At 42.6% G+C, this 144,179-nt stretch overlaps 1 protein-coding gene and 1 long non-coding RNA gene across 9 annotated transcripts; one reads left to right on the top strand and one right to left on the bottom strand.

Moving 5' to 3' along the window:
* Positions 1–49,338: 49,338 nt before the first annotated feature.
* Positions 49,339–123,312, bottom strand: ST6GAL2 (ST6 beta-galactoside alpha-2,6-sialyltransferase 2). 7 transcript variants are annotated; one of them, XM_058534348.1, is made up of 7 exons: positions 123,142–123,312; positions 94,515–94,575; positions 83,077–84,078; positions 75,073–75,170; positions 73,287–73,388; positions 68,276–68,450; positions 49,339–54,212 (listed from the first exon to the last, which is right to left on the bottom strand). In XM_058534348.1, the coding sequence occupies exons 3-7, from the start codon at positions 84,020–84,022 to the stop codon at positions 53,941–53,943; spliced, it is 1,593 nt and encodes a 530-aa protein (XP_058390331.1). In that variant the 5' UTR covers positions 84,023–84,078; positions 94,515–94,575; positions 123,142–123,312; the 3' UTR covers positions 49,339–53,940. The 7 variants fall into 7 exon arrangements, with proteins under 7 accessions (XP_058390331.1, XP_058390332.1, XP_058390330.1 ...); XM_058534349.1 differs by lacking the exon at positions 123,142–123,312 and adding an exon at positions 122,880–122,941; XM_058534347.1 differs by lacking the exon at positions 123,142–123,312 and adding an exon at positions 122,218–122,669.
* LOC131399829 (uncharacterized) lies at positions 123,071–132,615 on the top strand. 2 transcript variants are annotated; one of them, XR_009217243.1, is made up of 4 exons: positions 123,071–123,271; positions 125,630–125,746; positions 126,628–127,852; positions 129,648–132,615. It is a non-coding gene; the product is annotated as an uncharacterized LOC131399829 (long non-coding RNA). The 2 variants fall into 2 exon arrangements; XR_009217244.1 differs by having other exon boundaries at positions 123,071–123,833.
* The last annotated feature ends 11,564 nt before the right edge of the window (positions 132,616–144,179 follow it).

The raw sequence follows: 144,179 nt of genomic DNA, 5'->3' as shown, positions 1-144,179 counted from the left end.
TCCTGGCTTTTGCCTCCCACCCTCTGGCATACCTGTGTTTTCCTAGGTCATTTAGAGTGTCTGCTCTTCCTATTTGGCATGTCCCGAGCATGATCTCATTACTGTCACAGGTTCAAGGGCTTCTAAGTTCCCTCCCTATTCAATGGGTCCAGGAGCCAATGTGGGAATCTTTCTAGGTGCTGAGGATGACTATTCCAAGTACACACATTCTCCCGAGGAAGTAGGAGAACAATCATTGGAGGGATAGTGGCTCCCCTTTTAACAACTGTGAAGGGAAGTGAGGTCTACGCTCCATTTTTTCATAATCTCCATAATGCTCTCACTCAGACCAATGGATGACAGTGATGTTTTAGGTCCCCAGGAATTTTTTTCACAACTTTATTGAGACATATTTTATACATCATATAATTCATCCATTTCAAGTTCAATGATTTTTAGGAAAATTTACCAAGTTGTGCAGCCATCACCATAAATCAGTTTTAGAACATTTTCATCACTCCAATAAAGCCTCTCTTGCTCACGGATAAGAGAGATCTTACCAGAGTGATGAAAATATCATTAAATAGACATTGAAAAAAAATTTAAAATAATTGCAGTATATTCCATCTTTTTGATGAATGATCATAATTTATTTAACCATGATTAACATTTAGATTGTTAACATTTTGTGATAATATACATAGTAATATCATAAATATCACAGTTTGTAAATATATGTGTACATTTCTTAATATACACGTAGGATAAATTTCTAAAAGTGTAATTAGTGGAGATTAATTTTTTAAGCAAGGAACATTTAGAAATTACAAAGCTATAGAAGTCTGAACAAAGAATAAACCTAGTGAAAGGGACTTTTCTAACTCTGCAGTTGGCAAAAATGTCAGGAGAACAATTACTTTTGGTGACAGCTGACACCTACTGTGATACAGAAAGTGCAGCCTTGTCCCCACAGGCCCTAATGTGCACTCCAGGCAGTTCTGGGGGCTTCCGTCTGTGCCGGTACCTTTGCTGCCAGGAAATCAACTCCTTGGAAACTGCCTGTTAAAATTTAAAACCTGATTATTCCTAAAATGTTGAAGCAAAAAGCCACGTGAAAGATCTAAGGTCTGGGCCAGAATGGGCAGCTGTGATTTCTCTCTTTTCCTCACTTTTGTGTGTCTGGTATTCTATTTTTAGAAGACAAGGCCGTAGGGACTCGAACCATAGCTGCTTTGGGAGCAAGCTGGACACACTGGGCCGACGGAAGCCCTCTAACATGTAGGTGCGAGTCCACCACCTGTCAGAGCCCTTACAATAATAAAGCTGAGAAAACACACGTCAGCTTCCCACTGCGGGTCAAGGAAACACCAGGCCTGGAAGTCAGACCCTGCAGTTCTCAAGTTGCTCCCTAACTACTAATTTATCCTCTTCACTTTACAACATTTTTCTACCACCACACCCAAGTGGATAGCTTTGATAAATCTTCAAGTTAAAAGAACCAAACTCATAGCAAAAAAATGTAAAATGACATTTATTATTTCAATAGATACCTTTCATATGCTTTGCTGTTTCCCAGTAAATACTGAACAAGACTATAAATGGCTTTGTATTCATGGCAATAAATTGGTGGATTTGAATGATTATATCCAGTTTTCACTGTTTGGGTACAAGTGCCTTGGTTTACTTTCTCATATAAGAGGGAGAAGAACAATCTTTGCTTTCCTAGTCTTCTGAAGGAGGCACAGGGGTTCTCTGCTGTGATCCCAGTCAGGCTACTTCCGAGGGTCTGGGAATCCAGCCCCAGTACCACCCCCGGCATCACCACGCTAGGAAAGCTGACCCCCTCAGCTCCACTGAGGCTCTGGGCCTAGGGCTCCTTTGACCTCCTACTGCTTGTTAATAGGATCAACACAAATAAGCAAAGAGCAAAGCTAGAATGAACCCTGTGATATCAGGAGGCATCAGCCTGACTCATGTAGTTCTTAATAAATATACTGAGAGATCCAATAATAATACACTAATTTACTTTAAATTATTACTTTATTTGGAATTATTATTAAAAATAAATGTGTGTATACATGGATTAGTATACATACATAGATTTCCTAGCTCTGACTGCTGACAGGGCCTAAAAGCAGTGACATCCCAGTAGCAACAAATGCACCTAATGCCCAGATCTTGGTTTCTAAATACCATTCTCTAGTAAAATAAACCAGGGTTCCTTGGAGACGTGGTTGAAGCTAAGGCCAGGACAGGGACCACGCAAGACGAGCCTGGAGCATCTTGTGGTGCCAGAAAGTAAGGAAATTCTAAAAAGAAAGAAAGATGGGAGTGTGCCAAAAGGACATAAGAGCCAACCCAAAAGAGCTCCTAGGGAACAAAACTGGAACAATTTGAGCAAAAAAATAAAAAATATTATTGGAGTATCATCCTATGAGTAAAATAAATATCTGTGAATCCATATTACATAAATTACTGAATAAATAAACAAATAGAGAAGAGATAATTATTCATTACAGAAGAATTCCAATTAACACATGTAGCAGCAATGAGGGAAATAGAAAATTACCATTAGAACCCTGTGGTGTTAATTGTTGTAGGTAAGAACCACTGATGGTGGCAAAACTAGTGGTCAAAAAGTTAAAGAGAAATAGATATTTGCATGGCCTCAAAGTATCTTCCCCAAATATTTATTACTTACAAAGCAAAAAATATCTCATTCAGAATATATTAACCATTAAAGAAGAACCTTGTCTGTTAAGCATGTTGTAACTATTAATATTATAGAATAAATATTAGCAAATGTGATATAATTTTGATTTTCTTAACGTCGCATGACTTTGTTTCTGAAGCCTTAATACCTGAACTCAAGGCAGGTATTATGAAAGTACAAAATCTTAAATCTGTGTAGATCTAATAAAACATTTTCTAGGCCACTAGTTACAAAGGCTCTGATATACTTACTGGTGTCTTGATTTGAGTATTTTCAGGTAATTCTCTAGTCTCCTACTAATAAGTGGAGGCTGGCCAATAAGTCCTGGTTAGTTCCTTGCTCCCAGCCCTTGGCTCCTTCTCCTCCCAATCCTGTTGAACCCCCTGGATCTTCTGGAGAAGTCATCACACACGAACTCCTGTCTGCTGTTTCTCCAAGCTGCGAGGGGTGGGGGTGCCGGAAGTAGGCTCACAGCTGTGGGGCAGTGCACGGGCAGGTCTTAAAAAGGTTTTAACTAGTTAGGATTCTTATGGTTACAAAATCCTAGATCAGTTTACAAGGAGGACCGGATAAGAGAAGAGCAAGAGGGATAGCAGAGCATCCGGACCACATGGACCTGGGGACTCAAATGCCATTGCAAATTCCTTGTCTCTGCTTTTCTCTATTTTATTGTACAGGTTGGCCACCGAGTCTAGAAACATGGACTCATGCGTATTTATGTAATATGTATACTTTTATGATATGTATTTATTATTAATACATAATAAATGATTTATTGATATTACCATGTGCAACAAAATAATGGCATCTATGTTTCTAGACTTTATGGCCACCCTATACATGCAGATTGGGTAAATATGACTTACCTGGGTCATTCATATGGTAGAGGCAGTGGGTGAGTTAAGAGGGGATAGAGAAATAATCTAATAGTTGCCAATTTTGAGTATTACAGACCAGGCACTCCAGTTAGACTGACTCCTTTCTCAGGGCCGGTTCCATAATTCCTAGGGAAAAGTGCTGATTGGCCAGCTCGGCTCAGATGTTCACTGCTGCCTGGACTGGTCAACTGAGGCCAAGAGGCCACTGCAGCTCCTGCAACTGTCCCTTGTGTAGGGTGGAGAGCAGGTTTGACAATCTAATAGCTGTCCACTATAGCCTGAGTAACGACCGTCTCTCATATGGGCCCAAATGTGGGGCAGGCACTGTTCTTTTCACAGATGACGTCATTCAGAGCCAGGATTATGACCCCAAGCAGTCTGGTGGCAGTTTGCACTCTCAACCGCTAACTATATCACTCATCAGTTAAACAACTGGTTTTTCTGTTTCTGATTGTAATGTTATAGATGTTTATTGTGGAGAAATAGGAAAATACAGAAAACACTAAGAATAAAATAAATCATCCTAATGTCACCATGCTCAGATTAATACTATTAACATACTGGTGTGTTTCCTCATAGTATTTTCTATTTGTGTGTGTTTTCCCATTCAACTTCATATTATTTATTCACCTTGCCTCTTGGTTTTGTTTGTTTGTTTGTTTAGATTTGTATTATGATCACTTCCCCATGTCATTAGATAATCTTTGGAAATCTAATTTTCGAAATCCTACTGTCTAGTGTTTGATTTTACAGGGTTACACTTATTTATTATTGAGTAGTTATTTTGTTTCCTACATTTTTCTATAAATGATTTCACCATAAATATGTTTGTATAAATATTTGCATATGTCTCCAAATATTTCATAAATTTATTTATATTTATTTATTTTTTTTGTGAGGAAGATCAGCCCTGAGCTAACATCTGTGCTAATCCTCCTCTTTTTGCTGAGGAAGACCGGCTCTGAGCTAACATCTATTGCCAATCCTCCTCCTTTTTGTTTTTCCCCAAAGCCCCAGTAGATAGTTGTACGCATAAATTTATTTTTAAGTAAATAAATTTGTCATTAATTTCTGTGAAATTTTTAATTTTATGAAATTTATTTCATGGATTTCTGTGTCAAAGGAAGGTCTGAGATTTTAAAGGACTTGAAAATTGGTTGCCCAATTGCTTTCCTGAAAATTTATTAATTTATGCTCACATTACATAGATAGTTTGAGAGGGAAACCCTCTGACTTGTGGGAAATCAAACTATAAACAGATCAGAGGAGAGATGTTCAGTCTCAGAAGACTTTGACTCAGAGAAAGATAAGCTTTTAGAAGTATGATCTGAGAATATGTGTATGCCTTAACACTTTATATGAAAGACAGCTGATTGGATGAAGAACAGAAAAGATAGAATCAGTTAATATCTCTGTGAGGGTAAAAAGTAGATCAGCTGAAGTAGATACCCTCAGGAAGAATATATTTGGGTAACAGAGAAGATATTTAGACTTAGAAGATGGAACATTTCGAGAAGATGGAAAAGATGAAAAGTTTATATTACACACACACACGCACACCCTAAAACCAAGCAACCAAACAAATACTGCAGTGATCATTTTTAAGAAAACAAAAGAGGGGCCAGCCCAGTGGCACAAGCGTTTAAGTGCGCGCACTCCGCTGTGGCAGCCCGGGGTTCGCCAGTCCGGATCTCGGGTGCGCACCAACGCACTGCTTGGCAAGCCATGCTGTGGCGGCGTCCCATATAAAGTGGAGGAAGATGGGCAGAGATGGTAGCCCAGGGCCAGTCTCCCTCAGCAAAAAAAAAAACAAGGAGGATTGACATATGTTAGCTCAGGGCTGGTCTTCCTCACCAAAAAAGAAAAAAAAAGAGAAAGCAAAAAAAGTAGTGCCCAGTGGCACTACTATGAAAAATGGGACACATGTGGTAAGGAATATGCTTTTCTTAGATGACAGGAGAAGAAAAGGATCAGCTAACTGCAAGAGGACAGAACAAATTTGGAAAGGGAGACCTAGAGAGAGCAAATTGGGTCTAAAACAAGGAGGCAAAGGTGAGGCTGAGCCCCTAAATAAGTGCAGGGCAGCTCCCTCTCCTGCCGGAGTGGACAGTATTCTCAGGAGAGGGTGTAGGAGCAAAGATACAGAGAAGGTTGTTAGAAGCAGAAGCAAAGCACGGGGAGGATGTCAGCGCATGGAACTGAGAGGTTTTCAGTGAAGTATAGGCAGAAAAATTCAGGGAGAAAGAACATTAAAAAAAGGCAATGAGACAGAAGAATCCCCTGACTTTAACGTATGTTCTCTGATCCGTTCCAATAATGTGTGAGAGAATTTTCAGTGTCATTGTAGAGAAGGAGAACTGATTCAAGTCCCTTTACCCATTTTGACAACTCTTCATTATTCGGGCTAATGGAGAAGATCACATGTGCGGATATTGAATCGGGAACCTCAAACACTTGAACATAACACCTGTATGGGGTGAGGGTCAGGGGAGTCCAGCTGGGTGTGTAGAATAAGGGATGTAAAGGCCCTAGGGGTGGCCTCGGTGGCCACCAAAGATCCCAGTGGAGGCCAGATGCAGGAAGCACAAACGCCTTCAAGGGTGAAGGGCCTGCGAGCAGCACGAGTGGCTGCTGGAGGTCCCTTGGCAATAGCCGGGGCACAGGTTAGGCTTCCATCTGCAGCCACCGCCCATGGCTGGTGATGAAGGCATTATAGGACAGACACAAATGCAGGTTTTTAAGGTAAAATAAACATGACCACATGATTGTAAAATAGAACTGATTACGGACTAAGATTTCGAGAAAATCAAGTAATGAGAAGAACCTAAGATAACAGGAAAAAACTGAGGACAAATGAATTTTTTTCCCCGTGTTTGTTATTGAAAAAAGTGAGTATAAAAGAATTGACCCTCATGGAAAGGAAAATGGTAATTAAATTGGTATCATGGAGATAAGATCTGTCCTGATATTATATTTAATATAATTCAAAGCCCACTTCTATTAATTGAGCTAAAAATATAGTCCCCACCAAAAAAAGGACAGATGAGACAAAGAATGGGAAACTTTTTGAATGGCTCAAAACATTTTAAAATTGGAAATAAAATGTCCATTTATTTTGAAATGATTCCATTCTCATTATCTGTGCAAAGTATGTATATTCTCTGTTGGAAATAAAAATCATATTCTTGAAGTTGTCTCTACCTTTATTGGTGAAATTCAAAAGAGTTTAAGTTTCCTCAAAAGTGGTATTTTTACTAAATCCTTAGTGTCAAAATGGCATGTATATCTTTTAGCTGAACCGAGGAAAGAAGTAAGTGCTGAACTTAATACTCACTGCTAACTGATGAGAAAAAAAGGTGGAGGACTGATATTTCAATTGAAGAAAATGAAAACTCATTCTAAATTAAATTCTAAAAGGCAATAGCTTTGGCATCAGGAAGGTCAGACCCAAGCTCAGTGTCCTGGTGGCATAAAATCTCAATGTAGGTCAGGAGAAGAGAGATTTCATTTGTGAAGAATTCTGAGCTCTTGCTTCTTGGGAGTAAAATCTTAGAATGTGAGAAAACACCCCTCTACACTGGGAAAACCAGTGGTGTAAACGAGAGTTAGCAACTTTCCAACTCAATTCCAAACTGAGCTCTTTGTTGGGTCGGAAGTGAAGCATGTTGATGTCCATTCTCCTCTTACAGCATCTTTGCCAAGGACTAGGACACTTTGGTGGATTTGGTGTGTGACGTAATCCTGTATATAATCCACGTGCCCTTTCCCTCTTGTTTATGCGTGAAGTTGAGCTGGTGGTAGTTACAGAGGTAGAGAGCGTGGTAGGCTGTGTGTGAGTGAGCGGTGGGGAGAGAGGCAGATGCATATGTGTACATGCATACATAATTATTAAATAACGGGCAAGGACCGGGGGTGGACAAATGGTCACCTCATTGGCAGGTTCTTCTAGAAAAGTCCAAGAATTTATCATATTGCCTCCTGTAATGAGCGATCTTCGATGTAATTCCTGACTTCCATCTAACTTACAAATAGGAAAAACAAAAATATTGCAGTTGCCACATCATCTCTCTGCACAAAGGAAGTTTGCCAGTAAACCGGTCATAACTTGTTTAATCATGGAATCCCTTCTTTGACCTCAGGGGATTTATGAATTTTCTATGGTTACTACTCCTACAGTTCATTTTCTGGGTCCCACTCCCAACCAAGATGGCACATGCGAGAAGAGTAGGCTCTGGGATCAAAGAAATGCAGAGTCACTCAGGCTTGCCGCTGGTCCGCCACACAAACTTGTGTAAGTTATTTAATGGCTCTGAGCTTGCTTCCTTCTCTCTGGAAACTGAGGAGATACCAGCTGACCCTCGGCATTGACGGGAGAATCAAACGAGCACATGGCAGATAATAAGGAACCAAGAAGGGCAGCTTCCCTGTCTAAGCAAAGGCTAGCATCACAGGTCTCTTACGCTAAGATTCCTGTAGTGCTGTGGAGGTGCCCACAGTCTTGGGCAAAGGATTGAAACTTGAAACGATTTCTTCAATCCATCCTAGCCTTCGGTACTTCGCTTTTTAAAACTCTTTTTTGCCACCTCCTGTCAACATTCCCTGCCCAGTTTTTTAAAAAAGTCTGAAGGCCATAGCAGTATATGTAACTACCTATGAGATAGCTTGACCTGAAGTCCCACAGGAATTTAAATCAATTTTTTCATAACTGAGCTCCAAACCTGAACACCAGCCTGTGTATTTCATTATTATTATTACATTTTAAGTTTATTGCAAACTAGTGAAATTTTCTCAGCAACTGGTTCTGGTCTCACACCTTCCCCCAGCCTCACTCTGCTCTCCTGTTCGTTCTGGTTTTCATTTTATGAAAACATCCTGCACCTTTCTTAGAAAATCTTTTTCTTAACATAATATTAACACAATGAATTGAACATCTCTCACTTGCTCTCAAAGTCACGTTCCTTGAAAAGGCCTTCCTGTCTAAAAGGCCCCTTCGTTACGCGAGTTCCCGCTTTTCTTCCACGGAGTTGAAGTCCTCGATGAGCAGTAACACTGGGATCCCTCAGAGCAGGGCAAAGGAATTGTGGTAATCCGCCGTGTAGTTTTTCAAGCCAATTTCCTGAAAATCAAGCGTTTCCTTGTTTTCACGTGCAATTAATATCAATGTTAAAGTTCACAGACTGGTATTTAAAACATTTCTCATTCTCTGAGCAATTCACAGTTTCAAGAGTGTTCATCAGCTTGGAGGTTGAGAGGCTGAAGCCCCCGGTGTCCTCTGAGTGCCCCAGTGGGTCCTGAAATCACAAAACGGTGAAGCTGCGTCACGCTGACCACACCACAGAAATCTTGGAGGGAAACCTTCTCAAACGTCAGCAGCAGAACTTATGTGCGCCGCTCGTTCTATATCCAAGGGCCTGGGTCAGAAGTCTGACCGTGAAGAACTGTAAAACACTGTGGCCACCACCGTGAGCTCTGCCTTGACTTAACCTGCTGAACACAACTGTGAATGCATGAGACACGGCAGCTTTAACCCCGTTAACTCCACGGTGGAAAAAGACCACATCAGATAAATTCGCAACGGAATAGACACACATCAACTTTGATTTTAAAATTAAAAATTGCTACTTTATTTTGCTTGGCTACTGCCAAAATTGAAGAATTCTGTGGCTTCATCAGGTCATAGATAGCTTTTCTCTCGAGAAAGCCAGAAAATTCTCTCCTCCACTGCCTAGAAGAACTTTAATAACCAAGAACTGGCATAAAATCTGCCTTTACGGATTTTTAATCTGGTACAGACTGACAGACAAATAAGCCCTGACAGACAACAGATCCCCTTTGTTCATCAATAATCCTCAGTCCAGGTGTAAAACAATGTGAAACATGCCCACTGTGGTGCAGCTCCCTTCACTGTGTTTGGTTCATTTGCCTCATGGTTCTTTAAGTATACTGATCTGCACATCAATTTGGAAATAGGGTGAGACATTCTTGATTTTGGAGTTTAAAGTCAAGAACACTAAATACTTAAATTTTCTCAGTTTATTCCCTCATATCAAAGGAATGTATAATTCAGTTTTTTTTCCTTCCTATGTAGAGCTCACCTAGGGTGGTAAGAGCTAACCCTGAATGCTTTCCAGGCACCAGTACGTACCATTCCAGCTGTTCTGCATCTGTTTACGCTTTTACTCTCAACAACTCTATGAGTTAGGTACACAGAAATATAAAAGGAATTGAGCACCTTAAAAACACATCCCTTGGAAACCAGCTCATACAGGAAAATTGTCAGGAACAATTGTGTACGTACCTTGCACTTATACCACCTTCCCACCCAGCTTTGAGACAATGAGAAACCAAACTGCAGCTGCTGTTTTCACCGTGAACCATGATGTGCCGCAAAAGGCCGCGGGGAGTCAGAGCCGAGCGTCTCAAACTCGAGCATCCACCCAACTCACCCAGCGACGGTGTTGAAATGCAGATAGTGATTCCGCGGGTCTGAGGCGGGGCCTGAGAATTTGCTGGCAAAGCTGGTGCTGTTCCTCCCGCACACGTTGAACAGCAGGGAACCCGACAACAGGCCTGATGGGAGCCCCGTGACGGCACGGGGCGTCTCCTGAGCATTTGCAAGATGACAGGCCTGACTGACTAACCTCGAGGATGGGCCAGGGCAGCACCAGGGAGAGGCAAGACAGGCTCCAGGATGCAAAACTGAAGGAGGCCCTCGCTCCCGGGGTCAACCTCCATGTGCACCGTGCCTAGAGTGAGCACCTCCTCAACTCTGTCCTGGTCACCTTGTTCTTCTCCCGCCAGTCCCTGCTCTGACATGCTTGTCAAATCAGCCTCACCCAAAGGAGAGCTCTTACCTGTACCCAGCTTTACTGGTAAGTCCTGGGCTACAGACAATCCAGAGTCTCAGATGAAGCAGGAGGGAAGTCTGGAGACCTGCCTAGCTCCCCAGGGCTTTCTTCCCGTGGCAGACCCGCCCTCTCTGGCTCAGAATAATAGATGGCTCCAGTGAAGTTCTGCGGGGATCCACCCAGCAGGGAAGGTTTAAGATGCTCAAATGTCCCCATATTATACCCCAGAGAGTTGTACAGCTTAGGTGACATTCTCTCCAGCTTCATAGAGTCTGAGTTTATTTACTAAAAGTTATTCGTTAGGCAGGACATCCTGCTAATGGCCTTCAGTAAATACAGTTTCTTCCTTCTGGCAGACATCATTAGTCTTTTCACTCATTTGTTCAGTTGACAAGAAGCTTAGACCAGGGGCGCCCCCCGGTAATGTGAGTGAATGGATCCCAGGCCAGCAGCTTCAACTCTTTCCTCCCGCCTAGTTGCTGAGGAAAAATTTTTGAAAATGTTCAATTATTTTTGACTCACTCTTTAATATTATTATCTGCAATTTACAGAAAGTTTGCATAACTTACACAATTTGTATAAGTGGAGAAGCCAGGATTTGTTCTAAGCAGTTCAACTCCAGAACTTGTGTTTTTAACCACACGACAGATTCCTTCCCAGTCAGCGCTGATTACAGATCCCTCCTCCCTGCCCTTGCCTCTCTGGGCCCAGGAGGCTGGCCTGTATGGATGGCATCAGTGGGTTTCTTTGCCCTCAACCTCCCGTTGACTTGGGCCTATGGGGACCAGCAGTAGGAGATGGGAGGGGAGAAGAACAAGACTGTTTCCTCCCTCGGGGGTCCCCTCTGGCTGGACTGTGCCCCTGGACCAGGTCACAACTCTCCAGTGGCCCCCTCTATTAGCTACCCTCTCTGGGTTCCAGTAGTTCCTCCTTCTCTGCTCCTTCGGTCCCAGAGGTGCCCCCAGTGCTGTGCTGTCCCTGTGATCCTCAATACCACACCCACATCTCTACAGATAATTATTTTATCAAACTTCCTCAAGGACACAATGTGAGTGTGACATCCATTTTCTGCTGGAACCTGTGGACCCCAAGTGCTTGTTCATGTGTGTTTTCAATGAACTTCATCCAAAACAAGTCAAATGGCTGAGAGTGCCACTAAGGGAATGCCACTCTGTTTCAAAGTCCTCTACGTGGCATGCTAAACTTCCACGTTTAAAAGTTCTCCCCTACTTTTTTTTTAAAGATCATTCATGCCCTATGTAACACATGGACCTCATTGCCTGGCATGTCATAGACAGTGACATTTGGGACATTCCTTCCTCTCAGCTCTCCTGAGACATAAATTAAACTGTCATTTTCAATTAACAGAGAATCCAGCTACAGCAGGAAGATCGACTTTCTCAAGGTCATTACAAATTGATGACCAGGGCAACAGTCAAGCTCTGACTACCCGCATTTCCTATCAATTTTTTTGACTTCAGCAGAAACCATGTAGTGTATCCATTTTCTGACTGGTATGATTAGTCTATGGGATGAGTTATACGGAAAAGGAAAATAATAACTACAATTCGAATTCCATCACTCTTTATTGAGGAATTGAAAACAGGTCGAAGGAGACCTAACTCTGAGCTTATTGTATATGCAAACGTTGTTGAAAATCTGTGGTAACGCCGAGCAGCCTGCTGAGACATTGTAGGCAGCTCCTCCTCTCTCCTCTGCCCCAGCTCCTCTATTCCCACCATGGTTTTAAAATTTCCATAGTCCTGAAATGGCAGCATGGGATGCTGCAATGTACCAATTCATATGTGCCAAATTTACTACTTGTAAATTGCTCTGGATACTAAGAAGATCCTAACCTGTGTCTGCTTGATTTTGCTAAAAGCTGTTTATCTTTACTCCTTGGGATTGCTTCGGGTTTTTTTCTGTTTTTTCAGAGGTGACATAGGGTAGAAGTCCCACCCTACTCTGCTGGTTAAGAGGTCATGCTCTCCCCCAGCCCCTAAATGCCTGGTGGGCGCTGCAGGTGAACTGCCATCACTTCTCTGCGTGCTCCTCCTCGGTCTTCCATCTGCAGCATTCTCCCTCCTGGACTGCTGTCACATGTTGCTGGAGAGTGAGCTGAGTCTTACTGGGGAATTTTCACTGTAGATTAAGCCACAGTCGTCTCAGACTATGATGGCAATTGGTATCATCTGTGTCTACCATCCAGTGGTATTAAGACACTTAACCGAAGGTTATGAGATTTTCAGCAGCCATTGTAAATAAAATTCAAAGTGCTGCAGCCCATCTTCCCATCTCTGCCCATGCAGGCTGGGAGGAGGGAGAAGGACGGACAGGCAGTGTGCAAATCTATGAAGCTCTTAAACTTCTCTTGGTTTAGGGATTGTAGTCTCCTCCTTGGCCAAACTGCCCAGAAGAGATATAAACACGAAATATATTTGCCTGATTTAAAATTTTTAAGCATTTTAGTATGAAATTTAAATATACAGCAAGGTTGGAGGAATTTTATAGTGAACATCCGTGTTATGGACTGAATGTGTCCCCATACATTCATATGTTGCAGTCCTAACCACCCAGTACTGCAGAATGCGCTGTCTTTGGAGACAGTGTCTTTAAAGAGGTAATTAAGGGGCCGGCCCGGTGGCGCTAGCGATTAGGTGTCCGCGCTCCGCTGCGGTGGCCCGGGGTTCGCTGGTCCGGATCCCAGGCACGCACTGACGCACTGCTTGTCAGGCCATGCTGTGGCGATGTCCCATATAAAGTGAAGGAAGACAGGCACAGATGTTACCCCAGGGCCAGCCTTCCTCAGCAAAAAGAGGAGGATTGGCAGATGTTAGCTCAGGACTGATCTTCGTCACAAAAAAAAAAAAAAAGAGGTAATTAAGGTAAAATGAGGTCATTAGGGTGGGCCCTAACCCGATCTGACTGGTGTCCTTGTAAGAAGAGGAGGTCTGGACGCAGGCAGGTACAGGGGGAAGACAAGATGGCCACCTATGAGCTGAGGGGAGAGGCCTGGAACAGATCCTTCCCTCCCGGCCCTCAGGAGGAACCAATCCTGCAGACACCTTGATCCTGGACTTTTAGCCTCGGGAACTGTGAGAACTGTCTGTTCTTGAAGCCCCCTAATCTGCGGTACTTGGTTATGGCAGCCCTAAGAAATTAACACGAGCCACATACCCACCACTCGGATTCTACCATTAACACGCTACTATTCGTGCTTTGTTATGCACCGTCTCGTCTATTCATTCCTCTGTCCTCATCATTCCAGCCTGAGTTAAATTTTCTCTCTCATTCCTTTATAGTCTCATGGCCCAATAAGATACAGGAAAAAGTAATTGTGCCGACTTGGGAAGTAATCAGCCCTTGGATAACTGAGGTGTCTACGTTAGCATGATCAAAAGTATAAATTGGCTTTTATAATTGTATTCATGAAAAATATAACACTTCATGTGTATTTGGCTTCTTGGGTATAAAACAATTCCTGTAGAAATAGCGGTACATTCAGGTACTGATAGCTTCTGTTTGAACCCCGGGCTCACGTGGTTTTCCTTGGGGGGAAGAAGCACAGGAGCCTCGATGGGCATGAAAGTGGCTGTGGAGGGGGTGGGGAGAGGGGTGGGCAGACGAGATGCTTCCACAGCAGGTGCGGAGTGGCACGTCGTCACCCCGAGCCTGGGGCAGAGCTGTGCTGCTTGCGGGGGCGAGGGACTGACTCTCTCCTCACAGGGAGGACGGGAGCTCCCAGGCCTTCATGGGGGACGTTGAAAATGTCCCCTTGCCTATGGATAGCGCAGTCTTGCAACAAAACCCCAGAGACACGTTAGCTAGAAAGGAACCCTGACCCGAGACTCAGCTCTGGTCACAGTCTCTGTCCTAAGGGTTTCAGGCTAAGCTTCTGATCATCAAAATTATTCAGGGTAGAGCCTCAGACAGGACTTCAGACGAAGTGGTAATATTGTGCTGGGTTACCGACAAATTCTTCCCAAACATGGGTTGAGGAGCTGACGTCTGGAGCTGCACTCAGGATGACCAGGTCAGTCTTAGAGTCCCCTCTGGGTCAGAACAGGATTTTTTTTTTTTTTGTGAGGAAGATCAGCCGTGAGCTAACATCCACGCCAATCCTCCTCTTTTTGCTGAGGAAGACCCTGTGCTAACATCTATTGCCAGTCCTCCTCCTTTTTTTTCCCCTTTTCCCCCCAAAGCCCCAGTAGATAGTTGTATGTCATCGTTGCACATCCTTCTAGTTGCTGTATGTGGGACGCTGCCTCAGCATGGCGGAACAAGTGGTGTGTAGGTGCGCGCCCGGGATCTGAACCAGGGCCGCCAGTAGTGGAGCGCACTCACTAACCGCTAAGCCACCGGGCCGGCCCCAGAACAGGATCTTTCTTAAACTGCTGAACTGAACTGCTGGCAACAGGCCCCGTGCTCCTCCAGGAAAGATACCAGAAGGAGGGATTCCTTTCATTTTGGTCTTTCGAAAGACTCAGTTTGACAGCCTTGCGATCATTTTTCTTAATCAATCTGCACTTGACGTTTACTATGTGCTCCGTATTGATAGCGACGATAATCACGCCTTTCTGCGGCATGGGTAATTGAGTGCCTGAGGAAGGAATAGTTCATATATGAATAAAGACAATTACATTTTTTTCTTCTTGGATATAGAAGGTGGATCTAAATTATAATGATATTCTTCACTGATCGCTCCTTAAAGATCCCTGTGGTACCTGCATTCCTATCACCTATGTTGACCCTCCCACACCCTTCCAGTGTCACCCTACTTTTAATGTGACCTGACTTCTTGGTTGCAAGCTCTCCTAGGACAGATGGAGTCTGGTACTTACTACCTGTTCCTACCTGCCCACCCAATGCCTCTCCCCTTGCTCTGCTCATGAGAGGTACTTGATAAACATGCTTTGAATGAAGAGTTGAATGGGAGCATTTCTATTTCCCTTTTGTGGGAACCACTACTTGATGCTTCCTTTATCTCCTGACAGCCCACCTTTCAGAAGGTATGGGCTCTGGGATCTGGGAGGAGCCGGACACAGAGTCCTCCTGGGCCCCCGCAAGGCCGCCAGGCAGGTGGCTGCAGAAAGGGATGCTGCCCTCCGTGATCCAGTGCCTTGGCTCTCACCTCTCTTCATCTCCCCCACTCTGCCGTTTAAATTCTCTCGATCCTTCAACGCTCCAGAGTCACCTCTAAAGGCCTCCCTGAATATCCAAAGCACGGCGGTCCACGGTGGGAAAGGAAAACCAGCTAGTTTCTGATAATATACATAACAAATATAATATAAATATATATCTATATAACATTTTTTGACCTCCAGTATTTTTACTTTTAATATTTTGGTTTTAACTGTAGAATAATATTGTAGTTAGTACTGTAACAGGTTTGTTTCACTTCATTGGCTCACGGTGCACATTAAATCACATTACTTTTACTAATCAAATTTAACCCCTACAAGCCCCCACCCTGCCAAACCCAAGAGAGCTTTTCCCCAATCCCTTGGGTGCTAAATGAAGGCCAGAGGTCAGCTCTGGTGTTTAGTGCCTTCGAGAGAAAAGTGGAAAACCCACTAAAGCAGGATCTCTCGTACTTGCACGTGTGTGAAGCCCCCGGGACCTTATGGAAACGCAGGTCCTGCTGTGGCGAGAGCGAGGCCCGAGACTCCGCGTGTCAGACAGCCCCCGGGAGACAGCTGCCTGGGGCTCTGCACACCACCCTCAGAGCAGCCCGGCTAGAAGGCCCTGTCCTGTCCACTGTGGGCGGTGTCTTCCTTGTCCCCGAGACCCAGCTTCCTGACACCCCAGGGCCTCCTCTGTCCGCGGAGGGGTTTGCCTTGGCGGCCGAGCCCTGCTCTCTGCCACTGGTCTGTCAGTGACTCCCCTAGGCTCTGCTAAACGAAGGCTCTTGCCCACAGTGCTGCAGTCACTCAGTGACACCAGGGGCTTAATCCCCACCATTACAGCTTCCTAGTTACATGCCGTCTTCAACACACACACACACACACACACACACACACACACACACCCCTCCCCCAAGGAAAGCTCATACCGTTAGCATTTCCAACATCACGTGCTGTGAGCAGAATGAGTCTTTTCCTTTCACAATCTAGGCCCTGAGGTTGAGCCTAGGAACACTTTAGTCTTTCCTTTCTCATGTGCTATGGGTGACTTTCGGGGTCCCTGGTGTCTTAGTATGCCAGATTTCTTATACGAAGTCATCTCAGCCCATCAGAGGTACCAGGATAATACTGAATCTTAAGTGGCAGACATCTTCTGAAGGAAGCTTCTATGCGTATTTGTCTACCCCTTCCCAGGAACATGTGAACTGAGGTATGAGGAAGGGAATCCTTCCTAAAAGTAAAAGGAAGCCTGATTACTCTTTTTCCCAGGACAACAGCTGTCAACTTATTCTATAAGTACATGTAACAGGAACCACACACACATACACACACACACACACACATTCTAAAAGTCGGAGGCTGAATTCCTCTAGACTTGTGCTGGATAATTCGGCAGCTGTGGCCGTGTGCCAGTGAACACTTGAAATGTGGCTAGTCTGAACTGAGATGAGCCATGACTGTAAAATACATGCTGGTTTCAAAGAGTTAGTAAAACAATAAGAAGAATTTTTAAAAGATTATAGAATATTTCATTAATAATTTTTATGTTGGTTATATGTTGAAATGACAATATTTTAGATAACATCAGGTTAAATAAAATATGAAAATTGATTTCCCCTGTTTCTTATTTAAAACCACTTTATTGGGGTATGATTGACGTACAAAAATCTGTACACATTTAATATATACAACTTGATGAATTTGGAGATAAGTATATACCCATGAAACCATTGCCACAATGTCATAAACATAACCATCACCTCCGAAAGCTTCCTCCTCCTAATTTATTTCTTTATTTTGTGATAAGAACACTTAACATAAGAACTACCCTCTTAGCAGATTTTTAAGTAGACAATACAGGCACTATGCCGTACAGTAGATTTCTAGGACTTATTCATCTTGTATACCTGACACTTTGTACCCTTTGACCAATACCTCCTCGCTTCCCCCTCCCCCAGCCCTTGGTCACCATCTTTCTCCTCTCTGCTTCTATGCGTTTCACTCATATTAGATTCCTCATGTAAGTAGGATCATGCAGTATGTGTTCTTCTGTGTCTGCTTATTTCAGACATATTGGCATACTGTTCTGTGGGTTCATCCATGTTGTTGCAAATGGCAGGATTTCTCTTTATGTTTTTTAATGTGCCTAATAGAAAATTTAAAATTACATCTGTGGCTCCCATTCTATTTCCATTGGGCAGAGCCGCTCTGGGGAAAGAACAGTTTTTTATTAGGTAAATTATTTTGATGGGCCCTTAGAAATGAGATGATAGGTGCCAGGGTAAGGTCTGGAAAGAGAGAGAGAGTGGGCCAACAGCAGGGCTGGAGGCAGGGGACCGATATAGCAGAAAGAGCAGAGAACAATTTTTAAGAGCAGGAATTCGTAATATTTAATTGTGTTGTTTGTAAGTCAGTGATGCCAACCTTTTTTGTCCCTCTTGACTTTCAGTAAAGTCTGCTCAGAGGCTCTCAGGGAAAATCAAGGGCAAGAGGCTCGTCCCGGCTCTCTGCAGGTGTGGAGTGGAGTACAAAGCCACAGGTTATGAAGAAGAGAATGGGAATTCGTCAGAAGCAGAAACCTCTGAGGACAATGTGAATCTCCAGAAAAATGCAGAAACCTTGGGGAGACGACTGGACTCATGGAGCAGCCATGGGATGGGCTTGTGGGTCTGGAGAGTGGTGCAGCCTTACAAAAAGGGCCCACAGACATCACTGCCTGAGCAGTGGAGGCTCTGCTAGTGGACATGGCATGCTTTCTGGCACTTTATTTTGAAAATTTACCAACATTTGGCAAAGTTGAAATAATTTTACAAATTAACACTCATATGCCCACTACCTAGATTCTACCATTAACATTTTATTATACTTAAAAAAATTTACATATCTATTTATTTATCTAATTCTCCATGTATTCATCAATCCATTTTACTTTTGATACATTTCAAAGTCAATTCCATACATCAGTACACATACCCCTAAATACTATGCTAAATATGCTATGTATATGCTAAATGCATATTTAAGGGGGTCAGGATATGTCACCACAAAATGGGGCATAAGAACTTTTTTGAGCTGCAAGCAATTGAAAATCAACAGAGGCAGGGAGAGTTCTCTTCCCTCCCCTTTTTTCCCTAAAAGCAGGGCACAAATTTCTGTTTCTGAGGGTGTCCCTCGCTCATACCAGGAAAAGGAGAGCAACTCTTATCACCGGAGATGGCGAGTCAGCACTGAGATGAGTCTGCATGAACAGACCTCACTAATATCCCTTAACTTCCATTAGTTTCTTCTCTATTTCCTAGTCACCTTCCCACAATCTATCATCCTTTGTTAAAAAGATATACAAGTCCCTGAGTCTAACCACTTCTTTGAGTTTCAGGTCTTTTCTGTGAACTCTCGTGCATGTAAAATATTAATAAAAATTTTATTTCTTTTCTCCTGTTAATCTGTCTTTTGTCAGTTAAATTTGCAGGTCCTCAGTCACTGAGGTTAAGAGGGGAGAGGAAAATTTTTTCCTCCCTGAATATCGTTAACTAAAGTTCAATATAATGTAAAATTTACATACAATGTATGTGTATTTTTGACAAATTATACACCTGTATTACACAAATCCCTATCAATATACGGAAAATGACATCTTCCCAAAATGTCCCTTACGCCCTTTCCCTGTTAATCCTCACCCCTATCCTCTAGAAGCAACTACTCTTCTGATTTTTTCCCACCATAGATTAGTTTTGTCCTTTCTAAAACTTCATGTAAATGGAATCATACGGTGCAAGCTATTTTAGTAAGACTTCTTTTACTCAGCAATTTTTTTTGAGATTCATCTAGATTGTTGCAAAACACAGCATTCTAAGGGCAGATTCTGTCACTAAAACATGCCAAAATTATGTTCTTGCTACCGGACCGAGCACGCACTGTGGAATTGAACATAAAGATACAGACAGCACCGTCGTCCTTCTCGCCCAATATTGGCTTTCTGACGCTGGTAATAGTGCTAGAACACACCACCTCGAAATATGCCACTTTGGTATATTAATTATTTTGAGCTGAAGGCAATTAAGAAAAAACAGATACAGGAAGGGCTCTCTGACCTATCCTTTTCTACCGAAAAGCAGGGCACAAATTTTCCACCAGAACAGTGCCCTCTCTGTACCTAGAAGAGGAGCACATTGTTATCACTGGAGATGGGGAGTCGACACTGAGGTGCACCTGTACAAACAAACCTACTAAAATAACCCTTATCTTCCATTAGTTTCCCCCATATATTTCCTAGTCACTTTCCTACAATTTACCACCCCTAGCCTAGGCCTCTTTTTCCTTTGCCTTGTCATGTCCCCACAATTTGTCCTTCTTTGTTAAAATGGTATGTAAATTCTCAGGTCTATCTGCTTTTTGAATCTTCATTTCTTATATATAAAGGCCTCCACGTTCTTGAAAACTATTAACACCAAATCAAATTTGTATGCTTTTCTGCTGTGAACCTGTCTGCTGTCACTTTAATTCTCAGGTCCAGCCAGAGAACCTAAAAGGGTAGAGGAGAAGTCTCTTGTTCTCTACAGTTCCAAGAAATATCTGTGGCCTCCATAATCTCACTTCAAAAGGTGCAGAAAGTGCAATGATACTCAAATGTCATTTATTCCTTTTGAGGATATTTTATAAATTTCTCAACCATAAATAGATTGCAATGCTTCTTTAATCTATAGGTTTTCATTTTTATCATACCTTGAGATAGTTTATTTCAGAAGTTTGCCATCCTTTATGCCAAGCAGAACTTTATCAAGAGCTGCCTCTTCATCTAATATTCTGGAATTGGTAATATTCTTCGCCCAAACCCTCCAACCTATACATATAATATAGACTCATTATCCTCTCCCAACTTTCATCTTTCAGAATGGAAACTTTTCAGTCCTCTGTTCCCTTGGTCATTTGGTTGCCCCTCTATAGATTTTCTAGAGTTTTATTATGCCTTTTATCAATATGGCAGTCAGTTAGTGGATATTTACCATGGGCTTCCTATGATTGACATGCTATGGAACTGGTGAATAAGATAAATACAGTTCCTGCCTAAGCAAATCTTGATTAATTGTTTTTTAAGTGAGCAAAGTAGTGTGAAAGGAAAGTTCAGATGCTATGAGACTGTAAAACACGGGCTCTAACTTAGTCTTCCTGAGAAGAGGCATCAAGCAGGGATGAAGGATGATCAAAGTTGGGTAGTCAATGCAGGTGTTCATCAGGCTTCAGGAAGTTGGCTCCCAGAGTTGCAGGACTGGGGAGCACACACCTCGCTCACACTTGACCACGTGGCATGAAGCAGTCTAATGAGTTTTTTGGCTGCCACAATTCTTAGCCACTTCTGGTTTGGTGGCCATTGCTTCCTAATTCTTGATATGGTTCCTGGAACATATTAGGTATCCACTTATTAAATTACTTTAAATGTTTTGAAACTTGCAAAGATAAAAAATGCTATTTTCCATATCAACAAGGCTCTAATCTGAATGTGCATAAATACAGGTGAGTAGTAACATGCGTATATTGAAAATATGCCTTCTTAGAAATGTATTACTTTTTTTCATCCCAGAAGTTTCATCAAAAACAACGGAATGCAGTATATTTTAAGGATATGCATTTTACAAAAGATATCAAAGTCTTTATTAAACTTCAACTCCTTACTTGAAGAAAAAATATTGTCAAAAAAAATCTTGTGAATTAGCTCTTGGAAAGTTCGTAAATGATTTCTTTCTTTCTTTTTCTTTTGTGTCCTTACATAAAGCAGTCAAGCTTTATTCCCATAAACTGTAAATTCTAACAGAAAGCAAATCACATATATATATTAACTTTCTTGAATTCTCAACATCATTTGTTAATCCCTTAAAAACAGTTTCTTCTTGATATGAAGGTAATGGCAGCAATAAAAACACACATTATAGCTTCATTAGGAATTGTATGTTTTGTCTCAAGTCTCTCCTGAAATTCCTCCACTGAATTAAGTGATAATGACAACACTCAAATACATGCAGCATGGAGGCAGGGGACAAAAGAATCCCAGGCAAGATACAGGAGAAGATATTCAGTTGGGACTTAAAATTAAATGGGAGAATCAATGAGCCAGAAAATAGACAGGGAAGGCGGCTGCTTGTCAGTCTGCATCTTGGAAAGGAGCAGGAGTGAGAATTCGTAGAGGAGGGGTCTGAGCTGGGTGGTCTTTGCCAGAGTGCATGAGTGACAGGCTGAGGCAGGATGCAGCAGCCTTCACATTCTCTGAAGTGGGTGTTGGTCACTGCTCGGCACCACCTCCTCTTGAGGGAGTGGACCCACTCATCATTTAAGGAAGGAATACAGTAGATATAGTTAATAAATGTAGTAGTGGGGCTCTGCAGAACTTAAGTACAAAGCATGGTGTGATTTTCTTTGTTGAACTATCGTATATTGAAGTTCAGGAAAGAAACCATCCAGTTGAAGTAATACCAGTGTACCAAGGCCACATGAAATGCACGTTGACTGCCGAACTATGAGAGATTTCCACCATTCTTTACTCAATAAGCAAACATTGGTGGAATCCTTATCCTGTGCCAGGTTTAGAACAGTTATTTTTTCAAGTTGTTAAATAGAAGAGAGGTAAGAAAGAAAGCAGGGAGTCCAGCGAGAAGTCTTCTGAAATGTTCCTCAGAAAAGAGGATAGTGCTCAGATTTGTGGCGATGGTCAGGACCTAACAAGGCAGAAGACCAGCAACATCTGCTAACGGAATGGAATGTGAGAGATAGAGAAGTGTCAAGGGTGACTGTGTTGTTCTTAGGTTCGTGTAGGGGCACTAGCCTGGGTGCCCTTTAACAGCCATGTGTCCTTGAGCCATGAGTGCTACGCGCCAGCACTCACGATGATAACAGGCCTGGGCTTGGCCAACCCGGCTGTTTCTCATGGGATAGTCAGCACAAAGACTGTTGCGGTCTGAGGGAACACGGGGGCCCTCCGGAGGGAGCTCTGGTCCTTGGATTGCAGGTCATACAAGGACAATCCCCCTTGGCAAGCATGCAGCCTTCGTTCCTCTGCCTGCTTAAGCAAGCTTCTCTCAAGGGGCGAGAGCGGGTGCACACTTCCGTCCAGCTGGACATTCCCTGTAACTCCCAATAAACCTATATGTCTCGTTTACCATCTCTGGATCTTTTCCTCAGTCTCGCTGCAACCTGTCCCGCACTGCTCACCCAACTAGGCATGCGGCCAAACAGTTGGGCAAAAGGAAGAAAGGAGATTGTATTTATCAAGATGGGGGTCTTTGGGAGGTATTTTTGGGAAGAGCTCATCTTGGACATGTTAACTTTGAGAACTCCATTAGACGTCCAAGTAGAGATGTCAAGAAAGCATTTGGGCATACAAGTCTTGAATCCACGTGCTGCAGAATCACTGTGGGAGTTCTTGGTATTTAGATAGTATTTCAAGCTATGAGACCGGCTACGATCCCCTAAAAAGGTACTCAACTTAGTATTTGAAACTGTTAAGTAGATCTAAGAAAAATGAAAGGACATATTAACTTAAAAAAATCATTACCCAAGGAATAATAAAGACAGAACTTATACATGGGCTCCTGAGAGAGGTGGACAGATTTGTAGAATACTGGAGCTGGCAAATGCCTAACACCAAAGACGCACAGTGACTGTCTAATTTATGCCTGTATCCCCAAAGTGTGACAGAGTGCCTAAAACAGTTGATGACCATTCAATATCTGACCAATGAATAATGCATGAATGAATGAAAGCTTGGTGCAAAGGCACACAGGCTTCCCAGAGACAGGACTGGGCTGCATAAGGGACTACGATTGTAGCCATTGAGTCCCTGATCTTCCTCACACTTCTTCACTGGCTGTTGTCTTGGCTATTTATGATCATTTTTTAGGATAGGAACTCCTGGCTTTTCTTACTCATTTTATGAAAATTAACCCTCCTATCTCTCTTTTCCTTTATAATAGGAATCCATGGATGAATGCTCAGGAATTGGCAGGCTAAGAGAAGGGTGAATAAACCAGATAACCCCTAGGAAAGCTCAAGGGAAAGGCAGTATCATAGGTCTTACTTCTGCGGTCACCTCCTTATGTTTTGCAGCAGAAGTTCTTGGTGAGGAATACCAATGAGCTGAGGCAGACTACTAATTTGCCAGATCAACATAACCTCTAGGGAGAAAAGTGGAAAAGCATCCCTATTAACTTTAGCCCTAGGACAATTTGAATCTCTCCTCTAAGATGTCTTGTCTCTTTTTTGGTTAATTACTGTGGCAAACCTTATCTTCTCTTTAAATTAAGTCCCGAGATGCCTTTAATTCTACTGGGCTGCTATTGAAGTACAGTTTTCAAGGGAAGGAATTAGGAGTCTTTCATCTGAGAAAAAATAAACCACCTGGGGGCTAGAGCTCTGCCACTAATTTCAGAGGCTGGCCTATTGTTGACCAGCTACACCTGTGGAGGAACAACACCCCTCCCCCCCACCGCCCCCGGCCAAATGAAAAGATAAGGATGCCTTCCCTGCACAGACAAGGCCTGCCACGGTTCCTCTTGAAACCACCCTCTTTCCTCTGCAATGTGAAGTGAGCACCGTTCAGAAAGTGCTTAGAGTGTTAGCCGGAGCAGATTCTCTGTGGGCTCTGGTCAACAGAGAAGTCAGCAGAATGGGTCCCGCTTGTTGAGTGTGCACTGTGTGCTGAGCACCTTCCCCAGGTCCTCTCACTGAACACAACAACCCAGAAGGTCGGTACTATTAGCGTAGCTGGACTTGACAGAAAAAGGGACCAAAGGAGCTTCAGCTATTTACCAACTGACATGCTGTAGTGGAGTGGGATTGGCCTAGGCTGCCAGGATCCAGACCATGGACTCAGAATCACGACAGTTTGGTCCTTCCATGCTCTCTAATTGGACGTTTGATTTGTTTTGTTATTCAACTGGACTGTAAGCTTCTAGAGGTCAAGGACCCTTTCACAGCACTCATTCTAGGGCTGGGGGAGCCACCTGTGCTACAGCAGAGCCAGGGAGCTGGCTGCCGAGCAGGCACTGGCCAGGCATTCCGCCCTCTGCCCCATTCGCGTTGGAACATGCGTAGGCTGTACTTTCCGGTGGAAACTCCATAAGTTGCCTCCATAGTTGTAGGAGTACTACAACTTCCCGCTCCTCTGGAGAGAGTGTTCTCTGGGAGCGGGGGCCATAGCTTTCTATCTGCAGGCTTGCCTCTTCTCCTAACTGACCTCTGGGTAGTTAGCAGAGCATGTCGCTCTTCAGAGTGCTGTAGGTACTGTGTCCCTTTTTTCTGGATTCACGGTATTGACTAGAGTGGGGTTCATAGGAGGGGGTGTGAGAACAAGGGATGGTGTCCAATGAACAACAACTATTTGTTTACACATGTTTATATCTCTCCTGGAAGATTTCCAAAGAATAGAGACTTTGTGTTTCTCTTGCTTTGAATTCCCATCAGCTAGAATGATACTTGGTACACAGTACATACTCAGTACTATTTTTTTATGTGAATACATCATACAAGAACCTAGTTATGATTCTTTTGGTGCATTCAATGCTGATGATTATTTTCCTTTTCTGGTATGTTCCCTTTCCATTGTAAGTGATGAAAACCAGTATTCAAGAAATTTTTTTCTTCTTTTTCTTCTTCTTTTTCAAGAAAGAAAAAATTCAAGAAGTTTTTTAAGATTATAGGAAGAGTAAAATGATCAAAAATGAATTCAGGGCCAATGGTCTTAATTGGGACACATTTCATAAACGACAGTAAATAATGCCTCCCTGGCAATTTTAATAATTTATGACCTCTTGTTGTAAATTGCAGTATTTCTTAATAGGCACACATATATGCAATTAGTGCACTTTTGAACGCAAAGCTTGGCCTTATAATTCTATATTACTGAGTCATAGTGATTAATGAAATGCATGGGAAGAACACCAAGAACAATGCTATTTCATCACAGAGAATAGAGCTGCTGAACTTTTCCTGCAGAACTTGTGATGGATGATATGAATAGAATTTTACCAACAAACTAAGCCGAGACTCCAGTTTGAGTCTTATTTTAAAACTCAACACACTACAATAAGGCGGTTCTTTTGTGTGCTGGGCACTGAAAGTACTGTCAATAAAGCACACACACACACGTGAATAAAACCCTCAGGGTGCTTAGACCTTAGACTTTCCAAGATTACTTACAGATCACATAGAAGAAAAGAGATAACTATTTGAACTTTGATCTTTTGGAAACACAACCAGGGTATAAGTGTTTATATGCAAACAAAGGAATCAATTTTTATTTCTTTCTGATATGCAGCGTCGTAGGAGCTGGGAGGTAATTCTCCAGGTACAAGGATCTTGCCGAGCATCCTTTAGAAGCATGGAGAAATAAAATAGACATTTATTGAGCATCTACTATTGGGCACATAGCTCACAAATGTTAGTGATAAGGATCCAACAGAGACTTTTTAACAGTACCGATTCCTGGGTTCCACCTCCAGAGACTGTGATCAGGAGGTCTAGGAAGGGTCTTAGGACCCTGTATTATGGTGCGGGTGGCCTGAGAACTACATTATGAAGAGCACTTTGACTGTCCCCACACACCCAGTAACTGAACTTGCTTTGGTTTTGCCCCAAGAGACTAGCTCCTGCCTCTGTAGGTCCCTCATCTTAATTGTTTCCTTTTCAAACTGGCTCCCCCCACCCAAACTCCTTTCAGACGCCTTTTATTGCAAAACCTAGTTTCCTCAGTCCCTCGGCTGCCAGGGGTTTGCTTTATGTGAAGATATGCTGTTGGGAGTGACCGCTGCCTCTCACCTGGCCCTGTCTGCAATGGGATCCTGACACAGCGCCCTTGACTTGTGGTGGTCCCAGCCCCCTTGGCAGTCGCAGGCTCAGCCCCCGGCCCGCTCCCTTACCCACACCTCTCCCCACCTAGGCTCTCAGTTAGTATCGGGTCACCCCATTCAGGCATAGGGATTACACTTTCATTTCACACCGTGGAGGTGTTTACCCCCTCAGAATTCAGAACATAGTCTCTTTAAGATAATAATAATAACAACATTAATGTGAGCATGTACTGAACACCCATATGTCAGGAACTCTGCTAGGAATGGGCTAGACATTATCTCACTCAGTCCTCACATAGCATGTCACGTGGTTCTGTCACCATCCCCACATTACAGCTGAGGCTTCAAGACTCTGAGACTTTCACTGCTTTGCCCAACATTGGAGAGATGATGAACTGAAGAGAGTATCTCTGACAGAGCAAGTTTAGGGGCTGGAACACAAGAGGGCCATTAGGAGGCAGAGGGAAGCCTTCCAAGTATCGGTAACGATTGTAATGGACTGCATACTCATAAGCTTAACCTCGACTAGTGGCTCAGGGAATCAGGAAAACATAAGGAGACAGTCAATATATTATTTAGGGTAATGTTAGTTGGGATAAAAAAATTCAAATCCCCCCAATACAAAACAGCTTAAAACAACCTAAGTTTATTTCTTGCTCATGTTCTAGTTCTGAGTAGTTCAGGTCACTGGGGAGCTCAGCTCCATGCAGCCATTCTGGGACCCAGGCTAAGCGAGGCTGTCATCTTCAGCTTTCAGATTTGCCCTGGTCATCTCTATCCAGTCAGGGGAAGAGGAAAGCATCTGGGACAGATCAGCAAGTGGTACCCATCACTTCTGGTCATAATCCATTGGCTGGAACTCAGTCATGTTGCCCCATCTAATTGTAAAGGAAACTGGCAAATACTATGTAGCTGAGTATCCAAAAGGCAGAATAGAACAAGTTTGGTGTGAAGCTAGCAGTCTCTGTCCAGTCCACCTTTCTACTCCCCAAACATCCACGCACATCCTTATCCCTACATAGAACACACCTACTCCCCTCGCTAATAGAGACAATTAAGTCCTATCCAGCTACGGGGTCAAGCTTCAGGTCCAAGTTCTCCAGGTTATGTGCAGCCTACTCCACCAGGCCTGAATGTAGTTCCATACCGTTTGACAAACTTAAAGACCAGTTATCCTCTTCCTTCCACTCCCCCCACCCCACTCCAACTATAATCACTCCTAATGCTGGAACAGGGACAAGATAACCACAACAAAAATGTCCCATTTGAAAAAGGAAAGACTTTGACACATGCAGAAGTCACTGCAGTGACGAAATCCTTTCAGGCAGGCATTGCAAGGCCCCTCTGCTCTGGCATGGGGCAGAATCCCTCAATTCAACCCCTTTTCTCCTCTCTAATCTAGGAGGACCTGCCCTGTCCAGTGATTTCTGTGATTCTGCCCTCTGGGAGGGTTTTTCTTGTTCATTATTCCACATGTTCACAGTGGAAGGAAACTTGAGGATGTTAGCGCAGGAGAGAAAAAAACAAAACCTTTTTCCTCTATTCTCTTATTCTCCATGACTAGGGCCCTGCAAATTAAACTGACAAAAGATAGATTAACAGGAGAAAAGGTTTATTACGTATACCTATGGAGGCCTTCACAGAAAGGAAGACTCAAAGAAGCAGTTAGACCCAGAGGCTTATGTACTCTTTTAACAAAAAATGATAAATTCTGAAAGTGACAAGACAAAGGAAAAGGGGTTTGGGCTTCTAGCGTTGGTAAATCATGGGAAGGTGAATATATGGGGGAAACTAATGGAAGATGAGGATTATTTTAGTAGAGTTTGTTATGCAGACCCACCTCACGGGGGACTGTCTGTCTCCATTGTCGAAGGTCATTCTCCTCCTGGTGCAGAAGGGGGAGGGAAACTCCTTCACAGAGGGAAATCTATGCCCTGCTTTTAGGCAGATGGGGAGGGCAGTGAGCTTTTTCTGCATTTGCTCCTCCTTGATTGCCTTCAGCTCAAAACAATACTCATGTCCAAGCAGCCTATCTTGGGGTGGTGTGTTCTGATCCCCTTCAGCAGGACTGTGAACTCTCATGGCCCACTTACTGCTCGTGCAAGTTGGGAGGACAAGCTTGCAGGAAGGTTCAAAGGATTTAGTGTTTTGGTTTTTTGGCTAGCCTCCTTGGCAGGAGGCTTAAACCTTGGTAGCATTCCTTCTGATTTATGTGAGTCCACTCTGTTCTTGTGCCAGGAGCCAAAGGACGTTTTCTAGATGTAGTTCTCAAGCCCGCATTTCCTTTTTCTTTCTGGACTGCACACCTCCTTCAATGTACCAGCGAGAACTTTTGAGACAATTGCTTGGGGGAAGGCCACATACTTGATCTGATACTCGGGGATGAGTCACTTGGTTTAACTGAGAAGACAGTGAATCTTATTGCTCAAAGCCTTTTTCAGTCTTTTTTCTGAAAATTTGGAGTCTGGACGTCAGCAGCTGTTCTTAACCCTGTGAGACCCTAAACTGATGCACATTCTCTACTCCCTTTTATTTTTGCTTGCAAACTGGCCAGACTTTCCTAAATTCATCTCTTTCTTTCAACACATTGCTAAATGCAGTGAGGAACAGATAGCACACACCAGTGTTCTAGCTCTCTCCCCCCACTTTCCATAGGGTCACGGCCTCTACAAGTACTCAGCCTACATTCCATATCATGGTAGGCAGCAGTTTTACCAAACATTTTATCTTGATCCAACAGGATCTATATCACTGTGGAGCTCAGGCTGATGGAAGCACTGCTGTTTGCAACATGTGGCTTCCTGGGATCTCAGGCCCTCCCTATCCAGTTGCAGAGAGGAAAGAAGGAGGAGAAGTACTTGTGGAGGTGGTAATGGCCAGGCTGGGGTGTGGTGGGCACCATTACCACTCACACTCCGCTGGCTGGGCTCAGTCCTGTGACCACACACACAACTGCAAGGGAGGCTGGGAAATGAAGTCTAGCCATGTGATCTGTGTCAAGGCCCATGTAAAATTACTCATGCCCAGTAACTTTCCATTCACTCTCCTAAAATCTGAGTCTGACTGCCTTTTAGCCCCAGGAGCAGATACTGCTACCAGTGCAGAATTCTCCCCATCTTGCCCCTACCCAGTCTGGATGTACGATCCTGTCCCACTTGCTGCCCTCAGACACGTGAAACTCCAGGTTGGCTGTGACTCCCACAACCCTGAGTCCCCAGAGCCTCCAGGGAACCTCCTCCATGCAGCAGAGTGGAGCAGTTCCTTCCTCAGGATGCAGCACCTGCTAGTAAAGACGAAATAAATACGAGTAAATAAAGATGAAATACATGTGGTTTAGTCTCAGAACAATTTTGTTTATGCCTGGAAAAGAGAAGAACCTGGATTTAGGAGAGCATCTAACAACGTTGGCCATGACTTGGAGAGAGAAGCTCGTTCTCCACAACTTTGGATAGGCTTCGGGATATCAGAGGAGGAACTTCTGATCTCCTTAGAACTTTGGGGTTTTGTTTCTGATTTTTTCTTTGTGGGGTGAGGACTGGGAGGAGGTTTTTCTCTGCTAAAGCTCCTCGTGTATATTCAGGTTTTCCTCTCTCTATGCCACCATAGTCCTGCCTGCAACCAGAGCTTGAAGGACTTGGTAAACTATCAACCCACTCCTTTGGGAAGGAAATTTTAACTTGATATTTGGGCTTGTCAGGGGAAGAGGGAGAATCTCCCTCTGCCCTTTCCCTTAAGGTTCTTATGGCTGGCCAAATAATTAACAAGACAGGTTAGCAGGAGAAAATAATACCAAGTTTAATAACATGTATACATGGGAGAAACTCAGAGATGAGCAACTCGTCCCTCTGTCTAAGCTGCTTGCTTAAGTATTGTAGCTAAAGGCGAGGAGCGTGTTGGGAGTGGGTAGTGGCCTGGGATTTCAGAGGGCAGGAGGACAATTTTTTTCAGGGTCATCTATAGATAATGTGGTCAGGGAGAGACAGAGTTTTTGATAAAAGAGGCTTGGTGCCTTTGCTATTGTAACCTCTATCCTACATTATCTTTATAGCCATCATGATAGAAGATCTGTTCCAGGAAGGAGCCACCATGTCAAATTCTTTAGGCTGTTAGTGGAGGAGGCCAAATGTCCTTCAGAGAAAACAATCAAGGTAAAGAGATATATTTTAGGATGGCCAAATCTTGATCTCCCACAGTCCCGCCTTTGAAACTAGAAGTTTCACAGTCCTTTTGAAACTTAAAGAAGTTTCATAGTCCAGAAGCTGAGTTGGTAGGCTGTTTCATCTCACTGAACACATTTTTTAGTCCTGATAATAGATCAGTTCAATTAAGTTCATTTTAGAAGGTGGTGATGCAGGTGGGCTCTCAAGGTTACGCCTATATTGTGGAAGCAAGCAATCAAGTATTTAATAAGACGCATTTCTATGGAAACAAAAGAAAACAAGGTTAATGGTTGGAGCAAATTGTAAACCAGTTTCTGAGGTCAGAGGATAGCCAGTTAAGATGATTTGTAGATGTCAGCGTCAAAGTATCTTTTGCAGTTTAAAATGTCTCTGATGATGTCATCGGGTAATCTCTTAAGTTTATATCAAGTCCATCAGCTTCAGTTTGTAAGGCTTCAGGAAAAAGGGCAGGTTCAGTTTTCAGTGATTTCAAATGAAAATGATGGAAAAAATCAAAAACATTAGTTTGGATATCTGTAGCCAGATATTTCAGGAGACTAGAAGAAATCAGGATCCAGTCCAGTAAATAGATACAAAAGAAAAACCTCAAAAGACAATTAACAAAACTAGGATCTAATATCCTCAAATTTACACTATAGTTTTTACTGAAATATAATTTTTCTCTCTAAAATCACCCTCATTTTCATTAAGATAGCCAAATTAAAACTAACTAGTTTGCAAAATAAGTCTAGTTCCAATAGAGTTGGCCCAATTATTTACATAAGTACAGCAAGAATAGCAATTGATCACATAGGCTCTTTTAAATCTGCTTTGCTGGAACTTTTTATAAGGAATCTCACATTGAACTTCAAAGCCCTCTCGAGGCCAGGAAAGCCAAGCCAAGGATTTTGTCATCAGACTGTGCCTGCAATACCTACAGATTTGGGTGAATTTCTCTCTTCCAAGGTTCCCCAAAAATATTTCGAGCTTCCTTGTACCTGCCAAATAAGTGACATTCTTTACTTATCCTGGTAAGTGCTGCTTGGAACATAAGGTACCAGGCCAATATTTCCACGTGGCTTTATTCCATAAAGTCCAATCTTCATTCCTCAAAAGCTGTATGGTTCTATCGCAAATATGATGTTCCAGTCACAACCTTGGTAATATAACCAGTGTTTCCAATTGTGTCCTGTTATAAGGATAACAGATTCTTATTGAACTTATGCAAATAACTATATTGCCATGAAAACAACAGTACTCATTCACTAAGAGTTTCCAAATTCGAGGGATCAGATAGAGAGAGAAAGATAAATATTTCAATTTTACTTACAAAAGTATCATTTACCAAATTGTTATAAGTCATAGCTAGCTCAGGAGAAAAGAGAAAAAGTTTTCCTTAAATCTGAAAAAACAAAACATTAAAAATTCAGCAATACTTCAAATGAAAAAATCATAAAAATTATAATCATCCTTATCAGTTCATTTAGTCCTGTGTAATCCATTCTCGATCCCAATCTTTTTGTTAGCAGCTTCATGAAGTTATCAGTCTCTCCATCAGATTTCTGTAATTTTTTTTACCAAGTTCAGTTTTATGATCAGAAAGTTTGTCAGAAACCTGTATTCCAGTGTAAATATCAGAGTCCTTTCCATGAATTTTTCTGAAGTTGAAACATATTTTGCAAAAGCATTAGAGCAAAGAAATAAGTCTGTAAACAACAATTGACAAAGAAATTTGGTTAATTTTGTGACATACAACACTTTAAAATAATAATAACCAGAATTATGACTGATAACCAGGACAGATCAGAATTTCAGTAATGTTATACAATTTTAAAACACCTATGTCAATAACATTTACCCACATAATACCACCTAAGAAGGTTTATCTTCACTTGTCTGACAATGCTTTCCATGTAATTTAACATACTGAATAAGCCTAATAAGTTTAGTATCTTCTTCCTTATAGGAAGAGAGCAAATTTCTTTGAGAAGTTTCAGGGCCCTTTGAAAATTCCCAAAGAAAAAAAGTAAAAAAAAAGACTTTATTTAAGATACGAATTTTGGGGGAGCTTGTCAAAAATATAAACAGTCAAAGCAAACAGAGCATTAACAGTCCAAAAAGCCTTAAGAGAGATTTCAGTCTTTTGAACACAGGAAATTATTTTAACAAAACATAGATTTTCTGTCTTTTAGGCAGACTTACTCAAAGGTAAAGAAAAATCTTTTGTAACCTCTTTATCAAGTTTAAGCAAATTATCCTTTTAAGAGACAGAAGACCAAATTTTACTTTTGCACCAGCTTACTTCTATTAAAACTCATTTACTTAATTAAATTCATTTTAATCTTAGCCAACTTGACCATGCAAAAACTCCTTTTCCAGAATTCCTCTTCCACAAACCTTCTATAACTTTCTTTTTACATTCAGAATTTGTCCCATGTCTTTCTTTTCCCTCCTAGTACTTGAGGACAAATTTATCTTTCTTAATCAACCAAACAAAATATTTTCATTCTTTGTATCTTTTTTATACATCTTACTTTCCTTGTGCACAGACATATTTTTCTTAATATTTAGTAGCTTCAATCACATATACTAATTAGAAATTTTAACTCTTAGAAACCCCAATTTCTAAGTAAAAACTAAGTAAACAATTATAAACTTTCTTTTACATTAGTATCTTGTGGCTTGGAAAATTTATGAACACTTCATAGCTTCTAGAAATATGTTACTTTATAGTACAATCTTTTAATAAAACACATGTTTACCAATAGACCCAAAACACCTTTTAGTTTTCCTGTAATGAAAAGCCAAAAGTAGACAAATGTACATTTAGCAATCAATGTCTAATATCTTATCTTATTTGGAAATGATGATACTCAGTGAATTTTTATCATAAAATTTAGCAAAACTCTAAAGTTTTAAGTTACCAAAAAGAGTTTGGAAGCTGTAACCACCATAACACATAATTATTGTTTAAAGTTCACCCAATATTCATCTTTTTCACAACTATTTAGTTACTTATTCCCAATAATTATTTAGATTGCCTATAAGACTTCATAAGACATCAGATAAAATCAGCCATCATTTAAGTTATTATTTTTGTTAACCAGTTCTGTAATAGAAATAACATCAGTTTTTTCCTACAGAATTTCATGTAAATTTCATCACCTCTTATACATTTAAACAATAGTTATCATTAAGATTTTTATCAATAGGTCTTGGTCTTCTAATTTTGGACAAGAGAAGCATTCCCAGTCAGACATTTTAAAACATACTCAGGCAAAGTTGATGTAACCTCTTTATATAAAATTAGCTCAAACATTCCAACCTTTATAATCTTATCAACACTTACACTTTTACATGTTCTCAATTCAATTGTAACCTGAGTCAAGGTCTTAAGGCTAGTCAAATTTTTCCCTTCCTTTTTCTGGCATTTTTTTAGGTACCAATTAAACAATTATGTGAGAGCTCTCAAAACAATTTTTTTTTCCCGCAATTTAGAAGTTTTCCCAATTCAAAGGATCCGTCGTCTGGCCATTGACGAGTAGGATCTTCATTGGTATATTTATTCCAATAGTGACTCAATCCAATAAGCCTTTTTAAGAAAAAACCCAGAGGTAACTTTCCACGCTTAGAAGAAATCTTTACCATGGACACAAGAGGCGTCCCTGGTGAGGGCGCAGATGATGTAGCCCCCATGATCCACAGAATTCACTCCCAAAGATAGTCAGAGAAAGTAAAGACCTTCGTTGCACAGGCGGTAAGGATGGTGTCTCCGGTCTCCCACAATAGTGTGGGACGCCTCCAGTCACAGACCCACTAATCTGTGACACCGGGCGGGCGATACTGGAATGGGATTTTTCCAGCACTAACAAGCAACGAAGGTAAAGATGACAAAAGCCCTTATGGACTGGGCCTTTTGTGACAAACTCCCCTGAGAGCTTGGCACAGCCGGACAAAGACACAGTTCAGAACCCCAGTCTACTCGACTGGCCACCAAGGGGCACCCCGGTAAATGCACCTTCCGTATGGTGGAGGCCAAGGAGAAGATTCTCACTGGTCACAAAGCCAAGTTTTCTCAGGACACAGAACAAGACAGAAGGAAAAACCTCATCTGGTTTTTTTTTTTTCCTTATGTGCACAATGACAGCTTTAGCCATGCCTTAGGTCTCTTGGAGCCAGAATAATACCTAGGGGGGGAGGTGCCGTGGGGTTGGGGACTGTGTGCTTTACAGAGTACCTCGTCGTTGCACGGACATTTTCTTGCAGTTGGCGGGGGACCTGTGTCATCTACCACGTTCCGTGACCCAACTTATCCTGCTCGACCCGTGCCCACCAAATTTGCGGCCTTTTTGGCTTCCAAGATGCCCTTGGCAATGGCCTTCACTTCATGTGCATATTAACCCACAGCAAAGTTTGTAGACGCCGGTCTGGTGAGACCTGCAAACTCACCAGTCTGTGGGGCCGGCCCAGACAGCAGGCTTATGGGGCCTATGCCTGCGTCCTACCCTATGGTATTTCCTTCTTATGACAAAAGACACAGACAAAAGAGAAAAACAGAGACTACCTCTGGGAGGAAAAGGGATCAAGATCAAAACCAAGAGTACTCTACCAAATTTAAACCAAGAGTCACTAAAAGCACAAGAAACTAGTTTCCCAAATATTTTCTCCTGCCAATCTAAATTTAGAAAGAGAAAAAATTCTCACCATGTCCTTTCGCTGGACTCCGCAGATAGAGATTCCGGGAGGCTGACATGGTAAGAAGTCTTACCTTTTTGCCGGCTTTTGTCAGGCGTTCCCGTATCTCATCATCTGCAGTAGTCCAGGGAGAAGGCAGGTCTTCCAGCCAGAGAAGGCAACTTGCCAGCCAGTGTGGATCCTGCCGACTACGCCAAAACTGTCGGGGGAAGAGGGAGAATCCCCCTCTGCCCTTTTCCTTAAGGTTCTTATGGCTGGCCAAATAATTAACAAGACAGGTTAGCAGGAGAAAATAATACCAAGTTTAATAACATGTATACATGGGAGAAACTCAGAAATGAGCAACTCGTCCCTCTGTCTAAGCTGCTTGCTTAAGTATTGTAGCTAAAGGCGAGGAGCGTGTTGGGGGCGGGTAGTGGCCTGGGACTTCAGAGGGCAGGAGGACAATTCTTTTCAGGGTCATCTACAGATAATGTGGTCAGGGAGAGACAGAGGTTTTGATAAAAGAGGCTTGGTGCCTTTGCTATTGTAACCTCTATCCTACATTATCTTTATAGCCATCATGATAGAAGATCTGTTCCAGGAAGGAGCCCCCATGTCAAATTCTTTAGGCAGTTAGTGGGGGAGGTCAAATGTCCTTCAGAGAAAATAATCAAGGTAAAGAGATATATTTTAGGATGGCCAAATCTTGATCTCCCACAGGCTCAAGAATTCTTTAAATCCCAGATGTTCCCTTTTGGAAACTTCCTGGTCAGTTGGCCTTGTCACTGTCCTGTTAACTCGTCTGGGAGCTGTGGTGGCACACTCACCTCTTTAACCTTCCTAGTGCTCCCCGCCACCACCCCAAGCCAGCAAGAGATAAATCAAAATGCCAAGGCTTGATCCTACCTGCACGTTGCATTAGCACCTCCATCATTCTTGATAAGCATTTAACTGAGCACAATAAATGTTTTAGCACAGAGTCGTGGCGGATTATACAGTTGGGGGCTCCTGTTAAGGTGTCTGGGGGGGAAGGAACATGGACAGGCACAGGTTGTGGTCACCAGCCTTGAAGGATTTGCTGTCATTTCTCAGTGATATGCCAGGCCCCTGACCCAAGGAGGGAACATCAAGTCCAAATGCAGATTTGGGTAAATTGTCTAGGCTTCTTTTGGATATAAGAATAACTTTTCTGTAACATGAATTTAAATTCTGACCTGTCTTTTAAAAGCAGAATGTCTTTTAAAAGCAGAATTTCTTAATCACCAAAGAAATGAAGTGGAAAAAATGCCTATCTTGGGCTTGTGCACGTGCATTCACATTCCATCAGCCTCAGTGAGTCCCATGACCAAAGCCCACAGTCAATGAGACAGAAAAGGGGACCCAATATTTGCCAGCTGTTTATGAAAGACTTCTCAGCCCATGTACACTGGTTATGGGCAAAATGACAACGTATATGCGTGGCTGGTCCGACTGTATGCCACATTGCTGTTACCTTGCTGGTTCTGTAATTTGTAGAGATGGACCATGGATTCAATAAGTGGAAGCTCATTGCCACACTTCCTGCCCTATAAAATGAGTTAGCTGGTCAGAAGCCCTGTGGAATGGTATGACAGTGGATGAGGTCTTTACAAGTTCATGGATAGAGGCACTGACAGAGTATTGCAGGCAAGGAATGCAAATCCATATTCGGGGCAAGTGATCATTTCAATGAAGAATCGTATATCTCTTCCCCCTCCATGATGGGTGGAGGGGTCCCGTGCATTAAACCAGGTGGTCTGTTTAACCTGTGTTAACACAGGTCGCTTAACCTGTGTTGCTCTCTGCTATTGACAGGTTCAGCACTCAGCAGAGGCTGTTGCCAGGTAAGCCTTGGTGTGGAAGCCCATGTTGTTGAGCTCATGCACGACCACCAAACCTACCAGTATGGTCACTCTGCTCACAAGTCTATCGGGCAGGTTTTGGGAAGGTGGCAGAGACAGTGACTGACATACACAGATCGGCTGTCTAATCCTGCTGTTCAGTTACAGCTACCTCTGTGGTAGTCGCTGTTTGGAGAGAATTCCCAAGGGACCAATATCCTCACACTAGGTGACTTTAGAAAGGTCCATTCAAGTGCTTTTTTCCCCAGAGAAACTTGTCATTGACTTTCCATTCTTTTTTTTTTTATTTATTTTTTAAATTTCATTTTCATTTTATTTTTTTTAAACAGAAGCTAACTTGATTTTTTTTTTTGAGGAAGATTGGCCCTGAGCTAACGTCTGTTGCCAATCTTCCTTTTTCTTTTTTCTCCCCAAAGCCCCAGTACATAGTTGTATATCCTAGTTGTAGGTCTTGCTAGTTCTTCTATGTGGGATGCTCCCTCAGCATGGCCTGATGAGCAGTGAGTAGGTCCGTGCCCAGGGTCCAAACCTGCGAACCCTGGGCTGCCAAAGCGCAATGCGCGATCTTAACTGCTATGCCACTGGGATGGCCCCTGATTTTTCATTCTTGTTCCTTCCAAATCCCTGAATATCCTGTGAAACCATTAGCCGTGACCTTTCCAGGCATCTCTCCTTGCAGGCATAGTGAACAAGCCTCGGAGGATCTCCCTCCCTGCCCTGGGGAGCACTCCCATGAGGGCTGTAGTGCTGTAGCTGTCCACTTTTGAGTGTGCCACCATGACAAGTGGAACCACCTGAAAACTTGACCCACATTTTTTTGGCCTCCATTAATTGGTCACTGGGAACCCCTTATTGGGCCATCAGTGTGGGCTGAAGGAAAGGTGTCAGTCTAGGAGGAAGTGCACTAGAGTTTGAGCTGCTTATTCAAGCAACTTGCTTGTGCCTTTAGGACTTGCTGGAACCTAACTTTCCATATAGCAGTTTCCACTTGATAATGGATAGCAGCTGTCTGTGCCCAGCTTTGTGGCTCAGTAACATAGAGAACACAGCTCTGAATAGGCATCTTGGGTTACATAAGAGCTACCAGGGCCCAGTAGCAATCCAGAAGGTATATTTTTTTAAAGGAGAGGAGTTATCAGAAAAAGAGAGCATGATCTTGTTTCAAAATCCTAAGGGACCATGCACATGTGATCTCCTATCAGGGCCTGCTAAAGACCCCACTGGATCTGCTGGGACACATGGCCCCTGTGCAGAGCATCTTGGTCAGCAGCCTGGATCTGCTGCAGGGCCTTCTCTCACTATGGGACCCACTTACATCTGGCGGCCTTGTGGGTAGCTTGGGAAACAGTTTGAAACAGCGTGGTCAAATATGTTGCCCCTAGAATCTATTTCCATATATATTCCTCAGGTTTCACTCAATATAAACCAGCAATATTTTGCAATTATTTTGATGTATATAGTACCTCCTTTGAGATCACCCTGTGGTCTGTGGTGAATCTATAATTGTTACTAGACTCTAATCACAGATGTGGAAACATTGAGAGGGGATGTGGGTGTGTGTTTGTGGAAGGATCAGCACCCTCCTGCAAGGTAACTACCTCAAGTCAGGTGACGACATGGTCTTCAGGTAGGGGGAGGCTCAGCTACCCAGCCTGGGGAGGAAGGGCTACTCGTGCTGGCAAGGAAGGCTGCTGGGATACAAGATTCCTCAGAATCATAGGAATCTTCCCTAATGATCCCATTCTAATCTCAGGGAATTTCTTTCCTGACTCACACCCTACCTTTACATAAGAGACCTGGAAAGGCTGTGACTTCAATTTGTATTGTAATTCAGCCACCTTCAGAATTAATCTTCGGGTGGGTCTTCCTAAGCCTCGGCTGTTTGGCTGTGAGAAATGAGGGATTTCTGTGGGACACTCACAGAAAGTCTGCTTGCCTATGCATGCCTTGAGATGAGAACTTAATGGACTAAGCTTGTCATCTCCATTCTCCCAGATATCCAGTGAAAAATAACTATTAAACCCCTCAGTCCTTGTTAGATTTATACATATGTATTTCATTTTGGAGAGTGCTAATACAAATGATATTGTGTTTTTAATTTCACATGCCTATTGTTCATTGCTGGTATATAGGAAAGTGATGGACTTTTGTATATTAACCTTGTATCCTGTAACCTTGCTATAATTGCTTATTTGTTCCAGAAGTTTTTTTGTTGATCCTTTTGGATTTTCTACATAGACAATCATGTCATCTGTGAACAAAGGCAGTTTTATTTTCTCCTTCCCAATCTGTATACTTTTTATTTCTTTTTCTTGTCTTATTTCATTAGCAATGACTTCCAGTATGATTTTGAAAATGTGCAGTGAGAGGAGACATCCTTGCCTTGTTCCTGATCTTAGTGGGAAAGATTCTACTTGCTCACCATTAAGCATCATGTTAGCTGTAGGTTTTTATAGATATTATTTATCAAGTAAAGAAAGTTTCCCTCTATTCCCAGTTTGCTGCCACCTCCTTGTTTTGATAAATAGAATGTGGCAGGTACTGTGCTAGCTCTGGAGCCTCGGTCTCAAGGAGCTGGCACCTTCCGCGTTCAACCTCTTAGACCTCTGCCTTGAGGTCATCTCTAAGGGGAGCCTCTCTGGCTCACTGGAGTATGAGCAGCCTCACAGTGGAGAAATGAGGAGACTCACCTGGCAGCCAGTGCCAGTCGTCAAATGTGTGATTGAGACAAACCATCCAGCTTGGGTGACTCTCCAGCTGAATGTAGCCATGGCAGTGCACCCAGGAGAAACTAGCAGAGGAACTGCCCAACTAACCCTCAGAAGTGTGAGGAATAGTACGGGCTCTTGTTTTAAGCCACTACAGTTGGCTATGCAGCAACAGATAACTGACATATCAGTGGTGGAAAAGCTCAAACACAGTGAAAAGCTGTGAAGAAGAGAAAAATATTAACTGTGCTCTTTACAACACCCCCTCTATTTGCTCACTTCATTTTGTTTAGTGAGCGTTTGTGCAGATTCTGACAAGAATTGTTTAGAGATGTTTAACCCCTTCCTTGGAGCAATAAATTGCAGATCTCCTGACAGCAGGTGTAGATCCTCTATATGGGAAAAAGGACAGAAACAAGAAAACAGTTCAAAATCATATTTACCTGTGTTTTCTCATTTTGTGAAAGAGGATTTCTGCAGAGTTTTACTTAGAGAGCCTTGAAAACAAATCATCACAACAAAGACTTCGTTTTATTTTACTTTTAAAATTTAAACAGATGAAACTTCTCTGAAAAAGCAACCATCTGCAATGTTTAGCATCCATCAATGTTCTCTTATACTAATTATTTAGATATATTGACTGAGATCAAAATATAATAATAATACCACCAATAATTCATATTCACTAGATGTCAGGGTCTGTGCTGAATAATTTATATGCACTGTCTAAATTAATAATTGTGCTAATTCAATGAGTAGATACTGTTATTATCTCTATTTTACACATGAGGAAACTGGACTTCTGAGAGAGTAGGTAATTTGCACAAGGTCACACAGCTAGTTTGGGAGCCAGGAAGTGAATCTTGCCTTTCTAATTAATAATGTGATCCCAGGTGCTTGCCACAGTGCTTGGCTGTTGTTGGTGGTGACATTGCTGGAGGGCTGGGTGCTGTGCCGGCCTTTATCGCTGTGGACCCTTGGGGGATCTGATCTCCATCACATCTGGGCCAAATAAATGAATAAACAAAAATCAGCACATGGATTTTCTTCTATATATGTGTGTGTCTATATGAGAAAGAGATTATGATGTAGATATAGTTTTCTATCCTATTTGTTTACCTTAACATTATACCATGAACTTTCCCTCACGTCATTAATTTTCTTTATAGCCATAGTTTTCATGGCTGCATGGAATTCCCTTAAGGCTTTGATTCAGCCACTCTATGATGTTTCACCCAAGTTAGGACATAGAAGAGCCTAGGACGATTTCCTTGGAAATACTATTAATTCACAGTGAATGCCCCCATGTTTTTCACATAGGGCAAGTCCCAGTGTTTATTCTTGTATTCTTTTGTTTCTTAGAAAGGAAGGTTGGGTGAAAAAATTACAGATTTTGGGCAAAGAAGACCTGAGCTCAGATCCTGCTCTGTCATGATGACCTTGTTGAAGTAAGAGTCTTCTGGAGCCTCAATTTCCTTGTATATCAAATGGGGGTGATGAGATCTACCTCCCAAGGATGTTGTGAAGATTAATGAGATAATGTTGGTGCAGCATCTGCTACATACTGAGTGTTCGCTGTTGGTTTCAGTATTAACATTTATGTGAATTTCTTTTTCCAGATTTCTTTTCTTTGGGAAAGGTAGATTATTTGTCTGGTTTCCAGATACTGATTATTTGTCTCAGAATGTGTGTTAAATACGGCTGCCTAGTGTGCCTGGAAGATAATATGGTGTTGGAGTGGACTCCTTTCAACAGTCGATAACACAGAAGCAGCACAACAAAGTGACTAAGGGATATGGAAACAGCTGCCTGGATTAATCCTGCTTCCGCCACTTAGCAGCTTTCTAATTTTTATTAAGTTACTTCACCTCAGCTTTCTCATCTGTCAAATGGAAAAACAATTGTACCTCCTTTACGAGATTAAATAAATTAATACATGTGATGCGGTTATGATAGGACATAAGAATGAAGCGCTTAATAAATGTTAGCTCTTATTAACCGTCTTCATCCTCACAGGGGTTGTCACTTCCCTAGGAGCTGCTTCTCTAGCACTTTATTCTCTGGGCAACTTCCCAGAGTGTGTCAGTCCACAAAAACGAACACTAGGTCAGATGACCGCCCCTCCTCCTGTCCACAGCTCCATTTACTCACCTACTAGGAGACTAAGACTTCACTTGACTAGAAGAACAGAGTATATGATTTCATTGTTTTTCCTGCTTTGCTGATGGTCAAGAAATATTATCATTGGGTTCATCCATATGGCATTTTGGATTACCTGTATTTATTTTCATTCTCTAAAACTTAGATTACCTTGATCAATAGGAGTTTATTATTATCTCCAAAGAGCAGACCTACAGGAATCTCCAGGGATCTTTATTTTCTCTGGCTTACTGTTTGACTTTGATTTGTATATACACACACACAAAGACATATATACACATTTACATGCAGACCCCCTGAACTGAAACTTGAAGCAGTTGCTTAGATTCCCTCGCCCATACGTTCCCGTCTCTTGCCTGCAATCTTCTTGTGCAGTGTTTCTCAAACTAGGACCCACAGACTCCTCAGCCTGGTCAGTTGTATTTTCTAGGTTTTGTAAGTTTGTTTTGTGTGTATTTTAAGTTGTATGCTTTCATTTAAGCGACAGTCAATACACAGGCATGATAGATTAAAGGGGTCTGCAAATCATTTGCTGCTCCTTCCCTTGAGAGGTGGGATCTAATTTTCCTCCCCTTGAATCTGGGCTGGCTTTAGTGACTTGCTTGACCAATAGAATGTGGCAGAAGTGACATTTTGAGACTTCTGAGGATAGAGTATCAGAAGCCTTCACCTTCCAACCCTGCCCATTTGGTAAACTCTCTCTGGGAGCCCTGAGCTGCCTTGTACAAAGTCCGACAACTATGAGACTGCTAAGCTGGTGAGGCCACATGCAGACCCTCTGGCTGACAGCTCCAGGAGTGCCCAGCCTTCCAACCGCCCTTGCAAAGTACCAGACATGTGAATGAAACCATCTTGGAGCCCCCAGACCAGCCTATCCACGAGCTGAGAGCAGAGATCAGAAGAAACACTCAACTAGGTGCTGCATGAACACGTGAACAACAAAATTACGAGATTTAATAAAATGGCTGTTGTTTACCTTTTGGAGTAACTTATCAGGCAGCAATAGATAACTAGCCCAATAGTGTACATTTATTCCTAATGCTCTCAATCTGGATCTACAGCAAACGTTTTTTGTAAGCAACCAGATAATAAATATTTTAGGCTATGAGAGACATATAGCCACTGATATAACTACTCAATTCTGCTGTGGTACAGCAAAAGCAGCCACAGACAATATGTAAACGAATGAGCCTGTCTGTGTACCAATAAAACTTTATTTACAAAAATAGATAGCAAATTGGATTTAGCTGCAGACCGTGGTTTGCTGACCAAGCACTGTCATATTTCAGTATTTGCCCTTTTTTTTTTTTTTTGTGAGGAAGACCAGCCCTGAGCTAACATCCGATGCCAGTCTGCCTCTTTTTTGCTGAGGAAGACCGGCCCTGGCCTAACATCCGTGCCCATCTTCCTCCACTTTATATGGGACGCCGCCACAGCATGGCTTAACAAGTGGTGCATCGGTGCGTGCCCGAGATCCGACCCAGTGAACCCCGGGCCGCTGCAGTGGAGCGCGCACACTTAACGGCTTGCGCTGGTCCCTATTTTTTTTTTTTCTTTTAATATTCAAGTTGTCACCGTGTGGTACCACTTTAAATATGGGTTACCGAGACAAGAACACAAATTTAATGCCAAATGATGTCAAAATATACTATATAAATAAATATTGCATAGAACAATGTGTCAGGAGAAAGGTCTATAATAGGATAGATACAAGAATATAAAAGGAGTCTGCCCCAGAGCAGTCCATACCCTATACATGTGATTCAACTTCAATAAAACAATATTATCTGGCACGTTAGTGTTGTTAATAGGGATTTAATTAATTTGGTAGCTTATTTCTATTTAATTTAAAAATGTTTTTGTTGTATAGTTGTACGAAAGCTGTAAGCATATAGAGCTGTTCCTTGGTTTTATACTGGAACATATCCCATCATTATTATACTAAGGATAATCTGAGTTGGCAGTACGGGTCCAGAAGAATTTATTTTCTTTAAAAGTGCTCTGTGCCTTTCTCCGTGTGAAAAATACAAGAAATACTGCCCTTAGGACCCCACATCCATGGCATTAGTCCCTGAGGCAATCATTCATTGATCTCTGGCTAATACCCACTTGCTGTGTTTTCAACGTCAGTACACAATACCTCTACCTAAGGTATTTCCATAGCCCCACTTTGATCTAGAACTTCCCATTTGGTGGTCATTTCAGTTGGCTCCCATAGATCCAAGGAGTCTTTCTAGTTTCTTTTCTGTCTGGTCTGGTTAGCACCACATTCCCTACAATGATGATACTCAAAGAGCTGGTCACCCAATTTACATTAACAGCTGTTGAGGCAGAGACATTGCCATGCTTCTTTTTTCCTGCTGGCACACAGCTAGACAACATTTCCCAGACCCCTGCAATTAGGGAAGGACATGTGATTGATGTTGGGCAGGGGACTGTGGGCAGAAGTAATACACACCATCTCGAGGCCTGGCCCCTAAATCGTTCCAGGGGACCCTGCAAGCTCTCTCTCCTCTCATCCTGGGAGCGCATGTAGAGGATGTGTGGAGGGCTCAGACACTCTCAGGGGATGCAAGAGCCTCAAGTCGGAGGAGCCTGTGTCCCCTCTCACCACGTGGAAGGATGTCAGCTTATATACTCTATTGAGCTATCATGGAAGCAAAATCCAAATCTGATATTTGGGAATTGTTTCAGCAACAACCTGCTGTACTCATATAGCAGTCATTCCCTAATTTTCAGGGGAAAAACTATGGTTATTAATAGACTTTCTTCCTCAATGTAAAGTGTATCATCCCTATTTTTCTCTTAAACTTTTGGCACCAAATATTGCTTGTCTACTAATGATGCCAACAAATGACAAAACAAACAAGTAGCAAAGGAAGATGCATTGTAAACTTAAGTAATAAATTTTCATTCTTAGCTTAGCAATTTGTTCTATTGTTCTGCAAGCCCACAGTTATAATTTTATATTGAACACATATGAGATTTTCTGCAGAAAGAAAATTTTTATAGTATGAGATGACTTTAGCATACGATTATTGTAAAGTTTTCTGAAAGCCTTCAGACGCTCAAGAACCATTTAGGTTAAAGCACGATATGAATAAGGACCAAGTCCCTGAACCACAACCGTTTCTGATCTGCATCTGGCCCAGTAGTTGGCCATCTTGCAAATTAGGTATGTGGTGACAATATCATGAAACAGTAATTTATGGTTCTCCCCCCATAATTCCTAATACTCTTGGCTCTTTCCCCAGCTCAGGGAGCTAAGACATGTTACCATCACTCCTCAGGGAAGGAATATAACTATAAAACACAGAGACATAAAGAGTCAGATTTTTGGCTTCTGACTTTCACTAGCCACAGTCTGCTTTTAAGACAAAAGATTTGGAAGAATATGCCATCATAAAGACGGCAGATGGGCTAAAGATTCTCCAAATGGAGGGTGAAAGAAAAGCGAGAGAGGAATCAAGAGTTAGACACGGATGGACCCAGAATAAGTAAGGAGCCGTTTCCCCACTCCTCCACACCCCAGGCTCAATCCAAGGTCAGGGCGGTGAAAGAATCCCAAGGTGGGTTTGAAGATCCCCAGAGAGAACACACGCCCCGCTTGTCCTGGGGCCCCGCAGGAGGCGGCAGGCTGTGCAGCACTGCCCCACACAGGGTGCCTAGAAAAGCAAACGCGACTCGACCAGCAACGAGGCAGACAGACTCTCGGGGCGTCTCAGCCACCCCGCAAGACACAGCTGCGAATCGCGAGCCTCAGAGGGGAAAAGAAACAGCTTCCAAGAGAACCAGACTTCAGATGCTTTGAGACTGCGGGAGGGGGACGCGGCTGACCGCTCGGACTGGCCTGGAGGTGGACACTAGGCAGCACTGAGGACATTTCAGCACGGACAGACGGCCGAGGACAGACTTCCTCCCAGTGCCTCACACCACAGGCAGCTGCTCCCTCACAGAGTCAAGAATATTATTTTAATAAAACTTTGTTTTTATTTTAGAGTAGAAATAAATTTGAGTGTAATTTTTATAAATAAAATTGAGTATAAATAAGGTTTATTTATTTATACTTCGTGGAGATATAATTCACACACCACACAATTCATCCTTTAAGGTATACAATTCAGTGGTTTTGAGTATATTCAGTCTTGTGCAGCCATCACCATCATCTAATTCCAGAATATTTCCATCACCCCCAAAAGAAATCCCATACCCATTTGCAGTCACTCCCTGTCTCCCCCTCCCCAGTCTCTAGAAACCACTAATGCACTTTCTGTCTCTATGGATTTGCCTAATTCTGGACATTTCATATAAATGGAAACGTACCATACTTGCCCTTCTGTGACTGACTTCTTTCACTTACCATAATGTTTTTAAGGTTCATCTATGTTGTAGCATATATTACTACTTCATTCCTTTTTATGGCAAAAAAAATTCCATTGCATGGATATACCACATTTTCTTTCTCCATTCATCAACATGGACATTTGTATTATTTCTACTTTTTGGCTATAATAAATAGGGCTGCTATGGACATTCGTGTACAAATTTTTGTGTGGATATATGTTTATAATTATTTAGGGTATTGTATAAGTTTTTTATGGCTGCTAGAACAAATTACCATAAACAGTGGCTTAAAATAAAAATTTATCATCTTACAGTTTTGTAGTTTAAAAGTCTGAAATGGGGGCCGGCCTGGTGGTGTAGTGGTTGAGTTCGTGTGCTCTGCTTCGGTGGCCCGGGGTTCGCCAGTTCTCGGACCTACGCACCACTCATCAACCCATGCTGTGGCCGTGTCCCACATATAAAATAGAGGCAGATGGGCACAGATTTAGCTCAGGGACAATCTTCCTTAGCAAAAAGAGGAAGACTGGCAACAGATGTTAGCTCAGGGCTAATCTTCCTCACCAAAAAAAAAAAAAAGTTTGCAATGAGTTTCAATGGGCTAAAATCAAAGTGTCAGCAGAGCTTCATCCCTTTCTTGCCCTTTCTGGCTTCTACAGGCTGACCACATTCTTTGGCTGGTGGCTCTCTTCTTCCACCACCAAAGACAGAAACTTTGGGCAGAGATCTTTGCACACTGCCATCTCTCTGGTTCTCCTTATTCATATTTTCCTGTAATTATTTTAAGAACGCTTAGGATTACATTAAGCCCACTGGAATCATCCAGGATAAAGGATGATCTCTCTAGTTTAAGGTCAGCTGGTTAGCAACCTTAATACCCTTTGCCATGTGACATCACATATTCACAGGTTCTGGAGATTATGACGCAGACATCTTCAGGGGGCAATTATTTTGCCCACCACAGGTTCACACATAGGATGGAATTGCTGAGTCTTTTGGTCACTGTATCTTTAATTTTTTGAGGAACTGTCAAACTGTTTTCCTAAGCAGATACATCATTTTACATTCCCACCAGCAATGTGTGAGGGCTCCAATTTCTCCACATCCTTGCCAATGCTTGTCATGTCTGGTTTTTGATTATTGCCATCCTAGTGGGTGTGAAGTGGTATTGTAAGTGAACATAACTAAGGCCATCTTGTAAGTGATGATAAGTGAGGCCATCTTGTTATACGAAATAACCCTGTCTTGGTTGAAACCTTTCTAGCATGGGATCATTATAAATTGCTACACGCTCTCATGATTTTCTGGCCCTGATCCTGTGTACCTACCCCTGCTGAGGTCCTCTGATAGCTTTGTTCTTAACAATTTTAATGAATTTTCGCAGGGAATAAGAAGGCCTCCAGGAAGAAAGAGCACCTGTAGAATATTCATCATCATCAACAGAAGAAAAGAACAGTGAGAGATCCTGGAGTCCGCCATGTACATTTCTGAACTCCCTCCTTACTGCCCATTTTTCCTATGTAACTACCTCAAAATTCTGTAATTCTTGAAGATGGGTTTTTGAGCCATTAGTCACCTGTCTTCCAATTGGCCAGCTAATCAAATTAAACTTCATTCTCGATCTCTAACTTGTTGTGATTAATTGGCTCAGACTGCAGGGAGCAGAGGGAGCCCATTGCTCAGTATCTGCATCAGTATCACATTGTGGCTTTGACTTACATTACCCTAATGACTAATGATGTTGAGCATTTTTTCAAGGGCTTAATGTCCAGCTGCATATCTTCTTTGTAGAAACATCTGTTCAAATCCTTTTCCCATTTAAATTGGGCTTCTTGGCTTTTTATTATTCAGTTGTAAAAGTTCTTTATATATTCTGGATTAGGCCTTTCTCAGACAATTGATTTGCAAATATTTTCTCCCATTTTGTGGCTTTTCACTTTTTTGATGGTGTTCTCTGAAACACAAAAGTTTTTAATTTGATGAAGTCCAATTTATATATCTTCAAATTGTAGCTTAGAAGAAAATCCTGGAGACAATAGTAGCACACTCTTTAAAAAGTGGTGTATCACCACTGCTTTTGATGATGCAGAGGACAGTTTTGGGGTTTCCCTTTCCCTACCCCGTCCTTCACCCCCACCTCCTTCCCCTCGCTCCTCCTTCACCTCTTTGCACGCTACCTACAGTATAACTCCAGGAGCATCAGGTCTCAGAGGCTGCTGCGTCTCCTGTGCGTGCACCCCAGCATCCGGGGCAGCTCCTCCCCGCTGCTCTGTGTGGAGTAGCATCCTCTTGAGCGTTCCACCTCCCATCCTTCCTCATCAGGGCCCTCGAGGCCAGGCCTGCATTTTAATTGTCAGGAAACAAGCAGTCATCTTGCAGGGACAGAAAAATGATGGTAACGCAGAGGTGGCGGGCATCCTCGCTACCTCAGCACGACGTCAGGGGTCATCACGTCTCCAGGATCCCCAGCTGCTCACCTCAGTCCTCGCATCAGACACCCAGAATGCCTCCCTTCAGGGATTCCTTTACATTCTAACCAGAAGGGACAGACGATCGGGAATTTCCAGGAGCCTACTTAACCGGTTTTCCCTTCGGGTGATGAGGATGAGAATACCAAGGCTAACTGGACGTTGTAGGGGTAATGTGATTTCAATGTCTCCTAGCTTTCCTCTAATGACACATTTTCTAAGAATTAAAGCCCTGTCACACTGGGAAAGGGTCTCCCAAGGCAATAAATTAATCAAAATGCTGGGCTCCTAAGTCAACAAGAGGCTACGCTTGCCTACACAGGCCTTTTCTGCTTGACTTTGCCTTGGCCATTCTCCCACAGGGTGATTAACCCCGAGGAAGAAAACTGAGCAGCCTCCGGTCTCAGGCCGGGCTGCATACGGGCTCCTGGTCTGCAGGCGTGCTGCTGTGACCTCTTTACAGTCTGCTCACTGGACTCTGGCTATGCGCCATTTTTTTCTGGGGATGGCTTGTTATTTTGCCACTCGCTCATTTGTACATGCAACTTCCACAAATCAAAACAGAAACTTCTAGACAAAGGAAAACACATTTTATTTACAAGAAACAAGTCTGTATACTGTGTATACATAAAAATATACAAAACCAAAATAGAAAATATCAAAGTGTTAAAATGTGTACAAACACTTTTAAAATGTGACTCCTGGAAAACCTCAAGCCTTAATTAGTTTGAAGAGTACACATTTCATTTTAAAAATTATCATACAAAAAAATTCCCAAAGCTGTTAAAAAAGTTGACTGGTTTCCACAGGAAAAATTTCATAAGAAACTTATCTAGAGTAAAACAGTGTGTGGTACTATAAATGTTAGGTTTTAACACTACTAATGCAGTTAATTTGTTTGAAACCTACCTAGTAAGAAGACTATTTTCCATAAAACCAATAAATGTTTCTTCCCCTAATCTTGTAAAGCCATGAGCTATAGATAAACTTCTCATCCAAGTTCAGAGTTCAATCAGGCTCTGACCAGGAGACAATCTTCAGGCAGTGGTCCTACCTTCACAGTGCCTTTTAAACGCTTCTGCCATACTTTTCAATGTAGCCGTGGCGTGTACAATACGAGTGTGGGAAGACTGAATTTTTTTTTTAACTGGAGGACATACAACATTTGCTTCCTTCTTTTAAAAAAATGGTGTTTGCATAATTAAAATAAAATTTATTGCAAAGATTCCAGAAATAAAGTTTGATGAAAAAACACAATATGAAACCAACCATGTGTGTAGATATGTATATATACAATTATATAACTATATCTACATGCACACTTTTTTATAACAAGAGTAAGAACTGCATCAATGTCTTTAATTCTTTAAATTCTATTATTCCAAGCTTGTAGAGCAATATGCTAGATTATTTTTTCTTACTAAAAGGCTTCATTCATTTAATAAAACAAGAATCAGAACCTAAAATTTATTTCCTTAAATTAACAGAGAAATATCTTTCATTTACCGATTGTGTAAATAATGCCCGAGTGACAGAAGCATGCAGAATAATTTCACAATGGAAATATCCAGAGTATAAAAAACAAGTTTAAACTCAGGCACATTTTACCTAAGCAATTACTTTCTAAATGTAGCTGCCTTCAACAGCTGTGTAACCACTGGGTACGAGCTCTAATCTATCAGAAACAGAGGAGCTGAAACAGACAATGTGATAGAATATATTCAGAGACTATCTGGCGTATGCACTCAGTCATGCATTTCCTGCTAGTCCCCCGCCTCCTTTCTCTGTCTCTTCCCACAGCTAAGCAGAAATGGTACCAGGACACTTTGGCCTTCAGCCTACACGCACTGTGCACTGATCTCTAAGAAAGGCTGGAGAGAGAACCTGAATCATGTCATTTGTGCACATACTCACGTGAGACTGATTTCACCTAACGCAGCCCAACAGGACCTAATTAATTCAGTGGATGGAAGTGTTCCTGCACAAAAGGTCAGCCAACAGCATAAGGTATTAATCCGTTCCACCAGAAGAACTGGCTCATACACATACAACAGTTACCCCGGGTAGCTTTAAATAGTTACTTTTATTTCCCAATTTTGAAAATGCTAACGATTATTTCAGCATTGCTTTGTCCAGATGCTGTGGCTACGATGACAGATGATCACTGGACAGTCCAGGATTGATTAAGTGTCTGGCTGAGAGACCGAGGGCACGAGACACACGGAAAGTGCCATTGCTGAAGCAGGGTTCCTCGCGTTTGTGTCCAGGCAGGCAAGGAACGGTGTGCAAAAGCCCCTCACCTGGCCCTTTTTAATGCACTCTCCGGACGTTGCATGATGCTTACATGCAACTTTTAATTGTCCGCCACTTGGCCCTGTGCACAAAGATCTTGATATTTATAAGCAGCCCTGTAAGGACGTAGTAGGGAAGGTGAGAGACACAAGGCCAGCAATGGTATTTCACGGCAGAGGGACTGGGGAATTGAGTTAGGGAGACTCTAGATGAAGGTGAGCTGTCACTTTTGGTCAGCATTTGTTTCTTTGTGATACCAACAAAAACAAAAAAAGATAATTATCTTGAAACGTAAAGTAACGTGACCTCTGTTAGCCCTAAGAGTGAAAAAAGGGACAGCTAATGGCTTTAGGTTGCACAAGGATGTTATCAGCTTCCCTTCACAAAAGTGGATGGAGGGTTTTGGAAGGGACAGAGCCTGGGAGAAGTGCAGTAGGACACCATTTATTCTCAACTGCTCCACAGAAGGGCTGCGTGTTTACTGCAGTTCAGTAAACGTAGAATATAAGGACTTAACCAATGTCTGGCAAAATACTGTCACTTAGGACCAATGTGGCTCATACTAGAAATAGTCATCATGTTAACTATAACTGCCTAATATTTTTGAGAGGCTACACAATTTAAACTTTTAAACAGAACAATGCCCAGCCCACACTATATTAATATGTGTACATTTTCTGAATGTTTAACAGACCCTGATTCCCAAGAGTCTTTAAGGTCATAACAAATTCAAAAATTTTAATTAAATTTCCTTTATGCTTTTCATTCTTTCTGAAGACTGAAAGTACTTTTAAAAAGTACATGTGTTACAACAAAATGCTATTTAAAAATCTTTGAAGTGTCTTCTGGGGCTTTTGAATGTGAATATTTACACTGACCTCCAATAAATTTTCCTCTAACCAAGTTCTCATGTCACCAAAGGGGGTGGTTCTGGATAATAAGGATGTCAAGAAGGAAATCCACTAGGCAGACTATCAAAGGAGCTGCAATGTCCTGTCACCTGAAGGCAGAGCCGGAAGGTCCACGGAGAGCAGGGCTGCAGGAGGACCACTCACCCATGTCACAGCCACCTCACCAGCGTCCTCAGTGAACTCAAGACTCCCTACACACAGGGAGAAGACTAAGCTCGTTCAGGAAATCCGAAAGCAAAGTGGCTTGACCATGTCTGTTCAGACATGAGCTAATGTGTAGGACAAAATTACACATTCCTTTTCACAGATCTAGAAACAAAGCTCTCAAAATGGGCTTTTAGTGGATATTGTCATGATCAAAACTTTTCAGTTACTCCTACTTCACTATTATCATAAGCCAGAGGACATGTCTGTTACCCAACCCAATTTCTGCAAAGTAGACCAACCAAACAGAAGCTGTTTGTGTAAACGATTCTTGCTCAAGAATGTTGTCTTGACAGCACTCAGGAAAAAACTAATCCTGGAACTTAAAAAGCTTTTCCACTAAACTCTCCTGACATTCACACACTTGCAAGGGAGAACATATTTAATTAAGCTGCTATTGTCATTGTCAAGAAGACTTAACTGTACCACTGAGATACGTTTTGGTTATATACTGAAATAGCATGTTTAACTAAAGTATTCCAAAATGTTTCTGTTTCACTACTTTCACAGCAAAAGAATTTTTGCTTTTTTGCAAAAATTTGAGGTTGAGGTTAAAAGAAAAACAAAACAGAACTCAATATAGCTAACACATTGGGATGACAACTTTCCCTCTAGCATATGTGTATTTTCCTTGTTGTTACAGAGCAATGCTGTCACACAATTTTATTTAATTATATGGCTTTGTTATGTTGCTGATATAAAACATATCTGTGAAAACAAGGATGGGATTCCTAAACATCTGTCTGTAGGAAGAACTAGTGAAAATTCAGTACATTGCTGTCAGGTTCTCAAAGCTGATATTAATGTGCAAGAAATCTGTATAAAAGAAACAGGCGTGCATCCCGAGAAGCACAGGGTGACTGCTCCGCAATCTTTCCTTCCGGACTGGAAGGAGTCCTCCCCAACAGGGGCGTCATGATGTCAGTGCGTCTAACTATAAAGGGGGTGAGGACACCGGCAGGTGAGGAGGAACAAGGCAGGAAAGCCAGAGCTGCGGACGTCCTGTGTGGGCCCCGTGAGTCTGCACTCCTGCGCCAGTCATGCTCCTCCCCCTCTGGGTGGTACTCTTAGTCGAGGAGGAAACACGGCAGGAAAACAAGCGCCTCCTCCGTGGTGCTATTCCAGGGTCAGCTTTTCTTTGGACTGCTGCAGAGGGATGCTTTATGGTTTCAGAAATGTGTCCAATACACCAGAGCAAAGCACTCTGCGGGCACCGGGCAGCAAAGAGGAGAGGCAGCAGTCTGGTAACAGATATACTGAGGCTTTTTGCCAATAAAATATACACATCTGAGGGATATTTCAGACGTTCATCATCAATGTTAGATCTTTAATGATGAATGCGTGTACAAGTACACTAGAGGCCATAGATACTGCACCTCAACGTTGGTGTTTCCAGGTATAAACCACTTCATAATATCAGGTGTATCATTGAAATCTGCAGCTGAAACCAACCCTGATAAGTGGTACCCATGCCTAAGAAAATGTTATCATTTTTGGAGGTATAGTACCCATTTGCTTTTTTTCTAGCTATCTTTTTTTTTTGCATCTTTCTTGAGATTTTTTTTCCTTTTAATTCCATTTCTATATTCAAAGCAGTAATAAATACTCAATGGCTTTGAAAGAGAAGAATTCTCATGGTCACCACTACACTACACTCTAAAGACTCAAGACTACATCGCCTAAAATATATCTTCAAGTATTCTTTTGTGACTTAGAGTACCACAGTAGTACCTTATTGCACATTGATTCCCAAGAGTCCCCTTTCAAGAGTGTGGACCAGCGGAGTGGGGCGCAGGGCAGTGCACGGCCCGGAGGCCCGGCAGGACTACCTTCCCCTTGCGGTGCAGGTCCCCCAGGGCGCCTGTGTTGAGGCGCTGCACCAGGAGCTTCTCGTAGAGCAGCGGGTGGTACGCCCCGAGCGTGCAAGCCGCGTCGTAGTACAGCTCATGGTAGTGGCAAAGCTCCGTCTGCCGGATGGACGGGATGTATTCATACACGTGCACCTCACCGCACATGGACATCATGAGGAGGATTCCTGAAGCAGAAAGAAAATCAGAACCCGATGAACAACTCCAAGTGGAAGGGTAATCTTTCGGAGGAGTGGTGGGAGGGGAATGACTGTGGCAAGAGACACCTACTCTGCACTCACGTGTTATCTTTATGTTTGCAGTGCTGTCACTTCCAGTAAGTGGCGCGTGTATGGTTCATAGGGCGTGGGGGCATAAGACATAACACTATCATATATTCACTTGTTCAGTGACTACTGTGGGCCCGGGAACAAGAGAGGAAAAGACAAAGTTATTGATCTTAAGGAGACAGCAGTGACAGATCTGCATCCCCAAGTTAGAATATCGTCTATCACATTCTACACACAGGTCCCATCTGATTTGTAATAGTAGGAGTGTTATGTTCCAAAGAAACACATTTTATAAAAAACATTATAAAAGTTTCTTGATTATAAAAGTTGTTTGCATAGAAAGAGATGGATTTGGGGACCAAGAGTTTAAGATTCATATTAACAAAATTGTTCTCACTGAAACCAGCAGTATTAAAGTAGCTTTTTTTTTAATGTTTCAAATAGACAGCTATAAAACCTCATCATCGTTGAGCAAATCTAGTTCCTGATCTAGACTAAAGGGCTATCTTTTCCTAGAACCACCAACACCTTTGCTAACATCCTTTACCTTTAAAAAAATATATGCTTATTCCATTTATGAAAGGGATATCCCTTGTTATGAAAAACATAAAGTCACAGTTAGTTCCTGTTATAGACAATATTTGCCTGCAGAGGACAATCATATTTCTAATTAATCAACCCTGTTTGTATCATGAAAATCCCCACAACCAGAGAAAGTCTTGCATAAGGGCCATGGGAAGAGAAGAGAGCAGGGATCCAGAAAGGTCGCCCAGGGGAGGTGAGACCTGATTGCAGAGTGGCTGCCTGGTGGGAGGCACCCTGTTTGGAAGACTTTAAAGATGTGACTTGAGAGCCAGGAGACAGTGTTGTGGCTGAGAGCAAAACATATTCCAAACAAAGATAAGCAGATTATTCAGTTCAAACTCTATGAAGTAAAGCTGCTCTCAAGAGCTCTGTCAAAACGTCAAGTTACTGGTCAGCTCCTCTCCTTTTCCTGCCCGTTCTACCCATATCCTCCTCCTCTTCCACGGCTGAACCCCCTGCCTGGCTGGGGCCCCTTCTGTGGGACGGCCGAAAGTGAGAGTGATTCAGGTGGAGCTAAGCAACGACCACCCAGCACCAGAGCCTTCTTCCTGAAGTCCCCAAGGGGACTAGGCACCAGCCCCAAAGTGTGCAGCACAGGAGACAGAGAAGGCTCCCTCCTCTGATAAGCAACTACTGCTCTGTAAGCATTTCTCCTCTTCCTCGTAAAATCGTCTATAAGGAAGTGACAGGATGAATAAGAAAGCCATGTGCCCAGGGAGGGGTAAATTCCCCTTTCATTCCCAGTTACTTTAAACCTGAAACAGGATCCCCTCTGATGAACACGTTCTCTCTCTCGAGTGCCACAGGGCCTGTGTCTGTGGAGCTGAGGATGGCTTCAGTGTTTGCTAACCAGGGGCTGCGGAATGAGTTCTGCACGTGCCTCCAGCGCTGGCTGCTCTCCCTGCCCCGGGCATGGCGTATGGCTGTGCCAGCTGTGCTTGAGGAACCACATCAGAGGATCCTCAATATCCTTCAAATCCTGGACGTCATCCACTCACGTATTTACTGTAACAGTTCCTGCAGATAGTAGTGACGAGGCTTCAAGGGTGCATTTGCACAAAGGCATCTTATAAGCCAGCAGTGGAACTGTACCTGGAAACCGTGAGTCTCTGCTACCTGGGTTGTGTTGTGAGACAATAACACAACCTCATGCGTTGGGACTGTAGTAAATTGTGTATGAGTGGTCACCTTTACAACTCTGGTTCTTCAAGTGGATGGCTTTCAAAAGTGAATGTTGTAATTAAGAAACACGTTAGCCATGTTGTTGGCCTGCCTCCAAAAGCAGTTCTCAGACTTCAGCATGAAAACCAATGACCCAGGCAGCTTGTTACAATGCAGATTCTTGGCACCTGTCCCCATTCCCAGAGATCTGGGCTCCACTGGTTTACGTTGGGGTCCTGGAAATGGAATTTTTAACAATCCTAAACTTCTGTGGTGAAAGCCATTTAAAAAAAAAAAAATTATAATCCATCACAGACCAATACTTGTATAAAATAACAATGAATTACTAGAAAAATGACATGCTACATCAAATTGCTATAAAAGTTTCTAAACACTTTCAATTCTACAGCAATCTAGTTAGCGACCAATAACAAATGTTCCTGGACCAACGCTGGTCCGCTTTGAGGACCACGCGGGTCTAACACACATATTCTTTGAAAAACTGTGCTCTCAGGGATCCCTAGGCTGTCTTCTAAGTAGCTAGATATCCTGCATGTTGGACAGCTAACCTAGAGGGGAGGTGCCCCCACACTCAAGTAAGGAGGACCCTGGGCAGTCTCCTTGTATGTCCTCACTATCGTCTTGGTCTCAAAGAGCTACTAGATCCTTGAATCTGATTATTTTTTCCTAGACAGTTTCCCAGAGATAATTTTTACTCTTGCTGCTAATTATTATATTTTAAATCACATATTTGCTAAATATACAGTATAGATTTTTATCATAAGACTAGGCAAAAAGTTATGGTTTCACCATAAGTAAATAAGTACATTTCAGTATTTTCATATATAAATACTTTATATTTTAAAATAACTTCTAGAGCTTCCGAAATACAGAAACCTGTCAGTTCATGACAGTCCAAATTGAAGGCCAAGAGGTTAAGAAAGTGCAGGTTCTTATCTTGAGCTATCTGTGTACGTCCTCTTAATTTCTGCCTATCCAATACACATTTAGCAACAATGGATTTCCATCTCGTTTTGTACTCTCACACGAACTTGTGGCTTCCTGTAACTATGAGCCTTAGCCTAGATTATCCCAAAATTTAAGTAATAGCCGAATCTGCTCTAAGTGTTTGAACGGAATTGGTATGGCAGCACCTTCAAAGGGAAGGGAAAAATTAACTGACAGTTCTTTGGGTACATGTGAAAGGTGGACAAGGTTTATGGTGCCAAAGGTGTAGAATACTTTTTATTATCTTAAACTTTTTTCAGACAGCATGGTCAATTCATTTGGCATATGCATCTCTGCTTTTTAGTTTATTAAGGCCATTATTATACATAAATTTGAGTTTAGATTCAGGCTCTGTCATACAATAAATACTGAGAATCATCATTGTTAAATGTGGTTAAATATACACATCAGTTTTCCTAGAGTCAGCAGTACTTAGCAGTACAAAATCCTGAAGATGCAATTTCTTCATGTTTTGCAAAAAGGAATACGTAGATATCAACGTTGGAGTTACACAATAGCTCTGGCACAGCTTAGAGTATGTGTGTTAGGGAACAATGGGGTATGGGAGCAGATACTGCAGGGAGGCAGCATTGAGACAGGACGGTAAAGACCAGAGCCTTCAAGCACTGTTGGAGGCCTCTTTGATTAAATTCAACATTTATTAAACGGGGCGCAGCGCTAATAATTGATGAGTTAGAGAAAGTTTCCTGAAGGGGAAACAAAAGCAAACTCAACAACTAATCTTTAAATTTAAAAACTAGTGGCAAGCCTATAACCTACAATTCTTAGACGACTTGAAGAAAGTGTCTTAAACATCGTACTGAGAAAAATGTTTGCGCACTGCCACCAGCATCTCTTCCGAAACGCTGTGACGCTGAGCCCCATTATCCACAAATGATATAAAACCAACACCACCTGGCTCTCAGATGTCCTCTGAATCACCACTAACAAGGTACCACGTCCAGAGTCCCCAGCCCAGCCTCAGGTTTGATGAACTGCTAGGAGGACCAACAGGATCCAGCGTACAGTTGCCCTCAGCTGTGATGTGTTAAGGCTAAAGGATAGAAGTCGAAACCAACAAAAGGGAAAGGCTCCCCTCAGGGCGAAGTCCAGGGGAAACCAGCAAAAGCTTCCAGAGTCTTCTCCCAGTGGAGTCACACAGGGTTTGCTTAATTCCCCCAGCAACACATGTGAAATGCTGCCAATCAAGGAAGCTTTTCAGAGACTCAGAGCTCAAGGTTCTTACGGAGAGCTGTTCACGTGGGCAGTCTCTGCCTGGCACACACCAAAATTCCAGACTACCAGAAGCAAAGTGGTGCTCGGTACCAACCACAGTGCCTGCACAAACAGTCTCGGCACAGTGGACGACTCTCATCAGTTACAGAGGTGGGAACCCTCCCCAAATCCAAGTTCCCAGATGTCAGCCAAGGGCCAACTTCGTAAGCAGGACTTCTAACGCTCATCAGTCAGGCCTGCCATGTTAAACCTTTCCTGCACAGATACCATGTATGTATAAATTCACAGTGTCACGTTACATCATAATCATTTCCCCATGCCAGACCAACCTGAGGAATTCACATCTGGTTATGCTAAAAATGTTATTATTTTTTTTTCATTTCCTTTCTTAGCACTGCTCAAGATTATCTAAAAAGCAAGAAGAAGACAAGTCATTGAATACTATGCTATTCAGTAAAGAATTTTTTAAAAATCACTTAAGGAACTGTTATGTTAAATAATTTTGTTTATAGACTACCAAAAAGTAACTGCTTTCATCACTAATAAAATTTTACTGCTTTCAACGTGGAGCTGGACTTTTTGATAGGCAAATCAATGACTAGACATTTTTTAATGTATTTCTCAAAGCCAATCAAACAGGCACGTGGCCAGCTTTGTAAAATTTTTAAACATAATTCAATTACTGTTAAGTTTCTTTGGGCAGTTTTTATAACTGAGTCCATATTAGAGATTCATTTGAAGAAAGAAAGTGCAAATTTTTTCCGGGCAGTTATGACTCAAGAGGCATTCATTTGCCAAATTGTATGTTTTTAAATATTGTATAATACAATATAATTATCAAACCAATTAAAAAGCATTTCAACTGGTCTTAACAAAATGTCACATTATATGACTCAGTATAATAAGCAGTATGAACACTTATTTATTTGCTCCAAAACTTGGATAAAAAGCAAACTTCAATCTGTGTTCAGAGTACCATAAATTCTGAATGAATGAGGTTTCTCCCATAAACTCGACTTTGCACATATAGATGTACTTCATGTGTTTCCAGAGTCCAACAGAGTTTAATCATTTAGCTTTTACCTTAATTGTAATTACATTAAAATTATCTTGCTTTTCACCTGGAAAAATATTTAAAATAACATCAAAAATTATTAAGAATAATAGAATTTTCTCCTTGATGAACACATCCTTTCAACATGTGGCAAATCAGCTATGGGTATAAACAGAACATAATACAAGTGACAGGAAAAATACTGGCTTACATCAATTCCAGTGAACAAGAGAACATAGTTCATGTGTGAGGTAAATTAGGAATTTCTGAGAACTGTCAATAGAACACTGCAAAGCGTATTTCTGAATGAGTGGTGAGGGGGAAAGGCTAAGTGTATGGAAAAGGCCAGTCTAATGGAAATCTAACAGCTGTTTTGTGGTTTCCCCATAAATTCACCTTAAAATGGAAAATTATAAAGAGCTGTACTTAAAATTATTTAAAGAGCAAAAGTAACTTTTTAAGTGCGATTTCCAGAAAATATATGTAATATTTTACAAATATTAAAAGGTGGTTCAGTCTAAAGTTGATGTAATAAAATAACCTAAGAAGCATTCACCACAGTAAATAAAAGCATATAACGCAAGAATAATACTGGAAGGCCAATTTTTAGCTCATTTATCTTACATTATTTGATGGGAAACACAGGATTCATTATTCACAGGGAAATGCAAAAGGATGTTCCTAATCAATATAATTATGAGGCATTTCACACAATCGTAAATGTTGATGTTAAGTGGCTTATTTTCCGTTATTATTTTGTGTTAATCATGGATGATGTATTGGAAAATTAGAGCCCCAAATGCAATATAAAAGAGAAAAGAAGTTATGACTTTTTTAAAGCATATTATCCTTGTGCATATATTAAAATAGCCTGAAATTACAGTGTTTGCATCTGAATTCCAGAAATATTACTTATTATATAATCAGTAGTGGCTGCCTTTTAAAAAGCTGGAGGAGGTGTTGGTGGTATCTACGTAAAAACACTGTCAATTGTAGATTATAAGCAAGTCCCATCTCTAGGCTGCTCGTCCAAACCCGTGCTACCAGGCCTGTCTGCCTGACAGTGCTCAGCCTATGAGCCAAGGGTGGTATCTCTTGGCGTGGCAGGATGCCCTACTGTATGTCGAAACCAATCCAGCCATGCTTTATGACCCCAGGTGAGCTCACTGACCTTCTATAAAAATATCTGTCTTTATGAGAGCAAAATGGAAAGCGAGGGATACCAAGTAAATTATTCCTGATCCTCAGTCAGGCTATGGTACAGTCAAAATGACTTCATAGTACCAAATAAGATAAATCTCTCTTTTTTTTTTTTTTTTGTGAGGAAGATCAGCCCTGAGGTAACATCCATGCTAACCCTCCTCTTTTTGCTGAGGAAGACTGGCTCTGAGCTAACATCTATTGCCAATCCTCCTCCTTCGCCCCCCGCCCAAAGCCCCAGTAGATAGTTGTATGCCATAGTTGCACATCCTTCTAGTTGCTGTATGTGGGACGCAGCCTCAGCATGGCCAGAGAAGCAGAGCATCAGTGCACGCCCGGGATCTGAACCCGGGCCACCAGTAGCGGAGTGTGTGCACTTAACTGCTAAGCCACGGGGCCGGCCCAAGATAAATCTCTAGTATCTATCTAGGGATGAAAGAGAGGAACGCTCCTCCTATGTGAACAAGTAGCTCCCCAGCAGGCAGAGGGTATGGAACCTAATAAGATGAAAAAGTTGTTCCAAAGAAACAAGTCCCTATGGATCATCTAAATTACCTTGATCCATGTTACTTCCTTTTAATTTTAAATATACATGAGCGGTCCAAGAGGTGTAAGAATCTCTTTATTGCTTCTCTGGAGAAGAGGATGGTACATGTAATACATTTCCAATGTATCTACTAGTGTGCCTCTTTCTGTGAACTGTAAGGACAAATATGGACTCTGATTAGAAATTCAAAGAAAAAGTAGTATGTCAACTCTTACCAACAATCATCAAAACGTCATACCCTTTGCTCAGCACTAACACTCCTGGGAATTTATCTTAAGGAAATAGTTTAAAGGAAAGAAAAGTGCATATATTCACATATAGAATAAACTATAGTATGTATTAGTACATATAGTAATGACTCATCAATATAATTGTTTGAAAATATCAAATAATTTGAAATAAACTGAATACACAACTAAAAATAAGCATAAATTATGATATATCTATTTGATGTAATGATATGGTTTCTGTACTAGCAAAGAAAATAAAAGACTATTTTCACCTTGATTACATACCTTAATGAGACAATGGTCTTTTTATATTTGGGAATATAGTCTTATTTGACCTATCATAAAGTTTTAGATGAAGTACATCACAATAATAGTAAACAGTCCATATTAGCTCTCGTGCCTGGCACATGATAATTCAAAGACAAGGATACTATTAGTATCTTCATTTTCTAGGTGAAAGAACGAGGTTTGGCGACATTAAGTAACTTGCTCAAGGTCACACACTTAGTTAACTGGTGGAGCCAAGATTTGATTCTGGCCTCTGCAAAGCCCAGGACCTCAACCACAGTGGACATGTAAAGTGATACGGGAGGAGATGGGCATCCGGCTACATGTGAGACCACCTGAATTAAAGGCAAGAGTCTATAAGGTGACATAAATCGCCATCTTCCCACTCACTTGTTCATCCATTCAGCAAACATTTATTATGCACCTATTGTACGGTGCCACGCACCGAAGGAGGCTCATTCATTACAACATGAAGGATAAGTAAGTCTAGATGTGGTCAAGATTCAGAAGAGTATAGACTGAAATAAAATTAGGATGGCAGTACTGGGGGTGAGGGGTTGTTTGGTGTTTTAAAAAATGTTTAAATATTTAGTTATAATGTTATTTTCCCTTTTTATAAGGCCTACAAAGGAGATTCTTCCAAAAATAGTTGCAAAGAAAGACACTCTGGCTCCTTAAGGTTTGATGAAAGCTTTGGGCCAATATCTATGTCAGCATAAATAATATCTCTAAACCACCTGAGACTAACCTATGTTAATAAAATGAGGTTTCTTTACAAAGTTAGTCAAGTTTGCACTGATTTCCACATAATGACCTTGTTACCAAAAGTCAAAATATATTTACAGTTATATTAAAATGTTTTGAAAAATAATTATCAGTAATCAATGTGCAACTTTGAGTTAGGTTTCATGTTTAATTGTAGTAAACATTCATCTCTTTAATAATGATTTTTCAAATATTTTGTTTGGTAGAGTTGTCTGGTAATAATACTGATTTAATGTTAAAAAAAGTAGAAAACATGGTTTACAAATATTCATTTAGGAATTTGAGAGGACTAACTTCAGTATACATGAAAGATATTGAAACTTATTAATCTTATTAATATTAAAAGCTTGAAATTATAGTTTAATTCATTTAATATTAAAATGTATTTATATTGTGTCAATATTATAACTTCACATATGTTCTCTAATTCAGTTTTACTATAAAGAAAGTATAATAATTAGCTTTGATAAATTCTTTGTGTATGTGAATTTCAAACTTCTGCAATGTTTTTCCAATAACAAAATGAGTTTCAGTGAGAGGTTTCTAACGTTTGCTTTCTTTCAGTGCTAGGTCAATGTGTTCCTCAAATCCTAGGACTTACTGCTTTCTATGTAGGCAGAAAAAGAAGGGCTATTATTTGTAGATAAAACAAGAATTTATTTAGTTGCAAACTAAGTGTTTGTGCCCAAATCTGATTTTACTAGGACATCTTGTCCAAAAGAAAACCTCTCCATAGGAACTGATAATACATATATCCCCCAGAACCCAGGAAAAACCACAGCCCAGTCCCCTCAGGCACTGTGATCAAAGACAGTGCTGATGCAGAAGCATCTCCAGGCCCGCTCTAACTAAGGAACACTCAGAATGGTGCGCTGGACAGAAATTGCTTCTAGACTCTTCTTCCCTTCAGTATTTATTGCTTCCTTTTTCCCAGCAGAACACACATACACACACACACACAGCTCCTATCCAACAAGGCAAGCCCACAGGATCTGTGTGCCATCAAGAAGCCTGCTGGTGCCGGGCTAGGAGTTGCTAATGGAGGTGCAAAAAGGATGTTATGCTTCTTGAAAAGATGTTGGCTGAACCATCTGCCCAAATATTACTGAGGATGGTTTCCTGAAATTAATGAGGTGGGACCCTGCTTGTTGATTCCCAAACTTAGACCCCACCGAGCAGTATATCCAAGAATCTGGGTCCCAAGATGATAGAACCAACCAACCAAAAAAAAAATCCACTTTTTTTTTGTGAGGAGGACTAGACCTGAGCTAACATCCGATGCCAATCCTCCCCTTTATTCTTGAGGAAGAGTGGCCCTGAGCTAACATCTGTGCCCATCTTCTTCTACTTTATATGGGACGCCGCCACAGCATGGCTTACCAGGCATGTGTCGGTGTGCGGCCGGGACCCGAACCTGCAAACCCCGGGCCGCCGAAGTGGAGCGTGCGCACCCAACCGCTTGCGCCACCGGGCCGGCCCCCAAAAATCCACTTTTAAGAAGGACATTTACAGTCAACTGTTATGTATGTCATTTCACAATAAGTTTTTAAGACATAAAAAATGATTCCATTAGTAATGATGGGAGTAAATTTTATAGCTATGTCTTCGAAGAAACAAAAAGAATAATGTATTTGTAGTTAAAAATCTAATAATTCTGGAATACAGGATTTAACGCTACAAAGTTTCAAAAGACAAGCTGTCTTTTTAGTAATATATTATTTTAACTAAGCACAAATAAAAATATTATTCCAACTATGTTTAAGTATTGCATTAAATAAGGAAGTGAGGGAAAGTGAAATCTTAGAAAGAATCCTGTGTTCCCCTACTGGGCCAAATGCATAAAACCCAGATAGCACATCTATGACTACAGAACCTGTGGACCAGATTTCTCAAGTTTCCTCCAACTTTAAGATTCTAAGAAGCTAGAAGAGTGGTTCTCAGAATCACGTTTATGATACCATAGTAAGTATTGTGGTCTCCTCCTTGCTCTCTCTCTCGGATCCCTTGCTCTGGGGAAGCCAGCTGCCATATTGAGGACAAACAGCCCTAGGGAGAGGTCCACGTGGTGAGGAGCTGGAGGTGGAGGGAGCTGAGGCCTCGGGCCAATAGCCATGGAAATGAGCCATCACCTTGGAAGCAGATCAGCTAGCCAGAGTCTAGACAGCTCAACTGAAACCTCATGAGAGACACTGAGCCGAATCATTCGGCCAATCTGCTCCCAGATTACTGGCCCACAGAAACTGTGTGAGATAATACATGCTTACTGTTCTTTTCAGTATCTAAGTTTTGGGGTAATTTGCTTCGCAGCATTAGATGACTAATACACAAGCCCTTTGGATGATTCTGATGCATGCTCAACTTTGAGAACTACCGAGCCAGAACATTCATTCATTCACCAAGTAATTATTTTTTGTACCTACTATGTGCCAGGCTAAGAGAAGGAACATGATGATGAGCAAAACAGACTCTTCTCAGCTCTTTAGGCATCCTGTCCTTTTCCTCCACTGCGCGTATCATGGTTTGTAATTATATTTTATTTGTGCACACACCTACATAACGTCTGTCACCCACCACACTGCAAGTTCCAGGTGGGCAGGACCTTTGCCTGGTTTCCTCACCACCATTCCTCCAGGGCCCAGTCCTGTGCTTGGCACACAGGAGCTGCTCAATTAATATCCACGTGGTGGGTGACTTTTCCCTTCCATCTTCACTGCCTTCTTCCTACATGATGAATTCACGCCCCTGAGAACAGGTTTCTGAATAGCACCAATAACATTACCTCTAAGGGGTTCAGGTGTGTTCCGCTGGGACTCTAACTGCTGTTGGCTAAATTTCCATAAAAAGAAATGTCTTTTGTGTTCAAAGCAGTCAACTTTTAGAGTCCCTCTATTTTATACATGCAGATTCATAAACACAAGGGAAATGTATGCAGTGGGTTCTAAGAAATTAAAGGTGAGACTATTTTTCACATATGGATGAGCACGTCAATAGAGAAAAGGGATTCATCCTGTGTCACCTCCAGGTGGAGACCTGTGCTCGTCAGGAAAGCAGAACATCATGGAAACTGCCCCGGTGGTTTCCCTGATGGAGAACGTCCTGCTGGCCCGCTGACCCATGCACTGGGCAGAAGCCTCGACTGCCTGTGCACACTGCAGCATTCTCGTCTCACTTCGCGGCTCTGCAATGGCTTCTTCTGTACAGTAACTGACAACAGAGGTTGGAGTGTTTGGAAATGATGAGGTGGTGCGACAAGTCGAGAGCTTTTCAACGTGACCTTAAAACGTGAAGAGGCATCTGGAGAACACTTTTTGATAACAGAAAACAACACTCATTGATTTTTAAAAATTCTTATGGCCGATAGATTGAGAGGTGGATGACATCATTTTAGTGATCTTTAAGAGCATCAGATAAATTATAAAACAGACTCTAGCTCTCAGCACATTTCTGAGCAAGACCAAAGAAGAGGTATAATGACTGCACGACATCAGCACGGTATGCATTCAAGGGCGGCCGGGTGCTTAGCTGGGCACAGCCTGCCCAGGCTGTATCTCCTGTCCATCACAGCGAGGGGCTCACCCTCAAACATGGCAAGGGACAGGAGCAGCAAATAAATCTAATGATGTCAGGCCACGTCTTCCATCACCTCTGTATCCCACCCACAGAGCGCAGCCCGCCCAGTGGGACTTAACGATGCCTACGGACACGCTCTTTTCCTTTTGTGATTAGCAAAACCTAACAGTGCTGTTTCCAGACAACTTTCTGTGATGATGGAGATGTTCTTGCTGCACAGCCCAATACAGTAGCAACCAGAAGCACGTGGCTACTGAGAAGCTGAAATGGGGCTAGTGTGACTGAGGAACTGAAGTTTCCCTCGTATTTAATCCTAATTAATTTAAATTTAAATAGCCACATATGGCTAATAGCTGCCATACCAGACAGCACAGTGCTAGAAAATAATAACAATTGCAAATTGGCCCGCTAACTCATCTTTAGAAAGGTTTCATCATTATTCCCATTCCCCATGAGCATATTGAGGCTCACCGGATTAAGCAACTGGCCCATCATCAGAAAGCCAGTAAATGGCAGAGAAGAATTCACTCAGCCTGTCCAACCCAACCTCTGCTCCTGCAGTGACATCAAACTGCAATCCCCCTTCTTCACGTAAAAGAAGACTTAAAGGCAGCAGCAGCCTCTGAAAACTCCACATTCTCCTTAAAGAGCCGTGAAAGGAAGCCGGCCACATGTGGCATGACTTCTTTCAACAAAAACACACAGGAAAAAATTCTTCTCCAGCTATGACTGCCTAAGTTGAATCTTTCAAACGACATGTTGATTGTAAGTCTATCCGACAGCCCCTCCACGGTGTTCTAAAACTTTTGCTCTAATCAAATATCAGCCACATGAATTCACAAGAAGGGAACAATATGAAAAAGACTTCATTAAACTCCTGCCACATCCTATTATGCTGTCTAAGCATTATTCTATCCCACTTAACCTTTGCTGACAAACCAGATTATATTTTCTTTCCTAAATCAATAGGATCCTATAAAACTGCATGAAGGATAAAGAACCTAGGATTTCAAGACTGATTTGGGAATAAAGAGTGTCAAAGGCATGACTTTAAAGGGGGGGCGTGTACACTTAAGGAAAATAATACACAGAGTTGTATTGTAAATTTTGTCTTGAATTCTATGTAAAATATTTCACATTATCACAATACCAGAAACCCACTCCAAAATCTGCAAGCCTGAGTTCAGATACTTGTGTGTCCTGTATCCATAACCAAACCAGTGTTACCTCCATAAACCTCTCCTTCATTCACGGGGACCAACCGGGCACCCAAGTTAAGGTGCAGGGTTGCAAATTCACTGAAATTAGGATAGGAGAACATTACAGGTTTTTGTGGACAAAACTAACATCCTTTGGTTCTATTACCGCTTTCATATTGCCAAGGGGATCTAAGATATTCCTTAATAATATGCTGCTCAGGTAAAATCAAAGAAATAATGGGGTGACAAGCCAAAACATAGGTAACGAAATGGGGTAAGACCACAAATATTGAAGATCAAAGCTTGGCTGCAAAAAAATATAATAAGCCAAATGCGAGGATCCTGTTATATAAAATCCATTTTTGGATTAAAGCTTGGGGACCTTGGTCGAGGAAGCTGTACAAGGTCCCAGAATTAGTCTCATCAAAGCCTAGACCTACTGTCTTACAACACACGGCACTATCCTACGGTCGCAAATTCAGCTTCTCAGTCTGGCATCACGTCAGCAACGTGCGAGGGAGTGGGTGGCGGATCAGACATGGCCGAGGTGGGACCTGTGCCCTCCCCGTGAATCTGGTGGGCCCTTGACTGCTCTGACCCACAAAATACAGCACTGACACTGTACAAGTCTCCAGGCCTCAGCCTTAAGAAACTGGCAGCTTCTATTTCCTGTCTTTTGGAACACTTGCCAGAAGCCTTGAGCTTCCATTTAAGAAGTCCAATTACCTTGACATCACCACGTGAGAGACTACGTGTGGCTGAGTCCAGCCTCCCAGCCCTCCCTTCCAAGGGGCCAACCACGGGAGTGAAGTGAGCCCCACCACCGAGAGACCCCCACGGATGCCTGTGGAACGGAAGAATTACCCAGCCAAGCCCGTCCAGACCCTCCAAATCATGAGAAATAATAAAGTAGTTCTTGTTGCACACCTCGAAATTTTGGGGTTGTTTGTTATACAGCAATAGATAACTGGAACACAATGTGTATGTTTTCTTCAGCTTGTCTATTCTCCAAAACCATTAATTAATTGCTCTTGTTATATTACATGACCATATATTTATTAAATATTAAGCCTGACCCTGCCTAACCACTCAACCATCAATTTTCAATATAGACCTACCAATGAAGCCAGAAGATGGCGGGTTGGGCTGAATCTTCTCCTTGGTGTTCTCCTGGATAAAGTCCCAAAGCTGCCATATAAATTTAGGATGAAGAATGTAAAATGGCTGATTTGGGTTTCTCTGACGATGTTGAACATATGGAGTGAACAGGTTGTAATCTGGCTTCTTGTACCACTAAGAGAGAAAAAAAATCAACACAATCAAGAACAGAGGACCACAGTGTGAAAAGGAAACCAGGCAGCACCCAGGCCGGTGGGGGGTGGATTTAGAGGCTGAGGGGCCAGGTGGGCTCGAGGGGGAGGGGAAGGTGATGATTCATCACTTCTAGAAGCACTTCCTCACTGGATCAGGGACTGAGGACAAAGAGGCACCAGGACTCTAGCCCTGAGGGACTGATGTGTTATTCTTCAGTAAAACAAGGGAGATGGCAGGGCAGGGGTCAGCAGATGTTTCTGTAAAGGGCCACACAGTAACCACTTGAGGCTTTTTGGGCCACACAGTCTCTGCTGCAACTACTGTACTCAACTCTGCCACTGTTCTGTGAAAATAGCCACATACATAATGATACATAATAAACGGGCACGGCTGTGTTCCAATAAAACTTTATTTACAAAAATAGGGCCAGATTTGGCCCAGGACTGTAGTTTGCTGACCCCTGGGCTCAATCAGTGTATTTAAAAAATATGTTTTCCAAATGTAATCTATAGTGACAGAAAGTGTATCAGCTATTGCCTAGGTCTGGGGTTGGGGCTGGGAAGACTGACAGGGGAGGCACAAGGGAACTCTCTGGAGTGACGGAAATATTCTATTTCTTAATTACACTGGTAGATACATGACTATATTGAAATTGCTAATACTCATAAAACGTACACTTACATTGATTGTACATAAATTATTACATGCAAAAATAAACAATAGATTGATTTTTAAAAAAAATATTTTCAGAAGTCTCTCAGGTGCCACCATGAAATGGGATTTGGAGAAGGTGCGTGGGGGACAGGCTTAGCTCACAGGGCTCTGAGGGCCCCACGATCCCTTTAAACAGACACCTTGCATAAATAGGGGGTATATATTAAGACCCGAAATAAAATTCCATGGTTGAAATGGGTTCTGTGGGTTTAAAAATTTTGAGAAGGACTAAGCCAGATCATCTCTAGTAAACTATGCCCCAAGCCACGAGGCAGGGAGAGGGAAGCAAGAGGAATGTGGGACCATCAGTCAGTTCTTTACCCTCCTCCTCCTGGCCCTTACATGGCAGTATCAGAGCACAGGCCCCACAGAAAGCAGCCTGTTGCCTGGATATCAGCACTGTCGCTGCCCACAGCCATCGAGTTGGATAGCTCTGTGCCCTGGGCTTGGATGCTTTCAACAAAGGAAGAAATAAGGTCTAACAGCTAGAAGCTCTCAGTACGTCCCCAAACAGCAAGAAAGCTGTCAGAACTTAAATCTAGAGAACCTCAGCCTGGGAAGGAAGCTGAAAAGTTCAAACATCCATTTGATGCCTGATTCTCAACAGGCGGCACGTATGAGAATCAACCAGAGAGCTTTCTCAAAAAACACAGCTCGAGGCTATATGCTACATTTCTGGAAATAGGGCTCTGACAGATATACTTGGAAAATACTCTCCAGGTGACGCTGATTTGCACTCTGGTTAAGAATCAGTTAGCAATTACACTAGGTAAACGTCCAGCCTCAGTCTCAAGAAGAATAGTGACAGAACGCTCCTTCCCGAGGGACCCATTCCACCTTGGGCAGCTCTCTTAGAAAGTTACCTCTTGGTGGAACCAAGATCTGTTCTCCCACATTCATCCTAAGAAGGCTGCATTCTCTTGGGTCATGGCAGAACCAGTCAAAAGACACTCACTGGCACAGCTGATAGCATCTTTCACGAGGCTAAATGATCATCCATCTTTCCCAGTGCTCTTTAAAAACCAAGTACACTGGCTTTTCATCCAAGGTTTCACCAAAAGTAACTAGCTGCTTGTTCAGAAAAGGAATGATTTGCCAGAATGTCATGAATATAACTTGCTTATATTCTGATGGCTAGTAATAATCTTGTTTACACTATATCACTGAAGATATATCACAAAAAGGCTCAGAGGCAGAAGCCAAAGAGTAGACACTCAAGAAAAGTCTGTAACAGATGCCATTTAAATAATGACCTCTTGATTCACAAAGCTTAGATTCTCTTGCCAAGCATTTCCAATTTACAGGCATACCTCGGAGATATTGTGGGTTCAGTTCCAAATCACTGCGATAAAGCAAATACCACAATAAAGGGAGTCACACAAATTTTTTGGTTTCCCAGGGCATATAAAAGTTATGTTTACTGTATATGTATACGTTATGTTTAATACTGTAGTTGATTAACTGTGCAATAGCATTATGTCTAAAACAAATGTATGTACCTTAATTAAAAAATACTTTATTGCTAAAAAATGCTAACCATCATCTGAGCCTTCCATGAGTCCTAATCTTTTTGCTGGTGGAGGATCTTGCCTTGATGTGATGGCTGCTGACTGATCAGGGTGGTGGTTGCTACAGGTTGGGATGACTGTGACAATTTCTTAAAATAAGACAACAATGAAGTTTGCCACATCGATTGACTCTTCCTTTCACGAACGATTTCTCTGTAGCATGTGATGCTGTTTGAGAGCATTTTACCCACAGTAGGACTTCTTTCCAAATCAGAGTCAATCCTCTCAAACCCTGCCACTGCTTTATCAACTAAGTTTATGTCATATTCTAAATCCTTTGTTGTTATTTCAACAATCTTCACAGCATCTTCACCAGGAATAGATTCCATCTCAGGAAACCACTTTCTTTGCTCATCCATAAGAGGCAACTCCTCATCCGTTAAAGTTTTATCATGAGATGGCAGCAATTCAGTCACATCTTCAGGCTCCACTTCTAATTCTAGTTCTCTTGCTGTTTCCACCACATCTGCAGTTACTTCCTCCACTGAAGACTTGAACCCCTCAAAGTCATCCATGAGGGTTGGAATCAACTTCTTCCAAACTCCTGTTAATGTTGATATTTTGACCTCTTCCCATGAATCACGAACGTTATAAATGGCATCTAGAATGGTGAATCCTTTCCAGAAGATTTTCAATTTACTTTGCTCAGATCCATCACAGGACTCACTATTTATGACAGCTATAACCTTATAAAACGTATTTCTTAAATAAGACTTGAAAGTTGAAATTACTCCTTGATCTATGGGCTGCAGAATGTTGTGTTAGATTAATGAAAACAACATTAATCTTGCTGTACATCTCCATCAGAGCTCTTGGGTGACCAGGTATCAATGAGCATTACTGTCAATGAGCAGTAATATTTTGAAAGGAATCTTTTTTTCTGAGCAGTAGTCTCAACAGCAGGCTTAAAATATTCAGTAAACCACGTTGTAAGCAGACGTGCTGTCATCCAGGCTTGGTTGTTCCATTTATAGAGCACAGGCAGAGTAGATTTCACGTAATTCTTAAGGGTCTAGGATTTTCGGAATGGTGAGTGAGCACTGGCTTCAACTTAAAGTCACCAACTGCATTAGCCCCTAACAAGAGTCAGCCTGTTCTTTGAAGCTTTGAAAGTAGGCACTGACTTCTCCTCTTGAGCTATGAAAGGTCTAGATGGCATCTTCTTCCCATATAAGGCTGTTTTGTATACATTGAAAATCTGTTGTTTAGTGTAGTCACCTTCATTAATTATCTTAGCCAGATCTTCTGGATAACTTGCAGCTTCTCCATCAGCACTTGCTGCTTCACCTTACACTTTTATGTTACGTAGATGGCTTCTTTCCTTAAACCTCATAACTCAACGTCTGCTAACTTCAAACTTTCTTCTGCAGCTTCCTCACCTCTCTCCACCTTCACAGAATTGAAGAGAGCTAGGGCCTTGCTCTGGATTAGGCTTTGGCTTAAGGGAATGTTGTGGCTGGTTTGATCTTCAGACCACTAAAACTTTCTCCATATCAGCAATAAGGCTGTTTCACTTTTTTTGTGTGCATTTGTTTCTTTCTGTTTCAATTGTGTGTTCACTGAAATAGCACTTTTAATTTTCTTCAAGAACTTTTCCTTTGCGTTCACAGCTTGGCTAACTTCGGCACAAGAGGCCTAGCTTTCAGCCTGTCTTTTGGCTTTCTACTGCCTTCCTCGCTAAGCTTAATCATTTCTAGCTTTTGATTCAAAGTGAGAGACATGTGACTCTTCCTTTCACTTGAACCCTTAGAGGCCATTGTAGGGTTATTAATTGGCCTAATTTCAACATTGTTGTGTCTTAGGGAGTAGGGAGGCTCAAGGAGAGGGAGAGAGATGGAAAAATGGCCTGTCAGGGGAGCAGTCAGTACACACACAACATTTTATCAACTAAGTTTGATGTCTTATATGGGCATGGTTCATGGTGCTTCAAAACAGTTACAACAGTAACATCAAAGATCACAGATCACTAGAACAAATATAATAATAAAAAACTTTAAAATATTGTGAGAATTACCAACATGTGATACAGAGACACGAAGTGAGCAAATGCTGATGGAAAAATGGCGCCAACAGACTTGCTCGATGCAGGGTTGCCACAAATCTTCAACTCGTAAAAAACTCAGTATCTTCGAAGCACAATCAAGTGAAGCACAATAAAGCGAGGTATGCCTGTATTTCAAAAGGTCTTGTCACTGCTTGGAAGGTGATGCATCCCTATCACAACGAAAAATTCTGAGTTTAATCAGCCCAACCTCTAGTGTAACTAGGAATTTCTGATCATTTAGACATCGCACAATTGTTTTTGTTTTTTTAAAATCCTTCAGAGCAAAAGCCCTTTTCCCTTAGATGGATAATGTTCACCAAGCATCCTACTGGAGCTAGGTATCACAATGGTATAAACACATGTATTTAAGTGACACCCACCATCAGTTTTGTTTTGTCTGTCAAAGCTTGATCCCTGACTTGCTCCCATTTTTAATCATTCAACAGCACTCTCTGATGGTTAGGGTAGAGGCCCAAAGGAAACACTTACCAGGTTAAGATTTGCAGAATAAGGAGCAGGATCCCAGGCCACCAAAATGACGTCTTTATACAATGAACTGTCAATGAAGTGATGGTTGGGGTTGGTCAGAATCTACAAATGCACAGAAAAATCATTTCAAAACAACTGTTTGGTTATTCCAAATCATATTTTAAAAACAGATGAAAATTTAAAAAATGAATCAGAGAAAGAAAAAAGAAAGTCCCTCAGACTTTATATTTCCCTCTCGAGGAGGGAGAGAGGCTGGCATCGCATGCTAAAGCACTCAAAGAAATGTTTGGGGAAATGAGGTATTTTTTTTTTAAGCCACCAGTTCTTACATTTTCACCAGCACTGTCCTCATAACTAGTGGTATTGAATCAGCTCCTGGAAGCTGTCACTCCCCAGCTATTCCTGGCCCCCCGAGCTCTCCAACAATTGCCTTCCCAGGTGATCTGGAGAGAGTACCAGGCATGGATGAACTGAGGTCTGAGGTGCCTGCAGAGTGCCAGCCTCAGGACAGAGAGCCAGTGGACTCGAGTCAGCCCAGGATGGCCGTCTCCCTCTGTGGCCCTATCTGGTCCTGGATGAGTCCTTCAAACTCACCTGCCAATCATCTTTTTTTAACAACATTTTGGGAAAAAAAATAATGCATTGATTTTACTCAGTTTTTTTTTTTTTTTTTTGTGAGGAAGATCAGCCCTGAGCTAACATTTGCCAAGCCTCCTCTCTTTTTGCTGAGGAAGACTGGCCCTGGGCTAACATCCGTGCCCATCTTCCTCCACTTTATATGGGACGGCGCCACAGCATGGCTTGCCAAGCGGTGCGGCGGTGCACACCCAGGATCCGAACCGGTGAACCCCGGGCCGCCGCAGCGGAGTGCGCGCACTTAACCACTTGCGCCACCAGGCCGGCCCCAGATTTTACTCAGTTTTAAGGTGCAATTTTTCATTTTCTAAGATGCATTTTTTTTTTCCTTCACACTTTAATAAGTTAGGATGTATCTTACAGGTGACATGGACTTCAATTTGATGGGGTTTATCTCCTCCTCTCTGAAAAGCTGTTATTAAAGGAATGGTGAATCTTACAATCAACAGCATCTGTGAATTAAGGAAATATGGTAACTGGTTCTTACTTGCTGCCGGCTGCTGGCTCAGGGTACTATGCAGAAAGCTAATCTTTTGTTCTGCAAGCAATGCATCAGAAATCAGACATCACCTCATTTTTTCTATATAGTTTGAAACTCTAGAAATTGTTATGGTTTATTTTAAGAATATTTTTGCTATAAATTTGGAAAAACATTCTTATTAAGAACACAATGAAAAGAGATATTTTCATTTTCAATTAAACAATCCATTTTCATTTTTTAAATTTTGAAATAACAGACTCAGGTTTCCAAGCTGCTCTATTGGGCCTTGGATTCTCTCCCTTTGCTTTTCTCCCCTTCATCTCCTGCATTTCTCACTGTCATGATTTCTTCTAAGTTTAACTGTTTTTCCCTCAGTTCACAAAATGCAACATGCTAAGTCTATGATTAACATACATATATATGTGTATATATATATCTATTTTTATATCTACTTTCATTTTTTTCTTTTGATCTTATTTACTCATTTTTTCCTATTTACGTCACACATAAATTCCCATTTCTCTGCATTTTTCCTCATTAATTCTTTATAAGACCCATAAAAATAAGGAAGATCGTGGTCATGGATAAGGGGGTCATTTCCCTTCACTCATCCAGCTAAATGATTTACCTATAAAATGTACACCCGTGAAAACACTCCATCCGTCTTACCTGAGAATTGATGATGCGCATGGTGGTTTTATTTCCAACATCTTTCTCGTAGCCACGTGTAGGAGCAGAGTTAAATCTCAAAACTGCATCATGAGAATCTAAGGGCACATAAGTGACAAACTTATTTTTCTCTGTAGAATCAACATAATCTAGAAAAAAAAATGTTCAAGCAAATCTTTCAATACTTGAAGCTCACTACATGCCACCAATAAAGTTAAGACACCCATAACCAGTCTACTGTTTATGTAGAATGAGATCCCGGTTAGGGTGGCAAATCAACATGCGAACATACAAATCCATTACAAGGGGTCCTATCTCATCTCAGTTATATTTAGATACTTATACGTTCACATTCTTTAAAGGTGATGTACTTTATGCAGCCATTCTCCTACAGATTCCAAAACATTCTGAAGATGGAATCTGTGGGAGCAGGGAAGGATGCTGTAAACAGGGGCTGCCCATCTGCAGCTTCTCACTGCTTGTAGAGCATGAAGGCTGCTCATGGTGCCTCGAAGGCTGCTGCCTGCACCAAGATCAAGTGTGACTCGCACACAGTAAGAGCCACAGCCTTCAAAGCAACTTTGTCACTTTTGGGTACTGGTGTGTGCTTAAAAAAGAAAACCAGCCCTGACTTCCGTGCACCTTTACATACTGCTGACGATGCCACGAAGACTCATGTGCGAGCAACCTTACAGCATTCTGTACTCCCAGCAATGGTCTGACTTAGTGCCACAGCCCTGGAGGATGGGAGAGACCATTAGAGGTACCGGCTACCAAGGCTCTTGATGAAGTTCACTGAATTTCAACTACAACATACATCTCTGTCTCTCTTCATTCAACTTGACAGTCAGACTTTCCCAAGTTCTCTGAGGTCCCAGGTGAAAACAAGGCTCCCATTTCATGGAGGCTGACAAGGAGACGAGTACGAGGTAGAGGAAATGGGCCTCACTTGATTAAAGGATAGGAATGGGCGATATGTTCCCTTTCCACAAAACAGTCTATATGCATACATATGTCTCAAAATTTCCTGAGCCAGCTAAAGTGTCTCCTAGAAACCAGCCTGAAACCAGAGTTGATCAGCAATAAGGGAATTTCTATGGGCTATCTTGAGCTTCAGAAATTCCATGCACATTCCAAGTTCAACTTGGAGCAACGACAATGCCTGTTTGTGAGAGAGTGAGAGGTGAGAGGTGGGATTGTGTTTCTGATTTGCCAAAGAGCCTGTGGATACACCCTGCATTTACCATGTCCATACCCCACACAAGTCCCTAAAGCAGCTCGCCTTCTTCACTTGCGTTCTGCTATCCCCTCCTGAGGAGTCTCCTTAGGAGAGACAGTCCCACTCCCTAAGTAGCAGAAACTCTGCAGGCATGCCACCATTAAAAGCATGTTACAAAAGGTGCCTCTTTTGACAAGCCCTGAACTCAGAATTCAGATTCCAGTTTTAAGCACCATAATATACTTTTGGAACACAAAGAATGCAGAAACGGTACCTGGCTATATCATCAAAAAATCCTATAATGTTCTCTTAGGGGAAATTTTGCTATGACCTGCCACCTGTTTCAGTAAATAAAGTACTGCCACACAGACACAATCGTTTGTGAATCTATTGTCTGTAACAGCAGACTTGAGTTGTAACAGAGACCCTGTGGTTCACAGAGCCTAAAGTATTTACTACTTGGCTCTTACAAAAAAAGAGTTCGCTAATCTCAAGATTGTGGGTGATCTACGCTTTGCATAAATGATGCCAAAAAACCTGAACACTTGCGATTTTCTTTACTTCACAGTTTAAGCACTTGTTCACACTTGTTTTGTATGAATTGTTTTATTATTTATTTTTATTGAATAGTATTTCAAATGACATTTGAGCTAGAAAAATTAGATTACCCAAATCAGTGGTTCTCACTTTTTGGTCTCAGGACCTCTTTACACTCTTGGAAATTACTGACAACCCAAAGACCTTTTGTTTATTTGGATTATATTTTTCAATATATACCTTATCCGAAAGCAAAAGAGAAAATTTAAAACTGTTTATTAATTTATTTTAAAATAACATCTTTTTATGAAAAATAACTATATTTTCAAAAAATAGTGAGAAGACTGGCACTGTTTTAAATGTTTGCAACTCTCTTTAATGTCTGGCTTTTCAGAAGACAGGTGGTTTCTCATACCTGCTTCTGCATTCAATCTGCTGCAATATATTGCTTTAGTTGAAGTATACGAAGACTCAGATATATCGTTGAAAATGGAAGGAATATTTTAAATCTTTCCAGATTACTGGCAATATTCTTCTTTGATACTTCATCAAAACTTGACAAGTGTTAGCTTCTTAAAAGTTAGTATCACTGAAATATCAATGAAATTTTCATGCTCTGTTACATTAAAATCCATTAGTTTCTCTTGCTCTTAAAATGGATGATTCACCCCATGCATAATTTTGTTACGTCATGCAATGATATTTGGAACTATCAGCTCAATAAGTTACTCAGATCTTCCAAATATTGAGGGATTTCATTAAAAAGCATCAAAAAATCACATCAGTTAATATTACCATGGATCTCATCTGTTTTTAAGTATGGGAAGCTTCCAAGCTCATGGTGGAAAGCTTGATTTTTATCAGTGGCGACAAATACTGTCAGTTATTTTCCTACAAGTGATGGCCTCACTTAATTTCTTTCTGAGAAAATAATGTCCAAATATCCAAGTCTGTATAAAGTATGTCTGTCTGTCATTTGTTTCAAGTAAAAATTGTGTTTCATGACAAAAGCGGCTAGTTCTGCTCACAACTCAATCACACAGTGCTTCTCCATTGTGCCAATGTTGGTATGCAGAAGGGCTTTTCACTGTATTGCCCATTTTGTCTCAAAAACATGCGTACTCCAAGACTGAGATTTAATGAAACCAATAATCTTTACTGCTTCATCAAGGACATCCGTAAGTGAAACCGGCACTCTTTCCTCTTACTGCTGTGCTCGGCAGTGAAGTGCCAGGGCAACCAGCACCGCTGGGCACTGCTGCTTTGATTTATATTAAGAAGCAGTTTTATCCACTAATGCTTTTGCATCATCAATGCAAACGTCAACAGTTATCAAGCCCTCTGTGTGTTATTATAAAAATAGTCTTCACCTTGTGAACCCCTGAAAGGGTCTTGGGGACCCCGATCATAAGCAGACCACGCCATGTGAATTGCTGAACTGGGGCAACCCCCTGACAAGCCAGGGAGTGAGAGGAGGCTCCAGAGGGTGAGGTGACGGCCAGGTCCTCAGGGGTCATCAGGACAACAGCAGGGCAAGAAGCGTGATGCTCGTACGCCTAAAGCACAGCTCTCCCACTAAACCACGCTGCCCTTAGACACAGCCCATCTAAAGGTAAGGCGAACAAGCCAAGGATCCCAAGCAGTGATGCATTTCAAGTTAATCAGATAGTAATTCCGAATTAATCATATCTCCCCTAAAAGTGTTCCAGGTTTTAAACGTCAGTGTTCCACAGTGAGGTGTGTTTTAAGCCTTTGAACAACTTCACAAAGCACCTGCCCAGAAATGTCATCTAGCTTATCTCCTTTGGAAGGGGTACAAGTCTGTAGAGTTAAAAGGCCAATTTCATAGCGGAGGCAGGGAGGTAGAGACGGAGGCTGTGGATGGAGACGGAATCTCCCTAAAACTGTCAGTGAGCAGAACTGGATCCGCATGGGGGCGGGGGTGGGGGGGCGCCGCATGGCGGAGGACGGCCTGAGAGTGTGTCTATCATGCAGACACGTTTTGTAAATGTATGCCTGGCTGTGCATCTCCCTGATAATGTGCCTTAAAAACTAAGCTGTCCATTAATATTTAGAAAAGAAGGAATGATCAGACAGCAAGCACAAGGGGAATAAAATAAAGCGTCATTTCTGGAGAAGACATTTCCAGGCTAGAGCGGTTTCACGCTGACCTTGAGAACAGAGCCAGGCTAAGTCCACTCACTGACGGGATATTAAAACCCTTCAAGGAGCAGCCAGCCAGGAGGTGCCCCAGCACTAAGTCACTGCCCTGCCTTGGGCACTGCACCCCACTCCTCCTCCTCCTCTTCTCCCGCACTCCTCCAGAAAACTAAATCTGAAACAGCAAGGGAGCAAAACCCTCCAGCCTTTAGGAAATGGCCTGCCAAACAGAGGACATCTCTCTCCCGCCTCCACTGCCCCGCCTATCGCTCCTTTCACGGGGACTCCTGCACCTTAACGGACTTCCTCCATGCCCTCCCATCAAGGCTCTTGAGCAACCTCTCTAAAATGAAAGCTGACCCATCATCCACTCCTCTGCTTCAAAGATCTCGATGCCTCCGCACCACTGGCCCAGGGGTCATAGCCGGAGTTTCTGGAGACCCAGAAAGGGGGTCGAATCCAGGCTCTGCCCACTGTGCCTCTGCATACCTCCATTTCCTCATCTGTAAAACAGGAATAATCCTATCTGTCAGTTAAGGCTGCAAGGCTTACAGCAGTTAACACATAAAAGCATTTACAACAGGACCTTGCCTGCAGTAAACACTCTATGAGTGGTAGCTATTATTACAAGCACTTAGGGAAGCCTAATTTCCGTACAATGATGCACAAGAACATCCATGAGCTGACCTCTTGCCCACCTGTCCAGGTTCTCTCTCCTCCCACTCCCAGCGCCTAGTCCTCTCCGAAGCTCTCATCACCTGCACACCGCATACCGTGCTGTTCCTCACCTCCCGGTTACGCTGGCCTTTGGCCTGGATCCCCCTCTTCTGAGCAGTCTTTGCTAACCCCCACTCTCTGCCCAGCCATCAGGCCTCACGGTGGGTTAGGATTCCATTGTCACTTCTTCCCTGTCAGTCTACATACCTCTGCCCTCCTAACCACAATATTGGAATTGTCTGTTTATGATCTGTCTTCCCCACTAGACTGCAGAGGATTTGAGGTTTAGGTCTGTGCCTTATTCATCTTTGTGTCACTAGTGGCTAGCATAGTATCAGGCCTCAGAGAGATGGGGATCAATAATCAATGCTTGGTAAATGACTATATGATCTGATATCTCGCTTTTTTTTAGGTAAGGTATCAGGATATGCCAAACCCCAAGCCTGTACCACCAAGTGCTCTGTGCCCCACTCCCTACACACTCCCTTCTCACCTCATTTCCTACACGCTTTCCAGCATTTGAGTTCCAATTACACAGATCCTAATCTCCCCTCTCAAGGCTACTACTGTTCAGAGCAAACATTTCTCCTCTGTAGTGTGTTTCCACAGGACTGCTGGGAGGTGATCTCACTACCAAATTATTACTGTTTATATGTATGGGTGAAAAAACATCATCTCACGACTCTAGGAAACAATGTTCCATGTTTCCAAACAGTTCAGTTTGCTTTTCAACAACATATTCAAAGTGGAGGTGTTCACAACTGCTACACTGTTCTTCTCAAAAACTGCAAGGTACAACTGTCTAACGGAACAGGGGAAACAGCAGCAACCAGCACAGGGAGCCTGAGGGCAGGCGATAAGCAAGTCTGAGGTGCAACTGGGTCTCCCCGTCCTAGGGGGAGATTTGCTGAGCATGCAGGGACAGTTCAGCCTGGAAGGGGCCTCCGGCAGGGCTGATGACGGCGAGTCTCAGGTACCCTTCTAGCTCTGCCCTCAGTTTTTCATAAGACCATGACCTTTTTTAAGTCTTCTGATCTTCACTTAGCCAATTCACAAGTAGATATTGAGGGGCCAAGATGAATAAAGATAAATAGTAGTACAGCACGCTGCAACATTCCAAGTTGCCTGAAGGAATCTGCTCTGAGAATTTGTTTTTATTAAGAGAGTGGTTGACAACTGTGTGTTAATAAGCATGCGTACATTTAGGTGAGCAGGAAGGAGAAATGTCGGCCCCTGGCCTGCACGAGTGCTGATGCTAAGAGATACCAGCTTATAAAAATGAAAGACTTTTTGTTTTTACAAATTGAACGATGCTACGGTCACATACTCTTAAAATGAAAGGTACAAAAATTAGATTCAAAGGAATCTAGGCAAAACAATAAAGATAATTTTAAGAAAACTTCTGAGTGTGTTCTGATTCTACCATTCTAATCACGAAGCTGCATGTAAGTGCCGACAATGTAAATTAAATTTGGATACTAGAAACTAACAAGGACATAACTGACACTCCACATTCCCCAGAAACGTGTAATCCCAGCGTGTTTCACACTCTCTTCCAAATTCTGAATGGAGTAGAGTTTACAAGGCTCTGGTCAGGGATATTTACGCCAGAATAAAGTGCAAGGGACTTCTCCCCAACGTGCATGAGCAATCCGAATATGCAGCTGCGATGCAGATGTTTAAACACAGCAAAACAAAACCAGAAGCAAGTTACTGCCGTTAAAGCATAATACTTAATTCCTTCTTACATTATTAATAACGGTCCTGGGAAACGAGAAAGAACTGTAGTGTTACTTCACCCCAGGGACCTCTAAACCACTACTCTCTCCTCATCAACTGCAGGCTGCTCTGCTCCGGCTTTGGCCACGCGTGACATCATGAGCCTGTTACAACGTCAGCACAGGGACGCTGGGACCCAGACCGCAGGCCCAGAATTGTACCCTGTTTTTTTAACTTTTTAAAAATTTCACACTCAGCCTCATTCCCAAGAACCTCTGAGATGAGGTCTGGGCTGTGGAGCCTGATTATAATGGCATCACCCTATTTCACGATGGCTCTGGAATGTGAGCCACTCTTCAAGGAATGTCAACCACTCTTCAAGGACACAGAACAATGAATGGGTCCAAGAAACAACAGCTACTCCTTTCTAACAAGTGGGCAATGCCTCCTGAACGTCCCTCCCAGATTAGCTAGGCGTTAACACCATCTATGACGAGAATGTGTTGGACACCGTTGCTTTACATCTGGACTGGAGCCCCGAGGCGGTGTCTGGTTCACATTTGTTTTCTTGGCACCTAGCAGAGGCTGGCACACAGGAAGGGCTGACTACATGTTTGCTAAATGACAGAATGAGCCTAAAGGGCCCAGCTGCCTGTTCACTGGTGCAGCAATGGAATTAGCCTGGGCACACAGGGAAGTCTAAGGCCTTAAGGCAAAAACTGAAGTTTCCTGAGGAAGAAGGAATTCTGCCTCCAGTTTCCCACCTGCCCTGCACATTTCCAGCTTCAGACTGCAATATCCACTCGTACCTGAATCCCTAGACGTGCCGGTCCCCACAATCGCAGGAGCAAGTCCCTACAATACTACTTTCTTTCTCTCTACATATATATCCCGTCAGTCTGTTTCTCTGGAGAGGCCTAATACAGGAACTACGAATCAGATGTCTTTCCAGGCTCTTGACATGGATTTGAAAAGAGTTCAGAAGGGAAGATGGAAGCCCAGGGCGTGGTCGCATTATCTACCGTCTTGGAGAAGGTCCCTGCGAGGTGCAGTGGCCAGGACCCAAAAGTTGGATTGGGGCCAAGGGGTGGGAGGTCAGAACCCATTGTTCGGACAGGAATAACATTCTCCACAGGAGCCGGGCTCTCCTCAGAGCCCACAACGCCGGTTTAGTCCCTAGGTAACTACCATCATCATCATGTATACTTCTCTACGGAGTCGAAACCCCTAACCGTCATCGCCCCGTGGGAGCTCTGCTCTCCTCTCCCCTCCTCCTGCTGCTCTCCCACAATTGTGCCACACAGCGGCTTCACCGGGCTCCGCGGGCCAGGCTGGGAGCCCATCAACGCACACCAGGGTTTCTAGGGGACGTGCATTCCGGGCAGGGGCAGTGAGAAGCCCGCGGCCGCAGAGGGCGGGGCGCCGGCCCTCCACGCCCCCGGCTCCCAGCTCCGGGGAGAAGAGCTCTGCTCCCAACTGCCCCAAACGACACCCCTGCTGGGATCCCAACCGGGCTCCGTCCCAGCGAGGGAAAGCACCCGAGGACCCTCGGGACAACGTCAGACGCATCCAGCGCTGGACCCCCGGTCTGCCCCGCCAGGAGCTCCAGGGGCCAGCCCGCTGCCGCGCCGCGCCCCCGCGAGCGCACCCACCTATCTCCGGGCCCAGGGAGGAGTTGAGGATGGCGCCGGCCGACATGACCACGGCGCAGCTCCGCAGCCCGCGCGGGTGCAGCCGGCCCAGCGGCACGGGCGGCACGAGGCGGCGCCAGCCGAGCGCCGAGAAGGGCGGCTCCGTGCCGTCGAGCGTGCGCACGCGCACCCGGCGCCGCAGCTCGCACAGCAGCTCCGCGCGGCCCCGCCCGGCCGCCCGCCGCCCGCGGAAGCGCACGCCGTGCTTGTTGGCGCTCAGGTAGTCCCTCATGGCCTTCTGCAGGCGCGGCGCGAGCATGCGCGCCGACACGGCCCCCTGCCACAGCCGCTGCAGGAAGGCCCGGGACATGGAGGCGGACGGCCGGGCGCCGTCGTCGCCCTCCTCCAGCGCGCGGCTCCGGCCCTGGTGGCGGGGCCTCTTCCTCACCCGCCGCCTCTGGGCCTGGCCCGCCGGCAGAAGCCCCTCCGGCCGGCCTCGGTCCTCGGCGGAGAGGGACCCCAGCGTGCCCCGAGGGTGGCTGTGCGACTCGGGCTGACCAGCAGCGAAAAAGTAGTCGTCGTCCTCCGGGTAGAAGGCACTTTGAGACTTCCTCCCGATCTGGGATGACAAGAACTCTGCTCTGTTTTCAAACCCATCTTGCACCTGGGCCCATTTCTGCAGGTCGCCGGGCCCCCTGGGCAAGGGGCCAGCCGGGTGTCCCTGGAGCAGCCCGTTGTTGGTGCCCACGCCGTCCGGCAGGGAGGGCTCCTGCACGGCGCCCATGATGGCCCTCTGCTTCCCCTGCAGGGGCAGGAGCCTGCGGGTCTCCAGGAAGGAGACGGAGCTGGGCGCAGGCTCAGCAGGGGTGCTGTCGGTGAAGTAGATGAAGATCACCACGAAGAGGAGCCCCCACGCAAAGATCCCGCAAAGCATTCGTTGTCTCCATTGCTTCAAGTGTGGTTTCATGGCAGGTCTCTGGGGTCGGCACCTGAGGTCCTAAAGCGCTGGGAGGTGGAATGAACCTGAAAAACAGCCAGGGCTACAGTTAGCCAACGTGGGACACCTGCTCAGACATGGCTGGCGACCGTCTATCTTGAGCAGTGATTCTGTAGGGGAGGGTTAGAAGGGGCATCAAAACCAGGATTATCCGGGAGCTTTGGCTAAATTCACATCCCCCCCACCCCGACCTCTGGAAAATAAGGGGCCTCCCCATCTCAGCTAAGGGCGTTGGTAGAGAGGAGGCGGAGTGGGTGTGTATTTGGAAAACCTGTGGAGATAACTCAGTGACATGTCTGACTCCCCACCTTGACAGCTGCTTAATTGGGGCCCATCCCAACAACCTCTCCCTGCATCTGGGTTTCTAGCATTCCAGTTTGGTAAAGCAAACCAGGAGAGATAAGCAGATTTGCCCTCTTTTACCTGCTCATCAGACCACCAAAGGCTCAAAGCTCATATACTGTACAGCGGCACTGCTGTGCGTTTCTAAGGGGTGACAACCGTACCTGATTTTTCATGGTTTCCCCCAGGCCCAGGAGGCTGCCTGGAACATACCAGAAGTCCACCTATAGTCCTAAGTAAGCAACGCTTCAGTGACTGTGGCTGCAGGCGAATGTTATGCCAGGGTGTCTGTGGGCTTCAACAATAGTGCTCTCAAATAATGCCCTCCTACTTCATCCTCACTGTGAGTCTCTGATGGAGTAAGAGGGAAAGCTGTTCAAATTTTAAATAGGGGAGGAGATGAGGAGAGAGCTTGCTGATTCTAGATGAGCCTCCAAGAGAGAAAGGGTGACAGAGGAGGCAGAGATGAAAAGTATAAGATAGAAGGGAAGAGAGAAGGAACCTCTCCTTCATACAGTGTTGCAGCCATATTTACTGCTATGCTGCCATCTGGGAAGCACAGTGCCTGGTACTTAGGGAAACGCTAAAACATTAGTAAGTAATGCACCTAACCTTTAGGAATGTAAGCAAAGCCCCAGAAAGGGAAAAACATAAGGCATGTTCGTGGAACAATAAATGAGCTTGCTGGGGCTTAAGGCTGAGCACTGTGCCCGGCACAGGCAGACACTGCAAGATGACGTGAGCCTGTGTGTGTGTGTGTTGGGGGTGGGGGCTGTGTGTCTGCAGGCGTGCATGGCTGTGTATTGGGGTGATGGGGTGGGACGAAGTAGGGACATTTGGGGAAAACTTAACTGGAAGGCCTACTTGGATGTCTGGGCCACGTGCTGTGTGAGAATGGGGGGGAGTACGTGCTGGGTGCATGGGCTCTCAAGAGATTTCTTTGTAGCAGGGAAGGCAAGGGCAGGGAGGAGTGCAGGGAGACCACCTGGGGTCAGAGGGGGTCACTAGTAGAAATGGGACACTCAGAAAGTGGAGTCTGGCGGGAGGAGCTTGCAGCAAGATCAGCGACTCCTCCAGTCCCTCCCAGCGCAGGCTGACCCACCCCACCAAAGCACAAAGGCATGTGAGGTATGGCCACATGCTGTGGCTGGGCTTTTACTCAGACAGGACTGAAATGAACGCGAGCAATCCCTCGGTCAGTGTAGTTGCTGTGGGAAGCTATGCACTGTCTTTGGTGGGAAAAAGGATATACCAAAGTAAGAAAACCACATTTGCTTTGTGGCTCTGCAGGTGATTAAGGATGTACACAGATTCTTTGACCCTCATCCCATGGAGAGACCGGGTCTATGTCTCCTCCCCTTGAATGAGGGGAGGGATCTGTGACAGCTTTGATCAGTTATCAGGCCCAGGTCCAGTGGCTTCCAATTCCAGCTTCTTAAAACACTTACTTTGGGGGAAGCCAGCCACCAACAGAGACGCCTCTCTAACCAGAGTCCACCACACAGTAAGGAAGCCCAAGCTAGCCCTGTGGAAAGGCCACACACTGCGAGATGCCCAGTGAACCCTGAGCCGTCCCTGCCGCCCCAGACCCGCCACCAAACACGAAGAATGAAGGGGCCATCTAGGATGCCCAGCCCAGCTGAGCTTTCAGATGGTTCCAGCCCTGGCCAACCTCTGGCTGCAACTGCAGGAAAGACCCCAAGTGAGAACCGGCTGAGCCCAGGCAATCCACAGAACACGCGTGATAATGACAGACTCTTGTTTTCAGCCACTAAGTTTTGAGGTGACTTGTAACATCAGAACATCACCGGAACAGGCTCTAATAGCAACGCCAGAGGAGAGGTGCCCCAAACGATTCCCACAATTGTGGCATCCTGGAGAGGAGAGTCCAGTCTCTCAGAGGGATTCTATGAACAGCAACAGTCACTTAAGTGTGTAATTTGTGGCTTTTTAACAAGTGTTTGCTTTACCTTGTCTTCACATGAAAGCAAAGCTGTAGATTTCATTTAGTCATAAATCAAACACACGTATACAGAACATGCTTTCACCAAGTCAGAAACACTGATGCCAAGAAAGAAACATGACAGAAGTAATACCCACAGTTCACTTGCCATGTGCCCAACCCCATGCTTACCACTTTTCCTGGCTTATCTCCTTTGGTCTTCCCAGCACCTAATGAGGTAGGAAATACTGCTATAATCATTTTGTAGATAAGGAAACTGAAGCCCAGAGAGGTTAAGTAACTTGCCCAAAGCCACAGAGAGAGCAAGCAGCAGATATTGCATACAAACGCATCTGCTTGATTCTAGGGCTCATACTTTAACACTAAGTTCTGGTTCCATCTGATCATACCAACCGAGGATATGTGCTAAATAAGGCTTCTCCAACTATCTGTGGTGAAGGATCATGTTTTCCCAAATTGTCACAACCTGCTACTTTTGTATCTCCATTCCTGACCGTCTTGGCTGTCCAATTGCTGTAAACGTTTCTAAATGCTTACTGTCAAGTTCTGTACACACCTCATCAGGAACTGGTAATGAAGGGGACCACACTTTGAGCAGAATCTGCTAAATGACCTTTCTAAAACTGTCCGCTCAGGAGATAGTGCTTCAAACTCTAATGCCCAACCCGAAGATCTAGAAGCTGCCTCCAGTATTTCAACTTTTCTATTAGAAATCAGAAAATTACCCTTAATAACAGTTATTCTGCTTCCACCCCAGCTGAGTACACTGCAGTAGTTCCCACACTAACCACGGGAGCTGGCGCAGCCTCACGACTCGAGCCTCAGTCTCACAGGACTGCCCCCACTCCAGACACCAGCCCTCAGTGGGTCCCCCGGCCACCTGCACTTCTGACCCTTTGGGTACCAATCTGGGAGGGTCCCATGACACCCTTCGGGTTCCATAATTTGCTAGAATGACTAATAGAACTCAGGAAAGCACTATACTAATTATATTTCTTTTGTAAGGGACACACGTAGTTCAGGGTGTGGGTTAGGAGAGTCCCAAAATGCAGAGATTCCATGCCCTCTCTCCCCCTGGTGTCAGGGAACACCACCCTCTTGGGACATCGATGTGTTCACCAACTACAAAGCTCCCACAAGCCTTGGCATCCAGAGTTTTTATTGGTGCTTCATTAGGTAGGCATGATTGATTGAATCATTGGCCATGTGACTGAATTCAATCTCCAGTCCCCTCCGCTCCCCAGAGGTCAGGCTAACCTGAAGGCCCCCAGCCTCTAATCCCACGGTTGGTCTTTCTGGTGACCAGCTCCCACCCTGAAGCTATAGGGGCTCACCAAGAGCCACCTCATTAGCACAACAAAGACATTCCTATCAGGAAATTCCAAGAGTTTTAGAAGCTCCTGCCAGGAACCCAGAACAAAGATCAGACAAATAATTACTCCACAACAAGGCTGTAGTAGCTAATTTAAAAGGCAGTCTTTCTGCTTCAGGCTGGAAATCCTCATTAGCTGGCTACCCTGCCCTGAGCAACAGCTCTAGGGGCTTATTCTGGTGGATTACTCAAGAATGGGAGGTTTCTTATTTCAGCATTTGCTTGAGAGACTATTTTTAAAACACAAAGTCAAAAGGTGAGGTGTGTGCAAAGTTGCAGGAGGTGCAACAATGGAAAGGAACCCTTGCTCTGTAGGGAGGACTGAAAACCTCTAGCCCTAGGGCTCGGAGCTGGGGGCCAGTGCCCTCCGAGCCAGATGACCCTTAGTTGCCTGGGAGCAGCAGAGTCAGGAAGCTGTGAAGCCCAGAGTGGAGCCGAGAAAGTGAACCTGCTGTATCTCATGGCAGGATTCAGAGTCATACAGACTTCATTACACGGAAACGCCTAGTTCCCAACGGAAGACATGCGGAGTCTTCTTTTTCATGGGGAGATGACAGACATGAAAGGGAGGGAGAAGAATGAGAGGAAGTCTGGGGACACAAAGAAAGTAAAGGAAAAGCCTAGCAGGACAGAGGGGGCTGCTGTGGGGCCAGGACCCTGGGACAGTTTTATTCTCTCTGCCCAGTCTGCTGGGAGGTGGAAAGGGTGGGATCTGTGAAGCTCTATGAGCACTGTGCGAGGATTAAGTATCACAGTGCAAAGAATGATGATTTTTCATAAGGAAAGACTGACGCAGCTCCTAATGCACAAGAATAACAGAAAGGAGTGGGCTTGCTGCCTCCGCTCAGGATTAGGCTTCAACTCTTAATAATCCAAATGCCTTCCCTGAAACCAATGTCCCTGCAAACCTTCTGTTGCCAATTAAAGCAACATTCTCCAAACTGGTTAAATCTCAGTGCAACAGCAAATCCTCTGCTAGCAAAACGCTACAGAAATCATTATACGCATCATGGGTAACGCTACAGAAATCATTATACGCATCATGGGTCCCAGTCATCCGCAATTTGGTGAAAATCCAGGTTAGAGAGAGGGCAAGGACATCATCAATGTTACAGCCATTCTTTTCCTTAAAATGACCATAACGCCTAACGGGAAGAAATGTTTGGCTAAGCAATAGGAAAAAACACATTTTTTCTCTATTATTGTACATCTGAATATTATAATGATACAGCTTAAACAAAGTCATGTCTGTGATACTTGTTGCTGTATCCCTTCATTAGCTGGGGCATCAGGGCGCATCAGGGAGATGTAAGAGACCCATCAGCCACATCATCTGTCCCCAGGCGCCAATGAAGACGTGCACGCTAATCATATGCTCACGTCGCTGTCGGGGATGGTTTACACGGCTGAGTTCTTGCCAGTTTTCCTTTGGGAAGAACTGGTGAGATTACGTGCATAGTTTGTGTGATAAGGCTTTCTCTTCTTTTCCATAGCAATTCTAACACTATTACCTGGCTGTGCTAAGGTTTAAATTCTGTGTATGTTCTCTGCCTATTTGAACTACTTTCCTCCATTCCCAATTTTCTCCCACTTTCTGTTGCCTTTCTAGCCAGGGAACCTTGTATGGTAACACCAAGGCAACGATGACAGACAAAATAAAAAATGACCACTGCTAGAAATTATTCTGATTGTGCCAACTGCTCAGGAATTTCGGTGTCCATGTCTTAGAGGCTAATTCTCAAAGAAATGAGCCACATTTCTGCATAGAGATTCAAATTATACAAGCGTGTTTAAATTCTCCTTCAAATCATTCAGAAGGAAATCACGTTTTCCAAAATGCACAATTTATTACAAGTTGTCAGATGAAATTATGAAATGTAAGCACTGCCACATATGAACATTACAATGCAGCTCAGGGTTAATACAGCCACCTTATTTTGCTGAAGGGTAAAGAGAAGTTAATTCTGGGCTTTGCCACTTTAATGATGTCCCTTTTAAGCCCTAAGGTTGACAAGCTTGATCCTCAGTTTTCTTGAATGGAGAGTATATTTTAACACACTTTGATTGACGTGTCTGCTACCACTGCCATCTGGCCAGGTTTTCTGTTGGTCTGAGAAACACTGGTGTCTTTTTTCGTGGAGAAGGTGTCTGAACTGATCTTAAATCTAAGCCTTTATTTTAAAGTTGAAATAAAGGTTTAGTGTGTGAGCTATAGTGAGGGACTCATGTATCTTAATAGCCTTCAGGACTCATTTTCTTTCAAGAATCATCTTTCTAAAATTAGCTCTTGTCACATATCCAAGAAAACACTCAGTCTGCTGAAAAGAGGAAGGTACCACCCCCAGCTGGAATCCTTCTCTCTCTTCACAACCTCATGGGCTCCTTTTAAAGATGACCACTTTTCTCCTCTTGTCTTTTCTCATTCTTCATTTTGTAAGAAAGCCTCCAGACAGCTAAATGCATAACACTAAGGCTCCACTCCTTAATTCATTCCTTCTCTAGTCCCAGCCCCTTCTTAAGCTAATATCCAGTAAAACAGAAAGAATAAGGTCAGCCTGGTGAAACAGTGCTCAGTGGCGGAAGGGCAGCCCCTATACAATGCGTCCCTGCAGAGCCGCCAATTCATTGTCCCAGAAGGGCAGCCCCACTGTGGGAGGCATGAGCTCCCGCGGGTGGGCGAGGCAGCTTCTTCAGGCTCAGGCCAAGTCTCCTTGTGACCAGGAGCTGCTGCAATCTTGTGTGAGAGGGGGTCACTGCTAGGGCTGGTGGACTCAAGTGAGCTCGCCTGGCCAAGGCACAGTTTAAAATATTAGCGGCAGGGCTCTGAGGGAGGGGACCCACTGCTTCCCATCCTCGCCAGCCAGGCAGGAGTGCCTGGGCGGCTCCAGGCAGGAGTAACCAGTTGTTGCACGGGTAGGTGAGCGTCAACAGCAGTCACGTGGTAGTCAGGGTGGGGGGTGAACTAGCAGCGGCGGTTAGGGACGCTGCCTTTACCAGATGCCTGCTATGCGCCAGCACTGACCGAGCACTTCGTGTGTATTGTCTCGTTTTAATTCTTCATTCTCAGTTGACTTGTCACAACAAACGCCTTAGTAAATGTTATTATTCTCATGTGGCATATAAAGAAACTGAAGTTCTAAGTGGTTCCCCTCTTGTACATTGTTCCCAAACCCCTATCTTTTTGCTATCATGAAGCCAAGGGAAGTAGCACCATGCTTAAAATTTTAATGAGATTTTTTTCTCTCTGCCACAAAGTTTTATGCTGAATTTCAGGCTAGCTCCCTAAATCGACCGGCAGACCACATGATACTCTTACATCCTATTTTCCCTGACATCCCTGTTTTTGATCGCTGAATCTTCCCAGTTACACCTCAGAATCAGCCCCCCCCTACCGCCCGTACTCGGCATTCACTGGAGAGAGCTCAGCCTCAGCGCACCAGCCAGGTGGATTCTGCCCAGTCAGAATGGGATGCCAATTCAGCACCATTTCCAAAGAGGCTGCAGCTGTGAAAGCCCACAATCTCAAGGAGTTCGTTATCTAGGTAGGAAGACAAATGATTCTGATGGCTTTGCTTCTCTGTCCCAGGATGGGTGAATGCACAAAGGAGTGATATGGATTAAAGTAATCCTGGAGTGCTTCAAAGAGGACTAGAGCTGGAAACTGAAGGACACATCAGTATGGAAGGGAGTCAGTCACGTCCAGCCAGTGGAACACCTGAGCCAAGTGTGCCTGGGATGAGAATACGCATGGTGAACAGACTGGTGACCGGGAGTGATGGACTCAGGCTGGACACGGGTGGGCCACTCTTATTATGACAATGGTATTATCTTTCTAGGCAAATAATTTCAGCAGTACAAGGTTTCTCTTCAAGTGACGGGGCAGATGGGAAATAGTTTAAAAGGCAAAGACTCACATATGTGAGCCCCTCTGGGCAGCTCTTAGCTTTCAGAACGTTCTGCAATGAGGTGGCAGGTGCTGTTGGGCGGGAGGGGGTGGAAACGGTCCAGACGTCTATTACTGGTTGTGCAGAGACAACACAAGCTGCCTACCAGCTAGGGTCTGGTGGCTTCCGGAAACAGCATTCGTCTGCTCTGGACATGCTGGCCTGTTTGTTTTATGATAATTAGCATTCAAATATTTACACTTTGTACCAATAACGTGCCAAGGCTCATGACTAAAGCTGTAAATTAGCTTCAGCACTGATGTTTAATAGTCAAGAAGATGGAAGGTTGCATACCTGCCACTGAGATTTGAAAGTTTTATACTCTGATTCCTCAAACATAAGTGGGCTTCAGGTAAAGTGTAGGTGGCCAGCAGATGGCTCTTATAAGGAGGGCTCTGTACCAACAGAAGCCACCCTTTCTTAGGAAAAGCACGCCCCCTGTCCTCGCCCGCGAGGGCTCCAGAGCACCACTGTGGGCTGGGAGTGGAAGGGTGTGTGGTGGCAAGGGAATGCTGGCACCCCTCCAATGGCAAGTCAGGACACCATCCCTGGTGCATGCACTGGGTGCTCCAGCATGAGACTGACAACTGTACCATTTAGGAGGAGTAAACACAATGTCTGGTTGACCAGAAAGCCCTGTGGTCAGACAGCCTGTTCAGATCCTTGCCAGTTGTGTAGTTCTGGCTAACCCCTTTGAAACGCAGGGTCTTCATCCAATGGGAGTCATAACACTGCCTGGATCATCACTGCTCTGTGAGACGAATGAATAAGGTACTGCATGTGACAGGCTCAGCACAGTGCCTGACCCAAAGTGAGAGCTCAATCAACATTATTTTTCAGTCCAGCTTCTGAAATTCTGTAGAAGTAAAAACATGGTATAACAAGCATGGATTTCACAGTAGGAGTACTGGTCCCACCTATATACACTTGACAGTTGCCCAATAGGCATCCCTCTCTTTAAATGACCCCAAACTGACGTGCCCTGGTTTAGATCAACACGAGCACCAGACTCAAGCTAATAAGCACTAAATAACCCCTGCCGAAACAGAAACCTCTCTCTGGCGCTTCAGTCTTAAACAGTAAACCTGTCGTGGACTGGCTGTCTGATGAGTGTCTTCTGATGGATTCATTGTGATGATCAGCTTACTATAATTTACGCTGCTAAAATTCCACAAATATTTATTAAGCCTACAGTAAGGTTGAATATATAGCATATGACGCTTTGCCCTTGGGGAACTGAATTAAGTTCTTGGGGAAATTAAGATTTACATTCTTGAGTAACAAAAGAGTGAATAACAAGTACACTAAAGATTCAAATTCCCAAATCTCTCTTCAGTCCAGACAATAAGGCCCGTCACAAGGCTCAGAGAAGAAAGGGTGCTTAGGAGAAGCCCTTCCAGGGACTTCAAAGGCTCGTGCGGCACTTGTTTCTCCCATCAGAAAGAGTGTTTTATGTAACAAGAGCCACATCTTAAAAAAACTAAACGCGTTAGCTCCACCTCCACAGATCTGCGCGGGAAATCTCAAGTGTACCATGGAGGGAAAAACAGAAGCTGGAAAAGCAAACACACAGAATCGTGCCATTTATGTAAGATTTTAAAACACCCACAAAAACTTCAGCCTGCAGTTACCTCTGGAAGGGAGGAAAGAGCCTGGATGAGGGGAACGGAGAGAGGATGCTCACATCATTGCTCGAGTATTTCCCTTCTTAGAAAGAAAAGATCTGAAGTCATGTGGCAAAATAGTAACATGTATTAAATCTGGGTACATAAACTCACTTGTTATATCATTTTCTCTATTTTACACAGATTTAAAGTATTTATAATTTTAAACAACAAAGTTGTAACAATAAAAGTTGTAACGAAAGCTGTAAAATCAAGAAAGGAAAATCATTAACTGTGTTTATATATACATCTCTAATTCCTAATCTCTTTGGGTAATAATTCCTGCTAATACATTAGCACAAAATATAAATCTAACATTTTGCACTGGATTACAGCTTTGCGTAAAACTTTTATGCGACAACCTTATCGGTCTAGAAAAGACTAACTTAAAGCTATAGTGATTTAGGAAAGCACGGTTGCGCACTGAGCTCACGCTGGAACGAGGACTCCGGCCCTGGCTCTTGCCACCCGTGTGATTTTGGGCAAGTCACCTTACCTCTTGCAGCCTCCGCTTCAACTTCTGTACAATGAAGATAATCCTAACCTTAAAGAGTTGTTATAGAATAACATATTTTAAATGAGAAAATGCAAATAAAGCACCTATTGTTACTACCATAAACAATAAGTCTCTAAAAATATCAGCTGTGCTGTGTGGTCACAGGCTCTGTGCTAAGGGCTGATGTGTACCATCGTCTTTACTCCTAACTGCCTGGAAGACGGAGCCTCTCCTAGTCTCGTGTTTCCATTTGGAGGGATGTCTATCTAGAGTTACATCTCGGCCTCTGTTCCACCTCCTAAATCCTCCGCACAGAAAAGGTGTCCCCAGTCCACTCAGAGACAGCGATCATGGCATGAACCTCTGTAGACACAAAATGAGTTGGCCCAAAGTCTAGATTGGGGTGTCTGGGGAAGAAAAGGGAGGACTGGCAATCCAGTTTGTTCCTGAGAGCCAGGCCACAAGTTTTGCATGACTTTACCAGGAATGCACATAATATTTTAATCTTCAGCTGTGTGACATTCATAGGATCAACTAAAGCACTGAGCGGTTATTTCAGTGTCCCTCAAGTCCTATGGTCTGGGAACTATGGTGAAGCCTATTTTATGGATGAAAAACATGAGTCACAGAGAAGTTACTTAAAAGTCCCACCGTTAAAACGTGCTAGAGCTAGGACAGTACCTGGTATAACTGTAGGCATCAAAATGAGGACGATGATGTTCGCTCTCCTCACTTCCCAGGGCTGTTGAAAGAGCCAGGGAAAAAAATGTAAGAACATCTTAAATTTGGATGTCCTAGAAATTCATTCAGTTTTCATGATATGAAGAATTATCAATATTCAGATTTAATTATTATGTCAAAGTAATCTTAGCTGATTTTTTGTTTCATAAAATAAGAGTAGATAAAAAGAGGATCCTGGTATACATACAAAAATCACTTTTGCAGATGTAGAGGTCCAAGTGAAAATCGTAGGCAGGTGAGCATTCTTCTGGGCAAGTAAAGATGGTAGAAGTTTGCTTTGCAAAGCTATTTAGTGGCTTTAGTAATGCGTCCTTAACACTCCTGAGGTTTGGTTTTGAGGATGGAACTTTTAAAACCTTATTAAGAGAAAATACCAAGTTGCTAAATGACCTAACAGCTGCTCCTTATGATAGGACACATTTTCCATAAAAATAACAGGATAAGCCAGCATCCTCCTGGGGTAGTAATTGTAATAGAAGACATGAAATGGGAGAAATACACTAATTTTTATCTTAAAACACATATACACACATTACGGAGACAAATATGAAACCAACTTGAAGATTTAATACAAACATGAGACATCAAAGAAATTTCTCACTGCAGAGCTTTCAACTCGCCCTCTGATCTTCCAAAGCTGAATGTTCTTCTCCATCCATAGGTCCCCCTATGGGAAAGCTGAGCAGCTGGGGTGAGACTCACGAATAAGGACCCCCAGCCAACTTAAGAAGAACCTAGAGCAAGTTAGTAAAAAGGTGCCAGATTATGAAATAATTTCTGAAGTTTCTAACTCTGAGGATAAGCTCACACTTATAATATCCTCTAATTGCCAACAGACCCCATCAGGGCCAGTCGCTGAGTCACAGTTCCCACGTGAACAGCAGAACAAGCTTTTTCTGTATCTGTGCATGGACGTGGGAGCACAGTGCTGATTTTCCGTTACCCATTCGCTCATGATTGTATTCATTCATAAAGTCTACAGGTATCTGGACACCTACCACATAATGAATTCTAGGTATACAATGCTGAGCAAATCAAATGTAACTTCCCCTCGCTGAACTTACAGTCATGTGGGAAAGAGAAACAAAGTCTACAAACCTTGACGGATACTGTGCAGTCTTAGCTGATTCTTTTCACCACATTCCCTCTTACTCCATGACCTTCCTCCATTCACAGAGATAAACATAAGATGTCCCATGCCCAAAGGATAATTGTCATAAAGGAACTGGGAGAGGATTACGTCAATTCTTGACTTTCAAGTTCAAAAACTGTATTTCAAGGGGTGGGCAGGGGGAGGACAAAAATTTGGAAGAATACTTGCTGAGCCAGTTTTCTTTTGCCCAAGGAGAGATAAAAATTATCCTGGGCTGACAGAAAAGGAGAGTGGAAATTGAAACAGAAGAATTAGATACTCAAAATATAGCTTAAGTTGAATTTAGATAAAGTTGCATTTCTTGAACACTGATGGATGTGGATTGAAAAAATACACCTGCTACATGAATGTATGGCTATAATTGTGCTACATTTTCTATCTATTAGATTCTGGCAAGGGTCTCTGAAGGGGGTTCTAACATCCTGCAAACCCCAAACCTACTGGGTTAACACCAAGAGGAAGAGGATACCGAACCCTAGGTAAGTGTGGAGACTGAATGGAGTGGGGATCTTGCCCCGCTCTGCACCTTGAATCTGGGGACATGCAAGTCTTGCAGGAATTCTCCACCCAACTGGAAATGGTAGCACAGTAATGACTGTGTAAGCCGGGGTTTTCTGTGCCCGGAAGGGCCTGGAAGAAAAACCAAATGCAGCCCTCAAAGTAGAGAGAATCCACAGACGTAAAGGGGATTTGCAGGCATGGGCATGGGCATGGGGGGAGGATGGCAGTAGGGGCAGCATGTACTGTAATGCACTACAAGGCAGCAGACCAGGACACACAATGCCCAGACAGTAAGTGGATGCTGACTAAGGTCTAGACAATTCCCTTATGTCACGAGACTATCTAAGCTCCCAGGAGTTAGAGGGGAAACAAAGAACCTAAATCACCTATGCTATGTCAACTTCGTTTAATTTAATCAACTGAAAAAGGTTGGCTGGAATGGCAGTTAGGTTTTCCAATACTGAGTGGAATGGTGTCTCAAAATACAGCTTAAGTTGAATTCAGATAAAGTTGCATTTCTTGAACACTCGTGCCTGTGGACTGAAAATATAGACCTGCTACATAAATTTATGGCTAGAACTGTGCCCTGGTGGCGCCATGAAAACCCTGTAAATAGCAGCAGTGTATTGTTTGATACAGCACTGGAAGGGGAGAACATGGTGCAAAAAGATTGGGCAGGGTTCTGCTCTGCTGTACTCAGCGTGGCTAGGAGTCGGAATCTACTGGACAGCACTAACAAATAATTGTGCTACATTTTCTATCTACTGATGCTTCCCCCATTTATATCCATAGCCTTTTCTCCCCTGAACTGCAGATCCACATAACCAACCGCTTGTGTGTTATCTCCACTTTAATGTTTTCTAGGAATCTTAAACTTCACATGCCCAAACAAAACATCTGTTATTCTCTTTTCCTCCCTAAGTCTTCCTCATCCAGTAAATAGCATGGCCATTCGCCCAGCTGCCCAGGTCAAATACTTTGGTTTGATTGTTCTTGATTCTTCTTTCTGCTTAAACCCATATCCAATCCCAACCACCAGCAAACCTTGACAGCCCTAACTCTACAATATATCTAGACTCGCTCGCTGGTGGCCTTCTCCCCTGCTCCAATGTGGTCCTAGCCACCTCTCAGCTGCTCTGGTTATTAACCTCAGAATGGGTCTCCCTGCTTCCATCCTGCCTCTCTTCTGCGGATGCTCCAGGCAGCAGAGTGACACCTTTAAAATGGAAACTTAACGTAGCTGGTTGCTGGCTCTCAACTCTCCTTCTTCCCTCACATAAGACACGTTCAGCACATGGTGTGCCCCGCTTGTCTCTCTGACCTCATGTCCCATCACTTCCCCCTGGCCCTTGCTGCTTCTCCTCCTGGCCCCTGCTGCTTCTCGAACACACTCAGCTCCCACCCACCGCGTTTGCACTGGCCCTCCCTTCTGCCTGGAGCAATCCTCCTCTGGAAACTGGCCTGCCTTTCCCCGTGCTTTGGCAAAGTCTCAGCTTTATTCCGAAAGGATTACCTGCAGTACTCTCTCATCCCCTCCTGCTCCTAGCTGGCTTTGTTGTCATTTTTGGTACTGATCGCCACCTGACACGTTCATTTGTTTACTGCTTTGCTTCTCCAGCGGGCCGAAGCTCTGGGAGGGAGACCTGTCTTTCCTCAGTGCCCAGAGCAGGGCCTGGCCCAGCGTAAGTGCACAGCCCCTCCGGGAAGGAGGCTGGGAAGGAAATGAGTGAGGGGCTCCAAGACAAATGACTTCAGGGCATAATTCAGATCGGGGAGCCTGGCAAGGCCACGTGGAGGCAGTCAGATTTAAGCTGGGAACGAATGGATGATGAGTGAGGTACTTTCCGGCCGGGTGCATCGCACGGTGAAGAACGAGAGCTGTGACGGGGAGGGCAGGCGGGAACCACGCCGTGGACTGCCAATTGGGTTAAGTGCATTGGCTATGTACAAATTCTCTCTTGTTTTTTTTTAACAATTTTTTTTTTAATTTTTTAAAATTTGTTTATTTTTGTGTGTATGTGAGACAGACTGGCCCTGAGCTAATATCCGTTGCCAATCCTCCTCTTTTTAGCTTGAGGAAGACGGTCCCTGAGCTAACATCCGTGCCCATCCTCCTCTATTTTGTACGCAGGACACCGCCACAGCGTGGCCTGATGAGCGCTGCACAGGTCCGCACGCGGGATCCAAACCTGCGAACCCCAGGCCGCTGAAGCAGAGCGCACGAACTTAACTGCTACACGACCAGGCCGGCTGCAAAATCCTCTTTGTAGATCAAACCACTTGTTACTTCATCTACAAACACACCGTGATATGGAAACAGTGGCTTCTATGAAATATACGAACAAAAACTTGTGAGAAACACTATAATTTTAATGTCTTTACCACATCTAATGACATAAACAAAGTGCAATGGATTTCAGCCTCCCCATCAGAGCTCAGTGAAAACCTTCCCTCACAAATAGTGTTAGCTAAAACTCAACCGCATACAATTGAGATATAGGAACTTAGAAGTATGACTTCTGGAAGTTAATTTTGTGACATATGGGACTAGGAAGAAGAGAGAAAAGTGAAAATAATAATATACCCACATCCAGCCAGCACAGAACTTTTGCAGGGCTTCAGCAGGACCAAATGTTCCCAGTTATAACACATGAGGAGGCACCACTGCCACACGGTGGAAACCCAGATCTGCTCTGGAGAGGGGCCAACCAACTCTTGAAATGTCAGGGACAGAAACTAAAGGGGGTAGAAGGGTGAGACCATAGTCATGGCTAAATCATCAGAATTCCAACTTAAAGCTAACCAGGAAAATAGTACATCACAGGACAAGAGAGGTGTTGTCTGACATTGCATGTCTCTGAGATGACACCTTGAATCATAAAATGTTCTGATGAATTCTGGTTCAATGTCTCTGCTAAACAAGCACTCTGGTTATCTCCCTGGCCCAGCCCCTTTTCTTACTGCCATAATTTCTCTCCGGCCTGCAAAAAACTCTTTCTTCTAATTTGTAAATAAGTCGTGGCATATAAGCTGCCCACCTACCCTTGATGGGAACACACACACAAAATGTATGTATTAAGAATTTATTATATGTCCAGGCACTATGCTAGATGACAGGGATTAAAAGGACAATACAACATAGTCTTATTCTTCATGATTTTATAACTTAGTGGAAATAACTGCTCAAGTTGTCTCCATGGTACCTGTGTCAGCCATGAATATTTCATTATTAAATGGAATTGATGTTCATTTATTTTTATTTCTTACTCTTAGGTAAATATACCAATAGTATTACAATTAGGGTATTTCTATCTAATTTCCGTACTGAGTAAATGAAAGTTCTGTGCAGGAAAAAAAAAAAAAAAAATCACTGATCCAACATTTATTCACTCAACAAACATCGCTTATAGGCACACACTCCAATATAAAAATATTAGTGATCATATATATTTCATGCAGCTTCAATGAGATGCTAACACAGCTGCACCATAGTAATAAAACAGTACTGATCTTTATGTTGCCTCTCACTCCAATGTGCATTTGCTCATTTTATTTCTGCTCTTGGCAAGATTTAAATAAAGGCTTTTTTTCTTTGCTCTACAAATGTTTGCAGCAGCTATATTACATTGACTTAACACAGCATTAACTACAGTACAAATGAACACTCCCCAGATTGCTTTTTGAAAAAGGAAAATGTTTATGATCATTCTATCACAGAAACATGGAATTCATCTGTCTAAAATTTATTTAAAATGTCAGTTGAGTTTGATAAAAATCTATATCTGAATTCATTTCTGAACAGTGTAGTTATTTCTTTGAATTCAAAGGAAAAGAATATACCCTAAAATATCCTCTGGCTCTCTCAGAATGTAAAGTTCAAGTTAAGCCATGTATGGCTACTGCGGGTTTACACTGCATTATGTGTTAAAAAAGCATTTCTGACTTGGTTGCCCTTCTCATTTTAGTAAAATTTTTAGTCCTATTCTACAATGAAACAAAATATCAGTTCTAAGCAAAAGCAACTGAGAAGCCTGGGCCGAGATGAATGTAACTTCATTATGCTTTATTTTTTGACCCAGGCACTAAGCAGAGGCAGGTTATTTGGGAAAACCATGTTTCTAGATGGAGGAAGGGCAGGCAGCAGGGGAGTCGAGAAAAGTGAGGCAACTCTAAAGAAAACCAATAACAGAACTATTTTAAACATAACTAATTTCGCAGATAAAATACATTTCTATTTTTCCCAACCCAAAAATAAACGAATACAACAATCGAATCATGAGTTCATTGCTCACAATGTAAATGCATTATTTGTCTTGGAAAAGCCAAAGAACATGAAATCCATGGTGATCTTTTTTCCCTCCATCCTGGAGACTCAGGAGCTTTAACAAAAGCTGGGATACAAAGACTCCAGCTTTCTCTGAGGAACCCACGGTCGGGGAGATGAAGTGCGTTACCTGTGGTTACAAAACTGGCTGGAGGCAGACCCAGAATGAGAATACAGGTTTCCTGGCTCAAGCTCGCTCCCTTGTTCTGTCCTGTTCTCTTCGTTAAGTGATGGAAAGAGACTGAAATACTTAAAACCTACAGAAATCGATTCTACTGGCAAGATGTTCCTTGTCACCAAATGATACTAAATAGATCAGATCATTTTACTTCTAGAGTATTTTTAAAGTTCTGTAGCTGAAGAGAATAGAATGCTGCAGAAATTGAGAATGAGGAACCTTAAGAATAAAATTACTACATTGTAAAGTCTGTAGAATCATTCGAATGGAGTTCAAATTATTTGGGGGAGCGCAGGCAGTCCCTTGTTTAAGGCACAATGCTTCTGAGGTTGGTCCCAGAGCAGATCACCACAAGGTGGCTTCCTGGGCACTGGGGCAGAACCCCCTGTGGGCAATGTGCACCTGAGGAAAATACACTGGCAAATACTTAGAAGTCTGGGTCCGCCATTTGCTAATGGTGGGACCTGGAGCTACTTAATTAACCTCTGCCACCCTCTTTTCTCTCAACTGTAAAAGAAGAAGAGTAATTAACTGCTCTGAACATCTCACAGGGTAACTGTGGGGATAGACAGAGACTGGGTATAAAGCTAGGAAGAGCTATTGTTATTATTATGGGCGTCTCCTTTCTTCTTATGGATGAAGACAGCACAGAAGTTACAGAACAATAATACTTCTCAGTGTGTGGTGCCTGGTGCTGCCTCAGAATCCCTAAGGATGTATGATAAAAATGAAACTTCCTGGGTTCTCCCCCAGGCTTGCAGAACCAAAATCTGAGGGGCAGGGGCCACGAGCCTGAGCTGTAGAAGCTTCTCTTTGGACTGCATGCCCTCGAAAGCCAGAGAGGCTGGTAAGGATGGGCAATGCCTCCTAAGTGTGCTGCAGGTGGTGGTCTGGCAGGAATCCCCAAACCACCTACAGATGCCTCTCTGACCGCAATCTCATAATTCCTGTTCCCTCTACCAAAACCAACCTCCACCACAACACTGTAAATCCTGGAGCCCACACACGATGCAGGCACACCTCTACATGCCTTTGCAAGGGCTGTTTTCTCTCCACGCAAACTGAAGTTGTCACCTTTTAAGAATCAGCTTAAGCATCCTTCTCCGACATTCCCTGGTCATTTCCTGTGCTCCCCCAGCACTTCACACATACCTATTTCTCCATCAGGCAGAACCTTTAAATGACAGTGGCTGGCACATATTTGACCTTCAATGCTTGATGTACAAATAAATGAATGAAAGAAAAAATATAGTATTAATTATACTTACAAAAATTTTACCATAGCATTTAACACTACTTCCTTTGCAAAATGTATTCAAATTTCCATTCCATAGGGAAAAGATAAGAAGGAGTGGAGTCACAAACACCTACATTCAAATACTTTGCCAACAGAAATTTCTTCACTTAACTAACATGGGCAAGTTATTAAACCACAGATCAGTTTCTTCAACTGCAAGACCGAAGTAATATTACACAGCTTAGCCAGCCTTTAAGATGATTTTAATTGAACTCAATATGAAAGTCAATTAACGTATTGCCAGCACAGATGCTTGAAGAATGTTCACTCTCTTCTCTTTTTCCTTTTGCGTACTCTCTAAAGGGTCTGTAATGGTCTATAATAGCTACGGCTTGTAACAAATCTTCCAAAAGGAACTTCCACACTAAATTTCATCTCTACTCAGTAATGTGCTGATAAATGTTTTACAACTGGCTCTCGGGGCAGGGGGTTTGGAGAGGAGACCTGATTTTTAGCATTTGCCTGTTTCCATGGTGTAAATACTTCCACCACGGCCAATTCCACACTAGCAATGTGACGTCACTGAACACAGGGTTGCGAAGAGACACACAGAAGTTCATCGTGGTGTAGTATCGGCACCACGTGGACACAGTAGGTGTAAACAGCCCCAAGAGAACAGGCAATAGTAAATGCAATAAAATAATTAGGACGTCACGAGTTTTGAGTACTTACTACCTTTGTTTTTAACATAGTTTAATAATTGGCTCACAGAATTCCTGAAAACTTACAAGCCGCTCCAGCACACCACTATCTTACCCTCTCAAGAAGACGCTGACCATACAAGGCTATTAACTCCAGAGCGTTAAGTTTTTCAGCCTACCTAGAGGGCTTTATTTATGCAGGGCCCTTTCAACAGACCCAGAAAGTACACTTAGACTGTCTACAAGGGTGAAATACGGCTACAAACAGCACGTGTCTGTACGGAACTGACACAGTGCACATAAGCATTAGTTCTGCTGGGCATGAGCTGCGGAGAGAGCTCGGGAGCTGAACACCCGGCCAGCCCCCAGTCACAGGAAGGGCGATGATAAAACTGATTTATTGTGGCTCTTCTCTCCGGCATGTCCTCATTACATACATTTATATGTCTTTGTTTTCATGCAGGTCCATTCTAGTTCTAAGACATATGCCATGATGTGACAACTTTTAGTATCCACATCAGACACCTGACACTCACTTTACAGGTGAGGAAACTGAGGTACAGAGAGGAAAGCAAGCTGCCCGCAGGTAGAGATGTGGAACTGGAAGCCATGTCTTATATTTTTATAAAACCACTTTGCTCCTCAAAGCCCTTAAGGCACTATATTTTATTTGCTTATTCATTTGTACAGACACTGACTCATTTCAAAAAAGATAAAATATATTTGTGACTTACAAAAATTTTTTTGTAGCCTGCTCAATTCTAAAAGTGACATTTGATGACTCTGGCTTGCATTTGCATTAGGTTGTCTTTCCGACAATAGGACGGTCTTGTTTAAAGACTTGCTTGGTAGTGGAAGTGGTAAAAATGAACTTTCAGTAAAGGCTTCCTATGTACCAGCGTGGTACTGCATAAACGATACACAGGGAGTCATTTAAACATAAGAACAACCTGTGAGTTAGGTAACATTATTGCCTCAGTTTTAGGATGAGGAAACAGATGCTCGTTGAAGTTAAGACTCCATTAGACCTCACTAGGGCATGGGACTTGTGCAGTGCCATGGGACCCCGCATTCAGAAGGGCCACGCTTGGTTTAATGCACTCCTGTCACTGTCTTGAAGTTCTTACTAATTTCTTTGAGTCTGTGTTTTGTAAGTGAAGTCTGATGGGAGAATGAGACAATAAAGCACGCACGTGAGCAGAGCAGATATGTATAATATGTGTGCGGTATCTGTGTCCACCATTCCTCACCACCCCTCTCACATACAGCATCCGTGATGTCCCAGGAGCACAGAATTCCAGAGAGCCCACAACGCACAGGAGTTCAGCAAGACTCAAAGTGAGTCCACGGTAAGCATGTCACCTCTGCGACTAAGTGGGGGGATCTGACAGCCCCGAAAAGCCATGTTTTCTGTTAGAACCAGAACTTGCTTCAAAGGCAAAAAGAAGCACTAGTGTTCTAAGAACCACAATCCACCAAGGGCCCCTATCATGTCCTTTCTTATTTCCCTGTATTAGTCCTCCACAGGTGCTGAAAATGATGACACAGAGGGCAAGTCCTTCCTTCCTTAACAGAAAGCCCAAGCTAAAGAGTGTTGGTGGAATGTGCATGTAACACGAGGGGAAATAAAAACAGCTGAGTTAGTTTTGAGCAGCATTCCCACTGTTCTGGTAAGAACGAAATACATACGCATGTGCCAGCTATGAAGTACAAATCGTGTCATCTCGGTGATTTCGCATAGGAGTAATGCTCTTAGATTTGCATTCAAAACTGGAGTTGCACGATATAAAGACGAATGGCAAAATTCATGCTAATAATTAAATTTTAATTTTTCTTTACTTAGAATAACATTAAAAACACCACGACAAGTCAAGAAAGGGAAGCGAAGGAAAAAGCATTAACAGTACCATTGAGGGCGTTTTTTTCCCCTGCTTTTTTCAACAAGGGCCCCCTCCCCACACTGTAACTCTGCATGGGGTCCCTCAGCCAGCCTGGATGTCACATCGCTTGTAAGTAGCAATCAGGATCTGAGCCCAGGCTAACGCCAAAGCTCCTTTGTCTGACACCATCTTATTCAGCCTCCCGTTCAAGCAACAGGGTTCATATAGTTTCAGAAAAATGTTGTCATTATTCCACTGTTAGCAATCTAGACATCTGACAATTAATTGTTTACTCCCTTTGGCTTTTCTTTCTTTTTTTTTTGTTATTTTCTCTGAATCATTTAAGCTATATTTTCTCCATTGACTGAGCAAGTACTCACTTTGAGCCAGGAACATGTAACTCTATTACCCAATGGAGTATCAGCTAAGTGTACAATTTTAGAGACAAAGATGGCTAAGTCATTTCTAAGAACCTTAATAAAAACAAATAAATGAGGGGTTTTATGTAACTTCAAAGTCTTTCTGCTCCTTTTGCCCAATACTTAATTACCTCTGCAACCAGAGGCTGTATTTTATGGCAGGTGTAATCTTTTAGAGGTCTGGTCTGGTTAGGAAAGGGGATGGACTAAAATGAGCACTTGGCTGCCAAGCAGGCATTCCGTTTCAAAGAGAGCTTGTTCAGCAGAACACCAAAGGTGGCCCAGGAGCAGCAGATTAAAATTCTGTGTGCTGAGTCCCACAGCGGCCTCAGAAGCAGCGAATTTCCAGGCCATGACCTTTCTGCATCCTCCAGACCCTCAAACTACTTACTGGGTTATAAGTTTCAAGAGCCATCAGTAACTTCAAAGAATAAGGTATTATATAAGAAGGTAATGCAATAGCAAAGCAACAACAAAAAAAACCAAAACCTTTAGGAAAGCTGCTTAAGCAAGAGCCAAAAAAATTTGCTACACATGCAGCCAATTCCATTTCCCTTGACTACTGCATTGTGTTCTAATAATAACAGTACAAACGCCACCCTTGAACCCAGTCAGATGTGCTGGTTGGCACTTAAAAATACTATTTATCAAAAAAGACCCAGATCATTTACTCTCATTTTACAGAGGAAGAAACCAAAGCCTAGAATACGGTTAACTTTTTCCTTTTTTTGTTAGAACAAAAAGTAGGAGAAATCACAGACCTAAATGTAAAATGCAAAACCATAAAACTCCTAGAAGATAACATAGGAGAAAATCTAGATGACCTTGAGTATGACAATGACTTTTTCGATACAACACCAAAGGCACGATCCATGAAAGGATAATTGATAAGCTGGACTTCATTAAAATTAAAAACTTCTGCTCTCTGAAAGATAATGCCAAGAGGAGAAGACAAGCCACAGACTGGGAGAAAATATTTGCAAAAGACACATCTGATAAAGGACTGCTATCGAAATTATGCAAAGAACTCTTAAAACTCAACAATAAGAAATAAACAACCTGATTAAAAAATGGGCTAAAGACCTTAATAGACACCTCATAAAAAAAGATATACAGTTGGCAAGTAAGTGTATGAAAAGATGCTTCATATCATAAGTCCTCAGGGAAATGCAAATTAAAACAACCATCAGATACCACTACACATCTATTAGAATGGCCAAAGTCCAGAACACTGACAACACCAAAGGCTGGCGAAGATGGAGAGCAACAGGAATTCTCATTCATCGATGGTGGGAATACAAAATGGTACAACCCCTTTGGAAGAGGGCTTGTCTGTTTCTTACAAAAGCCAATGTAGTCTTACTATATGACCCAGCAATCATGCTCCTTGGTATTTTTGAAAACTTATGTCCACACAAAAACCTGCACACGGGTGTTTATAGCAGCTTTATTCATAACCGTCAAAACTTGGAAGTAACCGGGATATCCTTCAATAGGTGAATGGATAAACTGTGGTAACAACCAGACAATGGAATGTTATTCAGTGCTAAAAAGAAATGTGCTGTCGAGCTATGAAAAGACGTGGAGGAAACTTAAATGTGTATTACTAAGTGAAAGAAGCCAAGCTGAAAAGGTTACATCCTGTATGATTCCAACTATACGACATTCTGGAAAAGGCTAAATGATGGAGACAGTAAAAGATCAGTGGTTGTGGGAGCAGGGTTGGGGGAGGAATGAACAGGCAGAGCACAGAAGAATTTTAGGGCAGTGAAAATACTCTGTACGATACCATAATGATGGGTACATGTTATTACACATTTGTGCAAACCCATAGAATGTACACCACCAACAGTGAACCCTAATGTAAACTAGGGACTTTGGGCAATGATGATACATCAATGTAGGTTCATCGATTGTAACAAGTGTATCACTGTAGAGGGAGGGGGATGTTGATAGTGGGGGAGATTGTACGTGTGTGGGGGCAGAGGGTATATGGGAAATCTCTGTATGTTCTGCTCAATTCTGTTGTGAACCTTAAACTGCTCTAAAAGTCTTAATTTTTAAAAACTAGGAAAAAAAGAAGAAAAGAAAAAGAATAACTCACACAAATGCCCCCAAAGTGGAGGCCCTGGAATTTGAGACTTAGTCTGTCAACTCCAAAGCCCGTCTCTCTTCTCAGGCTGCCCTCTACAGTTTGCAAAGAACTTTCACATACTGTGCAACTCAGTGCCATATGGATTTCAGACTAAATGCCCAATTCTGACCTCAGTTACACTGAAAATAAACTTTTCACAGGTCATAAATTTTTAGAACTGCCATAATAAACTAAATATCTGTGTACAAGTCCCAAAGCAAAGATAATTGCTCTGAAAACCTCTAGCAAGGCTTCAGTAGTGCTTGTTGTTAATGCAGAAGTACTGACATGGTGCATCAGAGACAAGAGATGTGAAGCTAAAGAAGGCAAGGAGAGAATCCACTGTGAAAACCGTCGTCAGTCGGCCATCAGTGCAGAGTCCGGGGGCTGAGAAGACAGTTACAGCAAGCCAACTTGTTTTTCCTAAGAAGGAAATTTCTAACCCCAGAATGTACCTTTCTTCTGTGAATCTGTTCCCACACATGTTAATTATGAAGAGCATGAATCAGGGAGTGCAATTAAAAAAAAAAACCTATTGAATACATTATTCCTTGAAGGAGTGCCACACATTCTGCGATAAGTTACTAATAAGATAAAAAGTAGACGGGTGGAGATCCGTTGCTAGACTGCAACAAACCAGTGTCTACCACAGAAGTTTCTTTTATTCGACAAATATCTAGGGAAGGAATTTACTAGCCCCCGGCAACACAAAGGTAAATTAGATAATCTCTCATAAGAGTTTTGGGTGGAGGGTTTCAGAGAGGACTTGGGGGTGGTGACCAGAATATCCACAAGCAAGGCAGGCGCCCCAGGAGATATCAGCAGTGCTGAGAAGTCCTGGGAGGGTGCTCCCAACTCACCAGGATTCGCCACCTGGAACGACACGTCCCCATAGGTACAGCCAACGCGCAAGGGGCAGCGCATCTGGGTGTGGGCAGCCTCGCCTTGCACAGAGCTTTCCCTCTTCCACTCAGATACTCCGGGAAATACCAAACGCAGGCAACTCCGTTAATTTCCTTCAGCAAACAGAAAACACATTTCATCTCATCTTTTCCTCCAGAAGCCCCAAACTGCCCTTTGAACTCAATGATTTAACTGATTCTGTCCTAGGAAGCCTGCTGAGATTGGGCCAGAGGGACCCCAGTTCCTGCCTGTTTTCTAGGTCATCCAGGGGAGAGGCTGACAGCTCACATAGTGCAGAAGCCCCCTCCTGCTGCCTCGGCTCTCTGGGCAGGAGGAGGGCCTTCAAAGCTGTCAGTCAGACCCGTCCACCAGAACAGTGAAGAACCCTGAGGAGGGAAGAAAGGATTTGTTTGCTTTTAAGCCCTTCTCATTAACTTGACTGATAGCCGAGGCCTCACTCTTGCATTTGGCATCACAGGGATCCCCGAGCTCCGAGGGGATCCCCACTCCCCTCATACCTGCGCCTCACCCTTCCCGACAGGAAGCAAGACTGCACAGAGGGCCCAGCCCAAGGGCCTCCCTGCTTTGAGGCAGGGAGACAGATGATCCTTCGTTTGTTTATTTGTGAAGACTGGAATCAGGGGGACCTCTGTGTTGAGCCGCCTTCCACTTCGCCTGGCGTGGCCGACCAATACAGGGAACGCGCCTGGGGCGACTGCTAGGTGGCCTTCTGCAAAGTGGCCAGCGAGTGGAGGGCAGGGAGAGCCAGCTGTGTGCAGGCACTCACCTGGGGGTCACCTGCGCTGAGCCACTGTTTGGACAAGGAATTCTTCCAATCACCGTGGAGCGAGATCTTCCCCACCTTTCATTTGGCAGAGAGAGCTGAAGGCATTATGCATTTCACCTAGGATGCTAGTCGTCCCTTCCCAGAAGGCCTTTCTTTCCAAAAAAAGAATAAAGACAATGATTTTGGTGTGCAAACTGAATGTTTAATTAATTCACTAACAGGGCCTGTAAAGTTGAAATTTTCAGTGACTTCAGATATTCATGAAATGTAAACAAGGTAAATGCAGGACTTCTTATTAGATCCTTATTATTCATTACCAGTTTCTAGAAAGCCACAAAACTGTGTTTACTTTGAGGCTCACTGCTGAGAGTAAACCTTCTCAAGGAGTCTAAAGCAGTGGAAAAAGAAGAAAATCAAACAAATACACAAGCAAAACAGCAAAGCCATTCCTGAAGCCCAGGCCAAGTTCACTCCCTCTCGCAACAGCTTGGGATCCATTTGAAACCAGCTCCAATATCCAGTGATTATGAGCTTCCTGAAGAGTAAGCTTTATCACAGGGTTGGGCCTTCCTGGCTGGCACCAGCATTCCAGGACACAGTAACAGCATTTCCTAACCACATCCAGTCACTAAAAACCATGTCCAGGACAACAACATAATTAAAAACCAACTGGCAATGCAAACCTTATTAAGCTGGCATAGCATGACATAAGGAAAATGAAAAGAGCTTGGAGGTATACAGAGATCTAAGGTTATTAAGAAAAATGAAATAATTTTCACAGATTTTTAAAGTTTAATATATTACTTGAAATAACAGCAACACTGTGATGCTCTGGGACCCAATCCAGACTTCTAAGTAGATTGAGTTTTCTTACTTAAAGAGTTTCCTTTGGCTGGTGTGAGACTCCAGGGACAGACCCAATTCTGTGCCGATGTTGTGGAGATCACCCACAGCCCAGCGGTGGTGGGGTCACCAGACTGAAGGGCCAGACAGCCACAGTCTGCAGCGCAACTGCTAACAGCCAACACTCATGAAGTCATTAAAATTCACTCAACTTGATTATGAAAGCCATTTAAAATTATTTCCACGGTGTGAGGAAATCCATACTTAGGCTCTTCTTGCTTTACTCCCAAGCGGTCCCTTGTATCCTACGCATATGTAAATGGAGCAATGAAATCATTTATTCCAATGCTCCCGGTATTATTTTTAAGTCCCTGTGCCTTTGCTAAAGTCCTGCAATGTTCTATTTACCACTGAGAATCACTAAAGGTCTCTAACTTCAACCACTGGTAACATTTTTATTTTAATTCTAATCTGGGTTCAGAGTAAGAGAGAGACTCCTTTAATGAACTGACTCATCCCAAGCATGCTCCTAGCTCTGACTCCACCTTTTTGAGAGACTGTAAAATTTAAAACCAAACTCTCAAAAAGAGAGTGGGGAGAGAAATGCATGGCACTCAGCACTCCAGAGGATATGAGTCCGGGAAGTTACTTCGAAAATACACTGTAATGACACAAATGCACACGGCCCCTCTATCCGGGGAAGGCACCCCTCAGCCCTGGAGCTGTCTCCTGCAGGGAGCACTGGCATAACAAGGTCACGGCCACGCTCCGACACGCATGGGAAGGCACAGCACAGCGCCTTCCCCATGCCATCAGCTGAAGGTGTGTGTTAGTTTCCCCACCTGCATCTGGTTGGACTGAACTCAGGGTCAGGGATTGCATTTATAATCCTTCATGGACAGCTGATATTTTGTACTCTCCCTAGTCTAGAAGTACGTTTTCCAGATTTTAATATCTATTCACAGATGATTCGTGGGCAGGCAGGAAAAAATACGGACAACAACCAAACGCTGCCGAGCCCATTCGCTCGGGAGCAGCCTCTGTTATCACACCAGGTGCTGATGATGTATGTAGTTCTAATTGTTAGAATCTGAAACAACATTTAGGAATCTGAGACAAACTGCTTTTATAAAATCTCCCTGGACAGATCCTACTCAACTTATTTACTAACTACTTACCAATTACACGTGTCCCTCACTTCTGAATGCTTTGTTAAAGGAAAAGCAAGAATGCCCAAGCACTTATGTAATAATCATGAAAAGAAATGTGAACTTCACGTTTTCTCTGTGAGATTCACAAGGGGCATAAAAATTATAAGGTTGAATGGTTAACTATGATTTCCTAACACTGCCAGTAAATGTGTTTCTCCAAAGTGATGAACTGCAACTCTAAAGATAATGCATGTACAGGATGGCCCACCTGACCCATGGTCCCTCGTCTACAGAATATCCTGTTTATAAATGGATCCTTGGAATTGGGGGAGCTATATACATGAGGATTCAACTTGAAAAGAGACAGAGAAGATCCCATCCTCTCCCCTTTATTTTTAGAAATCATGTGGGAGTGGATGGTAGGCCTTTCAATCCAACAGGACTCTCAGCTCCATTCATCCAGGAAACAGTGCTCAAGTATCTACTGAGCTCAGTACCTCAAGATGTGCTAAGTAGCTGAGACCAGAGTCCCAGGGGCTGTAAGGACCTCACAGTTAAGCAGGGGTGAGAGAGAAGTAAACAGCCAAAGACAACACAGAGGAGTAAGTACACTGTAGAGGGATGATGCTCTAGCACAGAAGGGGGACCACTGTGAGTGTGTGTGAGAGAGGGAGAGAGAAGGCGTGCTGACTGAGGAAGAAAGCACCAGGTCCATCTTTAGATTCAGCCTAATGTGGTCAGAGGAAAGAGCCAGTGGGAAGTGGAGACAAAAAACTGGGACCCAGGGGCCGGCCCGGTGGCGCAAGCGGTTAAGTGCGCGCGCTCCGCTGCGGCGGCCCGGGGTTCGCTGGCTCGGATCCCGGGCGTGCACCGACGCACTGCTTGGCAAGCCATGCTGTGGCGGCGTCCCATATAAAGTGGAGGAAGATGGGCACAGATGTTAGCCCAGGGCCGTCTTCCTCAGCAAAAAAAAAAAGAGGAGGATTGGCGGATGTTAGCACAGGGCTGATCTCCTCACAAAAAAAAAAAAAAAAAAAAAAAAAAAAAAAAAAAAACTGGGACCCAATCCAGAAGCACACGATGTTCTCAAAATTCCAGACTGTGTCCTGTATGCAGTGCAGGCGACCAGAGCATCTGAGGGGAGAAGGTCAAATGATCAAGCTTCGAGTTTGGAAAGATGACTCTTTGCCAACATGGACGACACATGGCATGCAGGAGGTGAGCAAGAGTGGATGGAGAGATCTTAAAACAAATTCCTAACATAAAATGCTCCTTTTGCTACTAACAGTGTAGGGCTTCTCTCCATGTTTCCTGTAGAGAATATGATAAACAGTAGAAGCTGAAGCCCAAGAAACACTTTGCTCTCCAGAAACTGTAAATGTCACTGTTTCCATCAGGAAAGAGACTCTGGACAGGCACACGAAGCATCATCACATATTTGCAAGCCACTTAAATAGCACATGCCCGAGGGCATGTTATAGAAAAGCCAGCATTTTCAGAAGCAGGTAAGAGACGGAAACTGCATCATGAGAAACCTTAATGCCATGTGAGCTCTGGCTGCCAAATACGCTGCTCCATACCAACTGGTTCCATTGGCATCTGGCTTTGAGTTTAAGCCAATCTCTGTAACTTGAAGGAAATCTTGATTTTATACAATATAATCTCAGTACACTGGATCTTTATTAAGGAAACTGTCTGTTACTCTTTTTACTTTTTACATCACATTTCCATTTCTTATTTTCTCCCTTTCTACTACATTTTAAGATATCATTCTACCTTTTCTTTATATCCCTTTGAACTTTAGTTTTTGGTATAGTGGAAACTCCCTCAAAGTTAGTGAGTGTATTCCAAGTACAGGTCAGGCAACCGACAGTCTAGACTGAGTCTTTAGATTTTTTTAGTTTTTAGATTTTTTTTCTCTTTCTCTCTCTCTCTCTTTTTTTTTTTTTTTGGTGAGGAAGATTAGCCCTGAGCTAACATCTATTGCCAATCCTCCTCTTTTTGCTGAGGAAGATTGGCCCTGAGGTAACATCCGTGCCCATCTTCCTCCACCTTATATGTCAGACACCTGCCACAGCATGGCTTGATAAACAGCGTGTATGTCTGCGCCCAGGATCCGAACCTGCCAACCCTGGCCGCCAAAGCAGAGCACACAACCTTAAGCATTATGCCACCAGGCCGGCCACTTTTAGATTTTTACTTATTATTTCCCAACTGCAATCCAGACCATCTCTTTGAGGACAAAAACTCTAAAGGGTACGTGACTTTAATCTTCCACGTCCTGCTGAATTTTTCTGAGCTAGTTTCCTAAAAACATCTCCTAAGAGAGTCTAACTATATTATGTAAAATATCTCATAGAACTATCCATCTATCAGTGTCCACCTGCAATATTAAAGTATTCCAAATTCATAATTCAGAGGCTACAAGTTGCCAAATAAAATTAAATTCATGGGGGCCGGCCCGGTGGCACAAGCAGTGAAGGGCACGCGATCAGCTGCGGTGGCCTGGGGTTCGCCGGTTAGGATCCTGGGCGCGCACCGACACACCGCTTGTCAAGCCATGCTGTGGTGGCGTCCCATATAAAGTGGAGGGAGATGGGCATGGATGTTAGCCCAGGGTCAGTCTTCCTCAGCAAAAAGAGGAGGATTGGCAGATGTTAGCTCAGGGCCGATCTTCCTCACAAAAAAAAAAAAAAAAATTAAATTCAGGGGCCGGCCTGGTGGCGCAGCAGTTAAGTTCCCACATTCTGCTTCAGTGGTCCGGGATTCGCAGGTTCAGATCCTGGGTGCGGACCTACTCACCGCTCATCAAGCCATGCTGAGGCAGCATCCCACACAGAAGAACTAGAAGACCCTACAACTAGGATATACAGCTACGTACTGGGGGCTCTGGGGAGAAAAAAGAAAAAAAAAAAAGAGGAAGATTGGCAACAGATGCTAGCTCAGGGCCAATCTTGCCCCCCAAAAAATGTTAAAAAATATTAAATTGCGTTAGTAAAGAAAATTTGGTTTTTAAAGCGTTTTTTTATATGAATGTTATATGTTCAGCTTTATTTTTAATAAACTGAAATATATTAAAATATATCTTTAAGATTTAGAGCATAATGTACTAGCTTTTAGTACATTTTAAAACTTATTTTTGATCCTGTGGTTGTAGTGAACTGAAAGGAAGATCTATCGCATCCAACAAATAGCAAAGCCAGGCTATGCACTTCACAGCATGCAAGTTTCAATGATAAATATCAGACTTTTCTACTTTAATCCACAACCTATATTTCATTGCTGGTTAACTCTGCCATAACTCTAGAAAAATATACTAAATCGTTTAAAAGTTATTTGTTTAAACTTAAATGTAAGCAGGTGACACAAAGCTAATCTATCCTACTAGAAATCAGGATGGTGGTTACCTTTGGGGGACAGTAGCCAGAGCGGGTATGAGGAGGCTTCTGGGAAGTTGGTAATATTTGTTTACTGATCTAGCTGGTTACACAGGTATATTCGGTTTATGAATATTCATCAAAGTTTACACTTACAATCTGTGCACAGCTGGCAATGGCACAGGATTTAATAATTAACTTTTCTCTGCAGCGATCCTCTGGTTTAGGAAAGCAGCTGAAGAAAACAAGACAGTAAACTAGCTGCCCCCAAATAAGTAAAACTGAACCTTGGAGAGAGCGACACAGCTTTCTCCCCATTATGCTCGGACACAAGCAGCACCAGACTGATACAGACATGTTTGGAGAGAATGAAGACGACAATAAGAGTTCCGAACTCGGGTGGAAAGAAACAAGTGGCAGCTGGCGTGGGGGGGGGGGCGGATGCGAGAGGATGACATGTTTCTATGTACCTCTTTTCTCCTCCCGAATTCCATGTGACATCATCCTTTTCTGATTTGAGGACTAGCAGGAAAAGAGACATGACACAGGCCAGTTCTTACCGACTAGTGTACCAACTCCGGATGTTTCCGCGAATCCTCTTAGAGCCTATTTGACTTGCAAGCTGGGCATGGCTACACTTGCTCCTCCCTATCCTTCTGAGATCCCAGAAAGTGGTTTGGGGCATTGTTCCACCTCTATCTTTTGTACTAGAGGTTGATGAAATCTGATACGTGAGCATACACATAGCTGACAAGAATAATGTCATATGAAAGCAAATGCAGTCCTGTGAACAAAAAAAATAAGTTGAAAGAAGAAAGATATGCTCCAGTTCTGTTTTGTTCAATGATGTCACTCCTCCAGGCCCCTAGAGTTCAACACATGCTTGTGGCATGAGTTTCTTACATCATTCTCCCATTCCACCCACACAAGCTCAGAGGCCGCAACTCAGTCCCTGCTTTTTCTCCACCTACAAACCATCAGCACCACGTGAAGGAAATTTCATTTGAAGTACACAGTGAATGAACATTCCAGGGGACTTGACCTGATCTCTGAAAAAAGATGTGCTTAGCAACTACACAAGATAAACAAGGGGAATGTTTAAATACTTAATTGCAATCCCCAATCCTTGTTTTTTACCCACAGTATAAAAAAGCAATATAAAGCAAACAAATAAAAACACACAGGACCTCCCTCTGATAATCCTGTTCTCTACCTGCCTCTCCCCACACACAGAACTTGAATTTGTACTTGAGAGAAAAGAATATGTGGGTTCAGAGGAAATATATATCCTGGAAAGCAAATTAATCAATCTATGTCTGTCTTTCAGTTCAGTAAGAATAATTCTAAGGAGTGGCCCTCCTGTGAAGCTGCTATGGTCTAGGTTGAGCAGGGACCAGGTGGACAGCACCCCTGGCACCTGGCTGCTTGCCACAGGGATCACACTGTGCATTTAGGGCTGTGATACGCACCATGTGGACACAGTAATTCCCAGACCAAATGTGCTGGCCATCATGTGGGGTCACTCGATACATTTCTACATTATAAGCTCACCTCTCATTTTCAATACGGTGTGCTAAGTTCAAGATAGATCTAATTTGGGCAACTGAGAGGCAAGGACTGATGTGCAGATTTGGGATTTAAGGTGAGTTTAATTTTGCCAGAAGAACATGTACCTCATGCATTTGATTGTGCTCACAGAGTTCCACATTATCATCGGGTTAGATATATAACCCATATATCATTGGGTTATAAAGAACCTTTGGTCTAGGATTCTTTTGACTACCTCTTAAGAGGCATATTATTAAATACAATCTACAGCTTTTCTTTTACCCATTTCTGGTTTTACATCTGATACTATGCTTACTAGTCACGAAAATACTGAAAAAAAAACCCAAGCCAAAAAGTAATTCTTCTCTTTCTGTGTATGTATCCAACAGTGATATGTGGGGTAGTACTGGGGTACGATTATAATACTGCATGATATGTTTTAATTATGTGGCAGAAAGTATAGTAAAGCAAGTACAGAAATGTTTGGGTTTAACTTATGGAAGCAATCACATTATTTTAAAGTCACACCTTATAGACATTTTCCTATTATTATCAAGTCAATTTCTGAAACTCGCCCAGCTTAAATAGTTAATAAAGTAATCTATTTGCACTCTCTGAATGTTATTATAAAGTACCAAGTATTGAGTCAGGCAAATTACTTAATTAGTTCAACTCTTCCAGCTACTAATTTTGAACATAGGGCAGAGGAATATAGTTTGTAACTACACTCTGACTCAAAAGGGAGAAAACCGCCCTTTGAAAAATGGAAATTATACACCTGCATACACATTATATTCATATATACACACGTATATATTAACATAAAGTAAACCATGTTGCACTTGTCAGCTTCCCATTTATTCATAAATTGCTCAAAAAAATACCTTGGGAATTAGACAGTCTAGTATTTTTTAAAAAATAAAACTCTTGGGCTTATTGCCTTAATTCTTTTACCTAAAGTCTTCAGTGATTAGAGGACATTACAAATCAGGGCAACTTCCAATAGTGATGTCTTCTCCAGGAGAGACTTACCTCTTCTCCAGTCACCTACACTGTCAGACCAACTTCAGGCTGACCTGAAACACCTAAAACGTGCCAACATCTTTCCTCCCAGCAAACAGCTAACCAACATACAGGACTCCAGGCATCAGCCACCGGCCGGTTCTCCTGGATGCCCTGCCCGAGAGGCCTCCCTCGGGAGCTGGTCTCCACCGTCAAGAACACTCTGCAAACAGCAGAGCACCCTGCAGACACTGTTGTTACAAAGAACACGTACAAATACACACACTCACACACAAATAAACGTGTATTTTCCCATATATATCCTTTTTATAATAAATTAAGAGTAAAGTTTAAACCCTAAACATTTTTGACATCTTCCCACAAGCCCCTGATAATCTGGAACATGCACTTCTCTCAGAGATAAGTGACACAGGAGCAAGAACGCTCTTCTCTCAGTCAGAAGCTCAGGGTTCTGGTCCTGATTCTGTTACTCAACAACTGCGAATCCTGACAGTTAACGCTTAAGAGTCCTAATTTAAGTCCCCACTGCTAATCGCTAATGTGAAAACATATTCATGCTGGGACTTATTCCTCCTGTATGTGTGTGTGTGTGCACGCGCACGTACGTGTGTGCACATGTTCTTTTTAAAGACAGTCCTCTTTTTTGCATTGGGATTTCTCATGGAATACAGTTTTCCCAATTTTAAAATATAATTTAGATAGGAAGATCCCTCTTCTAATAGCAAAAACAAATTCATTCATTTAATCATGCACCTATAGGACCATATTGTAATTGGGTTAACTGTATATTTGAAAACAAATCCTATATTAATTGTACTTTTTTCTACCCATTTGTGGTCAGAGGTACAAATATAGCTTTTTAGAACAAAATAATAAACTTATATTTCAGCAAAGTCATCACCACACTTTTGCAGAAGGTACTTTCCAAGTTTGTTTTTGAACAATGAAAGCTATTGGATTATCTAAGAGATTTACCCTTTCCCAAATTTAATTTAAAGCTAAGTCATTTTAGAAACCACAACAATTACCAACATGCAAGAACCTCTACTTAAAAAAACTGTGTAATTTGAACATGAAAACCAATTATTTTAAATTTAATAAAGCATTTTCCTCTCAGGCTCAAACACTAGAATTGACCTAGAGTAGAACTTAATGTGTGAATTATAAACTCTGAAAACAGAGGCTTATAATCAAGATATTGCAGGATTTTTCTTTACAGTGTACTCTCGAATGCTTCAGCCAATATATTTCTAAAGGTCCTAAGAGACTACTTTCTGAGCTTGCTCTCTTCACCAACCCAATAACTCAAAGCAGAGGAATAATTCCCTCAAATCTTAGCCTAAATTTTTCCTCGGGAATGTCACTTGCTATGACATCCTTCCTACGGCCTGAATTTCATTCTAATACAGTACTGACTGCCTGAATATTCCAAACTGCAGGGGCCATTTCTAAGTTGCAGCTCAAGCCTCTTGCCGCTTCCAGGTTCTGGTGAGCACATCGCTGTTCTGTCTGCGTGGGCTCCCCTGCATCTCCTCCCATCCTATACAACCTTCCTGACCCAGCCAGCTGGGCCGTGGGTTGAAGACCTGAAGGCAGTTACAGTCCTTCTCTGGCCCTGACACAAGGACGGGAGGAGTCATTCCTGTTCCTCTGCGGAGCTGGCTCTCCCTCTCACAGCATGGACTTCGGAGACACACGAATCCAGGTTCAAATCCCAGCTCTGCCCCTTTCTCACCATGAGACTTTTGAGCAAGGCACTTCACCTTTCTGAGGCTCAGTCTCCACACCTGTAAAATGGGGATGATGATAATACGGCCCAGGGTTGTGGCTACGGTGTACTTTAATAAACTCTGCAGAGTAAACGCAGGGAATGGGACCCGCTAAGTTCATATCAGCCGCTGTTTTTATTCTTTGAATTACTCCTCTCCCCTGGGCTACATGGTGTTTGACGGGAGGTCTAGCATGTTAACTAAAGGTTAATTCTCTTTTGAACTGGGACTTAGCTTTTAAGTATGCCAGAATATACAATTATCAATTTCGTGGAATCTCAGCACGAGAGGACACCTTGGAGAGGACTGAATCGAAGCCTTCATTGTATAGTCCTGGAAACTGAGCTCTGGGAGGCGCCGACTTCCTCCAGCGCCGGTCACCACAGGGGCAGCACTCCCTAGGACTCAGGTCAGGGGGCGCCGGCCAAGAGCTCTCCTTGCTGCCTCACTCTCTGAGAAAGTTCAGTGCAAAACTGCTAACCCAGCCCTCCACCCTTCTAGCTTGTTAGAGCCAGTGTCTGCCTTGACTTCGGAGTTCTTTCCTAGAGAAGACCACAGGGGGCAGCAGAAACCAGGAGCGGGGCACAGAACAGTTCAGTGCAGACAGAACTCCCAGAGGGTGGGTAGCATTTCTCTGATGTGATCTCCCTCCACAGAGCCATTCCTCGCCCAAAGCAGGAAGGACTTTGTACTGTGGGACAGCCCGGAACCAGCAGGTGCCAAGTGAAGACAGTAGCAGGGCAACTGCTGGGCCCCAGCTTTTACCAAGTGGCAGGTCTAGGACCAATGCTAGTGCTGGACCAGTCCCCCAGCATCCGCAAAGCCTTAGGACTGTCCAGTTCATACCTCACACCCTTTAAACATATGGCTGCCATTTTGCCCACAGGCTAGGTGGGTTCCAAGCATTTTGAATGCAACAGAATTGATGGAGAACATCAATTCTGCAGGGGGTGGTAGGGGGCGGCGCTTGGGATTTCATATTGGGATGGGATTTGGTAAGGGGCACAATAAATCCGTGTTTCTCTGACACTTTTGTCTGTGCCCTGTGTACTTAGTAATGTTTACAAAACAAATCTCTCAGAAGTAGGAAGGAGGGCTTCCAGAAAAATGGCAGATACATTAAATTAAAAGTCTGATGTTTATCCGCTAACAGTAGCTGGTCATCTTCTACAGCACACACAGTCCTTGGGCATGACATCAACCTGATAAGAACATGGAAAACTTCTGTGTAAATCCACACCTGCACTCTCCTGATTCCAAAAGTAGTATCTATTCTATGTAATTAAGTCTCTTACCGTCAGTTGTGAATTTTATCCCACAGGTCTTTTTTAAAAGAGGAGCTTTCAATGCTTAAAAACTCACAACTTAACATACACCTTCCATGAGGGCACTATCTTTCGCTTAGACATTTAAGCAAATTGAATAAAGTACTTCATTTACTTTAAACAATTAAAATGTAAGATCATAAAACAGAGGCTCCAAAAGGGGGAAAAACAGTATACTTAAAGAGAACGTGACTATTAAAAAAAAAGACTGTCCTTATTATCAATGCATAAGATATTTTTATTCAAAAGTATCAAGAATGAGGCACCAAATCTGAAAATTAATTAAAAGTTTCTCAAAGAGCAAATATCTCCAAGTTTTTGGAAAGGAACCCATCATTTATTGACCTAAGCAGTAGGTACAGAAACCTAGGACTTGAGTTTGTCATTTTAGGAAGACTTAAGCACTTGAGAAATGCTTGGATAAACTGTAGACCTAGAGTATAAAATTTCAGTTAGCATAAGCAATAGATCAGAGACTCACACACTTAAATCATCTCAGAAATGGGAGAATCTCAGAAAAAAAGCTCCAGAAACAATCATCCACAGGAATTTGTCAGCACCCACTTCACTATTTAACCAATCTCTCTAGTTGGCCAGGAATCCTTCCCTAGACCCAACTTAAGTCTTCACTCCACAGAGTAAAGACTTTCTCTCTTAATTATCCTCATCAGAAACTGAGCATAGTTGATTGCTCTTCTCTGCATAATAAATCCACTCACATATTTTGAAATATTAAATTATTTGAAATCCTTGAATCCTCCAGTCTAAATATTCTCATTTCTTTATCTTTACTTCCTAGATGGTGTGCGCCACCTAGTAACCTCACCAAATGCTGGTCTGGGCTCTGAACTCGCTCCAGCAGTCTCCACCTCCTCTCTACATTGTGGAGCTCAGAACTAACAGCTCAGGCTCATATCATAATCCCTACAAGAGATTTAGCTCAAAACTCCAGAAGCTTCATCTGCACTAAGCAAAAAGGTAAAATGCTACAATTTATATCAATCACAATAAAAATGGGATCAAAATTCCAACATCTTTAAGTGCCTTCTTTTAACCTAGCAGTAAAATTCAAGGCAATTCACCTATTATTTTAGGTTGTTCTCCATTTTGATCAAAATATCCATTCACCATTGTCAACGTTTTTCTAATGCATTAGTAGGAAGTACAGGCCTTCAACTGTTGTACAAATTTTGGTTGTTAGTTTCAGAAAAACGATGGGGCAAGGAGACTGGGTAAAAAGTTCAAGGCCACACATCATTTTTCCTTTTAAAAAAAGCGTGAACCCTAAGTTTGCAACAGGATGACACATAGCTTTTCAATTTTTGAAATTCCTCATTAGTTACAAATTTTATTTCAAAATGGCAAAAAATATTGACCAAAATTTCAAAAAATTTAAATGTCAAGTAACCCACATGAGGGTTTTTAAATGTGCAGAAAGTACTTAAAATGCATTGCAAGCCCGCCAACAAAACTCGCACCAAGCAGTCTGCGGCGCGGCGAACAGGATGCCCCTCCACGGTCTGAACGCTAACAGCAAAGAAACAAAGATTTCGACCAAATATGGTTTGCCTCTCGCTAAATTTTCCGCGTGACCAGTAGAAATAAGTTCACAAAAATGCAGCCAAGCATTTCTTTTCTCCCAAAGTGCTTCTGGGATTATAAAACAGCTTTGAAAGTTCAGCCTGACAAAACAAACACGGTATTAGGAGGAAAGACCTGGAAGGCAGTCACAAAAAGTCTCATTTAAATTCCTGGAAAGCACGCCTTCTCCAAACACAGCTATTCAGTTCGCTTTGCAAGGCATCACTTGCTGCGAGCCACAAGTTTTAACTTCCCTCCGTCCCCCAATACCGTCAAATCCGAACCAGACGGATGTTAACATTCCGGACTCAGAAGAACGCATCCAACATCCTCTCCGTACACGGCGGACAGTGAAACAACTCAAAAGCAGTTTTCCCCGTGCAAGTGCATAAGAATTAACAGCCGGGTATTTAGGATTCTAAAAATCCCTTCTACCCCTAAACATTATAGCTACAGAAAACTAGAAATCAATAGAACACACTTTAAGCTTTAAGAAGTGCAGTTTTGCACGGGGGTGGGGTTGAGAAAGACAATTAAAAATCTCTATTCCCTTCTAGAGCCAAAATAAAAGATCACCATTACTGAGATACAGGGGCACAACTGTGTCCGCCCGTCCCCAAAGCGCAAGCCCTCCTGTTCGCTCATCCTAAGAATTTCCTGTTTCTCCCCCAAAACCACTCTCAACCTCCCCAGACAGAGGTCTGGCTCCTGTCGCCGAGTCTAACTCCATACTGAGCAGCGCACAGGCTGCGGCGACACAGAGGAAGACGTCGCCCCACTGCCCGAGCCCCGCGCCCACCCTTACCAACCTTCTCCGGACGCCGCGCCTCGAAGCGCCCGACACCACGGTGCTCGGCGCTCCCGGGCCGCGCGGCGCTGGAGTCGGAGACGTGCGTGTCACATTTTCTTCTCCGGCGGCCGCTCGGGCGCGCGCCACGCGCTCCCACACTCACACGGACGCCAGCTGGAGCGGGATCCGAGGCCGGGGGCGCCCGGTGCGCGCGCGCCGCCGAACTTAGGCGCTGTGGACGCCGAGCGCGCGGCTCAGATGCTCCTGCTTGTGGCCGTGGCCGTCCCCGCCCCCGCCGAGCAGCCTCCTAGTACTACCTTGGGAGCCCCGAGCGACCCGCGCCCGCGTCCTAGGCGGCCTGCGGGATCACCTCCCCGGGGCCAGAGCTGATCGGCGCCGGGCGGCAGCTGCAGGCGCGGCGGGTGGCTCGGCCTCGGGGCCGGCGTGAGGCTGTGCTCAGCCCCGCGCCGCGCGCCTCATTGTTCCCGGCAGCGCGGCGGCGGCGCGGGCGGCAGGGGGGACCGCGGCCGGGAGCCCCGGGGCTAGGCGGAGGCTCCGGGCCCCTGCGCCGAGCCTGCGCCGCGCCCCGCCCCCGAGCTTCGCGCGCCCCCTCTGCCCGCCCCAGGCTCCCTCTCCCTCCGCCATCGCCTTCATCCTCCCCACCTCCCGGCCTGGGCTCACCTAGCGGGCAGGCGCCGGGCACTGGGAAGTTGCCCTGTCCGCGCCCCAGGCCCCAGGCCCCCGGCCCGGCTGCCCAGCCCGCCGGCCGGCGCAGGCGGGATGCACGGCGGGGCGCCCCCCCGCTGCGCGCCGAGCCCAGCTGCTGGCGGAGAGTGACTGCAGACTCGGGCAGCGTGGGGCGGCGCGGGCGGCGCAGCTGCCTAAAAAGGCATGCCTCTCCCCCGCCGCCGCCTCCAGCCAGCCTAGTGCCTCTGAGGGTTACCTGCACAGGCTCCGCCTGGCACCGCGCTCGGCACTCACGGGCACTCAGGCCCGCGTCCGCGGCAGGGATGCAGGAATGTGAACGGCCGTGAGTGACGGGGAGGGGAGTCCGGGCGCCTGGCCCCGCGGAAGTGAGTCTTTGTGTACCCCGCTCAAACACACCCTCCTGCCGCGCCAAAGGCCGGGCTACCTGCGCGCGAGGCAGCGCCCGCGAGCCGGCCGGGTGGGGCGCAGGGGAGCGCAGCATCCTCCCCGGCCCGCTGCTCCCTTTGTTCCTCCCGCTCGGCCCGGCTCCGCGCTGCCGCCTGGCCGTCGTTCCCGGGAGCTTCTCCGAGGCGCCCGAGGGTCGGGGCTGGACTTGGGAGCGGACACCTTCCACTTGGGAAGGTCCGCCCGCCGAGTCGGGTGAAGGAATTCCCTAGAGGCCCCGGTCGCTCCCCGCCGCCGACCCCTAGCCCGAGAAGGACGGAAAGTTCTCGGGACGGTGGCGCCCGCGGCTGCTCGCCGGGCACGTGCAGACCGGCCGCGGGGGCGGGCGGCGGCCATGGGCCGGGCAGCTGGAGCCGCAGATCCGGTGTCCGTCTGCTCGGGTGCGGAATGTCCATTCGTCACCGCGGCCCTCTTGCGCTTCCGAGGCGGCCGCAGCTGGTCCCGGGTCCCGGGACCCGAGATCGCGCCGCCCTTTGTTTGCTGGTAAACACGCTCCTTTGAACTTCAACGTGCCTCCGGCGTGCGCGCAGCCCGCTCCCCACCCGGTGGTCCTCGCGGCCCCAGAGGGCTGTTAAGTTGTGGGGAGCCCCCAGGTGGAGCAAGGTTGAGTAGGGTGATAGTACCTGGTCGTGCCCATCGCAGAGGGACAGCAGGTGATTCGCCTTCCCCTCCCTCCCAGGTCCCTGCAGGGGCTAACATTTTGGAGACACAAATCCTTTACTAAATCACTATTCTAAAATTCGTGTGTAAGTTCATTTAACTAACTGAGGCTTTAAGAAGAAAACAATTAACTAGGTATCCAATTCATTCAGTATATATTGAGTGCCTACTACGTGCTGGGGACTCTGGGCTGGGCAGTAGACAGGCAAAGGTGAATAAAATCTCTTTCCTTCCCCTAAGAAGCTTGCAGAAATTTAAAACATCACAGGGGTTCAACTAAAACCGGGCAAAAGGCATTGTACTCAATGAAAAGTGAGGGCCGAAAACGCTTCCTGAGTATTGCTCCGATTGTGTTCACGGGTTCTGATACCTGGAATTCTGCGGGGCTGCACGAAGGGATGGACCATGTATCACACGGATTTAGAAACAACAGCAACAACAATGTTACATAAATGTGAAATACGTACAGTGTGGCTAAAAGAAAGTAAAAAAAGTGACGTGATCTAGTCTCGCAGCTAGTGGGGGTGACGGTGGCGGTGGGAGAGGGAGTCATGCAGAAATCTCCACCTCTTGTCGGCCGGGTGGCAAACGCTGGGCCTTGGTTTTCTCATCTGTATAATGTACTTGAGAGTAGCTACCTTCACGGTTTGTTATAAGAAGTAGAGAGCTTGTGTTCAAGTGTCTCCCCTGGTGCCTGGAATGTAATACTTAATAAATTGTAGTCATTAATAAAGGGCAGTAGCCATTATTAAAACACTTTAACCGTGAAGTAGAAAAATAATTTGTATACGCTTCTTACAGTGTATTTGTATTTTACACACTTCCTGTTTCTTTGCAATAAATACGGCAAAAGCTAATGTCCTGACTACCTTAAAGAAATCTTAATGAGAAGTTAAATGAGTGGCCAAATAACAATTAACTTTATGTTGTAGAAAAATTACCACCTGAGGGGAGATATGCAAATCACTGTTGTAAAATTTTAAGTAGATTGTGTTTCTTTTTCTTTTTCTTTTCTTTTTTTTGCTGAGGAAGATTGGCCCTGAGCTAACATCCGTGCCCATCTTCCTCTACTTTACATGGGACATCACCACAGCATGGCTTGACAACTGGTATGTTGGTGTGCTGCCAGGATCCCAACCTGCGAACCCCGGGCAGGCGAAGCCAAACGCAGACATTTAACCGCTTGCGCTACCAGGCTGGCCCCAGACTGAATTTCTTATTTATGGTTGGGGTAGTAAACAAAGTGGGACTATAAACTGACAATCTTTTGCTTTCTAAAGAAATCAGAAAGCCAGTGGATAGACATAACGCTATCAACTGGTGATTGTTTCTGTCAAAGTGTGATGATAAATAAAATATTTTGACATCCTTTAGTTTAATTGCTTAGAGGCACCCCAAATAGGAGCATATTATTTCATTTTTTTTTTTAGTCTACAGATTCGTGAGAAATTCCTGGGCTCTTCTGGCACTTTAATATTCCTTTCCTTAAACAAAAAAAAAAAAACAAAACAAAAAACGAGAATAAAGTTATTCCCACAAATAGAAAGCATGAGAAAGCCGCTTGGTATTATCCATTTGCTCATAATAACGTGAAATTCCTTTTCTGTTTTTAAACTCAGGGTTCCTCCACTGACCTGTTTTGTGCCCACTGTTGACCGATGACAGCTGTGTTTCACAGGGAACATTCTCCCATCTTCAGGAACTTGTCCTTGGTTAGCAGTCGATCAGGAAGCTCGGTGAGTCTCCCAGCTGAGAAGCGTTTGAGCTCGGGCAGGAGGTGAAGAGCACATATTTTCTAACTGTACCGTTGCTGGATCTGGAGTATGTGTTTTCACTTAACTGCTACTCATAGAAAATACGTATTTCTCTTCTATTTATTTTGCCATTCAATTCTCACAATAAACCCATAGATTATTTTACAGATGGGGAAACTGAGGCTGACATGTTTAGGACCGTTTTCTTTAAGCATAATGTCTTCAGTTCTGATTTACCTGAGATTGCCATTCCGTAAGTGAAATTAGTACCTTAGGGAGGAAAATCACCTATAGATGTTTTCTTCAAACTTAATCAGTGAAACAAAATGTATGTGGTCAGTTTGAACAATGAATTTCTGATACTCAGTTGTTCAGAAGCCATTATACATTGCTAAAATCAGGAAGAAACCTTTGTTTTGTAGCTTAGCCAACCCATAGATTTTTTTTTTCAAAATTCATTTAGTCTTTTGAAGTGTTCATAAGGCAAAAGAATAACTGAATCTATTTCCTCATCTAAAAAATGAGAATAATAATCCATGTCGTAGAGCTGCTCAGAGGATTAAATGAGATAGTGACTTCAAAGTGCCCACTCCAATTGAACATATGGTAATTGTTCAATATGCAACAGCTGTTATTGAAAGGATGGGCGTGTGCCCATTTTGTAGATAAGAAAATCCGGTTATGGAGGGTAAGAGAGACACATAAGACTATTTGTTACTGAAGAATGTTCTGACCCTGAATCCATTTCTTCAGCAACTGTTTGTTGAGTGCAAGCTATTTGCCAGTTCAATTCTAGGATCTAAAGACATAAAAGTCAATGACAGAACAAGTGCTTGCTCTCACTAGCTTCTATTCTTGTCCAGGTGAGACTGAACATACAAACCAACAACATCCAGACCATATATGACGATAAAACTCTGTTGGGGAAGAGGGAGAATCCCCCTCCGCCCTTTCCCTTAACATTCTTATGGCTGGCCAAATAAAAGACAGGTTAGCAGGAGAAGATAATACCTAGTTTAATAACATGTGTACATGGGAGAAACCAGGGAAACTGAATTTCTCGACAAATGGCGAAAGTTTTCACCTTAAATAGCATATTCAGGTAGACAAAGGAGGATGTTGGGGGCGGGTAGTGGGTTGGAATTTCAGAAGGGAAGAAGACAATTCACATGAAGAGAGAAGTATAAATCTTTGTCAGACAGTTCTTTGACAGACAACTTTCTTGTCAGACAACCTATACAGAATGTGGCCGGAGAGACAGGAATTATAGTAATCAAGAGTATGTAGATTTAAGTCCTCTTCTTCCGTCCTGATAAGAGTTTCCATAGAAAAGGTCATCTCCCCCCTCTTCCCAATACACAGAGGGAGATACCTTTACAAATGTGAATATTTGATAAACAGAACTTTGAAAAGAATGGGCTTAGTGAGGACCCTGCCAGTCTGTCCATACCCAGAGTTATAAATTCCTTTAGGCAGTTAGTGGGGGAGGTCAAATGTCTGTCAGAGAAAATAATCAAGGTAAAGAGAGATATTTTGGGGTGGCCAAATTTTGATCTTCCACGATCATGACCCAAAATCTGCAGCAACCAGACCAGGAAGCCAAACCACAGCCTTTGTACAATCAGCCCCAGTCAGGGCTTGATAACAGCCAGCTTCTCAAATTCTTGCCCCCACTTCCAACTTAAGACTGTACATAGAAAGCCAAATATGTTCCCCTAACTAATCACATAAGATGTCCCATTTCTGGTTAGCGCATGGTTATGAGCTGAATTATGTCTCTCTAAAATTCGTATGTTGAAGCCCTAAAACCCTGTATCTCAGAATATGACTGTATTTGGAGACATGGCCTTTTGAGAGGTAATTAATTTAAAATGAAGTCATTTGGGTGGGCCCTAATCCAATGTGACTGGTGTTCTTATGAGAAGAGGAGATTAGGATACACAGAGAGACACCAAGGATACCATCTCGCAGAGAAAAGACCACTTGAGGACACAGCCGGAAGATGGCCGTCTGCAAGCCAAGGAGAGAGGCCTCAGAAGGAACCAACTTGGCTGAAACGTTGGTCTTGAACTTACAGCCTCCAGAACTGTGAGAAAATTAATTTCTGTTGTTTCATTTATTTCCACACGGGGAGACGGGAGACCCCAGGGAAAGTTGCCAGAAGGAAACCTAATTCCATCCCAGATCCTTGGGAGGAAGTGGAGATGGGCTAAAGACTATCAGGAAATTTCCTTTTTAAAAATAGTCCTACAAGAACAAACAGCCCATATGTGATGTTTCTTTGATTACCTTTTCAAAGACCTCTTTCTAACAGCTAGCAATATAATTAATTAGAACCTACCTCAACCTCTGGGTAATTTTCCCATTGATTAGCCCTGCAATTTGTTGTACATCTCTCACAAAACACTAATCATTTTAAGGTGAAGCAGCCTGTACTGACACACAGTTACACCAGAGTTGAAAACACCATTCCATTTCAGAAGTCTAAATCCTACAGCAATTTAAATATTTTTCAGTCGGTGATAGAAATAGTACAAAATAGCTTTAGCTGTAGAAACTAATGAATAATAATGGCACTAATTTAAGAGACATCGGAAGCACGAATATAAAGTGGAAACTTTGGACCAAATTTTTTTTTAAAACCCTACACATTAGTTTTGAAGAAGTACTAAGTTGTCTGATATTTCTCAGGTTCAGCTCAAGTTATTCTCCGCAACATATTTCTAGATCTGGTCTAACACAGTTTAAAATCAATACATGCTTCCCAAGAGAATTCTTACGTGACTAGGATTGATTGTAAGTTATATATTAAATAGCACAATTTAGATAGCCATAAATTTCTTAATTCAAAAATCAATAAAAGTAAAAAAGAATATCCAAAGTAACCTGTATGATATTACATGAAGTGTAGAGGAGGCAAAAACTTTTCTTCTACCCTCCTAATTTTTCTGGCTGGTCTAAGAATTAAATTGAAATGAGACAGATTAACAAGAGAAAAACCAATTTAATTTTGTGCATACAGGAGCATCAAACAGATATTAGACAAGTGACAAAGGCAGGCAGCTTTTATGTATTTTTTATTTTTTTTTTAATTTTTATTTTTGGTGGGGAAGATTAGGCCTGAGCTAACATCTGTTGCCAATCCTCCTCTTTTTGCTGAGGAAGATTGGCCCTGGGCCAATGTCCATGCCCATCCTCCTCCACTCTATATGTGGGACGCCTGCCACAGCTTGGCCTGATAAGCAGTGTGCAGGTCTGTGCCCAGGATCTGAACCTGTGAACCCTGGGATGCTGAAGCAAAGCGTGTGAACCCAACCCCTACACCACTGGGCTGGCCCCTTATGTTGTTTTTAAGCAAAGATACAAATTTTGTGAAGAACTGAACCGATGAGACAAAGAAACTTAGGTTTGGATACTTACCTAAGTCAAAAGATTGAGTAGAGTTTGTTCACACAGCCTTCTCAGCCCTGAATTCCCTATCTCTGGTGATAAGGTCTCTTTACCTTCTGGTGCAGCGAGGGCACCTTTTCTATAGGAGATTTATTTCCTCCTTTCAGGGGGACGGAGAGGGTCAGAGTGTCCTTCTTGCACCGGCTGTTTCTCAAGTGACTTTAATTCAAAATAATCAATATACCACTTTGGCATGTTTGGGGGTGGCCTGCCCTGAGCCCCAACACAAGAAATAATTTTTAAATTTTTGAGTGATTTGACTAAGAGGAACCAATTATCTTGTGACATGTAAAAATATTAGAGGGACAGAATTGATCTCTTTTGCCCTCTTAGTTCACCTAACACCATGGTAGCAGTATTGATGAGATACAATGAATAATTTATTCATCTGAAAAGGTTATCATCTTTAAAATGTTATCTTTTTTTCTTCTAGTTTACATAGGTTGTGGAGGATGTCCTATCTATTGAATCCTTGAGAAATGAGAAGAGGAAAAATGCATGCACATTCATGATTTGACTTTTTTGGAGAATAATAATATCCATTAAGAACATTCTTGAAGGAAGAGTTCAGTGATGTCAGCGTGGGTTGTCCTCCTGCAGGTGGGTTACGTTCCATAGATGTCTTCCTGAGCAAGAGAGCAGAAGACCTGTACGTGTGGCCTGGGGCCTCAAAGCCTCTCAAAACAGGTTCCTGAAGTCAAAACTATTTTCATAATAATACTAGATGTTATTTTCCCTTTTTACTCTCATTCTCTTGTGAGCGTATGGTGGAGTTTTCTAGAGGCTGTGTGATTGATATGCAGATGGATTGCAGAAGCACTTATGAGAATTCACTTGTATTTTAAATCAGACATGAAAGCAATTTGCAAAAATGTGAAGCAGTGTGATTCTTCTTCCGAGATTTTGTTTGGTTTTGTTTTGGAAAATATAGTTACCTTTTCACAAAAATATGTTACTTGTGTTAAAATATAATAGCTTAATATTGTTATTTTTAAATAATTAAATATTTAAAATTTCTCAGTTTTCATTTTGGTAAATATGCAATAGATATAACCCACATGAATAGCAGCTCTTGAGGGTCCTCAATAATTTTTGAGTGGAAAGAAGTCCCAAGATGAAAAAGTTTGAGAACCGTGATGCTATAGGGTTGGAGTATATTTGACCATGAAAATGTTCTAAAATGTGGTGAGATTCCGTGGCTGGTTGACAATAGCCTGAGCTTAAACTCCCTCAATAATTGCCGAGGACCCTGGCCACTGCCCCTCGGGGCTGCGTGACCTGACTCTCCTGCTGCATCCCTCTTCCTAACACCACCACTCCCCTGCTCCCTGTGCTCGGGGGCCATCCTGCCTCGGTCTTGGCTCTCTTCTTTCTGTTGCGTCCGCCAGCTCATTTCTTTCCATCCTTCACACCTCGACTTAAATCTCATTTTCTCAGAGAAAACTTACTGATACCCCAGACCATATTAAGTCCTTTTAAAATGTGGCTTCATGGCACACAGTATTTTTGTTGCATGTAACGAAACTGCAACAACACTCAACAAATATTTACTGTCTTCTACATGCCAGGACCTGTTCTAGGTGCCGGGAAATACCAGTGAAAAATACAATAAGAGTCCCAGGCCTCGTGGAGCTTATGTTCTGGTGCAGAGTTGGGAAGAGACGGACAGTAAGCAAATAAATACATAAATTATATAGTATGCCAGATGATAATAAGAGCTATAGAGAAAAATGAAGCAGGAAAGGGAGATAGGGAATGCCGGGAATGGGAGAGTTGCTATTTTTGAAAGTCTGATCAGGGAAAGCCTCATTGAGAAGGTGATGGAGCAAAACCCAGGAGAGAAGGAGAATGGAGAACAGCAGACAGCAATGATAATGGATGCTATTTATTTATTAAATATTATAAAGAAGTATATACTTTTAAAGCATAACTATGTACTTTCTGTGGCATCTCTTTCCCCTGCTTGAATCAATGAAAGGATGTCGTCTCTCGGATTCAGTGCTCTATAAATGTGCTTTAGGTGGATCCAAATGAACGCGCTAGCTCTGCCTCCTTTACCTCCCCTTCACTCCTCGGCCCTGCGCCCCACGGCGTCCACCTGGACGCTGTCCTCTTTCTCCTAAAGTCTGGGTGCTCTTCCAGTAATCTCTGTGGGTTGTTTCCCTCCACTCGTCCTGTAAGTGGAGGCTTTCCTTGGTGCTGGGCTCGGCCTCTCTAGCGTTCAGCCTCAGGGCACTAGCAGCACCTCTAGGATGATGTCCCCTGCATGAGGCACCCACTGCCCTCTTCCCCAGGCCAGCACCAGGCATGTGTCTGCCTGCTGGGCATCTAGAACTCCTCAGGCCTACAGTTAAACTCATTATCTTTGTCTTAGTCGCTTCCGGCTGCCATAACAAAAATACCATAGACAGGTGGTAAACGGCAGAAATTTATTTCTCACGGTTCTGGAGGATGGAAGTCTAAGATCAGGGTGCTGGCAGATTCAGTTTCTGGTGAGGGCCCTCTTCCTGGCTTGGGGATGGCAGCCTTCTTGCTGTGTCCTCACATGGTGGAGACAGGAAGCTCTGGTGTCTCTTCCTCTTCTTATAAAGACACTAATCCCATCAGGAGGCTCCACCCGTATGACCTCATCTAAACCTAATTATGTCCCAAAGATACCACCTCCAAACACTGTCTCACTGGGGATTAGCGCTTCAATGTAGGATTTGGGGGGACATAAATATTCAGTCCATAGCAAGGCCCTTACATAAACTTGCTTCTTCCCCAAGGAGCCCCATCTCTGTTTTCAATGGGCAGAGTTTGTGGTCCTGAGGGAATATGGGTAATAACTGTTACCCTGGTGTGCAATCTTAGAAGAGTTGCCTGGGTGTGTATACCAAGGGGCATAGATTCGTAAGGCTTCTCTTAAAAACAAAATCTGAAAACAGCCTGGAATGTACTGGCTTAGCCTCTCAAACTCTAAAAGGAGCAAGGTTTTAGGCTATCAGTACTAAATATGGTTTAACATTGACAGAAAAATGAAACAGTGGTGGATACCAGCAGTATATGTTAAAAGGTTAACTGACACATAGACAAAAACTGAGCCTTAATTTATCCTTCTCACCTAACACTAGCGAAAAGAATTCTAAACTCAAGTCAGGAGGTAGCTTGGTTAATGGCCTCACCTTCTACTCAGTGACCCAAGCTAAGAAGCTGGAAGTCAAACATACACATCCCTTTATCTCCAATATCTAATTAAATTATTTAACTCCTATATTTACACCATCTCTTAAAAATATTCCATTCTGCTTCTATTGCTTTGGGTCAGATTCTTATCATCTCACACCCAGCTATTGTACAGTCTGGTCGTCCTACCTCTAATTTCTCCCCAATTCAATCCATCCTTCATGGCCACCATATTGTGTTCCTAAAAATATATATATATATTTATTATAATTATATATTTGTATATAATTATATATTTATTTATACATATAAATATATATTCATATATAATGTATGTATAACATATATATGAGTTTAGCTGTCTCTATGTGTAGATAGGTCTACATATCATATAAACATGTCTATGTACAGATTTGCCATTCTGCCCTCCTCTCTGTAAAATCTTTGGCTCTCTAATGCCTCCAGAATAAAAGCTAAACATTTTTAAAGTGGTATTCAAAGTCTTCTGCTGGTTCAAACTTCATTATCCAGTCTTATTTTTCTGCGATTTCTCATGTGTATACAATTGTTTTTCATGTTGGAAAAATAACCAAATTGATTTTCCTTAAACAAACTATTCAATTTCACTGTGTCTTTATTCTTTCTTTAGTTAGACCCATGGTTCCCAAACCGTGTGCAGAGGTGTCCAGCATACCACAGCAAACTTACTGAGATACTACAGGATATTTTAAATTACCAAAGGAAACTCAGTTATACTTGATACCTGTGGGATAATGTGGTTTGATAGTCTCGACATTAGATTGTGCTACATTGTTATTAATGATATTGTATCTCTGTGAAATTGTGTTTCTGGCAGTTGTTGTGATTAAAAGTAAGTATCATGTGAAAATCAAAATGGAACCAGGAATGAAGGCAGCGGTGTTCAACCTGATTCCAAATTTGAGAACTTGTGTGGTGCTCAGTAGGCACACATATTATTAAATAATTTTAGATATTTACGAAAGAAGTAAAAGTATGTTTTTTCCTTCAATTTATATGTATTGTTTTTTAAATAGCTACAGTTGATTTTTGTTATTTGTGGTAGTTACGTTCTAGAATGTTCCCGCAAACAGTTAATTAGTGAATACTGAATCATTGCTCCTAGGAGAAATATGAGATTGGTTTCTCAAGCTCCTGACCCCAACATTTTCATCAACTGATCAATTCATAACCTTGTTTTATTTGTGTTTCCATTTAAAGACATTATTTAATATATATTACTGACTCGTTAACATTGAACTCACAGCTGACAGCATTATAACGCGTGCTTGAAGGAAGCTTATCTAACACATGTATTTTCTTTGTAAGGCACCTCGCAGCCTTCTTGTGCTTAGGAACATAGACAATACTTCAGTGCTACACTTGGGGGCATTTTAAACAGTGAAATCATCATCAAAAAGCCTGAAAATGTGATAAATATGGCACTCAATAGACCATGAAAAGAACACATGTTTACAGTATGAGTTGAAACAAGAGGGCAGAGCATCACCTTGCTTGACTTCAACTGGAAACGTATTCTTTACCTGACTCAAAATTTTCAACACTCTGTGTATGTCTGCGAATGACCATGAAAGTGCCGTGGGTATTGATTTTGGGGTTACAAATATATCTTAGCAAATAGGTGAATTTACATATATGCAATCTGTGAATAATGAGGATTGACTGTACTAAATGTTAAAATATATATACTTTTTAAAGTTGTTTGGACCTAATTAATAAATGGAACTAAATTATTAGACATTTCTTTTGGCCTAAAGGCAACTTGAAAAATTTCTGCAACACTGTTTGAGAACCTTTGGTTTCTATTCATCTTCTCTCCTCCCCAAGTTATTGGTATCTTAGTCTTCTTTCCTAACCCAATTTGGCTATCCCTTCTTATCTGACACCTTCTCCATGTCTTCAGTTAACATTAGCCACTTCCTCTTTTGGCTCCCATATGGTAAGTGGCACCATGATGCCACTTACCACAGTAAAAAGACTCATCTCTATCATGAGATTGGTTACTCTGAAATCCAGTGAAATATTTCATTCTTTGCCCACTCTTTCTTTTTCCCAGGTCACAATATACTAGTTCCACCAACAGTAGCAGATAGAGTTTTGCCAGCTCTTTTTCTAGTTCTCCATTGCTAGACACTCGATATTGTCTCACAGTCTTTCCCATTTTATTTCCAGCATCCCTAGATTGAAGGAACGGAGGGAGGGGTAAATCTCATTTGTGTTCAAAAATAAATCTTTTTTGTGCCTCAGTCCTTGCTGAGCATTATCTGCCTCTCAAACAGTTGGTTCTTGCTCTGAGTACCAGTGCTGGCACCACAATTGGAGGGCACTACTTGCTGCACCAAAGCTGCACCATGGCAGCATCCGAACTTACCTCATGGACTTCATCCTTCTTCCAGAACTGTGCCTTTGTTATGGGAACAAGATGTCGTGTTGGCCTCTCTCTAACCTTGGGATAGGAAATTTCTCTGTACTGTAATAAAAGAGGTTCACCCAAAGGCATTCATTCATTAAGAGAATGAAAAGCTTATCCTAAAATTCATTTGGAATCCCATGTGACCCCATATAGTCAAAACAATCTTGGAAAAAGAAGAACAAAGTTGGAAGTCTCATACTTCCTGATTTCGGAACTTACTACAAAGCTACAGAAATCAAAACAGTGTGGTACTGGCATAAGGACAGACACATAGACCAGTGGAATAGAATAGAGAGTTCAGAAATAAACCCTTGCATTTATGGTCAATTGATTTTTGACAAGGGTGTCAAGAGCATTCAATGAGGAAAGGACAATATTTTCAACAAATGGTGTTGGAAAAACTGGATATCCACATGCAAAAGAATAAAAGTGGACCTTTGCTTTGTACAATATACAAAAATTAACTCAAAATAGATCAAAGACCTAAACATAAAAGCTAAAACAACAAAACTCTTGGAAGAAAACATAGGGAAAAACCTTCATGACATTGGATTTGGCAGTGATTTCTTGAATATGACACCAAAAGCACAGGCAACCAAAAATAAATAAATATATGTATACATACATAAATTTGGCTTCATCAAAAGTAAAACCTCTTGTGCATCAAGAACACTATCAAAAGAGTGAAAAGGCAACCACAGAAAGGGAGAAAATATTTGCAAAGCATATATCTGATAAGGGATTAATACTTAGAATATATAAAACCTCCTGAGACTCATGAATAAAAAAATGAACAATCCAATTTAAAAGTGGAGAAAGGGCTTGAGTAGACATTTCTCCTAGAAGATATACAAGTGACCAATAAGCACATAAAAATATGCTCAAAATCCCTAATCATAAGAGAAATTCAAATCAAAACCACGAGAAACCACTTCACAAACATAGGTTGGGTATTATTTTAAAAAATTGGAAAATATGTGTTGGTGAGGATGCAGAGAAATTAGAACCCTGGTGCATTGTTAGTGGGAATGTAAAATGGTACAGCTGCTGTGCAAAACATTATGGTAGTTTCTCAAAAAGTTAAACATAAAGTTATCATATGACCCAGCAATTCCACTTCTGAGTATATTTCCGAAAGAATTGAAGGTGGGAACTCAAACAGATATTTGCACACCAATTCGTGGCAGGATTATTCACAATAGCCACAATTTCCAGACAGAAACAACATTAATTTATGTGTCTGGACTGTGTTATGGGCTGCCCATATATCTGGTTAAACATTATTTCTGGGTGTGTCTGTGAGGGTGTTTCTGGAAGAGATTAGCATTTGAATTAGTAGACTGCGTAAAGCAGATTGCCCTCTCCAATGTGAGTGGGCATCGCCTAATCCATTGAGAGACTGAATAGATCAAAAATTCAAAGGAAGGGGGAATTCTCTCTACCTGACTGCTTGAGCTAGGAAATCAGTCTTCTCCTGCCCTTGGATTAGAGTTTATACCATCAGCCCTCTGGTTCTCAGGTGTCTAACTAGGACTTTATACCATCAATTTTCCTGGTTCTCAGGTCTCAGACTCACACTGGAACTACACCACTGGCTTTTCTGAGTCTCCAGCTTGCAGATGGTAGATTGTTGGACTTCTCAGCTTCATAATCTAGTGAACCAATTCCATATAATGAATCTCTTTATATATTTTATATACATATATATTCTATTGGTTCTGTTTCTCTTGAGAACCTTGGCTGATACACAACCCAAATGTCTATCAACAGATAAATGGATAAATAAAATGTGGTATATGTACATATATATATATGTGGTATACATACATATACGTTTATACACACACAATGGAATATTATTCAGCCTTTAAAAAGAAATAAAATTCTGATACATGCTACATGGATGAACTTCGAAATCATTATGCTAAGTGAAATATGCCAGACATAAAAAGGCAAATATTGTATGATTCTACTTAAATAAGGTACATAGAGTATGCAAATTCATAGAAACAGCAAGTAGAATAGATGTTACTAGGGCCTGGAAGGAGGGGAAAAATAGAGAGTTATTTTTTAACGAGTATAGAGTTTCTGTTTGGGATGATGAAAAAGTTCTGCATAAGGATAGTGGTGATGGTTGCACAGCATTGTGAATGTACTTAATGCCACTGAGTTGTACACTTATAGTGATAAATTTTATGTTATGTGTATTTTGTCACGATAAAAATCAATGAAGAAAGTTGGTTGGACTACAAAAACAAAATAAACTTCCCTCATTACAGAATATGGAAGGAGTTCATAATGTTGAGCTAATGAGAAAGCAGATGTCATGAAATAAGAGGTTGATAATACTGCACAACTTAAGATGGATACTCTCAACATATAGCCAATAACAAAGGCATTGCAGACATTCCTCTGCCATGTGAGAAAATGGCCTAATGTGATAACCTGTTATAGGCAAGAAAAAAAAATAGAAAGTGTGATTCACAGAATGAGAGAAGACACTTGCAACACTTACAAATCAGTAAGAAATAGACAACAACTCTACAGAAAATAAACAAAAGAATTAAACAGATGCTTCATACAGGAACATATACAAGTGACCAACAAATCTGGAAAGATGTTCAACCTCCTCTATAATCAGAGAAATACAAATTAAATCTGTAATTATTCTCTATAACAGAATGAATAAAATTTAGTAAAAGACTGACAATACCAGTAATAAAAAAAAAGAATTTTTGTGGCAGTATTATTTTATTACCCCAATCTGAAAGCATTCCAAAGTCCTTCAACCATAAAACATAAATTATGATATATTCATGCATGGAATATTGTACCATAATAAAAATGAACCAACTATAGCTACATGCAACAACATGGGTGAGTCTCACAAACACAGTGTCGAGGGATATAGTTCAGACACAAAAGAATACATATTATTGGAGAGTTGCTGTGCCACTTTACATTCCCACCAGCAATATATGATGGTACAGTTTCTCTACATCCTTGCCAGCATTTGGTATTGTCATCATTTTTTTTTATTTTAGTTGCTCAAATATATGTGTAAGGATATTGTGTATGGTCTTAATTTGCATTTTCCTAATGGTTAATGATATTGAACATCTTTTTGGGTGCTTATTTGCCATCTTAATATCTCTTCATGTCTGCAGCCATTTTCTAATCAGATTATGTTTTCAATGTTGATTTTTGAGAGTTCTTTATGTAGTCTAGATAAGAGTCCTTTGTCATACATGTGATTTGTAAATATACCTTGTCTTTTCATCATCTTAGGGTCTTTTGCAGAGCAAAAGTTTCAAGTTTCCATTTACTTGAATTTATCATTTTTTTTTCTTTTATGGATCATACTTTTAATGTCATATCTTAAAACTCTTCACTGAGCCCTAGGTCCTAAAGATTTTCTCCTACTATCTTCTAAAAGTTTAATAATTTTATGTTTTATATTTAAATCTATTTTAATTTTTGTGTAAAGTGTGAGATTTAGGTCTAGGTTCTTAGGTTCACATTTTTGCCCATAGATATCCAATTACTGCAGCACCGTTTGTTGAAAAGACTATCCTTCCTCTATCAAATTGTGTTTACATCTTTGTTGAGTGTCAGTTGAACTTAATTGTTTGGGGCTATTTCTGGGTTATCTAATCTGAACCATTGGTCTATGAATCTTTACCATTCCCACACAATTTTGATTACTGTAGTTATACAATAAGTCTTGACATTGGCTTAGTGATTCCTATAACTTTATTCTTCATTTTCAGAATTATTTTTGGTTAATCTAGTTCTTCTACCCTTCCACATAAATTTTAGATTAATCTTGTCTATATCTCAAAAATTCTTCCCAAAATTTTGATAAGAATTTTGTTAAATCTGTATATCAATTTGTAAGGAATTGACTTCTTTATAAAGAAGAACTTGAGACTTCCATGAATCTACAAATCTAGTATGTTTCTCCATTTATTTACATCTTCTTTTTATTTCTTTCGTCAGTATTTTGTAGTTTTCAGTACAATTTTTGTTAAGTTTATTCCTAAGATTTTTGTTTTTTAAATGTCCGTTTTCATGTATACATTGCTAATATATAGAAATATAATAGATTTTTGGATGTTCATCTTGTCTATGCTAAAGTATGTATTCAGTGCTATAAATTTCAGTCTTGCTACTGCTTTAGCTGTATGTCATGAATTTTGATATGTTGTATATTTGTTTTAATTCAGTTCAATGTATTTGTTTCTCTTGAGAATTCTTCTTTAACTAATGGATTATTTAGAAGAGTGTTGTTTAGTTTCTAGGTTTTGATCATATCTCTGTTATATTTCTGTTATTGATTTCTAGTTTGATTCCATTGTGGTCAGAGAACATGGTCTTTATGATTTTAATTCTTTTAAATTTGTTGCAGTTGGTTTTCTGGCCCAGGATATAGTCTATCTTGGTATATGTTCCTTGGGTGCTTGAAAATAATGTGTTTTCTGCTATTGCTAGGTGAAGGGTTCCATAAATGTCAATTAGATTCTGTTTATTAATGGGGTGGTTGAGTTCTTCAATATCCTCACCGACTTTCTGTTTAGCTGTTCTATTAATTCGAGAGAGAGGTGTTGAAGTTTCCAACTGTAACTGTGGGTTTGTCTCCTTTCAGTTAAGCTCACATATTTTGCAGCTCTGTTGTTTTGTTCACACACATTTAAGATTGCTATGTCTTCTTGATGGATTGACCTTTTTATTATTATGTGATGTCCGTCTCTGTCTTTTTCTGTCTCTGATACTTTTGTTTGCTCTGAAAGTTACTTTATCTGATATTAGTATAGACACCCCTGCTTTCTTTTGATTATTGTTTGCATGGTATATAATTTTTCGTCCTTTTACTTTCAAACTATGTATGTCATTATATTTGAAGTGAGCTTCTTGGAGACAACATATACTTGGGTCATGTTTTAATCCACTCTGCCAATCTCTGACTTTTAATTGGTGTATTTAGGCCACTTACATTTAATGTAATTATTGACATGTTAAGGCTTAAGTCTGCATTTTGTGTTTTGTTTTCTGTTTATTCTATCTGTTTTTAATTTCTGTTTATCTTTTCTTAATTTCTGTGGGCTACTAAGAATTTTTAGAATTCTATTTTCACTTGTGTATAGTGGTTTTAGTATATTTCATTTATAGCTTATTTAGTGGTTGCATTAGATATTATATTACAGATCCATACTTATCATATTCTACTGATGTCGATATTTTATCAGTTTGAGTGAAGGGTAGAAACCTTACTTCCTTTTACATCCACATATTTCCCCTATTTATAATTGTCTTAAATATTTTCTCCACATATATTGAAAACCACTCTAGACAGTGGTATAATTTTTGCTTCCACTATCAAACATAATTTAGAAAACTCTAAAGCAGAAAGAAATTCCATTGTAGTTACCTATATTTTTGCTCTTACATTTTTTTTGTCCATTCTGATGTTCCAAGATTCTTTTTTTCCAAATAATTTCCTTTCCATTTAAAGAACGTCCGTTAGCTTTTTTTCTTTTTTTTTTTAAGGGTGCATCTACTGGTGACAAATTCTCTTAATTTTCCTTCTTCAGAGAGTGCTTTTTTTAAGTGCTTGAAAAATGTTGTGCCACTTCCTTCTGACCTTCATGGCTTCTGATCAGAAATTTTGTCATTTGAATTAATTTTCCCCTGTTGGTAAGAGTCATTTCTCTCTGGCTGCTTTTAAGACTTTATTTTTAGTTTTCAAAAGTTTGTCTATAATGTGTCTTAGCATGGATTTCTTTGGTTTTATTCTCTTTGGAGATTACTCACTTCTTGATCTGTAGGTTTATGCTTTTTGCCAAGTTTAGAAAGTGTTCAGTCATTATTTCTTTGAATATTTTTTTATTCCCACCCTCTTTCTGACCTCCTCTGTGATTCTGATGACATAAATGTTAGGTCTTTTGTTATAATTCCACACGTCTCTGGGACTCTGTTCAAATTTTTTTAGTCTACTTTCTCTCTGTTGTTCAGATTTTGTAATTTTTACTGTTCTGTTTTCAAGTTCACTGATTCTTCCTTCTTTCCTCTTCACTCTACTGTTGATCCCATCATTGAGCTTTTTGTTTTGGCTATTTTATTTTTCAGTTCTAAACTTTTGGTTCTACTTTATAGCTTTTCTGAGATTTTCTATTTTTAAAATTTGTTTTCAGTCTTTTCATATTAGGATATTGGAGCATTTTTATAATGGCTGCTTTAATTCCTTGTCGGATAATTCTAACATTGGTGTCATCATGATGTTTATGTCTGTTGATTGTCTTTTGCCTTTTCTCATTGCGTCTGATATCTTGCTGATGTTTTGTATAAGTGATTTTTTGTTGAAACTTGGATATTTTGGTTATTATAAGATTCAGGATCTTATTTAAATCCTATGTTTTAGAAGGGCTCCTCTGATACCATTCCAGTGGGGGGAAAGGAGATATCACCTTGCCACTCCCAAATGGTGGTGAAAGTCTCCACTCAGCCTCATGGGGGCAGGGTGAGACTCCTTCGTATTGCTGTGTGGGGGTGGGAGTTTAGGTACCCTCTAGGCCTCTACTGATACTACCTTGGCACCCTGGCATATTTTCTTTCTTGGTGAATTAAAAATGATAGATCTGAAAGTATTTCTCTGTCAACGATCAAATCATAGCCAAGAAGAAATGTATTTACACCAGCTAGCTATTCTGGCTGATTCTTTCTTGAGAGGATAAGAGCACTACTGACAGAGAAAGCCTTTGTGAATGCAAAGCCAGCAGTCATTTAGGCAAAGAAAAGGTTCTGGTTACAGGCAACTTTGCCAATTGTTTTGTTTGGTTTCCCCAGAAGCAGACCTTGAAACAAGTGCAAGTTTGTTTGGAGGTGATCCCAGGAAACATCAGTAGGAGGGGGTGGGGAGAAGGAAGGCCTGGAAGGGAAGGCAGCCAATAAAGAGTGCATCATGAAGCAAATAACCAGTGTGGACACTCAGAGCTCAATCCTGCTGGGGTACTATGGGCACCGGTGTGGTACACACAGCTCAGAGTGTGAAGGAGCCAGTGGTTTTATGCATTAGTTCCTGTCAGTCTCTGTTCAAGTGCTGCCTAGGTGGGTGGAGGTGGGTGGGAGGGGTGTTAATTCTTTGATGCTGACCAAGAGGACTCCAGCTGCCGGAGAAAGTCCCCAGGCACAGAGCTGAAATGATGGCAGTTAGAAGTCAGCCTGGTGCACTACAATGGCAAGGCCTGATGGAGTATGGGCAAAGTACCAGCAGCATCAGCAACACCTAGAAGGTACCGAAAATGCTTTACTGGCACATTTGGCACACAATCTAAAATACCTGGATGAAAAAAATGCCTCCTTGAGCTGCAGCCCTCCCTCCATGATTTTTTCTTCTCTGTATGTTGCAGGAACACTGTTCAGGAAGGGTGCTTATCTTCCCTGTATCTTCTTTCAGTATCTTCACTGGCCTTTTTGAGAACTTTCCCTATTCCAGTCTTCTTCAAGAGCAGTCCCCAGTGCTCTCCAGCAACCCCACGTCTCATCTCTCTATGATAGTTTTTCAGACAAATGAGATTCACACAGATGAGATGTTAGCAACTGAGAGTGGTACCACTCCAGGCTGAGTTACCTTCTAAGAGGGGAATGAAAGAGTGTCTAATGGGCAATTTTAGGCACCTGAGCGTCTAGGAGTGGCTGCCCATTGTAGGGTGGGAGGGGAATGCCAGCTCCCCTTTCCTCTGGACTTGATAACTCATAACAGTTGCAAATGGATCACCACCACCTACAGCTATTCTGGAGCTAGTCTACTTCTGGTTTCGGCTTCAGGACAAGCAGTGTCCCTCTGAAGATTTGATTTGGCAGGTGACCCATGTGGATGAGTAAATTAACACTAGGTCCTGGTGTTCTAATGCAGATGCCTGGGAAGCAGAGATCTATCCTTTCTTGAACCACTGAATGCTTTGGGGAAAAATAATTTAACACCTCAGCTCTTCATCTGTCAAGAGATTGGAAATAATATTGAACTACCACACGGGGGCATTGTAAGAATCAATTGAGAAAATAATGGTTTTATTTTCCTACAATCACATAGTATGCTTTCCTTGCTGGGGACCATATGACGCTTTATAAGAGGGAAGTGCCATTTCTACTCCTTGGATGCTGCAACCCTTAGAAAAATGTGAATGTATGAAGAAACCAGTTTGAATTTATGGCGGAGACTGTGTTCTCTACTTCCTGAAGGATAATAGCAATGTTACCCTTTCTTCATGTTTTATCTTGGCCTGAAGTGTAAGAATGTGGAACCAAACAATGAAAACTCTTTTAAATGCCTTTAGTGTACCTGTCAAAATAGTCACGTGGTTAGAAACACCTCACCCCACGTAAGAAATCTGAAATTCATTTGAAGATAACTAGCCCCTTTTAAATTGTCTTTCTCTGCCACCTCTAGTGGCAGTCAAAAATGACATTGCTTGTGACTTAAGAAACAGGATTCAAAGCCAGTCTGGGAAACCAGGCCAGGACTTTCCCCAAATTTGGCTTAGCTTGAAAGTAGATATTTTGGGGTAAACCGTCAAGCATTTTGTTTAGTATTCTTTTAATGTCAGACCAAGAATTAAAACAAACAAGAAATTGGTTTTAGGAATATATCTTCTATAGCCCAAGTTTGGGATGAGTCTGGAAACTGTTTTTTATTTGGCATTTGTATCAGTTTCCTAGGGCTGCTGTAACAAATTACCACACACGGAGGCTTAAAACGGTAGAAATCTATTCTCACTCAGTTCTGGAGGCCAGAAGTCCTAAATCAAGGTTTTGGGAGGGCTGCCCTGCCTCCAAAGGCTCTAGGGGAGAATGCTTCTCACCTCTTTCAGCTCCTGATGGCTCCGAGCACTCACTGGTTTGTGGCTGCATCACTCCAATCTCTGCGTCCATCTTCACAGGGCTGCTCTTCTGTGTCTCTTCTGTGTGACACTGGTCATTGGATTTAGGGCCCATCCAGATAATCCAGGATGACCTCATATTGAGATCCTTAACTTCATTGCATCTGCAAAGACCCTTTCTCCAAATAAGGCCACATTCGTATAGTCTAGGGTTTAGGACTTGGACATATCTTTTTAGCGACCACCATTCAATCCACTGCAGCATGTCATTTTTTAAATTAAAAAATTTGTATGATTAATTCAAAGTATTGTAACTCTTTTTTTAAATTGAGGTAAAATGGACATATAATATTAGTTTCAGGTATACAACATAATGATTCAATACTTGTATATGTTGTGAAATGATCACCACAATAAGTCTGGATAACATTCATCACCATACATAATTAAAAATTTTTTTTCTTGTGATGAG

This window comes from Diceros bicornis, chromosome 40 (assembly GCF_020826845.1).
Source record: "Diceros bicornis minor isolate mBicDic1 chromosome 40, mDicBic1.mat.cur, whole genome shotgun sequence".
NCBI classification, from domain to species: Eukaryota; Metazoa; Chordata; class Mammalia; order Perissodactyla; family Rhinocerotidae; genus Diceros; species Diceros bicornis.
The sequence above is the reverse complement of the archived record's forward strand: the minus strand, read 5'-3'. Positions and strand labels throughout refer to the sequence as shown.

Bases quoted from the DNA above. Each gene is read 5' to 3' on its own strand.
- ST6GAL2 (XM_058534348.1), bottom strand. From the start codon at position 84,022: ATGAAACCACACTTGAAGCAATGGAGACAACGAATGCTTTGCGGGATC. The intron at 73,389-75,072 runs GTAAGACGGATG...GTGCATTTGTAG, and splicing joins TGCGCATCATCAATTCTCAG to ATTCTGACCAACCCCAACCA. The intron at 68,451-73,286 runs GTAAGTGTTTCC...TTTCTCTCTTAG, and splicing joins ATTCTGCAAATCTTAACCTG to TGGTACAAGAAGCCAGATTA.